At 51.3% G+C, this 124918-nt stretch overlaps 4 protein-coding genes across 5 annotated transcripts; 1 reads left to right on the forward strand and 3 right to left on the reverse strand.

Annotated features, from left to right (window-relative positions):
- Positions 1-19089: 19089 nt before the first annotated feature.
- Positions 19090-22691, reverse strand: LOC138798360 (centromere protein Q-like). Of its 2 annotated transcripts, XM_069978776.1 has the most exons (5): positions 22566-22691; positions 22104-22211; positions 21417-21485; positions 21131-21209; positions 19490-19577 (listed from the first exon to the last, which is right to left on the reverse strand). In XM_069978776.1, exons 1-4 carry the CDS (start codon positions 22671-22673, stop codon positions 21168-21170), a joined length of 327 nt encoding a protein of 108 aa, XP_069834877.1. In that variant the 5' UTR covers positions 22674-22691; the 3' UTR covers positions 19490-19577; positions 21131-21167. The 2 variants fall into 2 exon arrangements, with proteins under 2 accessions (XP_069834876.1, XP_069834877.1); XM_069978775.1 differs by lacking the exon at positions 21131-21209 and having other exon boundaries at positions 19090-19577.
- Positions 22692-33728: 11037 nt separating this feature from the next.
- LOC138798361 (uncharacterized) lies at positions 33729-40601 on the forward strand. Its single transcript, XM_069978777.1, has 2 exons — positions 33729-33760; positions 38949-40601. Exon 2 carries the CDS (start codon positions 38950-38952, stop codon positions 39967-39969), a length of 1020 nt encoding a protein of 339 aa, XP_069834878.1. The 5' UTR covers positions 33729-33760; position 38949; the 3' UTR covers positions 39970-40601.
- An 11532-nt stretch (positions 40602-52133) lies between these two features.
- Positions 52134-70585, reverse strand: LOC138799025 (T-box transcription factor TBX1-like). The gene is made up of 8 exons (XM_069979734.1): positions 70430-70585; positions 64230-64347; positions 62062-62269; positions 59759-59860; positions 57360-57531; positions 56458-56613; positions 55909-56033; positions 52134-52203 (listed from the first exon to the last, which is right to left on the reverse strand). The coding sequence occupies exons 1-8, from the start codon at positions 70583-70585 to the stop codon at positions 52134-52136; spliced, it is 1107 nt and encodes a 368-aa protein (XP_069835835.1).
- A 10917-nt stretch (positions 70586-81502) lies between these two features.
- Positions 81503-109628, reverse strand: FTSJ3 (FtsJ RNA 2'-O-methyltransferase 3). Its single transcript, XM_069978779.1, has 22 exons — positions 109522-109628; positions 108872-108948; positions 107860-107965; positions 105496-105542; positions 105315-105394; positions 104869-104968; positions 104165-104359; positions 101330-101445; positions 100633-100731; positions 100280-100380; positions 100111-100197; positions 98986-99102; positions 98587-98722; positions 96800-96984; positions 95651-95768; positions 95430-95514; positions 95124-95289; positions 92587-92672; positions 91424-91526; positions 83066-83249; positions 81866-81960; positions 81503-81766 (listed from the first exon to the last, which is right to left on the reverse strand). Exons 2-22 carry the CDS (start codon positions 108936-108938, stop codon positions 81598-81600), a joined length of 2442 nt encoding a protein of 813 aa, XP_069834880.1. The 5' UTR covers positions 108939-108948; positions 109522-109628; the 3' UTR covers positions 81503-81597.
- Between the last annotated feature and the right edge of the window lie 15290 nt (positions 109629-124918).

The raw sequence follows: 124918 nt of genomic DNA on the forward strand, positions 1-124918 counted from the left end.
TAGTAAGGGTGTAAAGGCCCTAATGGATGCTTTGCTGTTGCCAAAGAAGGTGGCCATTGTTAAGGTCAAAGGCCACTCTTCGGACAAAACCCCTGAAGCTCGAGGGAACCATCGGGCTGATCAGGCAGCGAAAGCTGCTGCACAAAATCCCAGACATGACCCTGCAGGGATTGCAGCCGTACAACAAGACATTTCCCTGCCAGTTGATTTTGAAATGCTTAAGACATTGCAATCTCAAGCCAGTAAGGAAGAAAAGTCTGGGTGGGAAGAGAAAGGAGCTAAGATGAATCCTGGGGGAGCATGGGAACTAAAAAGGAAATTGTGTTTCCCCCGAGCCCTGTTTCCTGTCACAGCTCAGGCCACCCCATGGTAACACCCACTTGTCAAAGACTGCAATGTCTGATCTGGTGAATAAATATTGGTATGCCCCAGGATTTAGTGTTGCAGCAGCCAAGTTTACCCAAGCTTGTATGATTTGTGCCCATCACAATGTGGGAAAGACTGTAAAAACACCTTTGAGGCACACCCCCAGGCCCAATTTCCCCTTCCAAAGACTACAAATCGACTTCATCCAACTGCCCAAAGTCGGGACCCTTGAATACGTACTAGTGTGTGTAGACCTATTCTCGGGATGGCCAGAGGCATATCCAGTGGCCAAAGCCACTGCGAAATCTGTTGCCAAGAAATTGATTAACGAGACAATTTGTCGTTATGGGGTCCCAGAGACAATTGAAAGTGACCGTGGTACACATTTCACAGGGGAGGTCATGAAGGAAATCATGGGGGCCCTGGGCGTTGAGCAAGCCTTCCATACAGCCTACCATCCACAAAGTAGCGGTAGAGTAGAAAGACTGAATGGAACTATCAAATCTAAGCTGCAGAAAGCTATGGCTGAGCTGAAAAAGCCATGGACAGAGTGCCTACCCCTAGCACTCTTCTCCATTCGGTATACCCCTAACTGAAGGACAGGCCTCAGCCCTTATGAAATTCTTTTTGGAAATGCCCCTAGGCTAGGGCTTTATTTTCCACAACAACTCCAGATGCAGCATAGTAACCTTACTGACTATGTTATCTGTCTCACAAACCGATTGTCTAACATATGTTCCCAAGTGTTTGATTCCCTTCCAGATCCAGACAGCATAGAGGCGACCCACTCTCTACAGCCAGGAGATTGGGTAGTGGTGAAAAAGCACATCCGGAAAACTCTAGAACCACGGTTTGAAGGTCCACACCAAGTTCTGCTGACCACCGCCACAGCTGTCAAATTGGAAGGAAAACCCATTTGGATCCACGCATCCCATTGCAAGAAAGTGCCTGAACCGTCACCCGAATGATCTTTAGGGGCGTAACTGTCCTGCATGTGGTGATATGTTTTGTGTATTTTATAAAAGGAGAACCTCAGACTGATAAAATCCCTACTTTTGTGTTCCACCAAGACGAAACAAAAACTGCTAGGTTCGACTTTTGTAGTGTAGTTGACTGTGGGCCAAAGGACAAAATAAATAAGGACACATGGCTCTGGTCGGACAAGTATATATGTGTGTGACAGAACCAAACTCTATGGCATGTGGAAAGTGGGGATTGGTGGGATGGAACACTAGTCCAAATAGTTGGGGATATACTCCAACGGGAGCCACCTCGAGAGTTAACAAAGGGGAAAACCTATTGCAGAGAATGACACTCATAAAAGCAATCCCATCTGATAACTGCAGGTATGATAGATGTAACCCTCTGCTCCTATCCATTAGAAATCCCACTCAAGAAGATTCAGGGACTTATGTCCTGGGAGCAGTGGTAGAGGGCAAAGATCCCATAGGTCAGTTCAAGATAATGGTAATAGGAAAGGATACACAGGCAAATCCTACCCCTCTGCCAATATTTGGTGTTAAATACTTTGGCAATCTTAAATACGAAGATAAGTTAGCCATCGAGACTGGGTTCTCCGATACCAACTTATGGGTAGAATGGGTACGTTATACAGCCCTTTCTCAGGATAAACCTGACTGTATTGCCTGGGCTGCAGCTCGTCCCCATTTAGGAACTGTACCTTTTCCATTAGATGATATCACTGATCCTTAAGATGTACTCTGAAACTGTTCCTATTAATGAGATGGCCCCACGTTGTAAAACCCTAGCATTATTATATCCTGCAGTAAAGGAGGAAGATCATATGGGCTTTGGTGTAGTTCCGTACCCTGGGAACTATACTTGTTTTGAACGCAATAGTGTAGGACTACCCCTTGGTGCTTTCCCCCCAGGGTACTGTTCGCACATTGTAAAACTCACTGACCCAAGCAATAGAAGTGACGATTATCTAGATAGATGGTTTATTAATCAAATAAAACAGCATGCAGATATCTGGTGGATGTGCGGAGACCTGAAACTCCGACCCAGGATGCAGACAGAATGGGTAGGCCAGTGGGCCTTAGTTAAGATACTTATGCCTTTCCAGATATTTTCCCCACCTAAATGGAATGAGGTCAATCACAAACGTAGTAAGAGATCACTCCCAACATCCTTTGACCCACATGTCTATATTGATGCAATAGGAGTTCCTAGAGGAGTCCTAGATAAGGTTAAAGCCAGAAACCAGATAGCAGCAGGTTTTGAATCTCTCATTCCTATGATTGCCATTAATAAAAATGTAGATTGGATTAACTATCTCTATTATAATCAACAGAGATTCGTCAATTACACCCGTGATGCTGTCAAGGGAATTGCAGAACAACTAGGCTCCACCCCAATAATGGCCTGGCAAAACAGACTGGCCCTCCACATGATTTTAGCTGAAAAAGGAGGAGTCTGTAAGATGTTCGGAGGGGTCTGTAAGATGTGCGGAGGGGTCTGTAAGATGTTCGGAGGGGTCTGTAAGATGTTCGGAGGGGTCTGTAAGATGTTCGGAGGGGTCTGTAAGATGTGCGGAGGGGTCTGTAAGATGTTCGGAGGGGTCTGCAAGATGTTCGGAGGGGTCTGTAAGATGTGCGGAGGGGTCTGTAAAATGTGCGGAGGGGTCTGTAAGATGTTCGGAGGGGTCTGTAAGATGTTCGGAGGGGTCTGTAAGATGTTCGGAGGGGTCTGCAAGATGTTCGGAGGGGTCTGTAAGATGTTCGGAGCTTCGTGCTGCACATTCATTCCCAACAACGCTGCCCGATGGAAGCATCACAAAGGCATTACAAGGACTCACAGCTTTATCAGAGGAACTGGCTCAGAACTCTGGAATTGATAATGCTTTTACCTCATGGCTTGAGAAATGGTTTGGAAGCTGGTCCAATGTAGTAGCCAACCTAGTTCTCACACTTGTTGTTGTCTTTGTAATATTAAGCCTTATATGTTGTTGTGTCGTTCCTTGTTTCAGGAAACTTGTCTTACACACATTCAACACATCAGTGACCTCAAACACCATGTATATGAATAGTAACCCTATCAAAGACAAAGACTATTATGATCAATTATTTCAAGAGCGCAACTCCGCCCTTAAACAAACGAATAATCTTTGATAATTGCGGGGCTGTTAGGACAATGGGAAGGCGATACCCAAGAGGATTGTGGGGGGACCTGGTGAAGAAATAGGAAAGTCCAGCTCTGCGTCATTTAGGGCGAGGGTATGCACCTCACTTCGCCTTCTCTCATTGATCCTACAGTCCGCAAAAAGGAGGGAGTTGTGAGAGATATAGTCTGAAAAATATCTCTATGTATATGTATACTCAGGTATAGCTCGTACTGCCGTATGGTAATCATTATATATATACTAGAATGTGTCTTTGTTCTCTTAAGAGTTGGGAGGTGGGGGGGGATACGAGTGGTCTTGGGTGTCAGATAACTTAGGAACTCATCAGCATAAGACCCTCCCGAGTAGGCAGATAGCCAATTGTGCCAGTATTAACCCATGATGTAACCACCTGTCCCTGTACATCATAACTAGTGTAAGAACTGTTGTTTGTGTAATAAAGCAGAACCTTTTGCATGGATAACAATTACTATTAGTGTCTGTGTGAATCTGGATGAGCGCTCATACTATTATGTCATATCATTTGGATACCGCACAAAGAGGAAGAGATCGCTATTATTGTGATAACACATCTCAGTTCACTAAGCGCAAAGTTGGAGTGTTGTGTATTCATGGAGACTTGAAAGACTATCCTACTGCCCAGGTGGTAATAAAAACTCCTGCAGGGGAGAAAGTCCATGAGGTGGCAGTAGCGTCGAATCTGCCATATGACCTGATAATAGGAATAGACTTTACCTTATTCTCTGCATTGTGGCCATCATTTTTGAATGTCTGTCCCCAAGAGTCAGGCAGAGCAGTAGCTGAGGGTCCTAATCCAGATGTTAAGCCAGAACCATGGGCCACCGAGATAGAAGGGCCAGCCGTAGGGGTGACCGCCACTTCGGTGGATGAGATGGAGACAATTCCAGTGAATGTAATGGTTGGGGATGTTGGGAGATCTGGACATCTCTGGTGACAATTTTGGCACGGCGCAACTCCGGGACCCGACTCTGTCCCAAGCACGGGGGAGTGTCTTAATGGTCGATGGTGAACCACAACAACCAGGAGCTGAGGCTATATTTCCTCGTTTTGTGGTTCACCACAATATGTTATATCGTGTCACTCAACTACGTGGGGAGAATGTTGAACAATTATTAGTGCCCCAGGCATATCGTCACCTGGTACTAAATCTTGCTCACCAACATGTGTTAGGTGGACACCTTGGGGCACAGAAAACCCAGGACCGTATACTGCAGAGGTTTTATTGGCCTGGGGTATTCAAAGAGGTGGAGGAATTTTGTAAGTCTTGTCCGACCTGTCAGATAACTAGCCCCGGCAGCACTTCTGCAGTCCTCTAGTACCCCTCCCGATTATAGAGGTACCATTCGAGAGGATTGCCATGGACCTCGTTGGTCCAGTTCCAAAGTCTGCTAGGGGTCACCAACACATCTTAGTAGTTATTGACTATGCAACCCGGTACCCAGAGGCGGTGCCGCGGCGCCATACCTCTGCCAAACTCATAGCTAAGGAATTAATGGAGATGTTTGCAAGGGCAGGGTTACCTAGAGAGATACTGACAGACCAGGGGACTCCCTTCATGTCTAAGGTCATGAAGGAAGTCTGCAAGTTGCTTGGCATTAAACAGTTAAGGACGTCTGTTTACCACCACCAAACGGATGGTCTTGTGGAGAGGTTTAATCAAACTTTGAAAAATATGCTGAAAAGAGCAGTGTCTAAGGATGGGAGGGACTGGGACCTGCTTCTGCCCTATTTAATGTTCGCAGTGCGAGAAGTGCCCCAGGCCTCTACTGGGTTCTCGCCCTTCGAACTTCTTTTTGGCAGACACCCCCGAGGCTTGCTCGACGTGGCCAAAGAGGCGTGGGAGCAACAGCCTACTCCACACAAGAGTGTCATTGAGGATGTTACTAAAATGCAGGAGCGGATGGAGACAGTGATGTTCCTTGTCAGGGAACATATGGAGGCAGCTCAGCAAGCCCAGAGTCAGGTCTACAATAGAGCAGCTCCGGTCCGGAACTTTAACCCAGGAGATCGGGTTTTGGTTCTCGTACCGACTGTAGACAGCAAGTTCCTTGCGAGGTGGCAGGGCCCCTACGAAATTCTGGAGAAAGTAAGCAACGTAAATTACAAGGTACATCAGCCTGGTCGGCGGAAACCGCAGCAGATCTACCATGTCAATTTACTGAAGCCATGGAAGGATAGAGAGACTTGTGTTGGCTGCCCACAGTCGGTATGTTTAGGGGAAGGGAAGCTAGCTCCTCCGACTGTTATAGGGGAAGCAGCTGCCAGAGTACGTGTTGCTGACAGCCTTTCACCGAAACAGGCTCCGGAAGCCAAGGAGTTCATTAGTCGGAACACGGACGTGTTCTCGGACCTCCCTGGGCGTACCTCCATAATCCAACATGACATTGTCACCGAGCCTGGGGTGAAAATCCGGCTAAAGCCGTACCGGGTACCCGAGGCTCGGCGCCAAGCCATCGCAGAGGAGGTACAGTTGATGCTACAGCTGGACGTGATTGAAGAATCTAAGAGTGAGTGGGCCAGCCCGATAGTATTAATACCCAAAACGGATGGAACTTTACGTTTTTGCAATGATTTTCGTAAGCTAAACGAGGTCTCTAAATTTGACGCCTATCCTATACCCCGGGTGGATGAGTTAATTGAGCGTTTAGGACAGGCCAGGTACTTTTCCACCTTGGACCTCACCAAAGGGTACTGGCAAGTGCCCTTGACGGAGGCTGCCAAGGAGAAAACGGCCTTTGTCACACCCGAGGGGCTATATCAGTATAAGGTATTACCTTTTGGTCTTCATGGTGCTCCGGCCACATTCCAGCGTTTAATGGATATTGTTCTTCGTCCACATCGTCAGTATGCCTCGGCGTACCTTGACGATATTGTCATTTTCAGTACTGACTGGGAGAGTCATCTAGCGAAGGTACAGGCCGTACTAGACTCACTCCGTAGGGCGGGACTAACTGCTAACCCAAAGAAATGTGCCATAGGGTTAGAGGAGGCCCGATACTTAGGCTATGTCATTGGGCGCGGAGTCATCAAACCCCAGATGAATAAGGTAGAGGCTATACAGGGTTGGCCAAGGCCTGTCACTATCCGGCAAGTAAAATCGTTCCTGGGTTTGGTGGGATATTATATGAGGTTTATTCCCCATTTCGCTACTTTGGCAGCTCCATTGACAGGGCTCTTAAAGGGACATAAGTCAGTGATGGTACGCTGGAATGACCAAGCTGAAAAGGCTTTTTCAGCTTTGAAGTCTGCTTTGTGTGGGTCACCAGTTCTGGTGACACCTGACTTCAAAAGGGAGTTTGTAGCACAGACCGATGCCTCTGAAGTGGGCCTCGGGGCTGTACTGTCTCAGGAGGTTAACGGGGAAGAACATCCCGTTGGATTCCTGAGTCGCAAGCTTACCCCAGCCGAAACCAGGTACAGTATAGTGGAGAGGGAATGCCTAGCCATCAAGTGGGCACTGGAGTCTCTCCGTTATTACCTGTTGGAGAGGAATATCCGTCTGGTGACTGACCATTCACCTCTCAAGTGGATGAGCCAGGCGAAGGAGAGGAACGCTCGGGTCACCAGATGGTTCTTGTCACTACAGAACTTCAAGTTCACGGTAGAACACAGAGCAGGCCGACTACAAGGGAATGCAGATGCCCTGTCCCGAGTGCATTGTTTGGCAAGTGTTCACCCCCTCAAGGTTGAACAAAGGGGGGGGGGGTATGTGACACAGTCCGGGGGTTGTTGCTGGATGGGAGGTATTTTCCTCTCAGCCTGTCTTGCTCTGAGTAATGCAGAGAGCGAGGTTCAAGGACTGGACTGGAATTATTAAGCCATTCCAGGTTTTTAGGCATTTCCCAACATAGAAAGCTGAGCTGGGAGTGAGGGCAGGGAGAGGTGGTGTGTGCTCAAGTCTGGAGTACACCTATGTGATCTGTCTAGGAGGACTGGTTGGACTGTGTTCAGACACATGGACTGTGTACAAGGCAGCTGCTGCTGTAAGGTCTGAACCAACACTTAGAACTTCTGTTACTGCTTTAAAGGCCGAGCTGGAACTGCACTTATGTGTGATGGCAGCAGGAAGGGAATGCTGGATTTTTGTTCCATTTGTTTTTGTGGTGTGAATAAACACTAAGATTTGAACTGTGAATTGCCTGTTTTCCTCTGTCTGCGACCGCTACCTAGCTATACCTGAGCGACTCCCCCACAACATGGACAGCAGACCTCGAGAGTGAAGTGTTGAGCTTGCCGATGGCAGATAACCACATTGGTGGTCTGCAGGTGAGTAGTGGTCCTGCTGGTGGTAAGGTTGATCCACTGGTAAGGTTGGGCACACTGGATATGATGCTTGTAGAATACTTGGTCTTCTGGCAGATGGCGCGCTCCGGCCGGTAGCGCGCTCACTTCTGCCGAACAGGTGGATCATTCTCTGGAGACTGCGTGACGTCACAGCAGCGGCAACAGATCCTGTTAGGGGTCAGAAAGCTACTGCACTTTAGGCTCTCTTTCTTGAGAAAGAGAGCGGGGACTCTTGAAACGCGTAAAAGTGCAGTAGCCTTGTGACCCCTAACAGGATCTGTTGCCGCTGCTGTGACGTCACGCAGTCTCCAGAGACTGATCCACCTGTTCGGCAGAAGTGAGCGCGCTACTGGCCGGAGCGCGCCATCTGCCAGAAGACCAAGTATTCTACAAGCATCATATCCAGCGTGCCCCTCGCACACAAGTGGATCAACCTTACCACCAGCAGGACCACTACTCACCTACAGACCACCGATGTGGATATCTGCCATCGGCAAGCTCATCACTTCACTCTCGGGGTCTGCTGTCCATGTTTAAGATCAGGTCAGTGCGCGTCTTAAATAGTTACAGTTTACAATAGTGAAACATTCTTGTGTTCTACCAATTGTCCTAAATCCTTGAATCACATATCACATCCCCACAATTATCAATTCATTGTATCAACCTCATTACATTGTGGCACAGCGCGGAACGGCAATCATATGCTTTTTAAATTGTCTTTTCCCCACGGCGTGCAGATAGCCGTTTTCTGCTTAGTACGCCACTATCCACACATCTTTCCCAGGGGTCTGATAGGCAGCGCTAGTATTTCCATGTGTAATGACACCTGCTGGTCACTAGTGGGCAGAACAGGACCTTACGTCTAGCGGTCACCTCTCTTGGTTCCTCACCATGGCTCCCAGTGTTGATGTGTCCAGTGTTCCCCTCACTCCGATGAACATTCAGCGACCATTGATCTCATAGATACAACCTTTTGGTTTTGAGTTATATAGTTTTGGTTTTTATTTTGTCTTTAGACCTTTTGGCTGAGAGTCCGCCGCCCCCCCCCCCCCCTCCCCCGATGCTGAGACCCCTCTTTGTGTAGTGTGGCCTGACCTGCTGTATTATGGGGGAGAGTCAGGGCGTACATGGGGAGCCCCTTCTGGTGATGACGCTCACATAACGGGAGAATATTCATGGTGCTGAGTCCCAGGTTCCTGTAGTCCGGTGAGATGTAGCCCATACTGAGCTCCGCAGAATGGTCGCTGAGGGTCCAGGATATCGGCCACTCCAAACCGCCCCCCACCCCCGTCTTTCCGGACGCTGATGGAAGGAAAGGTCTGGATGCAGACTGTGCGGACTGTTCCCAGGTAACTGGTCATCAACGTACGGAGCCCGGCGGACCTGGAGAGGAGCCCGGAGGACCTGGAGAGGAGCCCGGAGGACCTGGAGAGGAGCCCGGCGGACCTGGAAAGGAGCCCGGCGGACCTGGAAAGGAGCCCGGTGGACCTGGAGAGGAGCCCTGCGGACCTGGAGAGGAGCCCGGCGGACCTGGAGAGGAGCCCGGTGGACCTGGAGAGGAGCCCGGTGGACCTGGAGAGGAGCCCGGCGGACCTGGAGAGGAGCCCGGTGGACCTGGAGAGGAGCCCGGTGGACCTGGAGAGGAGCCCGGTGGACCTGGAGAGGAGCCCGGCGGACCTGGAGAGGAGCCCGGTGGGAGCCGTCAGATCTGAGTGAGGAAGGAGAGACGGTCAGCGACAAGGCCGGCTCCATCCCACTGCGCTCCCATCACCCTCCCTGATCAGCACCTGGAATGTTCCGTTTCCGATGGCGACTTTGGTTTTCATTCTTCTGCCCCTTTGGCCCAATTTGTAATAAATACTCTAACACTAATATAGTGTACCACCGTATCTCATCCTGTATCAGCCATGTACCACCGTATCTCATCCTGTATCAGCCATGTACCACCGTATCTCATCCTGTATCAGCCATGTACCACCGTATCTCATCCCCACACACAGATCCCTATTACATCACACAGATCCCTGTGCCATCCTCATCCCTGTGCCATCCTCACCCCTGTGCCTTCTCCATCCCTGTGCCATCCTCATCCCTGTGCCATCCTCACCCCTGTGCCATCCTCATCCCTTTGCCATCCTCATCCCTGTGCCATCCTCACCCCTGTGCCTTCTCCATCCCTGTGCCATCCTCATCCCTGTGCCATCCTCACCCCTGTGCCATCCTCATCCCTGTGCCATCCTCACCCCTGTGCCATCCTCACCCCTGTGCCTTCTCCATCCCTGTGCCATCCTCACCCCTGTGCCATCCTCATCCCTGTGCCTTCCCCATCCCTGTGCCATCCTCATCCCTGTGCCATCCTCACCCCTGTGCCATCCTCATCCCTGTGCCATCTCCATCCCTGTGCCATCCTCACCCCTGTGCCATCTCCATCCCTGTGCCATCTCCATCCCTGTGCCATCCTCACCCCTATGCCATCCCCATCCCTGTGCCATCCTCACCCCTGTGCCTTCTCCACCCCTGTGCCATCCCCATCCCTGTGCCATCTCCATCCCTGTGCCATCCTCACCCCTGTGCCATCTCCATCCCTGTGCCATCTCCATCCCTGTGCCATCCTCACCCCTGTGCCTTCTCCACCCCTGTGCCTTCCTCATCCCTGTGCCATCCCCATCCCTGTGCCATCTCCATCCCTGTGCCATCCTCACCCCTGTGCCTTCTCCACCCCTGTGCCTTCCTCATCCCTGTGCCATCCCCATCCCTGTGCCATCCTCACCCCTGTGCCATCCTCACCCCTGTGCCATCCTCACCCCTGTGCCATCCCCATCCCTGTGCCATCCTCACCCCTGTGCCATCCCCACCCCTGTGCCATCCTCACCCCAGTGCCATCCTCACCCCTGTGCCATCCTCATCCCTGTGCCATCCTCACCCCTGTGCCATCTCCATCCCTGTGCCTTTTCCATCCCTGTGCCATCTCCATCCCTGTGCCATCCTCATCCCTGTGCCATCCTCACCCCTGTGCCATCCCCATCCCTGTGCCTTCTCCATCCATGTGCCATCCTCACCCCTGTGCCATCCTCATCCCTGTGCCATCCTCACCCCTGTGCCATCCCCATCCCTGTGCCTTCTCCACCCCTGTGCCATCCTCATCCCTGTACCATCCTCATCCCTGTGCCATCCTCACCCCTATGCCATCCCCATCCCTGTGCCATCCTCACCCCTGTGCCATCTCCATCCCTGTGCCATCTCCATCCCTGTGCCATCCTCATCCCTGTGCCATCCTCATCCCTGTGCCATCTCCATCCCTGTGCCATCCTCACCCCTGTGCCTTCTCCACCCCTGTGCCATCCCCATCCCTGTGCCATCCCCATCCCTGTGCCTTCTCCACCCCTGTGCCATCCTCACCCCTGTGCCATCCTCACCCCTGTGCCATCCTCACCCCTGTGCCATCCTCACCCCTGTGCCTTCTCCACCCCTGTGCCATCCTCACCCCTGTGCCATCCTCACCCCTGTGCCATCCTCACCCCTGTGCCTTCTCCACCCCTGTGCCATCCTCACCCCTGTGCCATCCTCACCCCTGTGCCATCCTCACCCCTGTGCCATCCTCACCCCTGTGCCATCTCCATCCCTGTGCCTTTTCCATCCCTGTGCCATCCTCATCCCTGTGCCATCTCCATCCCTGTGCCTTCTCCATCCCTGTGCCATCCTCATCCCTGTGCCATCCTCATCCCTGTGCCATCTCCATCCCTGTGCCATCTCCATCCCTGTGCCATCCTCATCCCTGTGCCATCTCCATCCCTGTGCCATCTCCATCCATGTGCCTTCTCCATCCATGTGCCTTCTCCATCCCTGTGCCATCCCCATCCCTGTGCCTTCTCCACCCCTGTGCCATCCTCACCCCTGTGCCATCCTCACCCCTGTGCCATCTCCATCCCTGTGCCATCCTCATCCCTGTGCCATCCTCACCCCTGTGCCATCCTCACCCCTGTGCCATCCTCACCCCTGTGCCTTCTCCACCCCTGTGCCTTCTCCACCCCTGTGCCATCCCCATCCCTGTGCCATCCTCACCCCTGTGCCTTCTCCATCCCTGTGCCATCCTCATCCCTGTGCCATCCTCACCCCTGTGCCTTCTCCATCCCTGTGCCATCCTCATCCCTGTGCCATCCCCATCCCTGTGCCTTCTCCATCCCTGTGCCATCCTCATCCCTGTGCCATCCCCATCCCTGTGCCATCCCCATCCCTGTGCCATCCTCACCCCTGTGCCATCCTCACCCCTGTGCCATCCTCATCCTTGTGCCATCCTCACCCCTGTGCCATCCCCATCCCTGTGCCATCCTCACCCCTGTGCCATCCCCATCCCTGTGCCATCCCCATCCCTGTGCCATCCCCATCCCTGTGCCATCAGGAATCCATTTAACCCCTTCACTGAATTAGACTTCTTCAAGCTCTTTTTCGGTGAAGAACTGATAAATCTGATGGTCGCACAAACAAATGTCTCTGCCCAGAATCCCGTCTCCTCCTCTTTCTCGGGATCCCACAGCTGGACCCCAGTTGATGCAGCAGATATGACCAGGTTTTGGGGTCTTCTGCGTCACATGGGGCTGGTTACAAATCCCTGAATTACAGTGCGGATAAGTTATATAAGACTCCAATCTACAGGATGGCCATGACAGGGCAGCGCACAACGATATTGCAAAGTGCCCCACCCCCACCCGGGATGATGACTCTTACGGCTGCCTATACAAAGTTAGGCCGTCATTGATCATCTCGCAGCCAAATTATCCCAGGGAAATATATCTCCATTGACGAATCCCTTGTCAGCTTCAAGGGGAGAGTCCAATTTCGCCAGTACCTGCCAAGTAAGAGGGCAAGGTGCGACATCAATCTCTGTGAGAGCACCTCAGGGTACACTCACAGGTTTAGAGTTTATGAAGGGAGGGGCACCCCCAGAATGCCCCCCATTAGTGGGAAGCTCATCTGGGGACTGATGTCCCTACTACTGGATGAAGGTTACCATCTCATACGTGGATAATACGTGGATGACTTTTATACCAGTCTCCCTCTCTTCCAATCCCTTGCAGTTATAATGTGGTACAACCACTGCCACGGGGTGATAGCCGGGCCCTTTGTAGCGACAACCTTCTGTTAGTCAGATATATGTCCTTATTTTGACTACAATCCATGGTGCTGGGACGACCCCTGTCCCTATCCGCGGTACCACCACAGTAGCACTGAAACCCAATGGTAATTTGGACTACAGTCGGTGTATGGGAGGACATGATCCGTCTGATCAAGTCCTCAAGCCATACAGTGCTCTGCCAAAGACCAACGTGTGGTACAACAACCTGGCCATGCACATGGTCCAAACGGCAATGTACAACACTTTTGTACTTCACCGTTGTGCCGACCACCCTGGGAAATACCTCCAGTTTCAGGAGGCAGCTGTCAAGGCCCTGATTTCTGGTGGTGGAGAAGGGCCAAGTACTTCTGCAACTGGAGGTCCCCGTATTGTCCCAGGGCAGCACTTTCCTGGCCAAGTCCCTCACACTGGCAAGAGGGGCAGAAGCCAGAAAAAGTGTCGCGTGTGCAACAAAAGGGGGTTTAAAAACGACAAGTGTGATACCTGTCCCGATAAACCAGGCCTCAAGGCGTACCATACCTCCATGGAGTACTAATTTTACACTTCCCAAATTTGTAGGTTTTTTTAATTTTTTTTTTTTTTTTTAGGAAACATACACAGCATAATTAGTGGCGGGCAGACTTTCCATGTCAGCATCACGTACCGATGTGGGAAGTCCTACTGGCCTGACAGTTCAGCAGTGTGAAAATTGCCATTTCTACTTTTCAGCTGTAATTTACACCATACACGTCGCTCACTCTGACTCCCGGGCCCCATCGTATTTCCAGGCTTACAATAAGGGCCACATTTACATCTTTATTTTTTCTAGAGGGGACATACACGGCATAATTAGGGTATGTTCACACTGAGCAAAATCTACCTCAGTGTCAAACAGTGTGTCTATGGGAGGGATCATGCGCCTCCACTCTCCGTCAAACAGTGTGTCTATGGGAGGGATCATGCGCCTCCGCTTTCCGCTCATGTCAATTCTTTGAGCGGAGGCGCGTGAGCCCTCCCATAGACACAATGGTTTACATTGGGGCAGGTGGGATTCTGCAGCGGAGCTTTCCACTAATTTTGCTGAGTGTGAACACACCCTTAGAGGAGGGCAGACTTTCCATGTTGGCATCAAATACCGAGGTGGAGAGTCATTCTGGCCTAACAGTTGAGCAGTGTGATAATTTTTCACCCACTGCAGCACATTCAGTCCAGGAAAATAAATGTATGAAATGCTCCTACACCCCTAAAGCCATTTCTTGTCTGGTCTAGTCTCTGTAATGGCGTCCTGTTTTGGGTGTTTCTCTATTTATTTTCCGGAGAATGTCTGCAGCTGTCAGCCAACTCCGAGCAGGTCTCATCCCCCCCCCCCCCTTTTATCCCTATGTGCCTGTCACCTGTGAGGTCCTGGTAGCATGAGGGCTTAAAAGGGCACTCTGTCCTTTTGGAGGCTTGTCCTGCGCCCCCATAGCCACTTATGTCCACTTGTGGGGTATTTTTCGCTTTGGGGGAAATTGTTCCACTCATTTTTTTCTCCCCGCTTTTAACCCCTTGTGAAAATGAAAGATTCCAGGCTGGACCAACCTTTTAGTCTAAAAAGATGAAATCATGTAATTCCTTTTCCCAGCACATTGTTCCACCTACGTTCCCGCCACCAGTGGGGTCCATGTGCTCACTGCACCCCTGGTTACATTCCTTGAGGGGAGTAGTTTCCATAATGGGGGTCACTTGTGGGGGGTATCCACTGTATTGGCAGCACAGGGGCTTTGTAAAAGCGACATGGCCTCCGTCCTCCATTGCGGCCAAATTCAACTTATAAAATCCAAATGGCGCTCCTTCCCTTTAGAGGGTTTCCTTGCGCCCACTTGGCACTTTATGTCCACATGTGGGGTATTTCCGTACTTGTGAGGACTCCAACTCCGACTCCTGAATTTTATCAGGACTGACTCCGACTCCCAACTCGGCCTCCTGCTCCTTGATAAATGGCCGGTCATATACCAGGGGAGATATCTATCACACCGGCTCAGCAGCTTCTCCCTAATGTCCTACATGATCCTGAGGGAATATATACTGTATATACAGCAGCTTCTCCTGTGTGTGCAGTGGATGCAGCCAGTCTCCAGCCTCCATGTCCTGAACTACTCACAACCAGACTAGATGGAGCAGGTGATCTTTTCCTGCTGACAATCTTACCGGAGGTGACGGCATGCCTTACTGGAGGTATTACTGCTGTTGTCTCCACTGCTGAGTGGAGATGATCGAACCTCGGAAAATCCTAGGTTCTAAAGAACTCGAACATTCACGAACCTGCCGCATTAGATTGCTGATGCCTTCCCGGTCCGTGGGGAAGGAAGAGACTGCCCGGGTACCTATCACCTAGGCTTAATCCCAGAATTCCTGTCGGTACCAGGGCAGTCTCCTCCTTCCCCGCGGTCCGGGAAGGCATCAGCAATCTAATGCGGCAGGTTCGTAAATGTTTGAGTTCAATTGAACCTAGGATTTCCCGAGGTTTGATCGACTATACTGCTGAGCGTACCTGTGCATTAGGTACAGACAGCAGGGAGCGGAGACAATGGCCCCTCCACAGGTACAGACAGCAGGGAGCGGAAACAACGGCGCCTCCTCAGGTACAGACAGCAGGGAGCGGAGACAATGGCCCCTCCACAGGTACAGACAGCAGGGAGCGGAGACAATGGCCCCTCCACAGGTACAGACAGCAGGGAGCGGAGACAATGGCGCCTCCTCAGGTACAGACAGCAGGGAGCGGAGACAATGGCCCCTCCACAGGTACAGACAGCAGGGAGCGGAGACAATGGCACCTCCTCAGGTACAGACAGCAGGGAGCGGGGACAATGGCCCTTCCACAGGTACAGACAGCAGGGAGCGGAGACAATGGCGCCTCCTCAGGTACAGACAGCAGGGAGCGGAGACAACGTCCCCTCCACAGATACAGGGAGCGGAGACAACGGCCCCTCCACAGATACAGACAGCAGGGAGCGGAGACAACGGCGCCTCAACAGGTACAGACAGCAGGGAGCGGAGACAATGGCGCCTCCTCAGGTACAGACAGCAGGGAGCGGGGACAACGGCGCCTCCTCAGGTACAGACAGCAGGGAGCGGAGACAATGGCCCCTCCACAGGTACAGACAGCAGGGAGCGGAGACAATGGCCCCTCCACAGGTACAGACAGCAGGTAGCGGGGACAACGGCGCCTCCTCAGGTACAGACAGCATATATATATATACCAGCAGTGAATATTCATAAAATTTGGCCTGGTCCACTGGGTCATTTTGGGCTTGGTCCTCAAGGGGTTAAAACACAAGAAGGAAAAAAACAAAAGTGCAAAATTGAAAATTGTCTCCATCCTTAAAGGGTTAAAGGGTTTTTCCAGCGTTAAAAAAACATGGCCACTTTCTTCCAGAAACAGCACCGCTCTTGTATCCAGGCCAGGTCTTAGTTTGCAATTAAGTTTCATTCACTTCAATGGAACTGACTGCAAAACCCATACCCAAACTGGAGACAAGAGCAGTGCTGTCTCTGGAAGAAGGTGGCCATGTTTTTCTAATGCTGGAGAATCCCTTTAACCTTTTCATCTGTTTCAGTGATGATGTCATGTTTTCTAAGGGAGGAAGGGAGGTGCGACCTGGGATATCAGAAAAAGTGTCTGTTCTTAAAGAGGATGCCCTGTACCGCCACCTTCTGCATAGTTCCAAGAGAGTGAGGTACGGTTACCCCAGTGCCCTGGTGGGGAGGAGATGTCTGTGGCAGGCCGTAGCCGATTCCCCGGTTTTATGGTACACTTGGTCAGGCTTCCTCTTACCTGGAGGACTGCATTGGGCAGGGTGCTGAATGACACTTCTATAAGGGGTGGCTGCTTCTTCCTATGTTTCTTTTGCTCCATCTAGAAGACCCCTAGGCTGACAACCATATAGCAAATGGAGAGTACCCTATGGATGACTGCGGGACATCATGGGTGGCAAACATGAGCTGGGGAGAAGGAAGGCCCAGTTCTTTGTCCACCACTTTCTTTAGCATGAATCTCTCTACGAGTCCATCAGTCTGCGGATGGTGGACGGAGTACACAGCTGGAATCATTAGCACAGCTCCTTCATGGCTAGTGACATAAAGGGGCACCCCGGTCTGTAGGGATCTCTTCTAGTATCCCCACCCGCACCTACTCTTTAGTTATGGCCTTTAATGATGTATTATACAAAGGTAAAGCTTAAGGGGTAACAAGTAGTATCATCTAGACCAGTGCTTCTCAATTCCGGTCCTCAGGCCTCACCAACAGGTCATCCCATACAAAGAGCAGCAGTGATAACGTCTGACGCACTGAGTATAATTATATCACCTGTGAAATACTAAGGAAATCCTCAAAACATGACCTGTTGGTGAGGACTGGAATTGAGAAGCACTGATCTAGACTAAGGAGCATATGCTGGAGGCCTCGAGCAGCTCTTACAATAGGCCGCACCAGACCCAGGGCTATTCTCTCAATAATGCTAGAGGTACCAGGGGACTACGACTACGTGTGGTCTAGGACAGTGATGGCTAACCTTGACACTCCAGCTGTTGCAAAACTACAATTCCCATCATGCCTGGGCAGTCAAATCCATATCTTTGGTTGTTCAGGCATGATGGGAATTTTTTGCAACAGCTGGAGTGCCAAGGATAGCCATCACTGGCCTAGGAGCTGAGGCCTGGCCCTCCAGGCAGATCTTTCTGAACTCCAGGACAAAAGAACCTTTGTAGGACTCCATCTGTATGCCCCCATAATGTGAGTCAGATCTATTACAGTCCTTATATTATACGCCCTAGGGACCACTAACTGCTGCACCAGGTCCTCCTTCCCTACAGCCCTGATAGAAAGTCTGCTGTCAGTCTCCACCAGGTTACCCCCCCCCCCCCCATCATTTTAGCATATTCCCCAGTTCTGGTAAGGGTAGGATCCATTAACTGATCCACGTCAAACTGATCTTTCCTCACGTCAAGTTCAGGCATATGGTGACTAGGGGGTCTGGACTGCCCTGACTCTCTGAGGACATCACAGGGTCCCTTACACTCTTACGGCCCCACTCACAGGCGGTGTATTAAGAGACGCCCACAACCTCCAGAAATGTGGGAAATCACTGTCCCTGATGACTAACCTGATCCCAGACCCCATCACTGTCCCTAATGACTAACCTGATCCCAGACCCCATCACTGTCCCTGATGACTAACCTGATCCCAGACCCCATCACTGTCCCTGATGACTAACCTGATCCCAGACCCCATCACTGTCCCTAATGACTAACCTGATCCCAGACCCCATCACTGTCCCTGATGACTAACCTGATCCCAGACCCCATCACTGTCCCTAATGACTAACCTGATCCCAGACCCCATCACTGTCCCTGATGACTAACCTGATCCCAGACCCCATCACTGTCCCTAATGACTAACCTGATCCCAGACCCCATCACTGTCCCTGATGACTAACCTGATCCCAGACCCCATCACTGTCCCTGATCACTAACCTGGCCTCAGACCCCATAACTAACCTGACCCATCACTGTCCCCAATCACTAACCTGACCCCAGACCCATCACTGTCCCCAATCACTAACCTGATCCCAGACCCCATCACTGTCCCTGATCACTAACCTGATCCCAGACCCCATCACTGTCCCCAATCACTAACCTGACCCCAGACCCATCACTGTCCCCGATCACTAACCTGACCCCAGACCCATCACTGTCCCCGATCACTAACCTGACCCCAGACCCCATCACTGTCCCTGATGACTAACCTGATCCCAGACCCCATCACTGTCCCTGATCACTAACCTGGCCTCAGACCCCATAACTAACCTGACCCATCACTGTCCCCAATCACTAACCTGACCCCAGACCCATCACTGTCCCCAATCACTAACCTGATCCCAGACCCCATCACTGTCCTGACCCCAGACCCATCACTGTCCCCGATCACTAACCTGACCCCAGACCCCATCACTGTCCCTGATCACTAACCTGACCCCAGACCCCATCACTGTCCCTGATCACTAACCTGACCCCAGACCCCATCACTGTCCCTGATCACTAACCTGACATCATCACTGCCCATATTCCGATGGAATCTCTAGTAATAAGTCCTCCTAGCAGAACAACCAGCAGACACTGCATCTGACGCCATCTTTATTTATATCATCAAAATCATAATATAAAGATCTGCACATATTACACACAGCGGGCGCATCAGGTTATCAAGAGAAGGACTAGAGAAGAGCAAATTTACAAAAAAATACAAACAAAGCAAAGTATTTTGTTTGCCTGGGAGTTGGCTCATACGCCGGCTGCCTCTGATCTCTGTACCACTCCTCCCCGGGTGCCTGGAAAAGCTGGATTCACTCCTGGTAAACGCCCACCTTCCCAGGACTGGATCCAGCTTTTCTAGGCACCCGGGGAGGAGCAGCAGGGAGCGGCCCAGAGATCCAAGGCAGCCAGCATATAAGCAGCATAATGAGCGGCGTCCCCTATGTCCGCTCACCGGGAGGAGACCTCGGCATAGCACAGCGGGAGCAGAGTCTGCAGATTTCTATAGACAGGAGTAGTCTGGGCCTCAGAGACTTCCTTCAGGATTACTTCAGGGTTCTGTAGCTTCCTGACCTGATCCTGCAAAGAAAAGAGGAGAAGGAGGTAATATCTGTAGGATAGCCCACCCAGACAGATAGAATACTCCAGTAGGGATAGCGCTGTGCTGTATACCATCTATTAGTGACACCCCCTGTAGGAGAGACCCCGCTAATATCACACAGATAGACGGTATACAGCACAGCGCTATCACTACTGGAGTATTCTGTCTGTGTGATATTGGGGGGGGGGGGTCTCTCCTACAGGGAGTGTCACTAATAGACGGTATACAGCACAGCGCTATCACTACTGGAGTATTCTGTCTGTGTGATATTGGGGGGGGGGGGTCTCTCCTACAGGGAGTGTCAATAATAGACGGTATACAGCACAGCGCTATTAGTGACACTCCCTGTAGGAGAGACCCCCCCCCCTACTATCACACAGATAGAATACTCCAGTAGTGATAGCGCTGTGCTGTATACAGTCTATTAGTGACACCCCCTGTAGGAGAGACCCCCCCTAATATCACACAGACAGAATACTCCAGTAGTGATAGCGCTGTGCTGTATACCGTCTATTAGTGACACCCCCTGTAGGAGAGACCCCCCCCCCCTAATATCACACAGACAGAATACTCTAGTGATAGCGCCGTGCATCAGTATACACTTCCAAATTAATTTTTTTTAATCATTTTTTATCTTTCCGTTTGAAACAGATCACAAATAACAAAGTTAATGTCTACAATCCAGTATAAATACAGTGCAAGCCCATAACAAAGTGATCCTAAAAGTATAAGGTCCATTCCAAGATCTTACCCCCCCCCCCCCATTCCCTTTCCCATAATATCCCAATTTCTTCCAAGTACTAAAAGATGGAAGATGGAAGAGAGTAGAGGGGAGAGGGTGGCAGGACGGAGAGGAGAGGGTAAGAGGAAAGGGTGGCAGTATGGAGGGAAGAGGGTAAGAGAAGAGAGGGTGGCAGTTGAGAGGGTGGCAAGAGTAGAGTGGGTGTCAGGAGGGAGGGTGGGTGGTAGCGGTTAGAGTGGCAGGGAGGCTGGGTGGCAGAGGGGAGTAGCAGGGTGAGAGGGAGGAGGAAGCACGGGGAGGAGGCCGGACGAAGGGGGACGCAAGAGGAGGCGGGGATGCAAGAGGGACTCAGGAGGGGAGGAGGCGGGGGCACACGGGGGAGAGGCGGAGGAGGACTCACAGCAGCGGCGGGCGAGAATCTGCAAGCAGAGGAGAATCCCCTGTGAATGGCCGGCCGGTGGATACAGGCCAATCACGGGCGATCGGGGGCGGGTTGCCACGGGACGCCCAGGCAGCACTAATCACGGCTCAGTTCTCGTATACCCACGTGATATACCAGAATATTGCTGTGATTGGCTAGTGATAATTCAACGGCCAATCACATTGATCGCAGTCACGGGGGGCGTGATGATACCCCCTACATGACACAGGCAGATGGCTGCAGCCATTTTCCTGCGATCGTGCCCCGGCGGCCCCTTAAAGGACCGGCATACAGGTACGTCATGGGTCCTCAAGAGGTTAAAAATGTGGAACGCCCTCCTTAGGTAGTTTTCCTTTAATTGGCCTCACCTGGCAAACTAAGTAACACAGGTATCTGAGAGGGATTTCAGGGATCCAGAGAGCCCCAAGACACAATAGCATCCATGAGCTTTATTAAAAAAATAAAAAATAAAAAAAAAATCATCTTTAGGACACTTAAATGAATTTGCATAATAATTTAATAATAGCGCTGTGTTGTGTACCGTCTATTAGCGACACTCCCTGTAGGCTGCGCATCCTTTATATCAGTAAGGAGTTTGGTAACTGCAGCCTAACACATTATTACATCCCGATACCGTCCCCTGCCCCCCCATACCTGCATTGTCGGGGCCTGGAAGGTTTCCGGTGGTAGCGGCAGGGCGTCCCCATTCACCAACATCTGTTCCTGTAACCCAGAAATGTGATGAAAAATTAAGTGGACAGAAAAATTTGTGCTGTGCCGCCCCTTGCCCCGTCCCAGTCTCCAGCTGTGCCGCCCCTCCCCAGTCTCCAGCTGTGCCGCCCCTCCCCAGTCTCCAGCTGTGCCGCCCCTCCCCAGTCTCCAGCTGTGCCGCCCCTCCCCAGTCTCCAGCTGTGCCGCCCCTCCCCAGTCTCCAGCTGTGCCGCCCCTCCCCAGTCTCCAGCTGTGCCGCCCCTCCCCAGTCTCCAGCTGTGCCGCCCCTCCCCAGTCTCCAGCTGTGCCGCCCCTCCCCAGTCTCCAGCTGTGCCGCCCCTCCCCAGTCTCCAGCTGTGCCGCCCCTCCCCAGTCTCCAGCTGTGCCGCCCCTCCCCAGTCTCCAGCTGTGCCGCCCCTCCCCAGTCTCCAGCTGTGTCGCCCCTCCCCCTCCCCAGTCTCCAGCTGTGTCACCCCTCCCCAGTCTCCAGCTGTGCCGCCCCTCCCCCTCCGCAGTCTCCAGCTGTGCTGCCCCTCCCCCTCCGCGGTCTCCAGCTGTGCCGCCCCTGCCCCTCCCCAGTCTCCAGCTGTGCTGCCGCTCCTCTCCACATCTTGATACATATATACTCACCAGGGGCTCAGCCAGGTCTTGTTCCTTTAGGCTCTGAATCTTTGCTTCTAGATCCGCTGTGGACTCCTCAATCTTCTCGGCCTCCTCTACGACTTCTTCAGTTTCTCGCTAAAGAGAAAACAAGACAATTCCAGCCATTTCTCACACTGGGTCCCCGATGCCCGACATAGCAGAGTGGAGCGGGTGACAGAGGTAAGTATGGATACCCGTATTATCTCACACATCTTCACATGGCTGTTATATTTATATATACATGGAGGAGGATATTGGGGGGGGTGGAGGATTAGCCCCCAGGTGATGGCTGTTATTACCTTATATAATACACAATCTAGATGGTATAACACTATATCCCATATATATATATATATATATATATATATATATATATACACACACACATACACACACAGTACATACATAGATATATACACACACACACACACACACACACGCGCCTCTTACATTCACCGACTCCAGCGCCTTCTCATTCTCCTCCATCCACCGCTTCTCCTCCTCTAGATCTCCCGCCAGGTTTCTCAGTTTCCCCAGTGTAGTTGCAGGGACCCTCATAGCCTTACAGGACTGGAGGAGCCTAAACCAAGGGGAAACACAGGAGCGTCAGGGCCACAAGAGTCACAGAGACAAGAGGCTATAGGGTGAGAGGATGAACTATCATGAGGCCTACCTATATCCAGGAGGATAAGCATCCTTCCCTCAGTAAGAGCAGTGAGCAGCCGGGACAACCGAGAAGGAGGAGGAGGAGGAGGAGGAGGAGGAGACCCCCAGCCGGGACAACCGAGGAGGAGGAGGAGACCCCCAGCCGGGACAACCGAGAAGGAGGAGGAGGAGACCCCCAGCCGGGACAACCGAGGAGGAGGAGGAGACCCCCAGCCGGGACAGCAGACATAACTAGATATGACAGTGAAGGAGATGGCTGTATATCGGGGGGGGGGGGGGGGCACAGTGCTGTTACCTTTGCTTTAAATGAGTCAGGTGACCCTGTATGGCCTCTAAGTCTGGAACCTTCTTCCTTCTGAGCACTGACCTAGGAGACATAAAATGTGACATGTAACGATGGCCAACGCTAGGTGACCCCATGTAAAACAATGTATTATATATAAACTGATATAAAACACCAATATATCTGATAGATCAGCGATTGTGTGGCGGCACTGCCCTAGCTATGTATGTGCTGAGATGTAACACGAGGCCGTGTCACCCCGCACCACCTTATATCTAGTTCATAAAAAAGAAAGTCTGTCTGTCCTCTATAGACTTCCAAACTCCTGAACCGTTTGACCCCAAATTTGGCCCACAGATACATTGGGAAGGTTAGAGCAGAGGTCCCGTCCTTGTCAGATGTACAGGAGGGAAGGGGGGGAGGAGCGCCCCACTGCACACACAGGTGATATAATTAGTGTTGCAGCTCTCCAGCTGTTATGGCAGTTGGGAGCCTTAGCAACCAATAGGATTACTACTTTCATTTTCACAGGGAGCTGGAAAATGATTGGTTGCTAGGGCAACTGCCTCACAACAGATCCATAGAAATAACTGGTAGAGCCCCACTCCAACTATACACTACAGGTATACATACCTCTCAACATTTTGGACGGCCAATGAGGGACAGTTGTGGTTCATGCTAGGAAAATTTTATAGGCATTTCTTTTTAATTTAAGGATGTATTCACACATCCAGGATCTGCTGCAGATTGATGCATTCACACATCCAGGATCTGCTGCAGATTGATGCATTCACACATCCAGGATCTGCTGCAGATTGATGCATTTAGTTACATTGATATCTGCAAATTTGCAGCAGATCCTGTATGTGTGACCGCATCCTTAGGTCGATTTCACACATCAGTAACGCTGTCTGTAATTTCTGACCCAAAACTGTGGACAGGATTACAGATGTGTTTCAGTTCCTGTTGGCATTTGCAGGGACCAGGGCTGTGGAGTCGGAGTCGTGGAGTTGGAGCTAGTTTTGCCTGGAGTCGGAGTTGAAGTCGGAGCTAGCTTTGGCTGGAGTTGAAGTTGGAAAAAAATGTACCAACTCCGACTCCAGCAGTTTTGATATGAATTTTACAAGTTTTGCTCATGAATATATATTATGAGCAACATTCTAATAGGACACTGGCCCTATTACATAAGGGTGGTCGGGGAATATATCAGTAATAGGACACTGGCCCTATTACATAAGGGTGGTCGGGGAATATATCAGTAATAGGACACTGGCCCTATTACATAAGGGTGGTCGGGGAATATATCAGTAATAGGACACTGGCCCTATTAGATAAGGGCGGTCGGGGAATATATCAGTAATAGGACACTGGCCCTATTACATAAGGGTGGTCGGGGAATATATCAGTAATAGGACACTGGCCCTATTACATAAGGGTGGTCGGGGAATATATCAGTAATAGGACACTGGCCCTATTACATAAGGGTGGTCGGGGAATATATCAGTAATAGGACACTGGCCCTATTACATAAGGGTGGTCGGGGAATATATCAGTAATAGGACACTGGCCCTATTACATAAGGGTGGTCGGGGAATATATCAGTAATAGGACACTGGCCCTATTACATAAGGGTGGTCGGGGAATATATCAGTAATAGGACACTGGCCCTATTACATAAGGGTGGTCGGGGAATATATCAGTAATAGGACACTGGCCCTATTACATAAGGGTGGTCGGGGAATATATCAGTAATAGGACACTGGCCCTATTACATAAGGGTGGTCGGGGAATATATCAGTAAGAGGACACTGGCCCTATTACATAAGGGTGGTCGGGGAATATATCAGTAATAGGACACTGGCCCTATTACATAAGGGTGGTCGGGGAATATATCAGTAATAGGACACTGGCCCTATTACATAAGGGTGGTCGGGGAATATATCAGTAAGAGGACACTGGCCCTATTACATAAGGGTGGTCGGGGAATATATCAGTAATAGGACACTGGCCCTATTACATAAGGGTGGTCGGGGAATATATCAGTAATAGGACACTGGCCCTATTACATAAGGTGGGGGTCATAGAAAAGTTGTTGGTCACTATTTGGCAGTTTGTTTCTGAGCTGGAAGAGTCCATTGTGTGTGTGTGGGGGGGGGGGATCTGTGCTGTTCTCTTCCTGGATGCTGGATGACTGTATATGAGCAGCAGTGTAATATGGAGATATCCTGTGTAATATAGAGGAGCAGAAGACATAAGTAGTGTAGCAGTAACCTTTGTCCTCAGTGCGGGGTTTTCTCTCTTGGAGAAGATTGTGTTTTTCTTCAGTGTTCTATGGCTGCAGCAGGGTGTGTGTGTGTGTGTGTGTGTGTGTGCTATGACTACAGCAGGCTGTGAATGTGTGCTATGGCTGCAGCAGGGTGTGTGTGTGTGTGTGTGCTATGACTACAGCAGGCTGTGAATGTGTGCTATGGCTGCAGCAGGCTGTGTGTGTGTGCTATAGCTGCAGCAGGCTATGTGTGTGTGCATGTTATGGCTGCAGCAGCTTGTGTGTGTGCTATGACTACAACAGGCTGTGTGTGTGCGCTATGGCTGCAGCAGGCTGTGTGTATGTGTTCTATGGCTGCAGCAAGCTGTGTGTGAGTGCACACTATGGCTGCAGCAGGCTGTGTGTATGTGTGCTATGGCCGCAGCAGGCTTTGTGTGTGGTGTGCGTTATGGCTGCAGCAAGCTGTGTGTGTGTCTGTAAGTAAGTGTGCTATGGCTGCAGCAAGCTGTGTGTGTGTGCGCGCGCTATGGCTGCAGCAGGCTGTGTGGGTGTATGTATGCTATGGCTGCAGCAGGCTGTGTGTGTGTGCGCTATGGCTGCAGCAGGCTGTGTGTGCGCGCTATGGCTGCAGCAGGCTGTGTGTGTGTCTGTATGCTATGGTTGCAGCAGGCTGTGTGTGTGCGCGCGCGCGCTATGGCTGCAGCAGGCTGTGTGGGTGTCTGTATGCTATGGCTGCAGCAGGCTGTGTGTGTGTGCGCTATGGCTGCAGCAGGGTGTGTGTGTGTGTGTGTGTGTGTGTGTGCGTGCGATGGCTGCAGCAGGCTGTGTGTGCGTGCTATTGCGTGCCCCCACAGTGACCTTCTATATCACTATGTGTGACCCCCTGTATATCACTATGGCTGATCTCTATATTACAGGTATCTGACAGTGTTAGCAGTGTTAGTGTTTCTGTGGTGAATATTTAGTTAGAAACATAGAAGACTGTCAGCAGGAAAAGATCACCTGCTCCATCTGGTCTAGTTGTGAGTAGTTCAGGACATGGAGGCTGGAGACTGGCTGCACCCACTGCACACACAGGAGAAGCTGCTGTATATACAGTATATATTCCCTCAGAAGTTGCACCAGGACATTAGGGAGAAGCTGCTAAGCCGGTGTGATAGATAACTCCCCTGGTATATGAACGGCCATTTATGAAAGAGCAGGAGTCGGAGTCGGAGTCGGTCCTGATAAAATTCAGGAGTCGGAGTTGTAGCTGCGGCTTACCGACTCCACAGCCCTGGCAGGGACCCCTATCAGATAGGTGACACAGACGCACAATGGCTTCACAGTTTTGTTGCAGCATGTATCATGTCCCCAAATGGATCAGAAACACCTACAGATGTGTGTATGGGGCCATAGAACTCAAAGAGTCTGCATGTGTGACAGCGGCCATAATGTCACATGATTCATGGGAACATAACAATGTGTAGGATCCAGCTTGCACCACATAATAGAATAATATGCAAGTTTGGGTCTATTATACAGTAAGAAACCAGACACTTTCTACTTTCTAGAGCGTTTATTAATGCAAATGTAATTCCTAGGTCAAAAAGAGGAACATGTAAGGGGCAAAGAGGGACAGAGGGACGTGGGTCAAAAGTAGGGACTGTGCCTCCAAAAGAGGGACACTTGGGAGGTATGGGTATACAGGACCTCCACTAACTCTATACTATAGGTATACAGGACCCCAAAACTATACACTACAGGTATACAGGAACACCAAACTATACACTACAATTATAAAAGACCTTCACCAACTCTTTACTACAGGTATATAGCACCTCCAACAACTCTATACTACAGATATACAGGACCCCAAAACTATACACTACAGGTATACAGGACCTCAAATGTTACACTACAGGTATACAGGACCCCCAAACTGTAAACTACAGGTATCCACAACCCTTAAACTATAAACTACAGGTATACAGGACCTCCACCAACTATACACTGCAGGTATACAGCAACCCCCCCCCCCAACTATATACTACAGGTATACACTAATTCCACTGATTAATTCAGATGAAACAATACCTTTTAGATGATTGCAGTTTCCTGTTAACCCCTTCGTGCTGCAGCTAGTTTAGGCCTTAATGACCAGGCTAATTTTTCAAAATCTGACCTGTCTCACTTTATGCTCTTATAGCTCAGTGATGCTGTAACGTATGCTAGCGATTCTGAGACTGTTTTTTCGTCACATATGGCACTTTATGTTAGTGGCAAAATTTGGTCACTACTTTGTGTGTTTTTGTGAAAAACATCAAAATATCATGAAAAATAAAAAAAAATTGCATTTTATGAACTTTGAAATTCTCTGCTTCTAAAAAAAGAAAGTCGTAGCACATAAATTAGTTACTAAGTCACATTACCGATATGTCTTCTTTATTCTGGCATAATTTGGTAAACATATTTTACTTTTTTAGGGTGTTATGGGGCTTAGAAATTCATCAGCAAATTATCACATTTTCGTGAAAGTTTCCAAAACTGATTTTTTTAGGGACCAGTTCTTTTTTTAAATGGATTTAGAAGTCTGGAATCCTGAAAACCCCCATAAGTGACCCCATTTTGGAAACTAGACACCTTATAATGAGCATTTTAACCCTACAGGGGCTGGAGGAAAGTATTCACAATTAGGCAGTAAAAAAATGGAAAATTAAAATTTTCCAATAATATATACGTTTAGATTAAAGTTTCTCATTTTCAAAAGGAAAATGAGAGAAAAAGCACCACAAAATTTGTAACGCAGGTTCTCTTGAGTACAACAGTACCCCATATGTGGGCGTAAACCACTGTATGGGCACACAGCCGGGCTCAGAAGGAAGGAGCGCCAATTAGCTTTTCCATTGCAGATTTTGCTGAAGAAGTTTCTGAGCGCCAGGTGCGTTTGCAGCGCAGTGTCCGCAGAGAGAAAAAACCCCATAAGTCACCCCATTTTGGAAAGTGCACCCCTCAAAGTATTCATCTTGGTGTGAGGTGACCATTTTGACCCCACAGGTATTACAGGAAAGTATTCAAAAGAAGACAGTAAAAATGAAAAACTCGAATTCTTCCAATAATATGTTGGTTTAGTTTGAAATTTCTCAATTTGACGAGGAACGAGGGGAGAAAACGTACCCCAAAATCTGTAACTCAGGTTCTCCTGAGTAGAACGGTACCCCATATGTGGGCATAAACCACTGTATGGGCACACAGCAGGGCTCAGAAGGGAAGGAGCGCCAATTTGCTGGAGCAAAACCGCAGCTAGTAATGGTTATTAGAATAGCGCAGTTACTAAAATAAAATAAAATAAATGAGATTACAGGTAATGTGGGGTGGTCACGGGCAACCTGGGGTGGTCACGGGCAACCTGGGGTGGTCACGGGCAACCTGAGGTAGTTACAGGTAATCTGGGGTGGTTACGGACAACATGGGGTGGTCACGGGCAACCTGGGGTGGTTAGGGACAACCTGCAGTGCTTACAGATAATCTGGGGTGGTTACGGGCAACGTGGGGTGGTTACGGGCAATGTGGGGTGGTTACGGATAAACTGAAGTGCTTATAGGTAATCTCGGGTGGGTACCTGTAATCTGGCATGGTTATCTGGAGAGGGTCATTGGCAATTTGGGGTTGTCAGAGGCCACGTGAGGTGGTCAGAGGCCACGTGAGGTGGTCAGAGGCCACGTGAGGTGGTTACAGGCAACGTGAGGTGGTTACAGGCAACCTGCTGTGCTTACAGACAATCTGGGGTGGTTACGGGCAACGTGGGGTGGTTACGAATAAACTGAAGTTCTTATAGGCAATCTGGGGTGGATACCTGTAATCTGGCATGGGCACCGCAATCTGGAGGGGGTCAGAGGCCACGTGGCGTGGCCAGAGGCAACGTGGCGTGGCCAGAGGCAACGTGGCGTGGCCAGAGGCAACGTGGCGTGGCCAGAGGCAACGTGGCGTGGCCAGAGGCAACGTGGCGTGGCCAGAGGCAACGTGGCGTGGCGTGATTACGGGAAACCTGGGGGGTTATGTGCAACCTGGAAGGGTTACAGACAATCTGGGATTGTTACTGCTAAACTGAAGTGCCTATAGGTAATCTGGGGTTGGTAAATGTAATTTGGGGTGGTTACGGGCAATCTGGAGGGGGTCACGGGCAACGTGCGGTAGGGTTAGGGGTAATTTGGGAGTAAACTGCAATTATTACTATAATAAAAAGTGTGTGTTTTATTTTTTTGTATGTTTGTCACTTTTTGTACTTTATACATTCATTTTCACTGTATTACTATGATTAATGTGATATTTTCTATCTCAGTAATCATAGTTCAGTGACAGAGACCAAATTGGTCTCTGTCACTTTAAATTTTCCAGAGTTGGCTGGTTGTGAAGCGCATGCGCACTTCATAACCAGCCAGGACGTCGAGGAGGACGGAGCTCCAGGATCAGGTAAGTATATGGGGAAGGGGGGGGGGTGACTGGGGGGTGGGGGGACATCACTTTTTATCCCCTGTCACTAATCATTTATGGTGACAGGGGATAAAAAGTGCCGACGGCACATGGTACAAGCGATCAGCGGTATATAGTATATACCGCTGATCGCTTGTACCGGGACCCCACAGGGGGGTCCCTGATGACTGCCCCATGCTCTCCGCTACCTCCGGTGGCGGAGAGCATGGGGCTTTCATTCATTTAAACTTTTCCATCCCTGCGAACAAACATTGTTTGTTCGCAGGGATGGCGGCGGGCATCTTGGAAATGATGGCCGCCGGGGGAGGGGGGTTAGTGATCGCCCTACTAGGGGGGGCTGATCTGGGGTCTGAGGGGACACTTATTTCATCTCCCCCCGCCTTGGATTCTCGGCGGGGGGAGATGAAAAGCAGCGTCGGCACCGGTAATCCCCTTTACCGACGGCCGCCGCTATAACGTTAATAGCGGCGATCGTCGGTAAGGGAGGGGGGCCGGGACGGACCCCACACACTGCCCCAACCCCTCAGCTACCTCCGGTAGCTGGGGGGATGGGGTGGGGGCCGTCCCGGCCCCGCAGCCTTATTCTCTGCCATCGCCGTAAAGCGCCGTATCGGCGGTCACTAAGGGGTTAAGCATCATTTGCAATGGCAATAAACAAGGCACAAGCCTGATCACTGCAGGTGGCGGCATAAATCTGGATTCTGCATGTTTTCCGCATGGACAATTGTATCAGGTAAAAATCTTTGTCTATGTACCTGCCAATAACACTGCCAATGTTGCACATAACCAGGCTCTGTAAATAACACCGCCCCCCCCCCCTCAGATGTATAACACAAGGCGGGGTCATACATAGATCAGATACAATAGTACGGCGATATAACTTACAACATGGCGCTGTTGATACAACTCTCTACGTGCTGTAGGACCTCCGCCTTCAGGGGGACGGGATTCTTCCCCTTTGTCGGCTGCCTCACCTCAGGAGACTTCTGCCCTGTATATAGATGAGATGGGTGAGGGGTCACATGATGGGGTCATGGCTGTGCTGTAATAAGATAGTGCACCGCACTCACGCGCTCTCTTCCCGGGCCTCTGATCTTCCGAGTTTTTCTTCTTACGTTTCCGGATCTGTGGAGAGAGATAGAATCACCAGGAGATAAGTGACATTAGCAGGGGGCGCCATGTGTGAATCAGCCACATCACGGGGAAGGGGGGGAATCAGCCACATCACGGGGAAGGGGGGGGGGGGGGAATCAGCCACATCACGGGGAAGGGGGGGGGGGGGGGGGGGGGGGGGAATCAGCCACATCACGGGGAAGGGGGGGGGGGGAGAATCAGCCACATCACGGGGAAGGGGGGGGGGGGGGGGGAAGGGAATCAGCCACATCACGGGGAAGGGGGGGGGGAATCAGCCACATCACGGGGAAGGGGGGGGGGAATCAGCCACATCACGGGGGGGGGGGGGGAATCAGCCACATCACGGGGAAGGGGGGGGGGAAATCAGCCACATCACGGGGAAGGGGGGGGGAAATCAGCCACATCACGGGGAAGGGGGGGGGGAAATCAGCCACATCACGGGGAAGGGGGGGGGAATCAGCCACATCACGGGGAAGGGGGGGGGAATCAGCCACATCACGGGGAAGGGGGGGGGGAATCAGCCACATCACAGGGGGGGGGGGGGGCAAATCAGCCACATCAAAGGGGGGGGGGGGGAGAATCAGCCACATCAAAGGGGGGGGGGGGAGAATCAGCCACATCAAAGGGGGGGGGGGAAGAATCAGCCACATCAAAGGGGGGGGGGGGGGGGGGGGAGAATCAGCCACATCACGGGGAAGGGGGGGGGGAATCAGCCACATCACGGGGAAGGGGGGGGCAAATCAGCCACATCACGGGGGGGGGGGGAATGGAATCTGCCACATCACGGGGGGGAAATCAGCCACATCATGGGGGGGGGGGGGAGAATCAGCCACATCAAAGGGGGGGGGGGGAGAATCAGCCACATCAAAGGGGGGGGGGGGGGGGGGGCAAATCAGCCACATCACGGGGGGGGGGGGGGAGAATCAGCCACATCAAAGGGGGGGGGGGGGAGAATCAGCCACATCACGGGGAAGGGGGGAGAATCAGCCACATCACGGGGAAGGGGGGGGAATCAGCTACATCACAGGGGGGGGGGGGGGCAAATCAGCCACATCACGGGGAAGGGGGGGGATCAGCCACATCACAGGGGGGGGGGGGGGGAAATCAGCCACATCACGGGGAAGGGGGGGGGCGGATCAGCCACATCACAGGGGGGGGGGGGCAAATCAGCCACATCACGGGGGGGGGGGGGGATCAGCCACATCACTGGGGGGGGGGGAGATCAGCCACATCACTGGGGGGGGGGGGGGGGAGATCAGCCACATCACTGGGGGGGGGGGGGGAGGGAGATCAGCCACATCACTGGGGGGGGGGAGGGAGATCAGCCACATCACTGGGGGGGGGGAGGGAGATCAGCCACATCACTGGGGGGGGGAGGGAGATCAGCCACATCACTGGGGGGGGGGAGGGAGATCAGCCACATCACTGGGGGGGGGGAGGGAGATCAGCCACATCACTGGGGGGGGGGAGGGAGATCAGCCACATCACTGGGGGGGGGGAGGGAGATCAGCCACATCACTGGGGGGGGGGGGGGGAGATCAGCCACATCACTGGGGGGGGGGGGGGGAGATCAGCCACATCACTGGGGGGGGGGGGGGAGATCAGCCACATCACTGGGGGGGGGGGGAGGGAGATCAGCCACATCACTGGGGGGGGGGGAGGGAGATCAGCCACATCACTGGGGGGGGGGAGGGAGATCAGCCACATCACTGGGGGGGGGGGGGGGAGGGAGATCAGCCACATCACTGGGGGGGGGGAGGGAGATCAGCCACATCACTGGGGGGGGGGGGAGGGAGATCAGCCACATCACTGGGGGGGGGGGGAGGGAGGGAGATCAGCCACATCACTGGGGGGGGGGGGAGGGAGGGAGATCAGCCACATCACTGGGGGGGGGGGGAGGGAGGGAGATCAGCCACATCACTGGGAAGGGGAGGGAGGGAGGGAGATCAGCCACATCACTGGGGGGGGGGGCCGGGGGGGGGGAGGGAGGGAGATCAGCCACATCACTGGGGGGGGGGGGGGAGGGAGGGAGATCAGCCACATCACTGGGGGGGGGGAGGGAGATCAGCCACATCACTGGGGGGGGGGGGGGGGAGGGAGGGAGATCAGCCACATCACTGGGGGGGGGGGGGGGAGGGAGATCAGCCACATCACTGGGGTGGAGGGAGGGAGATCAGCCACATCACAGGGGGGGGGGGGGGGGGGGGGGGGAGATAGAGATCAGCCACCTCAGCAGTAGGGGGCGCTGTGGCATCATACACTTACTCTGGTTTCTCCTCCCGGCTTCGCGCCCCTCATGAAGGTGACTCTGGTGCTGGGGGGTTTGGGAGCCATCACCGGACTGTCCGCCTGGAGGAGAGAGGGGGGGGGGGGGGTCACCAACATAACCAGGACCCCCACAAATCCTGCGCCCCGTACACACAGGACATACACGGGGGAGCCCGGGCCGGTACACAAACACAATTCATATTTACCGCTCGGGTGATGTGTGAGGCGACTTCCGGTTTGTGCATCCTCCGCCACTTCCGGTAGCTGCAGACGCCGGGCTGGTTGGTTCCGGGTGGCCGCCGTTGGTGTCGGTTGGAGCAGCAGGTGAGTGTCCGGGGCCCCGGTGGCGGGTGGACCTTCACCCGGTGGGGGAGGGGTCACACCCGTCCTCAGTTGTCGCCATGTTATATTCTTTTCCCTCCACAATATGGGGGCGGGGCGTACTCAGGCGTTACCCATAGCAACCATCAGCGCGCCGCTTTGTATGGACCTGAGAGCTCATTGGTTGCAGCGGTCACGTGCTCCGCCCTCCGCCAGTCTGTCCTGTCCTGTGTGGTGAGGGAGGTCAACCGCCACATACACGGAGCGGTCACACACACCGCCACATACACGGAGCGGTCACACACACCGCCACATACACGGAGCGGTCACACACACCGCCACATACACGGAGCGGTCACACACACCGCCACATACACGGAGCGGTCACACACACCGCCACATACACGGAGCGGTCACACACACCGCCACATACACGGAGCGGTCACACACACCGCCACATACACGGAGTGGTCACACACACCGCCACATACACGGAGCGGTCACACACACACACCACCACATACACGGAGCGGTCACACACACCGCCACATACACGGAGCGGTCACACACACCGCCACATACACGGAGCGGTCACACACACCGCCACATACACGGAGCGGTCACACACACCGCCACATACAGGGAGCGGTCACACACACCGCCACATACACGGAGCCGTCACATACACCGCCACATACACGGAGCGGTCACACACACCGCCACATACACGGAGCCGTCACATACACCGCCACATACACGGAGCGGTCACACACACCGCCACATACACAAAGCGGTCACACACACCGCCACATACACGGAGCGGTCACACACACCGCCACATACAGGGAGCGGTCACACACACCGCCACATACACGGAGCGGTCACACACACCGCCACATACAGGGAGCGGTCACACACACCGCCACATACAGGGAGCGGTCACACACACCGCCACATACAGGGAGCGGTCACACACACCGCCACATACAGGGAGCGGTCACACACACCGCCACATACATCGGAGCGGTCACACACACCGCCACATACACGGAGCTGTCACACACACACACACCGCCACATACACGGAGCGGTCACACACACCGCCACATACAGGGAGCGGTCACACACACCGCCACATACAGGGAGCGGTCACACACACCGCCACATACACGGAGCCGTCACACACACCGCCACATACACGGAGCGGTCACACACACCGCCACATACACGGAGCGGTCACACACACCGCCACATACACGGAGCCGTCACACACACCGCCACATACACGGAGCCGTCACACACACACACCACCACATACAGGGAGCGGTCACACACACCGCCACATACACAAAGCGGTCACACACACGGAGCGGTCACACACACCGCCACATACACGGAGCGGTCACACACACCGCCACATACACGGAGCGGTCACACACACCGCCACATACACGGAGCGCTCACACACACCGCCACATACATGGAGTGCTCACACACACCGCCACATACACGGAGCGGTCACACACACCGCCACATACACGGAGCGCTCACACACACCGCCACATACACGGAGCGCTCACACACACCGCCACATACACGGAGCGGTCACACACACCGCCACATACACGGAGCGGTCACACACACCGCCACATACACGGAGCGGTCACACACACCGCCACATACACGGAGCGGTCACACACACCGCCACATACACAAAGCGGTCACACACACCGCCACATACACGGAGTGGTCACACACACCGCCACATACAGGGAGCGGTCACACACACCGCCACATACAGGGAGCGGTCACACACACACACCACCACATACAGGGAGCGGTCACACACACCGCCACATACAGGGAGCGGTCACACACACCGCCACATACACGGAGCGGTCACACACACCGCCACATACAGGGAGCGGTCACACACACCGCCACATACAGGGAGCGGTCACACACACCGCCACATACACGGAGCGGTCACACACACCGCCACATACACGGAGCGGTCACACACACCGCCACATACAGGGAGCGGTCACACACACCGCCACATACAGGGAGCGGTCACACACACCGCCACATACAGGGAGCGGTCACACACACCGCCACATACACGGAGCGGTCACACACACCGCCACATACACGGAGCTGTCACACACACACACACACCGCCACATACACGGAGCGGTCACACACACCGCCACATACAGGGAGCGGTCACACACACCGCCACATACAGGGAGCGGTCACACACACCGCCACATACACGGAGCCGTCACACACACCGCCACATACAGGGAGCGGTCACACACACCGCCACATACAGGGAGCGGTCACACACACCGCCACATACACGGAGCCGTCACACACACCGCCACATACACGGAGCCGTCACACACACACACCACCACATACAGGGAGCGGTCACACACACCGCCACATACACAAAGCGGTCACACACACGGAGCGGTCACACACACCGCCACATACACGGAGCGGTCACACACACCGCCACATACACGGAGTGCTCACACACACCGCCACATACACGGAGCGGTCACACACACCGCCACATACACGGAGCGGTCACACACACCGCCACATACACGGAGCGGTCACACACACCGCCACATACACGGAGCGGTCACACACACCGCCACATACACGGAGCGGTCACACACACCGCCACATACAGGGAGCGGTCACACACACCGTCACATACACGAATGCAGTCAGTCTCTTATACTATGCAGGATGCAGTCAGTCTCTTACAGTCTCTTATACTATGCAGGATGCAGTCAGTCTCTTACAGTCTCTTATACTATGCAGGATGCCGTCAGTCTCTTATACTATGCAGGATGCAGTCAGTCTCTTACAGTCTCCTATACTTTGCAGGATGCAGTCAGTCTCTTATACTATGCAGGATGCCGTCAGTCTCTTACAGTCTCTTATACTATGCAGGATGCAGTCAGTCTCTTACAGTCTCTTATACTATGCAGGATGCAGTCAGTCTCTTACAGTCTCTTATACTATGCAGGATGCAGTCAGTCTCTTACAGTCTCTTATACTTTGCAGGATGCAGTCAGTCTCTTGTACTTTGCAGGATGCAGTCAGTCTCTTACAGTCTCTTATACTATGCAGGATGCCGTCAGTCTCTTACAGTCTCCTATACTATGCAGGATGCAGTCAGTCTCTTACAGTCTCTTATACTATGCAGGATGCCGTCAGTCTCTTACAGTCTCTTATACTATGCAGGATGCCGTCAGTCTCTTATACTATGCAGGATGCAGTCAGTCTCTTACAGTCTCTTATACTATGCAGGATGCCGTCAGTCTCTTATACTATGCAGGATGCCGTCAGTCTCTTATACTATGCAGGATGCCGTCAGTCTCTTACAGTCTCTAATAGCGCTCGTTTGCTCCTCTAAAACAACCCGTGGAATAGGGCCATATGCAGGATGCCGTCAGTCTCTTACAGTCTCCTATACTATGCAGGATGCCGTCAGTCTCTTACAGTCTCCTATACTATGCAGGATGCCGTCAGTCTCTTACAGTCTCCTATACTATGCAGGATGCCGTCAGTCTCTTACAGTCTCTTATACTATGCAGGATGCCGTCAGTCTCTTATACTATGCAGGATGCCGTCAGTCTCTTATACTATGCAGGATGCCGTCAGTCTCTTACAGTCTCTTATACTATGCAGGATGCCGTCAGTCTCTTATACTATGCAGGATGCCGTCAGTCTCTTATACTATGCAGGATGCCGTCAGTCTCTTATACTATGCAGGATGCCGTCAGTCTCTTATACTATGCAGGATGCCGTCAGTCTCTTACAGTCTCTTATACTATGCAGGATGCCGTCAGTCTCTTATACTATGCAGGATGCCGTCAGTCTCTTATACTATGCAGGATGCCGTCAGTCTCTTACAGTCTCTTATACTATGCAGGATGCCGTCAGTCTCTTATACTATGCAGGATGCCGTCAGTCTCTTATACTATGCAGGATGCCGTCAGTTTCTTACAGTCTCTTATACTATGCAGGATGCCGTCAGTCTCTTACAGTCTCTTATACTATGCAGGATGCAGTCAGTCTCTTACAGTCTCCTATACTATACAGGATGCCGTCAGTCTCTTAGGGTATGTTCACATCTCATTTTTAGCCGCACGTCGGGCTACACGGCAGAAATCGGTGAAAAAAGGATACTGCCGTGCAGCCCGAAGTGCAGCCGGCGGCCACATTGACTTTAATGAGCAGGACGGAGACATTATGTGACTGTGTTCTGCTCATTCGCGGGACGCACACGGCTTCTGTGCAGGACTCAAAAGTGTAGTCGACCACGCTTTTGAGTCCTGCACAGAAGCCGTGTGCGTCCCGCGAATGAGCAGAACACAGTCACATAATGTCTCCGTCCTGCTCATTAAAGTCAATGTGGCCGCCGGCTGCACTTCGGGCTGCACGGCAGTATCCTTTTTTCACCGATTTCTGCCGTGTAGCCCGACGTGCGGCTAAAAATGAGATGTGAACATACCCTTACAGTCTCTTATACTTTGCAGGATGCAGTCAGTCTCTTGTACTTTGCAGGATGCAGTCAGTCTCTTGTACTTTGCAGGCTGCAGTCAGTCTCTTACAGTCTCTTATACTATGCAGGATGCAGTCAGTCTCTTACAGTCTCTTGTACTTTGCAGGATGCCGTCAGTCTCTGACTGCATCCTGCATAGTATAAGAGACTGTAAGTCTCTTACAGTCTCTTGTACTTTGCAGGATGCAGTCAGTCTCTTACAGTCTCTTGTGCTTTGCAGGATGCAGTCAGTCTCTTACAGTCTCTTATACTATGCAGGATGCCGTCAGTCTCTTACAGTCTCTTATACTATGCAGGATGCAGTCAGTCTCTTAGTCTCATGTACTTTGCAGGATGCCATCAGTCTCTTACAGTCTCTTATACTATGCAGGATGCAGTCAGTCTCTTACAGTCTCTTATACTTTGCAGGATGCAGTCAGTCTCTTGTACTTTGCAGGATGCAGTCAGTCTCTTACAGTCTCTTATACTATGCAGGATGCAGTCAGTCTCTTACAGTCTCTTGTACTTTGCAGGATGCCGTCAGTCTCTTACAGTCTCTTGTACTTTGCAGGATGCAGTCAGTCTCTTACAGTCTCCTATACTATACAGGATGCCGTCAGTCTCTTGTACTTTGCAGGATGCAGTCAGTCTCTTGTACTTTGCAGGATGCAGTCAGTCTCTTACAGTCTCTTATACTATGCAGGATGCAGTCAGTCTCTTACAGTCTCTTGTACTTTGCAGGATGCAGTCAGTCTCTTACAGTCTCTTGTACTTTGCAGGATGCAGTCAGTCTCTTACAGTCTCTTGTACTTTGCAGGATGCAGTCAGTCTCTTACAGTCTCTTGTACTTTGCAGGATGCCATCTTGTATTGTTAAAGGATGTTCATATTCCTGGAAAAAGAAAGATCCGGACATCATCATCCACGCCTTCCCCAAGGACCTGGAAAGCATCAAGAAATGGCTCCTCCAGACCAAGCAGGACTATGGTGACATTGAAGAGTTTAGTAGGAGGATTCTGGAGGGCACGAAGGGGGCGTACCGCGTCTGTTCTCAGCACTTTACGTCCGATAGCTACGAGACCAGAGGCTTTATGACCATGCTGAAGAAGGGGGCCGTCCCCACTATTTTTCCTGACATTCCAGTAAACACAGCAAAGTACAAGAGAGCAAAAGTGCCAGCAAAGAGAAGGAAAGTCGATTCTTCCTTATCAAGCTACAGGAGTGTTCCTGGGGTCGGGTGTGAACCCACTGCCTGGCGTCCATCATCCAGTGCCGGGGGTGTTCTTGGGGTTGGGTATGAACCCGCTGCCACTGCCTGGTGTCCATCATCCAATGCCAGGGGTGTTCTTGGGGGTGGGTTTGAACCCGCTGCCACTACCTGGCACTTGGCATCCATGGCCGGGGGTATTGCTGGGGTTAGGTGTGAACCCACTGCCTGTCGCCCGGCATCTATGGCCACGCTGTCATCACATAACTTCATCTCCCACATAGCTGGCGGTGACTTGTACGTCCAGGGCCTGTGCATGTTAACAGCCGGGGGACGTCTGGATCTTCATCACGATCAGAGTTGTTCCTTACACTCCAATAGACAGAATTTGACAGAAGAGACAGGGAAGCCGCATTACCCAGGACTTCTTTCAGCACGGACTCATCAATCTACAAACACTGAACCTTTTCTAGGGACGTCCAGTAAAAAAGTTCAAGCCAATTTGAGAAAGAAACACAGTAGTGTTGGGAACCAGTGCAACCCAGAGGACCTGCCCGTCACACATGAGAGGAGGCGCTTTCCACTACGGATCTCTCTAAGAAACTTTGATGTCCTCATTTGGGCCAACCCTTTCGGGAAAAAGGCCCAGGTAGATTTGGATTTAGTTTAGGCGACTTCTCAATGTAATAAGAAGCTAGGATTGTCTATTAGCTGCTTAAAGGGATTGTTCAAAAAGGACCGATTGCATCCAGAAGGACTGGACTTCAGTGACCTACCCTGGGGACCTTCTGGCCATCTTCCTGGTCTCTGCCGCTGTCAGACACTTCTGGGGGTGACTGATCTCTAGATCAGGTGAGAAGATGCCTGAGGAGAGCCGGGAGATCCCCGTATACCATCAGCTGTTCCTCTGACCTTAAAACTCGGCAGTGAAGGAACGTGGGGTTATCTGATACTGAGGTCCTTCATACACGTTATCCTCAAGAAAAAATGTCTGTTTTTATTTTTCTGATATTGTACATAATTGTGTTTTCACCAGCGAGGACATATTGGTGATTGGTGATCCGAGATATGGAGTTTACGGATATGCCACCTTTTAGTTGTTCTGTGTCCAGACCTAGATTTCCTCTGTGTGGGGGAAGACGAGAATGGTGGGGTCTGCAGGGGAAGGCTGGCCACATGTATTACTACCATTGGGGCAGACCATGGAGCTGTGGGGGACGACCTGGTTTCTTCCTTTATATCTGAAAATAAACTCAAACCCCTGTACACTAGAACGGTGGACATGGCGTGGGTCCGATTCTGGATTTGGCTGTGGGCTGTATGATTTCCGTGTAGGTGAATGTCAGGTTCATACACTGACGCATTCCAGCCAATCACAATGGCTTAGATGTCCTAGACAGAAGAAAGTGTTATAGCCGTGCACTTTATATGGCCTTTGATGCTTTTGTAGCCTTTTCTCTGTATTTTTTTTTTTTTTTTTTTTTTTAAGATTCAAAAAAGCCAGAAAATTAAAAAAATGCATTTTGTTTGTGACAAATAAGTCTCCCCTTCCTCCTCCTCCTCCCCCCCCCCCCCCCCCCCCATTGCATTGTTGGATCTCTGTGTCTAACCCCCGCCCCCCCCATCCCCCCCCCCCCCCCACGCCCCTCTCCGTTGTTGGATCTCTGACTCCCCCCTCCATTTTTGGGTCTCCGTATCTCCCCCCCCCCCTCCATTGTTGGATCTCTGTGTCTCCCCCTCCCCCCCCCCTCCCTCCATTGATGGATCTCTGTGTCTCCACCCCCCTCCATTGTTGGGCCTCCGTGTCTCCCCCTGCCTTGTTGGGTCTCGGTGACCCCCCCTCCCCCCTCCATTGTTAGGTCTCTGACTCTTTCCCCTCCATTGTTGGGTCTCTGTGTCTCCACCCCCCTCCATTGTTGGGTCTCTGTGTCTCCACCCCCCCCCTCCATTGTTGGGTCTCTGTGTCTCCCCCCCCCCCCCCCCCCCTCCATTGTTGGGTCTCTGACTCCCCCCCCCCCCTCCATTGTTGGGTCTCTGACTGTTCCCCCTCTCCATTGTTGGGTCTCTGACTCCCCCCTCCCCCCCCCCCCCCTCCATTGTTGGGTCTCTGACTCCCCCCCCCCCCCCCCCTCCATTGTTGGGTCTCTGACTGTTCCCCCTCTCCATTGTTGGGTCTCTGTGTTTTCCCCCTTCCCTCAATTATTAAGGCATGTGTCCCCCCCCCCCCTCCATTTTTGGGGTCTCTGTGTATTTATTCTGATTTTCTCTTTTCCTTCTGCCTCCTGGGAGTTTTTAGCCTTGAGGCTGCATTACCCGACACAATATACCTGTCAGCGCTCGCCGCCTCTGCTCTTTCACGCACATTCACGCCCCTCATATCGTTATAGGAGAGCTGGAAAAGTGACAGCAACAGCTAGACTGGAGCGCACTGTGTGCTCAGGGTCATGGCCTATAAGGTCGCGTTCACACTGACCTGATGATGAGGTCACAGATGGTGAATGACATCACAGGAGGTCAGACCACATGACCGCTGTGATGTAATACCCGGTATATATTATACCACATGACCGCTGTGATGTAATACCCGGTATATATTATACCACATGACCGCTGTGATGTAATACCTGGTATATATTATACCACATGACCGCTGTGATGTAATACCCGGTATATATTATACCACATGACCGCTGTGATGTAATACCCGGTATATATTATACCACATGACCGCTGTGATGTAATACCCGGTATATATTATACCACATGACCGCTGTGATGTAATACCCGGTATATATTATACCACATGACCGCTGTGCTGTAATACCCGGTATATATTATACCACATGACCGCTGTGATGTAATACCCGGTATATATTATACAGGGCTCCAGATGGCGACCAAAATGGTCGCCAATGCGACTGACATTTTGCAAATGGCGCCCAGATTTATTAATCTGGGCGCCATTTGCGACTGGCCCCGGCGGCGGTGCGCTGTCTCTTTAAGATGCGCGGCTGATGCGCGGCTGCCGGGGGTGTCCCGTCCTATCCCCGGCAGCGCGGCGCATCAGTGAGCTGCCTGGGGCCCTGACTTCCGGCACAGGAAGCGCGCGTCAGAGACGCTTCCTGTGTCAGAAGTCCCAGCCCCGGCGTACAGAGAGCTCACTGACGCGCCGCGCTGCCGGGGATAGGACGGGACACCCCCGGCAGCCGCGCATCAGCCGGGGACAGCATCCGAAGAAGAAGAGGATCGCCGGGGGAGCGGGTTGTCAGGTGAGTTTGTGTGTTTGTTTTTTTTAAATATTGCTTAGCATAGAGGAAAGGGGGGGGGCATCTATAATGGGGGGAAGAGAAGGGGGGCATCTATAATGGGGGGAGAAGAGGGGCCATCTTCAAGGGGGGGAGAGGGGGCCATCTATAAGGGGAGGGGGTATCTATAAGGGGGGGAGAAGAGGGGGCATCTATAATGGGGGGGGGGAGAGGGGGCATCTATAATGGGGGGGAGAGGGGGCATCTATAAGGGGAGGGGGTATCTATAAGGGGGGGAGAAGAGGGGGCATCTATAATGGGGGGGGAGAGGGGGCATCTATAATGGGGGGGAGGAGGGGGCATCTATAATGGGGGTAGAGGGGGTCATCCATAAGGGGAGGGGGTATCTATAAGGGGGGGAGAAGAGGGGGCATCTATAATGGGGGGGGAGAAGAGGGGGCATCTATAATGGGGGGGGAGAGGGGGCATCTATAATGGGGGGGAGGAGGGGGCATCTATAATGGGGGTAGAGGGGGCCATCTATAAGGGGAGGGGGCCATCTATAAGTGTAGGGCAAACTGGCTGCAGACACTGGGAGATAGATATATGCACAATTATTATTATCAGGGCCCCTCAGGTGTCTGTATTGTAGGGGGTCACTTGCATTAGTCACTAGGTGAGAGATATATCTATCTATATACACATCTTGTGGGGGGGTCACTATGGCTGCAGTCATAAGTCTAGCTCAGTATGTATAGACTGTTGCAAGCTTTTAAAGGGGACCTGTCTATCCCTCATGTCTCTTCAGCATCCGGCTCTAAACTATCACTAACCTCTCAAATAGCCGACGCCTTTCGCTCTTATTACGTGACTTTATATGGCCTAGCTTCGGTTAGCAACCCACCTAGCTCTGGTTCACTCCCCTCCTCCATTTCCGCATATCTTCGCGACTCGGGCCTTCCTCCCCTGCCAGAAGAGAGCGTCTCCTCTATTGAGTCCCCCTTCACTGCCACGGAATGGCAATGGGCGATCAAATCCACTCCTTCGGGTAAAGCCCCTGGCCCTGACGGGTTTACCCTGCCCTACTACAAAGTCTTTGGCCCCCTTCTGAAGGAACATTTCCTTTCTGCATACAACGCCTTCTCCACTGGTTCCTCACTCCCTCCAGACTCCCTACGAGCTCATATCTCGGTGATCCCCAAAGAGGGGAAGGACCCCTCCCACTGCCAAAACTACCGCCCCATCTCCCTCCTAAATTTAGATCTAAAGTTTTTCTCTAAAATCTTGGCAGCCCGCCTGACACCACTTCTTCAACCCGTTATACACCCGGATCAGGTAGGCTTCATGCCTATGAGGGAAGCACGGGATAACACTACTCGAGCCCTAAATCTCATTCACCATGCCCGATCCTCCGACCTGCCGTCCATGCTCTTATCTACGGACGCGGAGAAGGCCTTTGACCGAGTCAGTTGGCCCTTCTTATTTGCCACTCTCCAGCATATCGGTCTCGGTCCCCATATGTTGGCGTGGATAAGCTCGTTATACTCCCATCCCTCAGCCCAGGTCTCGGTCAACGGCCTTCTCTCTGCCACGTTCTCTATCTCTAACGGCACACGGCAGGGCTGCCCCCTGTCCCCCCTCATCTTCATCTTGACTCTGGAACCCTTCCTTAGACATGTCAGGAACAATGTCAATATCTCTGGGGTGAGTGTGGGACGAGTGGAACATAAGGTAGCGGCGTATGCAGATGATCTCCTTTTCTTTCTATCCTGTCCCTCTGTGTCCCTCCCTAATCTTCTCTCGGAACTCTCGCGGTACCAATCTCTCTCCAACTACAAGATCAACCTGCAAAAATCCGAGGCGCTCAATCTCTCCCTCCCTTCCTCCACAGTGGCTGCCCTGGAGGCCGCCTTCCCTTTTCGGTGGTCGCGCTCTTCCCTAACATACCTAGGGGTCCAACTGACGCCTTCCGCCTCCGATATCTTTAAAACGAACTTCCTTCCCATGCTGAAACGCATTGAATTAGACTTGCTGCGGTGGCACAAGGGCACTTTCTCCTGGTTTGGGCGCTGCTCTATCTTTAAAATGAACATCTTGCCTCGCTTGCTGTACCTCTTCCAGGCCCTCCCGGTGGCAGTGCCCCTGTCTTACATCAGGCAACTCTCCATGATCCTCACTAGGTTTATCTGGGCGCATAAGCAACCCCGATTGGCAAAGGAGGTCCTGTATCGCCCTAAATCGAGAGGAGGTTTGGGGCTTCCTAACCTTTACCACTACTATGTCGCTGCCCACCTCTCGCGAGTGGTGGATTGGCATCGTCACATCCAGACGAAACTCTGGGTAGGCCTTGAAATGGCGTTGTCCCCCCTTTCTTTACTGGCGGCCCCGTGGCTACCAGACGCCAGTCGTAGACTTGCCCAACACCCCACTATTGCTCCGACGCTAAAGATATGTCAAAAACACCTCTCCTCTGGTTTCTTAGCTCCACACCCCTCCCCTCTATTGCCGGTCCTGGGCAATCCCTCCTTCCCGCCCGGTATGGAAGATCCGGTGTTTCGCACATGGTCCCGTGCGGGCAACTTCCGGGCTTCTCTCTTCCTCTCAGGCTCGAATTGGCTGTCCCTGTCCTCGCTTAACGGTCTTGTGGACCCTACACCATTGGGGTTCTGGCGGGCGCTTCAACTACACCACTTCCTTCATTCCCTTCCTAACCCCTCTTGCTTCGCGCGGTCGCCTACTCAGTTTGAATCTCTCTGTCTGGACTCTGGCCCTCTTCGCCACACTCTCTCCCTTCTATATGCCATGTTGGGTTCGCCTCCAGAACAGCCCCCACCGCCCTTTCTCAGCAATTGGGAAGATGATCTCAACATTACGCTCTCTGCAGCGCAGGTGGAACGCATCTTCACGTGCACACACTCTACTTCCATTGCATCTCGCCTTCAAGAGGCCGGATACAAACTGCTTTCCCGTTGGTATCGTGTACCTACCCGACTCCATCGGATTTTTCCAGAGGTCTCCCCACTCTGCTGGAGGAACTGCGGTGGGGAAGGGTCCCTTCTCCATACCTTTTGGAGCTGTCCTAAGCTGGTACCTTTTTGGAGGGAAGTATGGCGCATTTCCTCTACTTTCACTGACTATCAGCTTCCTTTCTCCCCATCACTTTTCCTCCTGCATCTGTCGGAGATCCCTCTGAAGTCTTACCGCCGCTCTGTCCTCCGTCACCTGGTCAACGCTGCCCGTGCCTGTATCCCGCTGCTGTGGCGTCAACTCGAACCCCCGAGTATCTCCATGTGGCTCCGTAAAGTAGAAGAGGTCAAACGCATGGAGGACCTCACTGCGCAATTACAGGGATGCAATTCTCGCTTTTTCCGGACGTGGTTCCACTGGGAACAATTTGCCAAATCAGCTGAATTTCGGTCCCTCTTGAGTCAGTGAGAAATGGTCCCCTCCACTCCCCCCTCTTCCTCGTGTTTTCCCTATCCCTCCTTCTCTTAGCTTCTCGGTCCCCTCTTCTCTGCACTCCCCCCCTTTTTTTTTTTTCTTTTTTCTTCTTCTTCGATTGCTGTTTGAGCGTTAGCTCACTCCCTAATTGGCTTATGTTATGCCCACCCACCCACCGGGAGCTGCGGATCGCCTTGGTGTTTGCTTAGTTTGAGTTTTATTTCTGACTACTGCTGTACTCATGGCTATATCCTGTTGATATGATTATGTGTCAGTGCACCTATGAGTGCAACATGTTGCTGTATATTTTTTTTTTTGTTATATAAATTGGAAAAAGAATAAAATGGAGAATTTAAAAAAAAATAAATAAAGGGGACCTGTCACCCCCGGTGACGGGGTGACAGGCTCCCAACCCCCGTTAGAACCCCCTATACTCACCTCATCGCGCCGGGTCCCGCTTCTGAAGATGGTCGGGTCACGGATATCTCAGCCGCTGCAGCCTGACGCGCACACTGAGAGATGAGTCCAACGCTCATAGAGAATGACGGAGTGCTGGACTCTCCCGTCATTCTCTATGAGTGTTGGACTCATCTCTCAGCGCACGCCGGGCTGCAGCGGCTGAGATCTCCGTGACCCGACCATCTTCAGAAGCGGGACCCGGCGCGATGAGGTGAGTATAGGGGGTTCTAACGGGGGGTTGGGAGCCTGTCACCCCGGTACGGGGGTCGACAGGTTCCCTTTAAGTTCAAGTTCAGAAGAGTAAGCCTCATTAAAAGGCTAGCCAAGTGAGGCTGAAGTACTGAGTCAGACTGGATATGGTTGTCAGACTGGATATGGTTGTCAAGTTGCAAGTTTCCATGTTGAACGTTTTCAAACTAAAAAAAGAAAGGATCTAAAGGAGGAGGAGGAGGAGGAGGAGGAGGAGGAGGATTCTGCTGCCGCGGCCTCTGCACACCGTAAGTCCCATGTAACATAACATTAATTTTACATGGTTTAAAATGTTGGCGACCAAATATTCTATTTGGCGCCTAAATTTTTCAGGTTAGGAGCCAATGGCTCCCAGGTAAATTTTTTAGTCTGGAGCCCTGTTATACCACATGACCGCTGTGATGTAATACCCGGTATATATTATACCACATGACCGCTGTGATGTAATACCCGGTATATATTATACCACATGACCGCTGTGATGTAATACCCGGTATATATTATACCACATGACCGCTGTGATGTAATACCCGGTATATATTATACCACATGACCGCTGTGATGTAATACCCGGTATATCTTATATCACATGACCGCTGTGATGTAATACCCGGTATATCTTATATCACATGACCGCTGTGATGTAATACCCGGTATATCTTATATCACATGACCGCTGTGATGTAATACCTGGTATATCTTATACCACATGACCGCTGTGATGTAATACCCGGTATATCTTATATCACATGACCGCTGTGATGTAATACCCGGTATATCTTATATCACATGACCGCTGTGATGTAATACCCGGTATATCTTATATCACATGACCGCTGTGATGTAATACCCGGTATATATTATACCACATGACCGCTGTGCTGTAATACCCGGTATATATTATACCACATGACCGCTGTGATGTAATACCCGGTATATATTATACCACATGACCGCTGTGATGTAATACCCGGTATATATTATACCACATGACCGCTGTGATGTAATACCCGGTATATATTATATCACATGACCGCTGTGATGTAATACCCGGTATATATTATACCACATGACCGCTGTGCTGTAATACCCGGTATATATTATACCACATGACCGCTGTGATGTAATACCCGGTATATCTTATATCACATGACCGCTGTGATGTAATACCCGGTATATCTTATATCACATGACCGCTGTGATGTAATACCCGGTATATCTTATATCACATGACCGCTGTGATGTAATACCCGGTATATATTATACCACATGACCGCTGTGATGTAATACCCGGTATATATTATACCACATGACCGCTGTGATGTAATACCCGGTATATATTATACCACATGACCGCTGTGATGTAATACCCGGTATATATTATACCACATGACCGCTGTGATGTAATACCCGGTATATATTATACCACATGACCGCTGTGATGTAATACCCGGTATATATTATACCACATGAGCGCTGTGATGTAATACCCGGTATATATTATACCACATGACCGCTGTGATGTAATACCCGGTATATATTATACCACATGACCGCTGTGATGTAATACCCGGTATATATTATACCACATGACCGCTGTGATGTAATACCCGGTATATATTATACCACATGACCGCTGTGATGTAATACCCGGTATATATTATACCACATGACCGCTGTGATGTAATACCCGGTATATATTATACCACATGACCGCTGTGATGTAATACCCGGTATATATTATACCACATGACCGCTGTGATGTAATACCCGGTATATATTATACCACATGACCGCTGTGATGTAATAACCAGTACATCATATGACAATTAGCTTTATTAGCGATGGTGACAGGGAATTACAGAGATAGATACAGCATGGGATGGGAGATCTCTGTCCTATAGAAGGAAATGCAGGTAACGCCCGGGTGACCCTAATCTTCCATCCGTCTCACCCTCTTCTTCTGTAATGTAAGCTGATTGATAGTATGGCGTAGAGCAGCACGTGTCTTATCCTTATCACATCACTTTTTTTTTTCCTTTTTAATTTAGTTTTAGTAATTAATTTTTAGTAATTAAGTTAAATAGATAGCAATAACGCAGTGTGAACCGAGTCTTAGAATATGATATATACAGACGAGGTTGAAAATAAGGATCTGCAGTCACAACCAGGGGAAAGCCTACTGCATAGCGTGTATACAGTGGTCTTAGTAATATGTTATACAGACAGCTTCTCCCTGTAGTTGTTGTATCCAGGATAGGGGAAGCTTACAGTATACAGTGGTCTCAGTAATAACATGGTATACAGCCAGCTTCTCCCTGTGGTGGCTGTATCCAGGATAGGGGAAGCTTACAGTATACAGTGGTCTCAGTAATAACATGGTATACAGCCAGCTTCTCACTGTGGTGGCTGTATCCAGGAGAGGGGGAAGCTTACAGTATACAGTCATCTCAGTAATAACATGGTATACAGACAGCTTCTCCCTGTGGTGGCTGTATCCAGGAGAGGGGAAGCTTACAGTATACAGTGGTCTCAGTAATAACATGGTATACAGCCAGCTTCTCCCTGTGGTGGCTGTATCCAGGAGAGGGGGAAGCTTACAGTATACAGTCATCTCAGTAATAACATGGTATACAGCCAGCTTCTCCCTGTGGTGGCTGTATCCAGGAGAGGGGAAGCTTACAGTATACAGTGATCTCAGTAATAACATGGTATACAGACAGCTTCTCCCTGTGGTGGCTGTATCCAGGAGAGGGGAAGCTTACAGTATACAGTCATCTCAGTAATAACATGGTATACAGACAGCTTCTCCCTGTGGTGGCTGTATCCAGGAGAGGGGAAGCTTACAGTATACAGTGGCCTCAGTAATAACATGGTATACAGACAGCTTCTCCCTGTGGTTGTTGTATCCAGGAGAGGGGAAGCTTACAGTATACAGTGATCTCAGTAATAACATGGTATACAGACAGCTTCTCCCTGTGGTGGCTGTATCCAGGAGAGGGGAAGCTTACAGTATACAGTGATCTCAGTAATAACATGGTATACAGCCAGCTTCTCCCTGTGGTGGTTGTATCCAGGATAGGGGAAGCTTACAGTATACAGTGATCTCAGTAATAACATGGTATACAGACAGCTTCTCACTGTGGTGGTTGTATCCAGGAGAGGGGAAGCTTACAGTATACAGTGGTCTCAGTAATAACATGGTATACAGCCAGCTTCTCCCTGTGGTGGTTGTATCCAGGAGAGGGGAAGCTTACAGTATACAGTGGTCTCAGTAATAACATGGTATACAGCCAGCTTCTCCCTGTGGTGGCTGTATCCAGGATAGGGGAAGCTTACAGTATACAGTCATCTCAGTAATAACATGGTATACAGCCAGCTTCTCCCTGTGGTTGTTGTATCCAGGAGAGGGGAAGCTTACAGTATACAGTCATCTCAGTAATAACATGGTATACAGACAGCTTCTCCTTGTAGTTGTTGTATCCAGGAGAGGGGAAGCTTACAGTATACAGTGGTCTCAGTAATAACATGGTATACAGACAGCTTCTCCCTGTAGTTGTTGTATCCAGGAGAGGGAAAGCTTACAGTATACAGTCATCTCAGTAATAACATGGTATACAGCCAGCTTCTCCCTGTGGTGGCTGTATCCAGGATAGGGGGAAGCTTACAGTATACAGTGATCTCAGTAATAACATGGTATACAGCCAGCTTCTCCCTGTGGTGGCTGTATCCAGGAGAAGGGAAGTCTACAGTATACAGTCATCTCAGTAATAACATGGTATACAGCCAGCTTCTCCCTGTGGTGGCTGTATCCAGGATAGGGGGAAGCTTACAGTATACAGTGATCTCAGTAATAACATGGTATACAGCCAGCTTCTCCCTGTGGTGGCTGTATCCAGGAGAAGGGAAGTCTACAGTATACAGTGGTCTCAGTAATAACATGGTATACAGACAGCTTCTCCCTGTGGTGGCTGTATCCAGGAGAGGGGAAGCTTACAGTATACAGTCATCTCAGTAATAACATGGTATACAGCCAGCTTCTCCCTGTGGTGGCTGTATCCAGGAGAGGGGAAGCTTACAGTATACAGTGATCTCAGTAATAACATGGTATACAGCCAGCTTCTCCCTGTAGTTGTTGTATCCAGGAGAGGGGAAGCTTACAGTATACAGTGATCTCAGTAATAACATGGTATACAGCCAGCTTCTCCCTGTGGTTGTTGTATCCAGGAGAGGGGAAGCTTACAGTATACAGTGGTCTCAGTAATAACATGGTATACAGACAGCTTCTCCCTGTGGTGGCTGTATCCAGGATAGGGGGAAGCTTACAGTATACAGTGGCCTCAGTAATAACATGGTATACAGCCAGCTTCTCCCTGTGGTGGCTGTATCCAGGAGAGGGGGAAGCTTACAGTATACAGTCATCTCAGTAATAACATGGTATACAGCCAGCTTCTCCCTGTGGTGGCTGTATCCAGGATAGGGGAAGCTTACAGTATACAGTCATCTCAGTAATAACATGGTATACAGACAGCTTCTCCCTGTAGTTGTTGTATCCAGGAGAGGGGAAGCTTACAGTATACAGTCATCTCAGTAATAACATGGTATACAGACAGCTTCTCCTTGTAGTTGTTGTATCCAGGAGAGGGGAAGCTTACAGTATACAGTGATCTCAGTAATAACATGGTATACAGACAGCTTCTCCCTGTGGTGGCTGTATCCAGGAGAGGGGAAGCTTACAGTATACAGTGATCTCAGTAATAACATGGTATACAGCCAGCTTCTCCCTGTGGTTGTTGTATCCAGGAGAGGGGAAGCTTACAGTATACAGTGGTCTCAGTAATAACATGGTATACAGACAGCTTCTCCCTGTAGTTGTTGTATCCAGGAGAGGGGAAGCTTACAGTATACAGTGATCTCAGTAATAACATGGTATACAGACAGCTTCTCCCTGTGGTGGCTGTATCCAGGATAGGGGAAGCTTACAGTATACAGTGGTCTCAGTAATAACATGGTATACAGCCAGCTTCTCCCTGTAGTTGTTGTATCCAGGAGAGGGGAAGCTTACAGTATACAGTGATCTCAGTAATAACATGGTATACAGCCAGCTTCCCCTTGTGGAGACAGCCGGCAGACAGAATGTTTTCATTGTCCATGCAGCAGAGGAGAGCTAATGAAATGAGCACGCAGTTGGGTCTTTGGTTCAGTCCAGCTCTTCATCCCTTATGGACTGGTGATCAAGTGGTTAAAAGCAGTTTCTCGGTCCAATTCACCAAATCAGATCCGTCAAGTGACTATGAAACCCGGAGAGGTCCGGTGGATGAGAACAGACACACGTCCAGCACAGAACTCCTCACATCTATTCATAGATGATCTCTAAGCACATGGATCCTTCTGGACAAGGATGCAGACACATGGAGGTCCCATCCATTCACCATGGGCTTCACGGTTCTGTAGGATGCATAAAGTGGGTTTCGGTACAAAGAGCGGAGTGAGATTCCACATTGTGCCATCTGCAATAGGAAAATAGAAATGAAAGCAGAGCTGGAAGGAGGATCTTAGTGGTATAACTAAGCTCATAGCACTTTAAACATCCATCCGAGCTTAATATTATGTAGGACTGATCTAGAAGGAGGAACTCGGAGTAATGTAAAAGGTGGGGGATAGGTCTAAAAGGAGGAGGACAGATCTATAAGGAGGGGCATGGAGTAATGAAGAAAGTGGGGGGCAGGTCTCAAAGGCGGAGCACAAAGTAATGGAGGAGGACAGATCTAGAAGAAGGAGCACAAAGTAATGTATAGGGTAGGTGCAGGTCTACAAGGAGTAGAAAGTAATGGAGGAGGAAAGAGCTAGAAGGAGGGGCACAGAGTAATGTAGAAGGAGAGGACAGGTCTAGGAGGAGATGCACAGAGTAATGTAGAAGGAGAGGATGGCTCTAGAAGGAGATGCACATAGTAATGTACAAGGAGAGGATGGGTCTAGGAGGAGATGCACATAGTAATGTACAAGGAGAGGATGGGTCTAGGAGGAGATGCACATAGTAATGTAGAAGGAGAGGATGGGTCTAGGAGGAGATGCACAGAGTAATGTAGGAGGAGAGGAGGGCTCTAGGAGGAGATGCACAGAGTAATGTAGGAGGAGAGGATGGGTCTAGGAGGAGATGCACATAGTAATGTAGAAGGAGAGGATGGGTCTAGGAGGAGATGCACAGAGTAATGTAGAAGGAGAGGAGGGGTCTAGGAGGAGATGCACAGAGTAATGTAGAAGGAGAGGATGGGTCTAGGAGGAGATGCACAGAGTAATGTAGGAGGAGAGGAGGGCTCTAGGAGGAGATGCACAGAGTAATGTAGGAGGAGAGGATGGGTCTAGGAGGAGATGCACATAGTAATGTAGAAGGAGAGGATGGGTCTAGGAGGAGATGCACAGAGTAATGTAGAAGGAGAGGAGGGGTCTAGGAGGAGATGCACAGAGTAATGTAGAAAAAGAGGATGGGTCTAGGAGGAGATGCACAGAGTAATGTAGAAGGAGAGGACGGGTCTAGAAGGAGATGCACATAGTAATGTAGAAGGAGAGGATGGGTCTAGGAGGAGATGCACATAGTAATGTAGAAGGAGAGGACGGGTCTAGGAGGAGATGCACAGAGTAATGTAGAAGGAGAGGATGGGTCTAGAAGGAGATGCACATAGTAATGTAGAAGGAGAGGACGGGTCTAGGAGGAGATGCACAGAGTAATATAGAAGGAGAGGATGGGTCTAGAAGGAGATGCACATAGTAATGTAGAAGAAGAGGACGGGTCTAGGAGGAGATGCACAGAGTAATGTAGAAGGAGAGGACAGGTCTAGAAGGAGGGGCACAGAGTAATGTAGAAGGAGAGGACGGGTCTAGGAGGAGATGCACATAGTAATGTAGGAGAGGATGGGTCTAGGAGGAGATGCACAGAGTAATGTAGAAGAAGAGGATGGGTCTAGGAGGAGATGCACAGAGTAATGTAGAAGGAGATGAGGGGTCTAGGAGGAGATGCTTATAGTAATGTAGAAGGAGAGGATGGGTCTAGGAGGAGATGCACAGAGTAATGTAGAAGGAGAGGATGGGTCTAGGAGGAGATGCACATAGTAATGTAGAAGGAGAGGACGGGTCTAGGAGGAGATGCACAGAGTAATGTAGAAGGAGAGGAGGGGTCTAGGAGGAGATGCACAGAGTAATGTAGAAGGAGAGGACGGGTCTAGGAGGAGATGCACATAGTAATGTAGAAGGAGAGGATGGGTCTAGAAGGAGATGCACATAGTAATGTAGAAGGAGAGGACGGGTCTAGGAGGAGATGCACAGAGTAATGTAGAAGGAGAGGAGGGGTCTAGGAGGAGATGCACATAGTAATGTAGAAGGAGAGGAGGGGTCTAGAAGGAGATGCACAGAGTAATGTAGAAGGAGAGGATGGGTCTAGAAGGAGATGCACATAGTAATGTAGAAGGAGAGGACGGGTCTAGGAGGAGATGCACAGAGTAATGTAGAAGGAGAGGATGGGTCTGGGAGGAGATGCACAGAGTAATGTAGAAGGAGAGGAGGGGTCTAGGAGGAGATGCACATAGTAATGTAGAAGGAGAGGATGGGTCTAGGAGGAGATGCACAGAGTAATGTAGAAGGAGAGGAGGGGTCTAGGAGGAGATGCACATAGTAATGTAGAAGGAGAGGACGGGTCTAGGAGGAGATGCACATAGTAATGTAGAAGGAGAGGAGGGGTCTAGGAGGAGATGCACAGAGTAATGTAGAAGGAGAGGATGGGTCTAGGAGGAGATGCACATAGTAATGTAGAAGGAGAGGATGGGTCTAGGAGGAGATGCACATAGTAATGTAGAAGGAGAGGATGGGTCTAGAAGGAGATGCACAGAGTAATGTAGAAGGAGAGGATGGGTCTAGAAGGAGATGCACATAGTAATGTAGAAGGAGAGGACGGGTCTAGGAGGAGATGCACAGAGTAATGTAGAAGGAGAGGATGGGTCTAGGAGGAGATGCACAGAGTAATGTAGAAGGAGAGGATGGGTCTAGAAGGAGATGCACAGAGTAATGTAGAAGGAGAGGATGGGTCTAGAAGGAGATGCACATAGTAATGTAGAAGGAGAGGACGGGTCTAGGAGGAGATGCACAGAGTAATGTAGAAGGAGAGGATGGGTCTGGGAGGAGATGCACAGAGTAATGTAGAAGGAGAGGAGGGGTCTAGGAGGAGATGCACATAGTAATGTAGAAGGAGAGGATGGGTCTAGGAGGAGATGCACAGAGTAATGTAGAAGGAGAGGAGGGGTCTAGGAGGAGATGCACATAGTAATGTAGAAGGAGAGGACGGGTCTAGGAGGAGATGCACATAGTAATGTAGAAGGAGAGGATGGGTCTAGGAGGAGATGCACATAGTAATGTAGAAGGAGAGGAGGGGTCTAGGAGGAGATGCACAGAGTAATGTAGAAGGAGAGGATGGGTCTGGGAGGAGATGCACAGAGTAATGTAGAAGGAGAGGATGGGTCTAGGAGGAGATGCACAGAGTAATGTAGAAGGAGAGGATGGGTCTAGGAGGAGATGCACATAGTAATGTAGAAGGAGAGGATGGGTCTGGGAGGAGATGCACAGAGTAATGTAGAAGGAGAGGATGGGTCTAGGAGGAGATGCACATAGTAATGTAGAAGGAGAGGACGGGTCTAGGAGGAGATGCACATAGTAATGTAGAAGGAGAGGACGGGTCTAGGAGGAGATGCACATAGTAATGTAGAAGGAGAGGATGGGTCTAGGAGGAGATGCACAGAGTAATGTAGAAGGAGAGGATGGGTCTAGGAGGAGATGCACATAGTAATGTAGGAGAGGATGGGTCTAGGAGGAGATGCACATAGTAATGTAGAAGGAGAGGATGGGTCTGGGAGGAGATGCACAGAGTAATGTAGAAGGAGAGGAGGGGTCTAGGAGGAGATGCACATAGTAATGTAGAAGGAGAGGATGGGTCTAGGAGGAGATGCACATAGTAATGTAGAAGGAGAGGATGGGTCTAGGAGGAGATGCACATAGTAATGTAGAAGGAGAGGATGGGTCTAGGAGGAGATGCACAGAGTAATGTAGAAGGAGAGGACGGGTCTAGGAGGAGATGCACATAGTAATGTAGAAGGAGAGGAGGGGTCTAGGAGGAGATGCACAGAGTAATGTAGGAGGGGATCAGAATAACATATACTTATGTTTATCACCTTTCTGGAGAATCCTTAACATGTATATTGACAGGTCCTGGGATGCGTGAGAATAACCATTCATCTCCGTCAACATCTCGAAAACCCTTGGCAAATGGGTTGCTGGCGATCTTCAGCTGTGTGATCTGGAGGGACATTGATGTATGAGTAGATGATGGACATAGATGACTAGAGATGAGTGTAATTCGAGCATGCTCGAGTCTGATTCTTTGGCATTTGAATACCAGTGGCTGAAGAAATTGGATGCAGCCCTAGGGCAGGCTGGAAAACATGGATACAACCATAGGCCATAGGCTGTATTCTTGTCTTCTTCAGTCACTGGCATTACATGCCGAATGATCATACTCCAGCATGTCTAATGATGACATTTTTTGTTCTGTCTTTTGCATGCATCAGTTATTATATCGATATGAGCCTAGATCCAGAGTTTTGTGTGACCTCATGGATTTTATTATAGGTGCCCTGGAGAATTATAAAGTATTGTACAGACCTATACAGGACCAGTCTTTAAGTACTGAGCGGTAATTGAGATCACGTCTGGTCACTTACTCTGTGATTCTGATACGCTGTCACAGCTGTAAACTGTGTCTCTGGAAAGATGAACGATACAAAGTTCTGTGCGGCGCGGGCCTCTCCGCCTTGATGGCGATCAGAGAGCAGGATATGGAGCCGCGGCTGGTATCGATGCATCGAGTTTAGTATTATCTATGGGTTAAAACATTGATTAATATGTTTCTTATTCATTTTATGAAGCGGAATGGACACAGATATTTGCTTTCCCTTCCTTTCATTTTTTCCATTTGCTTGTTCTTATACACAATATAGTTTTGCCAGCTTTACAGACAGCAGTTTGGCATTGAGTGCTGTTATGTTGTTTATTGACTAAAGATTATGGTCATTGCTGACCTTAATAATTCAGATGTAAAAAGATCTCTGTCAGGATGGAAGGGATGTGCCACAAGACATGGGGCAAAGTCCGGCTGTAAGTCTAGAGGGAATGGTGTGCATCAAAAGAGAACCATGTACCCATTGCTATAAATGGGAATCCACATCGCCATCTACATGTGCAGGACGTATGTACAGAAAAAGGCAGATAATAGCCCTATTAAGTGAGGCTAGATCCAGAAATAGCAAAGCCTGTGACGTACAGAAGAATAATCTGCATCAGAAGGAGAATGTGTTGTGTACAGGGTCTAACTGGAAATCCCTGGGCGCCATTTTTTGCCCTTTCTGGAGTCTGTGGTCCATTGAGGCTCAGAGGCCTGGGTGCAGCCATAACCTCTGCACTCCATATAGTTACACCATGAAAACACCTATGCTGATTGTCGGAGCCATCGGTTCTTGACATCTTAACCATTATATGGTTATGGGTAGGATGTAAATAATGACTAGAGACAAGTATACAATGTGCTGTATATGTGTATGAGTAGTTGGAGACCTATGTTCCTCACATGTCCTCTCATATCCTGTGCATTGTTGGTGAGCTTAAGTCGGTCAAAAGAGACAGTCTGTCTCATCCAGTGAGATCCTCGTGCCGGCGAGTCGGGGTGGAAATGAAGACGGCCTGGAGGAGCTGGATCTGCAGTGCCTGAAACCAGCCAGGAGGAGGAATGGAAAGCGTACCTGTGGGTGAAAGTTACACCAAAATGTTATAAAAAAGAATAGGGATGAGCGAGTATGTTCGTACAAACATGATGCTAATTGTTCGTGATTGCCGATCACAAACAATTTGATGATCGGAATGATTATAACCATCATTTTTGAACCTGCAAACGTTTATCTCGCAATGTACGTAACTGCCCAATTTAAGCTTTGCACCTGATAATCTGTTTGCATGTGCGTAACTCTAGACTGAAACGTATGCAACAGTGTAATTTACACTTTGCATCTGATAATCTGTATGCATGTGCGTAGACCAATATGTACTCTTCTGTGTATGAACACAAATTTATCACAATAATATTTTTTTACATTCATGTTGGGGGTCCGAACTGAACATCAGGATGTTCTCTCAACACTAAAAGAGATGATAGATATCCATAGAGAAGAGATGTCTATACAGAAGAGATGATGGATGTCCATGAAGAAGAGACGATAGATGTCTATACAGAAGAGATGGTAGACGTCCATGAAGAAGAGACGATAGATGTCTATACAGAAGAGATTATGGATGTCTATACAGAAGAGATTATGGATGTCTATACTGAAGAGATGGTAGATTCTAGATGTCCATACAGAAGAGATGATAGATGTACTTGTAAAAGAGATGATAGATGTCCATAGAGAAGAGATGATGGATGTCCGTGAAGAAGAGACTATAGATGTCTATACAGAAGAGATGGTAGATGTCCATGAAGAGGAGATGATAGATGTCTATACAGAAGAGATGGTAGATGTCTATACTGAAGAGATGGTAGATTATAGATGTCCATACAGAAGAGATGATAGATGTCTATACAAAAGAGATAATGGATGTACATGAAGAAGAGATGATAGATTATAGATGTCCATACAGAAGACATGATAAATGTACTTGTAGAAGAGATGGTAGACATCTATACTAGGGATGGTCCGAACCGAGTTCTCGGAAATGATTCCCGCTGTCTGCCCGCTCCGTAGAGAGGGTGGATACAGCGGGAGGACCGCCTGGAAAGCCATAGCCATAGGCTGTATCCCAGTTTTCCAGGCGGTGCTCCCGCTGTATTTACCCGCTGCACGGAGCGGGCAGACAGCGGGAATCTGATGCCGAGCGTTCGGGTTCATACGAACCCGAACCTCGGCAGTTTTGGACCATCCCTAATCTATACAAAAGAAATGATAGATGTCTATACAGAAGAGATTATAGATGTCCATGAAGAAGAGATGATCGATGTATATGATGAACAGATGATAGATGTCCATACAGAAGAGATGATAGATGTACTTGAAGAAGAGATGATCGATGTATATGAAGAAGAGATGAAAGATGTCTATACAGAAGAGATGATAGATGTCCATACAGAAGAGATGGTAGATGTCCATGAAGAAGAGATGATAGATGTACTTGAAGAAGAGATGATAGAAATCTATACAGAAGAGATGGTAGATGTCCATGAAGAAGAGATGATAGATGTCCATACAGAAGAGATGGTAGATGTCCATGAAGAAGAGATGATAGAAATCCATACAGAAGAGATGATGGATGTACGTAAAGAAGAAATGATAGATGTCCATACAGAAGAGATGATAGATGTACGTGAAGAAGAGATGATAGATGTCTATACAGAAGAGATGGTAGATGTCCATACAGAAGAGATGATGGATGTACATGAAGAAGAAATGATAGATGTCCATACAAAAGAGATGGTAGATGTCTATACTGAAGAGATGATAGATGTACGTGAAGAAGAGATGATGTACGTGAAGAAGAAATGATAGATGTCTATACAGAAGAGATGGTAGATGGCTATACAGAAGAGATGATTGATAGAGGTCCATACAGAAGAGATGATAGATGTCTATACAGAAGAGATGGTAGATGGCTATACAGAAGAGATGGTAGATGGCTATACAGAAGAGATGATTGATAGAGGTCCATACAGAAGAGATGATAGATGTCTATACAGAAGAGATGGTAGATGGCTATACAGAAGAGATGATTGATAGATGTCCATACAGAAGAGACGATAGATGGCCATGTAGAAGATCCGATAGATGTCCGTGAAGAAGAGCTGATAGATGTCCATACAAAAAGATTATAGTGTATAGGCACAATGTTCAGTCATATCTTCTAAGCTCTCAATCAGAATACAATCCATATATATATATATATATATATATATGGATCAGTTGTCTTCTACATACTACTGACCTGTATCTTTTGTCGCCTACTGGTAAGAAGTCTAGAAGAAGGGAATACTCCGCAGTGGGGTCCATTCCCCAAATACGAACTTGGAAGAGTGGAAACATTCTTCTACATAAACAATAACATCATAGAACCAGAGAGAAAATATTAATATTCCTATTCCATCAATAACTTTATGTTCCAGATTTATCAGTCTGTCAGAGGCAAATATTGGAGTGCCTACAGCAACCAATCACAGCTCTGCTTTTTTTTTCAACAGGGTAAACATATGGCTTGGAAGTCTAATAACTTGCATGACGTGAATATATCCACCACAGTAACAGAATTACATAACCAGACAGAATGCCACTTGCAGGCTCTGTGGGCCAAAGACAGTGTGTTCGAACCACGAACACAGTTATAAGAACTTAAACATGCCCCTTTACCTCCTTACCCCCCCCCCCCCCCCCTTCTCTCTCCTCTGTCTATTCCTCTGCTCTCTTTATCTACTTTTCTCTGTTTCCTTCTTCTCACCTCCTTCCCGAGGTTTCCTATATTTTCTGGTTTAAGTTGGTTCGCTGCATTTTCATCTATGCCGGGTGATGTTTTCTAGGCACGGTGTGATCCATGGTTGCCCATTTCTAGACCGGCCTGGGTGGGTCTTCTAGATTATATTCTTCTCAGTTGCTAGGAACATACTAGGGTTCTTATACGTCTGTTGTCAGTAAGACCTATATTATTCCACTTGCCTCCCAGACGCAATGTATACTGATGCCGTGCACTCTCACCGGCACCTTTCGTATATCATCTCTCCCCAGTAGCGGACTATTGGTTATTGTGTGACAAAATTCTTTTGGTCCTGCATTTGTCTCTGATGGACCTTTCTTTGTATGTTATCTGGATGTACTTTGCTTTTCTCTTAAAATGCTAATAAAATCTGATTATACATAAAAACTTAAACATGTTCTGTAACGAAGATGGAATAAGGGGGGAGTTAGGGGAGGTAAGGGGGATCATGAGGCGGGTAAGGGGGATCATAAAGGGAGGTAAGGGGGATCATGAGGGGTGTAAGGGGGATCATGAAGGGAGATGAGGGGGGTAAGGGGGATCATGAAGGGAGGTAAGGGGGGATCATGAGGGGGGTAAGGGGGATCATGAAGGGAGGTAAGGGGGGGATCATGAGGGGGGTAAGGGGGATCATGAAGGAAGGTAAGAGGAATCATGAAGGGAGGTAAGAGGGATCATGAGGGGGTAAGGGGGGATCATGAAGGGAGGTAAGGGGGGATCATAAAGGGAGGTAAGGGGGGATCATGAGGGGTGTAAGGGGGATCATGAAGGGAGATGAGGGGGGTAAGGGGGATCATGAAGGGAGGTAAGGGGATCATGAGGGGGGTAAGGGGGGTCATGAAGGGAGGTAAGGGGGGATCATGAGGGGGGTAAGGGGGATCATGAAGGGAGGTAAGAGGGGATCATAAGGGGGGTCATGAAGGGAGGTAAGGGGGGATCATGAGGGGGGTAAGGGGGATCATGAAGGGAGGTAAGGGGGGATCATGAGGGGGGTAAGGGGGATCATGAAGAGAGGTAAGGGGGGATCATGAGGGGGGTAAGGGGGATCATGAAGGGAGGTAAGGGGGGGATCATGAGGGGGGTAAGGGGGGTCATGAAGGGAGGTAAGGGGGGATCATGAGGGGGGTAAGGGGGGTCATGAAGGGAGGTAAGGGGGGATCATGAGGGGGGTAAGGGGGATCATGAAGGGAGGTAAGGGGGGATCATGAGGGGGGTCATGAAGGGAGGTAAGGGGGGATCATGAGGGGGGTAAGGGGGATCATGAAGGGAGGTAAGAGGGGATCATGAGGGGGGTAAGGGGGGTCATGAAGGGAGGTAAGGGGGGATCATGAGGGGGGTAAGGGGGATCATGAAGAGAGGTAAGGGGGGATCATGAGGGGGGTAAGGGGGATCATGAAGGGAGGTAAGAGGAATCATGAAGGGAGGTAAGAGGGATCATGAGGGGGTAAGGGGGGATCATGAAGGGTAAGGAGGATCATGAGGATGGGCTAATCAACAGCTCTGCTTTCATTTAATCAGATTGTTAAGGTATAAATGCTGAGCTCTGATTGGCTGCTGTGGTCAGATGAGACCAGTTTTGTCCTGGGCTGATAAATCTGATCCTGTCTTCATACAGATATTCATATAAAAAAACAGGGGGGGGGGTGCTTCTGCTTTGGTATTTAGATACAGAACTAGGACTGTAAAGTGATTGCACGTGGTGAAGGAACATGTAGCTATGACTAGATACAGCCTTATCAGACACCTGGTAACAGACTTCTTACCTTCCCGCTTTGGTCACAATCATCTCTGTTCCGAGACTGTTAAACGTTTCCCAGAGGGTGGCCGTCTCCAGGCTGACCATGATGCCACGCAGGGCAGGGTTCTTCCCAGTAACGTCGGTCTGAGGAAGGCGAGGAACATCTAAAATGCTTGGCGTCCAAGGAGCAATGTCAGGAGATCCAAAACAGGCGGAAGGAACAGTGTGCGCATCTGAAATACAGCGGTCGTGTGAAAGGAACTGAGGGGGACATTTACTAAGGCGTCTAATGTGGGTCGGTGTTTATTCTGTTCCAATATATTGTGTGTGATTTATGGAAAAGTCGCACTGTCATAGTAACTGTGTCTAAGTAAAAAGCCGCAAAAATAGATCGCAGACAAATTCACCTGGTACTGACCAGACTTTTTTTAAAAGTCGCAAATGATAAATTGGGTGCAAATCACAGATTTTGTGAAGTTTTGTGGTGAATACTCAGAACGGGCAGATTAAAAAAAAGTTGGATCTAAAAAATATTTGCACGTCAAATACTGGTTCATAATTAGAACTTCAATTTAATTATTTACCTAAAAATAGGCGCAAAACCCGTTATAAACTTCCCCCTAAGTTTAATGTAGGAAACTGCTGTCCTCTTGTCTCTTTATTGCCGTAACCAAGTTACAGACACAATTCACACCTTGTCCCTGGATGTAGGATGCTAATAGTTTGGGCCATAGATTGGCTGTTAGATGTACGTTTGTGGCTGTTCTGGTCGGCTAAGACCATAATGACCATCCAGCAAGTAAAGTACTTCACGTATCAATGACCTGAACCACAGATTCCAGTAAGGTGTCACCGCAAACACTGACCTGTTCATTGTCACCCATTAGCCCATTCCCAATTTAGAACTCCTCTTGAATCTAAGCATCAGACAGGGTATACGTGAACTCATGCTGTGTATGATTATTCATATTTTTATTGCACCTTTACCGAAGCTAATGGTGGGGCCTATCTGTTAATATTGTAATAGTAAATGATTGTGGCATTGAAGGAATCTGCCTTTCCCCCATTTTCAGGGTGGCTAGAGCTGCTGTCAGTCTGTGCTCGGGAGACCACCACCACATGCATGTACGTTGCATCGGGTTAACACCCAGCTGTCACATTTACCAGGAGGTGCGGGAAGAGGCTCCTTCTGTAGATATTGGTTTTCGGTCTTCTATTGGGTTTCCCAGACCCTTAGCATGCACTGATAGGCTATGTTCCCACAATATTTTTTCCTCTCTGTTTTTGAAAAGAAAAAATTATGTCCGTCATTAAGCTTTTTTTTGCCGCCGGTCAGTGCAGTCACGGCCGCTGGTCCATTGATCTAGGTCAGGTGGACTGATCGCCCTTTGTCTTTAAAAAGTCCATTCAACTGAATTGTATAAACGGTATAAGGACGGTCAAAAAAGAAAAACTGTGTGACCAACTAAAAAATAACGTCCGGTGTTTGCAAACACGCCTGAAAACACTTGTCGTGGTCATTATTCTGACGTATTGAATGTGTTCAGATACGATTCAGCACATTGAAGGCATCAACGTCCATCAGTGGCAAACTCTGTATAGCAACTCTGGTCCCCATCCGAGGAGCGTTCACCTTACCAGAACCCAATCAATATGGTTATAGAGCCACATGATGAATCACTTATTGTTGTTGGCTGCTCATCCACTTTGTTCCGGGGGGGGGGGGGGGGGAGAAGAGGTGCTGCCCACAAGCAATGATCTGTAGGGCCGCTCACCTGATGATCGCTGGGTCAGGGGGGCTCTCCTGTATTGTACCCATTATCCTTCTCTATTACACCTTCTATCTCCTCCCGTACACTTTCCTTACATATTTGGCTCCATGTTGGCTTCAGATACTACACTCCGTGTCCTCACTCCCCCCTCACCTACTCAGGGCAGACCCCCATCTTTTTTTTCCTGGTGCCCACTAACGTTGGTGGAGTGTGCATCCCCGGCTGAAGAACCAAGATACAGAGGTGTGATTTTAGTTCCAAGTCTGATTACATACAACAGAGTAGTCAGGGGGGTCATAGCCCCCAGCAGACATGTTGTATGTAAGAAACATTTGACCTTAATACAATTTTGATCTTTGTTCTTCTCCCACTATTGGAGACATTGCCCCCTGATCCGGTCCTGTTCACGAGTCTCTATTACTTGGCTCGGCCTGCAGGGCAGCATCTCTCCACCAAGATCCCTCCGTCTCCACACACGTCTGCCTGATGGCCTCTCTGTCTTTTCCTTTCTCCTTACATTTTGATTTTCTGTTTGGCAGCTAAGAAAGTGACAGGACGCTAAATTGATGACTTTACTCACCAGGAATCCCCTCAGTACAATAGACATAGAGACAATCTGCAACGGGGGTCTGAGCGGGCACCAGTGTTGTGTTAGTATAATAAAGGCAGCTAGAAAGTGTCTTTGGTGGAGACATTGGCCGGAGCAGCTTACATGGCCTCTCAGGGTTTAAGAAACATATTTATGGGGGATACAGATTTGGGGGGAATAGTCTTTACGCTTGGTGGACATTCCAAGTACAGTAAATATTTTAGGGAACCAACATACTCTGAATGTCCTCAACGCCAGCATCATATGCTCCTCAGAGGTTTACTTCTTCAGCATCAAATCTGAAGGCACCACCACCCACCGGGCCATTTCTGAGCAGTTCAGCCATGGGACACATAGATGGCACACTCCTATCTTGGTGATAAACCGCATAGGCAATATCTAATGCTTAGTATACCCCATAAATACATAAAGCTTTATTATAGAGACAGGTTCTAGGATAAGGTGGACATAAAGAGGTAACAAGTCCCTCCCGGTCATTCTTGCACTACTCTTTGGAGATATACCACATATGTGATAACCAGTGTTAGGTCCACGACTACACAAAGCTTCATCATGGAGACAGTTCCTAGGATAAACCATGATTTGATTCCCCTATATCATGGACTACACATATGTAACACCCATGGTAGATACTCAACTACACAAGTTTCATCATAAAGACAAGCAATTCTAGTATAAAGCATCAAGTATCTCATTCTCTACAGTACTTGGACTATATGGTGGTATACCATGTCTGGTACAGAGAATAGAACCTACATCATCTTATTCCCTATAGTTTTAGGAGTACACTGATGGTATAGCACATAGAATAATCTATGTAGGATTCATGACTATTTGAAGCCTTACGATAAAGCCGAGGTCTAGACACACCACAAGAATGGAATATACAGTCCATGTTCTAGAACTCTTGGAAACTGTATGTTAGTGTACCACAACTTCTCGGTGAAGATTCATCATGGAGAAAACATGTTCTAGGTTAAACCATGAATTCAGAATATACGTTTTAATTGAACTAGTTGCAGGGATGACCCTCATACGAGGCTCCATCATGGAGAATGGAGTGTAGACTTACTCTATAATCCACTGCGTTTGTATGGAGGTGTAGAGATACTTAGATCTGTGACTACGTGAAGCTCCACTGTGGAGACAAATCAATCCAAGTAAACTGGGAATAGCGTCTAGTCACTTCACTGTGTATAACCCCCTGGAGCTTGTATGGAGGGATAAAGATCCATGACTACAGAATGCTCCATCATGGAGACAACACGCCCTAGAATAAGTTATGATAGAAGAATCCTTACCTGGCGAGTGTGGATGGTGCATGATTACTCTGGTGTCTCTTCACCTGTGGTCTCTGTGACCTGGTGGCGTCCGCACACTCTCATTCACTTCTTATATTATTCTGGTCACCTCAGTCTCGGTCCTCTTAGTCTTCAGGACCTCCCCCCTTCCTGTCACTTTATGAGCGTCCTGCTGTGACTCCACTTGAGGACCAGGAGGCTTCTCTGAATATCAAAAATGTTCTTCAGTGTGAAGTTCTGGACCCAATCAATGACTTGTAATGAGATTATTGTCTCAGTGTCAACACCTGCCCATATGTAAGACATCCGATCGCGGCCGGTCCCCAGGAGTCCATGGAGCAGCACACGTCAGGCAGGTGCGCTCTCATTCTGCCCCTAGCAGTCTCTCATCCGTCTTGAGTCTGTCACTAGCAGTCACACTATGTAATAAATTCCATTAATCTCTCTGTGACAACTCATGATTTATGAGGCTGCATCTACATCAAGAAAAGAGAGAGTGAGGAGGAGCGCCTCATACGGCCTCTCGTACAACTTCTATACGGTCTGTCATACAGCTTCTATACGGTCTGTCATACAGCTTCTATACGGCCTCTCATACAGCTTCTATACGGCCTCTCATACAGCTTCTATACGGCCTCTCGTACATCTCCTATACGGCCTCTCATACAGCTTCTATACGGCCTCCCATACAGCTTCTATACGGCCTCTCATACAGCTTCTATACGGGCTCTCATACAGCTTGTATACAGCCTCTCATACAGCTTCTATACGGGCTCTCATACAGCTTCTATACGGCCTCTCATACAGCTTCTATACGGGCTCTCATAAAGCTTCTATACGGCCTCTCATACAGCTTCTATACGGCCTCTCATACATCTCCTATACGGCCTCCCATACAGCTTCTATACGGTCTGTCATACAGCTTCTATACGGCCTCTCATACATCTCCTATACGGCCTCTCATACAGCTTCTATATGGCCTCTCATACAGCTTCTAAATGGCGTCTCAAACAGCTTGTATACAGTGTCTCTTACATCTTCTATACGGCGTCTCATACATCTTCTATACGGCCTCTCATACATCTCCTATACGGCCTCTCATACAGCTTCTATACGGCCTCTCATACATCTTCTATACGGCCTCTCATACATCTCTTATATGGCCTCTCATACATCTCCTATACGGCCTCTCATACAGCTTCTATATGGCCTCTCATACAGCTTCTATACGGCCTCTCATACATCTCCTATACGGCCTCTCATACAGCTTCTATATACTGTCTCATACAGCTTCTATACGGCCTCTCATCCAGCTTCTATTCGGCCTCTCATACAGCTTCTTTACGGTCTCTCATACAGCTTCTATACGGTCTGTCATACAGCTTCTATACGGTCTGTCATACATCTTCTATACGGTCTGTCATACATCTTCTATACGGTCTGTCATACAGCTTCTATACGGTCTGTCATACAGCTTCTATACGGTCTGTCATACAGCTTCTATACGGCGTCTCATACATCTTCTATACGGTCTGTCATACAGCTTCTATACGGGCTCTCATAAAGCTTCTATACGGGCTCTCATACAGCTTCTAAATGGCGTCTCAAACAGCTTGTATACAGTGTCTCTTACATCTTCTATACGGCGTCTCATACATCTTCTATACGGCCTCTCATACATCTCCTATACGGCCTCTCATACATCTCCTATACGGCCTCTCATACATCTTCTATACGGCCTCTCATACATCTTCTATACGGCCTCTCATACATCTCTTATATGGCCTCTCATACATCTCCTATACGGCCTCTCATACATCTCCTATACGGCCTCTCATACAGCTTCTATACGGCCTCTCATACATCTTCTATACGGCCTCTCATACATCTCTTATATGGCCTCTCATACATCTCCTATACGGCCTCTCATACAGCTTCTATATGGCCTCTCATACAGCTTCTATACGGCCTCTCATACATCTCCTATACGGCCTCTCATACAGCTTCTATATGGCCTCTCATACAGCTTCTATACGGCGTCTCATACAACTTCTAAATGGCGTCTTATACATATCCTATACGGCCTCTCATACAGCTTCTATATACTGTCTCATACAGCTTCTATACGGCCTCTCATCCAGCTTCTATTCGGCCTCTCATACAGCTTCTTTACGGTCTCTCATACAGCTTCTATACGGTCTGTCATACATCTTCTATACGGTCTGTCATACATCTTCTATACGGTCTGTCATACAGCTTCTATACGGTCTGTCATACAGCTTCTATACAACATCTCATACAGCTTCTATATGGCGTCTCATACAACTTCTATACAAAATCTCATACAGCTTCTATATACTGTCTGATACAACTATACGATGTCTCATACAACGTCTATAGGGCGTCTCATACAGCTTCTATACGGTCTCTCATACAGCTTCTATACAACATATCATACAGCTTCTATACGGCCTCTTATACAGCTTCTATACAACATCTCATACATCTTCTATACGGCTACTCATACAGCTTCTATATACTGTCTCATACAACTTCTATACGATGTCTCATACAACGTCTATATGGCAACTCATACAGCTTCTATACAGCGTATCATACAACTTCTATACATCTCATACAGCTTCTATATAGCGTTTCATACAACTTCTGTACGGCGTCTCATACAGCTTCTATACGGCATCTCATACAGCTTCTATACATCTCATTCAGCTTCTATATACTGTTTCATACAGCTTCTGTACGGCGTCTCATACAGCTTCTATACGGCCTCTCATACAGCTTCTATACGGCATCTCATACAGCTTCTATACGGCGTCTCACACAGCTTGTATACGGCGTCTCTTACAGCTTCTATACAACATCTCATACATCTTCTATACGGCCTCTCATACAACTATTCGATGTCTCATACAGCTTCTATACGGCGTCTCACACAGCTTGTATACGGCGTCTCTTACAGCTTCTATACAACATCTCATACAACTTCTATACGGTCTTATACAGCTTCTATACGGCGTCTCATACAGCTTCTATATACTGTCTCATACAACTTCTATACGGCATCTCATACAATTTCTATATACTGTCTCATACAACTTCTATACAATGTCTCATACAATGTCTATATGGCAACTCATACAGCTTCTATACAACATCTCATACAACTTCTAAACGGTCTCTCATACAGCTTCTATACGGTCTGTCATACAGCTTCTATACGGCGTCTCATACATCTTCTATACGGCCTCTCATACAGCTTCTATACGGTCTGTCATACAGCTTCTATACGGTCTGTCATACAGCTTCTATACGGCCTCTCATACAGCTTCTATACGGTCTGTCATACAGCTTCTATACGGCCTCTCATACAGCTTCTATACGGCCTCTCATACAGCTTCTATACGGTCTGTCATACAGCTTCTATACGGCGTCTCATACATCTTCTATACGGTCTGTCATACAGCTTCTATACGGTCTGTCATACAGCTTCTATACGGCCTCTCATACATCTTCTATATGGCCTCATACATCTTCTATACGGTCTGTCATACAGCTTCTATACGGCCTCTCATACAGCTTCTATACGGCCTCTCATACAGCTTCTATACGGTCTGTCATACAGCTTCTATACGGCGTCTCATACATCTTCTATACGGTCTGTCATACAGCTTCTATACGGTCTGTCATACAGCTTCTATGCGGCCTCTCATACAGCTTCTATACGGCGTCTCATACAGCTTCTATACAGTCTGTCATACAGCTTCTATACGGCCTCTCATACAGCTTCTATACGGCCTCTCATACAGCTTCTATACGGCCTCTCATACAGCTTCTATACTGCGTCTCATACAGCTTCTATACGGCGTCTCATACATCTTCTATACGGTCTGTCATACAGCTTCTATACGGCCTCTCATACAGCTTCTATACGGCCTCTCATACAGCTTCTATACGGCCTCCCATACAGCTTCTATACGGCCTCTCATACAGCTTCTATACGGCCTCTCATACAGCTTCTATACGGCGTCTCATACATCTTCTATACGGTCTGTCATACAGCTTCTATACGGTCTGTCATACAGCTTCTATACGGTCTGTCATACATCTTCTATACGGTCTGTCATACAGCTTCTATACGGCGTCTCATACATCTTCTATACGGTCTGTCATACAGCTTCTATACGGCGTCTCATACAGCTTCTTTCCTTTTCGTCATTCGGCAGCACAGAATGGGTTAATAGCTCCTCCTACTTCATCTCCTAGGATCGCCCACCTAAAAAAAAACCTAAACATTTGATTAGCCAATAGCAAGGGAAACCTCCCTATATCTCATCACTGCCATCCAACAGACACTGTGTTTTTTTCTATCCTCCTTTTCTCGGTGAAGCTTGGACAGGTTCCTAGCTTCTATGTTGCCCACCTATATGTTAGTAATTTTTCTTTTTTCAGGATGATCATGCTAGCACGATCACAGCGCACTAAATATATTGCCTGGCGGTGATATTATAGGGGAAAAGGTCCCATTAGTGCTGTTAGGACAAGATAACCTTTTCCCTTGGTGACCTGTGACCTGTGGGGGACCCGGGTTATATTGTCGACCGCAACCCGATTTCGGCAGAGGTCAAGTGGGGGTCCCTGACCATACTGCTGTTCTGAATTAGGGTGTCCAGGTATGTGAAAACTTGTTACCGTGACGTGTTTTGCCGGTTTCCTTGCTGTTGCAGCAGGGTTCCTCATGTTACTGATGCAGACGGCCATCTTCTTCCGGTTGCGTTCCACACGCCGGAAGTGCGTTCCAAATCGCGGCCATCTTCCGGTGGAGGCCGTGGACCGGAACTGCGTCATCCGCCGCGTACGCACGCTCTGTTTCTGGCACAGAAGCCATTTTAGCGTGCGGAATAAAGGCCTGCACTTCCTGTGCTGGGCAGCCGGATTCCCTGTAATCTAAGGCATTGGTTTTCCTCCTGGTGTCTCTTCCAAGGCTGTGCGATGGTTTCCACACGTCTGGGCATTCCTAAGAGCTCTGCTCCGTACTGCCTATTCTATATTTATACATTATGGCTATTTGCATTATTAGTAATGTCATGTTGTATGCATCTTTACAGATGTCAAGCCATTCAGCTTCGTACAAGAGGAAGAGGACGTCTAGGCATCGCACATGTCCCTTATGTGAACAGCCAATCCCTGATGATCTTACTGGTTCTATATGTGAGCCCTGCATAGAGAGAGAGATTGCAAAAAAGAGGAGAAAGAGAAGCAACTTGTGTGTAAAATGTTTTCAAGAACTACCTGCGGATGCTGACAGCAATCTGTGTCCTGAATGTGCTCATCCTCCACCATCACGTGAGCAATCCAGCTTTATGGATGAGGCAAGGAATTTTTTCTCCTGGTTTAAAAAACATACCAAGGAGGCTTCACGAGATAAGAAGCATAGGAGAAAGCGCAGACCTGAGGCTGATGTGACCTCTGACTCTGATTCCTCTTTTTCTTCTTCTGATTCCTCTGAGTCTGATGAACCAATATCAGAAGATTATTACATCTTCAAAAAAGAAAACGCTGATAAACTTATCGAAGCGGTAAAAGACATTATGGAGGTGAAGAAAGATAAGAATTCATCTCAGAATAAGAGGGATTTATATTATTTCCCAAAGAAAAAATCCAGAGTCCTTCCAGGACATCAAGTCTTTGTAACTAGTCTAGTGACGGCAGGCGAGGCGTGGCAGGAGCAGTAGGCAGGAGATAGTGCAGGCAGAGGACTGTAGACGTGCTCGTAGGTGGCGGACAGGTCTCAGGAACAATGGGAAGGCAGCGGGCAAGGACTAGGGACAAGGACTGAAGACAGGAACAAGGAACAAGGACTAAGGTCAGGAACAACAGGGAGCTGGGCCAAACGCTATGAGAAGCATGTAGAGGCTCCAACACCTGTAGTGGGGCAGGGCTGGAATTTATAGGGAGTGATTGTGTGCATACACCAATTAGGGGCGGACTGGCCCTTTAAATTCGAGACAGCCGGCGCGCGCGCGCCCTAGGAGGCGGGGACGCGCGCGGCAGCTGGCACAGTGAGAAACAGGAGCGGAGGAGAGGTGAGGCGCCCCCAGGGGCCGAACTAGCAGCAGCGCCGGGTCCCTGCACAAGGAGCCCGGCGGCTGCATGGGGCAGGGGGAGGTCGCGGCGGCAGCCCGGAACACGGGACGCCGCCGCGGCCGTGACATTACCCCCCCCTTTGGCCTCCCCTCTTTCTTGCCTGCAGATAGAGGCAAATCAGTGATGGAGTCCATCCCTATGTGGTGCCAGGGAAGGTCTGGAACTGGCAAAGGTTGTAATAGGCCGGCAGGCCTTAGTCGGGAGGACTTGTTTTTGGCACAGATGGTACAGGAAGCCACAAAGTCCTTGACATCTTGGAATAGACTGGACCACCAGTAGTGGCGGGAGATCCGTTGCCCGCTCTTTTGGACTCCAGGGTGCCCGGCCTCCAATGAGGAATGTCCCCACTTCAAAATCCTTCTTCGAAGCGCAGGGTGAACATGGGTCTTTCCGGGGGGTATTCTCTGAAGAGTAGAGGTGGCGACTGGCACTAGGCGATCGGGAGGTATAATGTGGCGAGGGGATGTGGATTTGTGGATGAAATCCTTCTGTAAGTTCTCCCGGATGTAGGGGGACATGGCCTCGGGTACGGAGAGAGGGTACACCCAACCTCGTGGAGAAGAAGTACCAGGAAGGAGGTCTATGGGACAATCGTACGCCCGGTGAGATGGTAGAGAGTCCTCCTCCTCGGCAGAGAAGGCATCCGCCAAGTCTTGGTCCTCCGCCGGTAGGCCGGATAGAGGCTTGGCGGGGTCAGATGACGACATAGAATACTTGGTCTGAGGTGACTTGAGACACTGGTTGGAACAGTCCTGACCCCAACTGAGAATCTCCCCGGTTCTACAGTCCAGCTTAGGGGCATGTAATTGCAGCCAAGGGAGTCCCAGGAGGATGGCGGGAGAAGAATGGGGCAGGACGTAGAAGGATATCTTTTCCTGATGTAAAGGATCCACCTGGAGGACTAGAGGTGCGGTCTGGTAGTACACATGGTCGGTAAGAATCTCGCCCGTGACCGAGGAGATAGTCAGGGGCCTGGCTAGTTGGGTCACGGGTAGCCGCCATCTTTGGACCAATGTTGCCGCAATAAAACTGCCTGCTGACCCAGAATCGAGAAAGGCAGAAGTCTGGTGAGTTTGTCCTGAGGGTGTCTGGATGGAGACTGGCACAGACAACTTTGGAGAGGTGGCATTCACACTTAGGGAGACCTCTACCACCGGACCTAGGTGCTGGCGTTTCCCGGACGCTTGAGGACGTTGGGGACATCTCAGCCGAAAGTGATCCGAACCACCGCAGTAGAGGCAGAGATTCAGCTCCAGACGACGAATTCTTTCATCAGGCGTCAGGTGAGCCCGTTCCACCTGCATAGGAATCTCAGGAGTCGACTGGGACACCGGAACGTCAGGATTCTGGAAGACCGGTGCCAGCTGGTGATGGCGACAGGCTTAGTCGCCGTTCATGCCAGACCTCCTCCTCTCTCTCAGAAAAACGAGTATCGACCCTGGTGGCCAGTAGGATGAGTTCGTTCAGGGAGGTAGGTAGGTCTCGGGCGGAAAGCACGTCTCTCACCCGACTGGACAGGCCCTTCTTGAAGGTGGCTATCAGAGCGGCCTCATTCCAGTCTAATTCTGCCGCCAGGGTGCAGAACTGGATGGCGTAGTCACCAACAGAGGAGCTCCCTTGAGAGAGGTTGAGGAGAGCAGTTTCAGCTGAAGAGGCACGGGCAGGTTCCTCAAAGACGGAGCGAAACTCGACTAGGAAGGTTCGGAGATTGGCAGCAACAGGATCATCTCGGTCCCACAGCGGCGTGGCCCAGGCCAGAGCTCTACCCTCCAATAGGCTGATGATGAAAGCCACTTTAGAGCGCTCGGTGGGAAACTGACTACTTAAAAGTTCAATATGCATGGTGCACTGAGTCAGGAATCCTCTGCACAACTTGGAGTCACCAGAGTATTTGCTTGGGAGAGCCAGTCGAAGTGTAGAAAAAGCAGCAGGAGGTGGTGTGCGCTGGGCTGTAGTATGCTGCTGTAAGGCGGCAGTGAGTTGCTGGATCTTCTGCGCCTGTTGGGCGACCACTCGGGCTACGTCACGGATATCAGGCACCTCGCCGGGATCCATGGTTGGAGCCTACTGTAAACGCCTGGAGTAGTGGATCCACTGGACCGTCACCAGCGATGGCACTAACCTCACCAGGGAGCGGAGTCTAAGGGGCCGCTGGTTTTCACCAGAGCCCGCCGCAAGGCGGGATGGACTTGCTGCGGCAGGCGACCCCCAGGTCGCTACCCCTGGCTTGGTTGCTAGTGACGGCAGGCGAGGCGTGGCAGGAGCAGTAGGCAGGAGATAGTGCAGGCAGAGGACTGTAGACGTGCTCGCAGGTGGCGGACAGGTCTCAGGAACAATGGGAAGGCAGCGGGCAAGGACTAGGGACAAGGACTGAAGACAGGAACAAGGACTAAGGTCAGGAACAACAGGGAGCTGGGGCAAATGCTATGGGAAGCATGTAGAGGCTCCAACACCTGTAGTGGGGCAGGGCTGGAATTTATAGGGAGTGATTGTGTGCATACACCAATTAGGGGCGGACTGGCCCTTTAAATCTGAGACAGCCAGCGCGCGCGCGCGCCCTAGGAGGCGGGGACGCGCGCGCCGGCCGACACAGTGAGAGACAGGAGCGGAGGAGAGGTGAGGCGCCCCCAGGGGCCGAACTAGCAGCAGCGCCGGGTCCCTGCACAAGGAGCCCGGCGGCTGCATGGGGAAGGGGGAGGTCGCGGCAGCGGCCCGGAACACGGGACGCCACGGCCGTGACAGTCTTGAAATCTATTTCAAGGGAGTGGAAGAGACCAGATAAAAGGATTGAACTTGGCTCTAGATTTAAATCAGTATATAAACTTGACCCCACAGAAGCAAAAGCTTGGGAGAATCCGATGGTTGTGGACCCAGCAGTAGCAAAATTATCAAAAGATATGCTGCTTCCTTCAGATGGTTCTGCTCTCCTGAGGGACTCAAGCGACAGGAAATGTGATATATTGTTGAAGAGAGCCTATAGCAACTCGGCGGATTTGTCTAAAGCTGCAATGTCTTTAGTACCAGTCGCCAAAGCCTTAAGAATCAGCTTACCAGGGATATTGAGGATAAAGTTCCTAGAGAGGAGTTATTAGAACAAATGTCTAATTTAAACATGGCGTCTGACTACTTATGTGACTTTCCGGTTGATGCTCTAAAGATCTCAGCTAAAAATCTGGGTTTAGTAAATTCAGCCCGAAGAGCTGTATGGTTAAAGCCTTGGCCAGGGGATGCAGCATCCAAGAGTAATTTTTGTGCTTTACCTTTCGATCCAGGTCATTTGATAGGACCCAGACTGGAGAAGATTCTAGAAGCTGGGAAGGCTGGGAAGGGTCATGCCTTTCCGATGGCATTCAAGAAGAGAGCCTTTAAGTCCTTTCGAGGGAAAGGAAGGAACAACTTCCGAAGAAAGACCCTCCAAGAGAAGACAGACAGAGGGTTTCAGAAGAGAAACCAGAACTGCAATAAACCTAAGCAGTCGGAGTCAGGACACAATAAGACTGAGTTTTGACGCCAGGTCATATCCAGTTGGTGCAAGGCTGCGTCATTTTTTGCCAAAGTGGCAGGAAATAACAACAGACGCATGGGTTTTGAATATTATAGAAGAAGGTTACAAGCTGAACTTTCTAAAAAGCTGCCTCAAAGATTTCTTCTGAATCGACCGACGAATCCAGTGATACACCTCTCTCTGCAGGAATTTCTTCAGAAGGGAGTTCTTCAAGAAGTACCGAAGTGTCAGCAAAAGCAAGGCGTATACTCTCGTATTTTTCCCGTGCCAAAAGCAGAAGGGAAATGGAGGCTTATCATAGACCTCAGATACCTCAATCAACATCTGAGGAAGGAGAGGTTCAAGATGGAAACTATTCGTTCCGCCATAAATCTAGTCCAGAAAACGATTGCATGATCACCATCGATCTTATGGATGCATATTTACACATACCCATCCACATAAACTCCAGGAAGTTTTTGAGAATCTCAGTCCAGATAGGTTCCAAGGTGCACCTTGGTTCTCGTTGCCCATCTCCGTCTACTAGGTATCCAAATAGTGCCTTATCTGGACGACTGGCTGCTAATCACAGCTTCTTCTTTATCACCTGTCTATAACATGCGCACTACTCCAGTCAGCAGGTTTCATAATAAATCAAAAGAAGTCAGACCTTCAACCTACCACCTCCAAAAGATTCCTGGGGATGCTGATAGATTCAAGTCTTCAAACAGTCTTTCTGCCAGAAGAAAAGATCACCATGATAATGTCTCAAGTTCGTCATCTAATCACAGTTCCGAAAGTGTCCATTCGTCAACCAATGAGCACGCTAGGCATGATGACAGCTACCATAGATGCAGTCCCTTGGACAAAAGCGCATTTTAGAGACTTACAGTCGGACATTCTTTCAGTATGGGACAGGAGAACCAAGTCTCTGAACAGAGATTTGAGAATATCAGATCATACCAGAAGATCCCTGGCATGGTGGCTGAACAAAGACACTTTGCAGAAAGGAAACAGTTTTCGACCTATGGACGCTATAGTCCTTACTACAGACGCGTCAAAAACAGGTTGGGGAGCTCATGTCCTGGATATGTGGGTCCAGAAAGAGTGGTCACCTTCAGAAGCCGATCTATCATCCAATCTGAAAGAGCTGAGAGCAGCTCCTCTAGCCATTCTTCATTTCACCAGAATTCTGAAAGACAAAGCAGTTGTAGTCCGGTCAGACAACGCTGTTACGGTTTAGTACCTGAACAAACAAGGGGGCACTCGGAGCCCCAGTCTTCAGAAGGAATGCAGGAGCCTGATGAGATGGGCAGAAGACACTGTCTGCAGCATCTCAGCGATGCATATAAAAGGCTCTTTGAATACGAGAGCGGATCTGTTGAGTCGCAAGAGATTGAGCCCCAACGAGTGGTCGCTGAACGATCAGGTCTTCCAAGATCTTGTGGACAGTTGGGGCTGTCCCCAGTGGGACATGATGGCCACTCGGGCCAACAGGAAATTAAAGAACTTTGCATCCCTCAATCCAGCAGATCAACCTCACATCCTGGACGCATTCTCAACAACCTGGAGGGGTCTTCATATTTACATTTTTCCTCCTCCAGTGATTCTGTGCAAGGTGCTGAAGAAGATAATGCTCGATAAGCCACAGGTGATCCTAATAGCACCGTTTTGGCCACGCCGCATATGGTTCCCTCTATTGTTGCAGCTATCGAAGGACGTATTCTGGAAGCTGCCTCAACGTCCAGACCTTCTAACCCAGAATGGGTTCTACCATCAACATCTCGATCACCTGCACTTGACTGCTTGGAGTTTGAAAGAACTAAATACAGATCAACAGGTCTTTCCGACGAGGTGATAACAACTCTCCTTTCTTCCCGTAAAGAGTCAACTAATCAGGTGTATAGTAAGTTGTGGCGAAAATTTACTTCCTGGAGAGAAGAGAATAATCATCCAGAAGTCGATCTACCTGTCATCTTGCAGTTCCTTCAGGATGGTTTAAAGAAGGGGCTTAAAGCCAACACACTTCGAGTCCATATGACTGCAATTAATGCCTTCACGGATGGGAAATACTCTGGTCATACGATCATTACAAGATTCTTCAAGGCCTTAAGAAATTTATGGCCGGTCATAAAACCGTCATTATAGGCTCGATATCCAGAACAGGGATCCAGCCTTCTGCTCAGGAGTACTAAGTGCTGCAGTATGAATCCCACCCCTTTAAGTTTTGCTAATCAAATCCCTTCTGTGCTGCCGAATGATGAAAAGCAAATCCAAAAACAATGCCACAGAAACGCCTAACAAATTACCAACAAGATTCACTGAGATAGGGTATATAGAAATAAGATCTAAAATGTAACTTTTAATAATCTTAATATAAAATAAATAACCAAAAATTAAAACCAGACATAAACAAAACGTGCCAAAACTAGGAAAATGTTTATCTTACCGCTCAACGGTGGCTGCTGAGTCGGAATAACTTGGAGTGGCCATGGACCATTCACATCGCCGTAGCTGTCCTTAATCCTGAATGGATTCCACGTAGGCGGCTGAGATCTCCCGGTAAAGTGAATGGGAGAAAACACAGTGGAGTGTATACACAAATGGGAGATAGGACAGCCGGTCCCTGACACTGTCCTATTACACCCTAATAAATCTGTCCCTCCAGACAGAGCTCCCGCCCTAAAAAGGGCGACTCCGCCACACTCACTCCTAGGGTCCCTAGTTAAACCCTACTAATACACGTGGCTGTGTCCCAACGCATTTCATCTCCCGTAGGGGGAATCATCAGGGGATCAAAAGGATATTCAAGTGCCACTAAGCAAACAGAAAAGGGTAGAGACTGCACGTATGGTGCCAGCCGCACGTATGGCGTCCAATGATTTTAAAAGAGAAGACTTGGGCATGTTGGAGAGAAGTGGCCACCAAAGTTGTCTGGCAGCTGCCTATCTCACCCTTCACAACACATTAACTTAGTCATTCATGTATGTGGGGGAAGACATGCCTTAGGCTACGTTCACACGTTGCAAAACTAGCGGAATTCCTCCCATAGACTCCCATTATGAGAGGGAGGCTAACGGCATTTGTCGGCGGACAATTCCGCCGCGGAATTCTGCTAGTTTTGCTACTTGTGAACGGGGTGGTATTACACGGGCCAATGGGGGGCCGATAATACCTGTAAACGAGCAGCAATCTGCTGGATCGTTGCTCGTTTACTTGGCCTATTACACGGCCCGATAATCGTTAAACAAGGGCTGCAGGGACATCGTTACCGATGTCCTTGCAGCCTTTGTTTAAACTGTATACATACCTAATCCATGGTCCAGGGTTCCTCTTCTTCTTAACTTCTCCCCGGGTCCGCGCACTTCAGCTTCACAGCGGCTTGTCTCTGCTGACAGGCTGCTCGGCCAATCACTGGCTGCGGCGGTTCCGGCCTGTGATTGGCCGAGGGGCCTGTCAGCTGACACAGGCCGCTGAGAAGCCAGAGCGCACGGGACCCGGTGAGAAGCTCTGAGGAAGAGGAACCCTGGACCATGGAATAGGTAGGTATTCTTCTTTGCTAATCGTCAGCGTCGGCCGCACACCGCTATTACACGTAGCGGTGCACGGTCGGCGCCCGACCATTATAGGTCTGAACTTATATCAATGATCAGCCGATGACAATGATCATCGGCTGATCGTTGTCTTTAGTACACGGAACGATAATCGGCCGAATTGGCTGATTATCGTTCCGTGTAATAGTACCCTTAGACTGACAGCTGGTGGTATATGAGCAGCTCGCTTCTGATTCAGTGCATGATCCAATAGCTTTTCTGTGTATGAAGGGGGCAGGCTAAGTCACCGGGGCAGAAAATCTTCTGTCCTGTGATTCTGTGGTCAGTATTATCGGTGGGCAGAGGAGGAGGATCTTCTGTCCTGTGATTCTGTGGTCAGTATTATCGGTGGGCAGAGGAGGAGGATCTTCTGTCCTGTGATTCTGTGGTCAGTATTATCGGTGCGCGGAGGAGGATCTTCTGTCCTGTGATTCTGTGGTCAGTATTATCAGTGTGCGGAGGAGGAGGATCTTCTGTCCTGTGATTCTGTGGTCAGTATTATTGGTGTGCGGAGGAAGAGGATCTTCTGTCCTGTGATTCTGTGGTCAGTATTATCAGTGTGCGGAGGAGGAGGAGCATCTTCTGTCCTGTGATTCTGTGGTCAGTATTATCGGTGTGTGGAGGAGGAGGATCTTCTGTCCTGTGATTCTGTGGTCAGTATTATCGGTGGGCGGAGGAGGATCTTCTGTCCTGTGATTCTGTGGTCAGTATTATTGGTGTGTGGAGGAGGAGGAGGATCTTCTGTCCTGTGATTCTGTGGTCAGTATTATCAGTGTGCGGAGGAGGAGGATCTTCTGTCCTGTGATTCTGTGGTCAGTATTATTGGTGTGTGGAGGAGGAGGATCTTCTGTCCTGTGATTCTGTGGTCAGTAATATTGGTGTGTGGAGGAGGAGGAGGATCTTCTGTCCTGTGATTCTGTGGTCAGTATTATTGGTGTGTGGAGGAGGAGGATCTTCTGTCCTGTGATTCTGTGGTCAGTATTATCTAGAACCATCCCCAATAAGTACAGGAATCCTGCCACTCTCTAGGACCATCCACAATAAGTACGGCCATCCTGCCGCGCTCTAGGACCATCCACAATAAGTACGGCCATCCTGCCGCTCTCTAGGACCATCCACAATAAGTACGGCCATCCTGCCGCTCTCTAGGACCATCCACAATAAGTACGGCCATCCTGCCGCTCTCTAGGACCATCCACAATAAGTACGGCCATCCTGCCGCTCTCTAGGACCATTCACAATAAGTACGGCCATCCTGCCGCGCTCTAGAACCATCCATAATAAGTACGGCCATCCTGCCACTCTCTAGGACCATCCAGTCTTTGGTTTGCTGATGGGATGGAGTATTCAGTGTTCTTGGGTCTTTATCTAGAGATGATTGATTCACATGAGCCACCCCCGGGCCCTGCAGAGGCATGCCCACCACCACATGCCCCTCCATTAGTTATTAGGCTCATTTCATTGATCTTATGTTCTTCTGAGTATCAGTACAATGACGGACAGCTTCTCATCAGTCACAATTTCTTCTCCGTGCTCAAGAGGTGACTCCATCCCGGCTCTCGAGGACAACAGCCGCCTGCGCTCTATTCTTCTAGGATTGTGTCATTAACCGTTCCATTGCCAGGTTATGTTCACACTGCTGCAGGGTTATAGACTACATGACACCGCTCCCCGTATTGGATTTTTGCCAGAGAAAAGTCAGCTGATATGAGATGGGGTAAATAACAATGGTGCTGCCCCTCCGGCCCCTGGTGACCAATGTAAAATAAATCACACCAGACTTAAAGGGACAGGACTGAATATTTTGTAAACAGACACAGTTACGTTTTATCTTCTGATTGTAGATGTTTTTATTTGACTTCCTGTACACTGTTATGGGGGCAGCCATCTTGTGTGAGCTGTGACCAACACCATCATATACAGGTGGGCACGTATAGCATCCCCAGGGCAGTGGCGTCACAGAAAGGTAATAGGTATAGCATCCCCAGGGCAGTGGCATCACAGACAGGTAACGTGTGCGGCGTCACAGACAGGTTACAGGTATAAGAGAAACAGATGGCTGATCTCAGGGAGACCAGCCAAACGACAAACACCGCCGGCTACAGGTATAGCATCCCCAGGGCAGTGACGTCACAGACAGGTAACAGGTATAGCATCCCCAGGGCAGTGACGTCACAGACAGGTAACAGGTATAGCATCCCCAGGGCAGTGACGTCACAGACAGGTAACAGGTATAGCATCCCCAGGGCAGTGACGTCACAGACAGGTAACAGGTATAGCATCCCCAGGGCAGTGACGTCACAGACAGGTAACAGGTATAGCATCCCCAGGGCAGTGACGTCACAGACAGGTAACAGGTATAGCATCCCCAGGGCAGTGACGTCACAGACAGGTAACAGGTATAGCATCCCCAGGGCAGTGACGTCACAGACAGGTAACAGGTATAGCATCCCCAGGGCAGTGACGTCACAGACAGGTAACAGGTATAGCATCCCCAGGGCAGTGGCATCACAGACAGGTAACACGTCCTCCAGCGTCACAGACAGTTATAGTTTTTTTTATTAGTAAAATTTATGCTATTATACAAGAAATTGATGAGATTGAGATGGCCGTATGGTGGTGGTGATGGAGTCTCTTCATCTCTTTCTCTTCTGCCCCCTCATGTCCTTCTTCATCCGCCCATCCACCACCTTGAATTGACCCTTGACCCCAGCTGGCCGCCGCACCTTCCTCCCGACACCTTTCTTGGCCACCAGGTAGGTGACCTGACGCTTCTCCTTCCCCAATCCGGCCTTCTTATATATACTGGGAAGAGAAAGGAAGCAAAGTGTCAGCCAAAAAGTGGAATGCTGCAAAACTGCCAAAAACCATCATGCCGGAGTAGTAATGTACAGGACTTCTTACCTGCGCAGCTGAGCCGCCTTCTCTCGCTCTGTAATGTCCACTGTGTTCACCACCGCCTCCGCCTTCTTCTTGGCTTGTTCCATCTTTTTCAACATCTGCGACAAGAAAATAAAGTCAAAATAGACGGCACAACGGCGCCCCTCCTGCCCATAGGGGGCACTGTAATACCAAACACAGCCTACGGGGGGGGCGCTGTAATACCAGACACAGCCTATGGGGGGGCGCTGTAATACCAGACACAGCCTATGGGGGGGGCGCTGTAATACCAGACACAGCCTATGGGGGGGCGCTGTAATACCAGACACAGCCTATGGGGGGGGGCGCTGTAATACCAGACACAGCCTATGGGGGGGGGCGCTGTAATACCAGACACAGCCTATGGGGGGGGGGGGGCGCTGTAATACCAGACACAGCCTATGGGGGGGGCGCTGTAATACCAGACACAGCCTATGGGGGGTGCTGTAATACCAGACACAGCCGATGGGGGGGGGGGGGGGGGGTGTGTGCTGTAATACCAGACACAGCCTATGGGGGGGGGGGTGTGCTGTAATACCAGACACAGCCTATGGGGGGGGGGGGGCTGTAATACCAGACACAGCCTATGGGGGGGGGGGCTGTAATACCAGACAGCCTATGGGGGGTGCTGTAATACCAGACACAGCCTATGGGGGGCTGTAATACCAGACACAGCCTATGGGGGGCTGTAATACCAGACACAGCCTATGGGGGGTGCTGTAATACCAGACACAGCCTATGGGGGGGGGCGCTGTAATACCAGACACAGCCTATGGGGGAGGCGCTGTAATACCAGACACAGCCTATGGGGGGGGCGCTGTAATACCAGACACAGCCTATGAGGGGGGGTGCTGTAATACCAGACACAGCCTATGGGGGGGGGGGGGGCGCTGTAATACCAGACACAGCCTATGGGGGGGGGGGGGGGCTGTAATACCAGACACAGCCTATGGGGGGGGGGCTGTAATACCAGACACAGCCTATGGGGGGCTGTAATACCAGACACAGCCTATGGGGGGCTGTAATACCAGACACAGCCTATGGGGGGCGCTGTAATACCAGACACAGCCTATGGGGGGTGCTGTAATACCAGACACAGCCTATGGGGGGGGGCTGTAATACCAGACACAGCCTATGGGGGGTGCTGTAATACCAGACACAGCCTATGGCTACGCTGATCCTTACCCGTCGCCGTTTTCTCGCCTTCGCCTCTGCGATCTTCTTGATTGGCCGGGCGTTCAGCTCCTTCTGCCGCCGCCGGTACTCCTCCATCATCTCACGATCCACCGGGATCTGAACCGTCCGATGCTTCTTCTCATCAGACAGAAACCAATCCGGGAGCTCGTCCTCAGGGTCGTTAAAGGTTCGTCTGTACAGAGAGAGAGAGCGGCGTCACACAGAGAGAGAGAAAGAGAGAGCGGCGTCACACAGAGAGAGAGAGAGAGAGAAAGAGAGAGGGGCGTCACACAGAGAGAGAGAAAGAGAGAGCGGCGTCACAGAGAGAGAGAGAGAGAGAGAGAGGGAGCGGCGTCACACAGAGAGAGAGAAAGAGAGAGCGGCGTCACACAGAGAGAGAGAGAGAGGGAGCGGCGTCACACAGAGAGAGAGAGAGAGAGAGAGAGGGAGCGGCGTCACACAGAGAGAGAGAGAGAGAGCGGCGTCACACAGAGAGAGAGAAAGAGAGAGCGGCGTCACACAGAGAGAGAGAGGGAGCGGCGTCACACAGAGAGAGAGAAAGAGAGAGCGGCGTCACACAGAGAGAGAGAGAGAGAGAGAGAGAGGGAGCGGCGTCACACAGAGAGAGAGAAAGAGAGCGGCGTCACACAGAGAGAGAGAGCGGCGTCACACAGAGAGAGAGAAAGAGAGAGCGGCGTCACACAGAGAGAGAGAGGGAGCGGCGTCACACAGAGAGAGAGAGAGAGAGAGAGAGGGAGCGGCGTCACACACAGAGAGAGAGAGAGAGAGGGAGCGGCGTCACACAGAGAGAGAGAGAGAGAGGGAGCGGCGTCACACAGAGAGAGAGAGAGAGAGGGAGCGGCGTCACACACAGAGAGAGAGAGGGAGCGGCGTCACACAGAGAGAGAGAAAGAGAGAGCGGCGTCACACAGAGAGAGAGAGAGAGAGGGAGCGGCGTCACACACAGAGAGAGAGAGGGAGCGGCGTCACACAGAGAGAGAGAGAGAGCGGCGTCACACAGAGAGAGAGAGAGAGCGGCGTCACACAGAGAAAGAGAGAGAGAGAGCGGCGTCACACACAGAGAGAGAGAGAGAGAGAGGGGCGTCACACAGAGAGAGAGAGGGAGCGGCGTCACACAGAGAGAGGGAGCGGCGTCACACAGAGAGAGAGAAAGAGAGAGAGAGGGAGCGGCGTCACACAGAGAGAGAGAGAGAGAGAGGGAGCGGCGTCACACACAGAGAGAGAGAGAGAGAGAGAGAGGGAGCGGCGTCACACAGAGAGAGAGAGAGAGGGAGCGGCGTCACACAGAGAGAGAGAGAGAGAGCGGCGTCACACAGAGAGAGAGAGAGAGAGAGAGCGGCGTCACACAGAGAGAGAGAGAGAGAGCGGCGTCACACAGAGAGAGAGAGAGAGGGAGCGGCGTCACACACAGAGAGAGAGAGAGAGAGAGAGAGGGAGCGGCGTCACACAGAGAGAGAGAGAGAGAGAGGGAGCGGCGTCACACACAGAGAGAGAGAGGGAGCGGCGTCACACAGAGAGAGAGAAAGAGAGAGCGGCGTCACACAGAGAGAGAGAGAGGGAGCGGCGTCACACAGAGAGAGAGAGAGAGAGCGGCGTCACACACAGAGAGAGAGAGAGAGAGAGAGAGAGAGAGAGAGAGAGCGGCGTCACACACAGAGAGAGAGAGAGAGAGGGGCGTCACACAGAGAGAGAGAGGGAGTGGCGTCACACAGAGAGAGAGGGAGCGGCAACACACAGAGAGAGCGAGAAAGAGCAGCATTAGAGAGAGTTAGAAAAAGAGAGAGGGACTTCCGGTTGCGGCAGGCGTATGTAGACAGCGGGACGGAGGAGCTCTGTACAGGGCAGCAGATGACAGGGATCCCACCGCAGTTTACTAACACACGGAGGGTGGGATAGCCAGGTAGCAGCCCCTGAAGCCTCCGGGAGGAGAATGGAGCAGACTCCAGACCAGTGCGGGGCCCCGATCAGCGACGTTCCCAAAAAGCAGAGAACATAGCGGCCGAGCGCGCACCCTCAAACACGCTGCAGCAACCGTCACTGAGGGAAGAACCTGCTGCCTCACAGGATGAAATGGCGGCCACTAGCTTCACTATAACGGAGGCAGAGGAGCTCTATATGCAGTCACGTCAGCCTGTAGCACTAAAACTGCTTGCTGTAGAAGTAGCTGCAGTCCTGGCCCCAGAGCTGAAAGCCTCATTAGAATCCACCATTACAGCAGCACTGAGACAGATCCACAATGAGATCATCCAGCTCTCCTGCAGAATCACTGATCCAGAGGACAGAGCCAGTGTAATGGAAGATGCACTGACTGCCCTCTGGATCAGTGATTCTACGTGGTGTCAGTCAGTCAGTGCATCCTCCAGGACACTCCCTCTGCCCTCTGGATCAGTGATTCTACGTGGTGTCAGAGTGAGTGTTCTGGAAGATGCACTGACTGACTGACACCAGATAGAATCACTGATCCGGAGGGCAGAGGGAGTGTCCTGGAGGATGCACTGACTGACTGACACCAGATAGAATCACTGATCCGGAGGGCAGAGGGAGTGTCCTGGAGGATGCACTGACTGACTGACACCAGATAGAATCACTGATCCGGAGGGCAGAGGGAGTGTCCTGGAGGATGCACTGACTGACTGACACCAGATTGACACCAGATCAGTGATTCTGAGGGAGTGTCCTGGAGGATGCACATCGCCCTGTTCGGTAGGAAGACTTCTGGGTCGTATATGTTCTGACTTGTTAGTAGTTTGGCAGGTTTACGAGAACCCCAACTTTATACGTGAACAAAGTGTAGTCCTTATAGCGCTATTCTCGTTTATTCTCTTTTTCTATATTCTTTTATCCTTGAAAGTATTGCAATGTTGTTTACTGGGTTTTATTCATTATTTTTCTAGTTACTTTTGAATTATTTTACTTTGTCCCTTCCTCTGGCAGTCAGTCAGCTCCTGTGTGTGTCGCTGGGAGCCCAGCACTTATTCTTCTCGATTCTCTATACTGTGTATGCAGATTGTTTCTTGGAAGGTAAAGGGGCTAAAATCCCCTAATAAACAAAGCAAATTCTCCGCCATTTAAAAAGGCTTAAAGTGTAACTGTCATGTTTTTTTTTATTGCAGAAATCAGTAGTATAAGCGATTTTAAGAAACTCTGTAATAGGTTTCATCAGCCAAAAAAGCCTCCTTCTGTCCTCAAGAAGCAATTTCCCAGCCTCCCCCCCTGACTTCTTATCTGTGCATTATCAGGCAAACACGTCTTCATTACAGAGAAGCCAGTGAAGACTGGCTCTGCTCTCTCCATTGTAAGCCTATGAAGGGGGGAGGGGCTGAGGGAGATGAGGGAGCAGGAAGAGGTGACATGAAGGTCAGCTGTTTGTAGACTCTCTGGGCACCTAAACCGCAGGATTCTGGGGTCAGAAAGGTCAGTGCTTATCTATGAACTTACTGAGAGAAGATTGCAGGGTGTTGTGCTGTGCAGGACTGCTCCGTGCTCACTCACTCCTAACAGCCCCTCCCCTCTCCATAGCCACATAATGGAGACAGAAATCCTGCTGCTTCTGAAGGGAAGGGGGAGGCTGGGAGATTGCTTTTTCAGTACAGAAGGAGGCTTTTTTGGCTGATGAAACCTATTACAGAGTTTCTTAAAATCGCTTGTACTGTTGACTTTCAGAAAAATGACCCTGAAATGACAGTTACGCTTTAAAGCCGCCATAGCTTTTCTTCAGAAAACTCACCTGTCAGAACAAGACTTTATCAGGATGCAATGTCTATGGGTGGGTCAGGTCACTGGCTCCCCGGCCGCACACAACAGGGCTGGTGTTATTAGCCTTTTCCACAAAAAATTATCTTACTCTATACTGAACAAGGTGACAGATGATGAGGGCAGGTTAGTAGCAATCACTGCTGATACGGATACATATAGTAAATATATATATATATATATATATATATGGTCCTATCTCTCACCAAAAACCGTTCTATACTCCCCTGGGAAATGACCTCCTTAATGTAACAGGTAACTTACAATCCATAATATGTGGTGACCTCTCCCCAGGAAGATAGAGAACGATCCGCCTCACGTCCATCCCTTCCGTCCTTGTGAGATGACATCTTACTCTTTCCTGAATACGCTGGCCCCCCTGACACCTGGAGGTACTATCATCCTGACAGTCGGCAATTTACCTGTTATTCCTACTCTCAGGACGCTTGCTCCCGATTAGATCTTCTACTCTTCTATCCACAATTTAGTAATATCTGATCACTCCCCAGTATCCTTACGCATACTGGAACAATTCCCATCATATGGCGTTTCCCCCAGTACTTGGCCAATGACGCGGTTTTCCTCTCTGAACTAGAGAATTGGTGGACAGACTGTTCCACTTTAAACTCGATACATTCTACGGAGCGTCTCCTCTTCTGGGATTCTGCGTCCTTAGGGGCAGAATCATCTCTTATTTCACAGGCATAAAGAAAAAAGCAAAATCAGACTTTAATAAGTCAGACTCTGATCTGAGATCGGCCTATACCACCTACTTACAGTCCACTTCTCCACAACACAAAACTGACTGGATCTTGGCTAAGCGACGCTTGGATCGAGCCTCAGAACATCTAGAAACCGTTATACGCAATAAACAAGCTGCTGAATTTTTTCATTATGGCAACAAAACTGGTAAATTATTGGCCAATCTAGCCAAAGGCAACGATCAGTCGTTCATTTAAGAAATTTGAGAGACCATAATGGTACTGTGCATTCTGACCCCAAAAGTATCAATGAGATCCTCAGCCATTTCTACTGCTCTTTATACTCACAACAATCACTTATTAGCACAGAGGGTAACACCTTTCTATCTAATCTATCCCTCCCTTCGCTTACCGATGATGTCCGTGATTTACTCTCCTATCACCATCACAGAGGTCACCTCCACCATTTCTCAACCTAAAACTACTACTGCACCAGGCCCGGATGGCGAGTCCACCTCAGATTATAAAATGCTGTCACAGGACATCTCTCCCTCCTATCCGTGTCCTCCCCATATGATGGAGGGTAGAGGCCTTCTCCCATCAGGCTATATAGCCTACATAAGTGTTTCCCAAATCAGGCAAAGATCCACCTCTTCCAAATTCTTATCGACCCATCTCCCTTATAAATGAAGATAGGAAAATTCTCTCCTAAATTCTTGCTAATAGATTGGCCATTATTCTTCCTACTATTATTGGCTAACACCAGGTCGGGTTTATAGAAGGCAGATTGGCAGTCGGTAACCTGAGGACCGTCATGGCGGTGCAGGATGCCGTGGAGGGCGGAGTTCATGGACAGGAGCCACCAGCATTACTCACAATAGATGCTGAGAAGGTCTTAGACAACATTAGTTGGTTAGGACAAGTTCTTACAAAGTTTGGAATAGAAGGAACATTCCGTATATATATAGACTCTTTATTCTAATCCAGTGGCCCGTATTCACACTCCGGGTTTTTTATCTGAAATTTTTCCCCTTTAAAAGGTACCTGACAAGGCTGCCCCCTGTCACCGCTCCTTTTTGACCTTGCACTAGTACCCCTTGCCCAGTACGTTTTAAATTCTAACATATATGACGGTATCCAGGTGGGTTCTCACCCCATAAAACTTACTTGCTTTGCTGACGCCATGCTCCTGTTTGTGAACTCCCCCTCTAAGTATATATTTATAATTTTTGACGCTTTCTCTTACTTTGGCTCTTTACCAACTCCTGTTCCTGGCTCCGTATAATTCTCTTTCTCCTACTGGATTAGGAATAGTAATGGCTGCTGTGAGAGCTGAGCTGTGATTGGTTGCTGTGAGAGCTGAGCTGTGATTGGTTGCTGTGAGAGCTGAGCTGTGATTGGTTGCTGTGGGCGCTGAGCTGTGATTGGCTGCTGTGAGAGCTGAGCTGTGATTGGCTGCTGTGAGAGCTGAGCTGTGATTGGTTGCTGTGGGCGCTGAGCTGTGATTGGTCGCTGTGGGCAGTTTGCACCAGTCTAAATGTTACACCCTTTGATAAATCTATCCCCATGTGTTTCGCCGCCTCCTCTATCCTTTACAGACTGTCCCCTCACTTCTCCGCCACTCAGACATTAACTCTATTAATTCTTTATTCACTAAATTCTTATGGAAAGGTAAACGCCCACAAATTGCCTAAGGGGGAGGGTCGGTAATAAGGAGCATTTCCTCCTCATTACACTTATATGGACGTTCTCCCGAATGTGGCCGAGCATTGCCTCCTCATTACACTTATATGGACGTTCTCCCGAATGTGGCCGAGCATTGCCTCCTCATTACACTTGTATGGACGTTCTCCCGAGTGTGGCCGAGCATTGCCTCCTCATTACACTTGTATGGACGTTCTCCCGAGTGTGGCCGAGCATTGCCTCCTCATTACACTTATATGGACGTTCTCCTGAATGTGGCCGAGCATTGCCTCCTCATTACACTTATATGGACGTTCTCCCGAATGTGGCCGAGCATTGCCTCCTCATTACACTTATATGGACGTTCTCCCGAATGTGGCCGAGCATTGCCTCCTCATTACACTTATATGGACGTTCTCCCGAATGTGGCCGAGCATTGCCTCCTCATTACACTTGTATGGACGTTCTCCCGAATGTGGCCGAGCATTGCCTCCTCACTACACTTATATGGACGTTCTCCCGAATGTGGCCGAGCATTGCCTCCTCATTACACTTATATGGACGTTCTCCCGAATGTGGCCGAGCATTGCCTCCTCATTACACTTATATGGACGTTCTCCTGAATGTGGCCGAGCATTGCCTCCTTATTACTGCAGCTATGTTGCTGTGTTGGTGGCTGCTTCCTCTCGCTATGATAAGTTATAGAACATTTAGGCCTCTCTATAAGGTGTAGTGCTATTTAATGTCTCTCATAACCTGATTAACCGCTGGATTAGCCGGATCCCCCCCCCCTTCTCTGCGCTCAGAGGACCATACGTGCCGTCATACCTAGTGAGGACTGGAGGGACATGCAGCTACGTCTCTTATACAAAGCCCCATATCCATCATGCTAATCCTCCTCTGAACTCTCTCCGCTCCTGCTGATCATGTGGTCATGTCCATCTATTCAGACTATTTGGGACGAGCTCCTATGGTGGACCGAGTCCATTTGGGAGCGTAATATATCATTGGAGCCTTTACAGTGTTTGTTCCATTATATCCCTCTATATCCCTCTAGCGGTGGCTCCCGGATCTCACCGCCCCGTACCCCCGAGGCCGCTTCCTGGTTGGAGCTGCGGCATGAGACGTGATATATCATTGGAACCTTTGCAGTGTTTCTTCCATTATATTCCTCTATATCCCTCTAGCGGTGGCTCCCGGATCTCACCGCCCCGTACCCCCGCCCGCTTCCTGGTTGGAGCTGCGGCATGAGATGCGACATCTCAGGGCAGCTTAGCCATTCAGCGGCTGAGGCGGGACTCCGCTACGACCAATGAATGGCAAAGCTGCCCTGAGATGTCACGTCTCATGCCGCAGCTCCAACCAGGAGGCGGCCGCAGGACGGCGCCATCCGGGAGCCACCGCTGGAACCGGGGAGGTAAGTCACCGCCGGCTTCTATTTCAACCCCCTCCGGCCGTACACAGATTATACTGCAGGGCCGGAATACCCCTTTAATCTCACTGCATACGATGGGTGGCGCCTTGTGGTAACTCTGTGATGTGAATTGGTGACTGATATGTTTGGGCCACATCTCTCTATGATAACACTGAGAGGATAACCCCCCCCACCCCCTTATGACATTATTACCACCTCAGCACCTCATCTATTTCATTGGCTTCTCTTCCTTTCATACTTCTTCTATCTGTTGTAGAACAGGAAGATTTATTTACCAGCGTAAACTTTGATCCCGTTCTATTCAATCCCGATCACTGTTTTCATCAACTCATCTGGCCGCTCGCCATTCTTAGTACTGTATTGTATATTATTCTCAACATTACAATAAAATATTGGGGGAAAAAACTAAAAAGAAAGAGAAGAGCAGCATCAGAGAGAAAGAGAGAGAAGAGCAGCATCACAGAGAGAGAGAAAGAGAGAAGAGCAGCATCACAGAGAGAGAGAGAGAGAGAGAGAGAGAGAGAGAGAGGAGCAGCATCACAGAGAGAGAGAGAGAGAGAGAGAGAGAGAGAGAGAAGAGCAGCATCAGAGAGAGAGAGAAGAGCAGCATCACAGAGAGAGAGAGAGAAGAGCAGCATCACAGAGAGAGAGAGAGAGAGAGAGAGAGAGAGAGAGGAGCAGCACAGTAAGAGAGAGAGAGAAGAGCGGCATCACAGAGAGAGAGAGAGAAGAGCAGCATCACAGTGTGTGAGAGAGAGAGAGAGAAGAGTGCACCTGTTAAACGACCGGTCAATCAGATCCCGGGCGGCTTTCTTAGATGTGGCAATCACTGTCCCGAGAGCGAGGCCTTCTGGGTCCAGGATACGAGAGCGCTTTACTGTGGAGAGAAAAACGTAAGAAGAGAGAGCAGCAAACCCACAGAGACCTCAGAGTGACAGGAAGTTACCCTGCATGGCGGGGGTAATGTGGGGGGTAACAGAGCAAGCTGCACACTGACTATACCGCAGACCCCGCACTCCTCCCCTCACGCTCCTCTCCCATCCTCCCCCTGCGCTTGCTTCCCATCCTCCCTCCGCGCTCCCCTCCCATCCTCCCCTCATGCTCCTCTCCCCAATCCTCTCTTTCCCCTCCCATCCTCCCCTCGCACTCCTCTGCCTTCCCATCATCCCCCCCCGCGCTCCTGTTTCCTCTCCCATCCTCCCCCCCCCCCCTGTGCACCTCTCCTCCCTCCCATCCTCCCCCTGCACTTGCTTCCCATCTCCCCTTCCTTCCTCCCATCCTCCCCCACCACGCTCCTCTCTTTCCTCTCCCCTCCCATCCTCCTCGTGTTCCTCTCCGCCCGCGCTCCTCTTTCCCCTCCCATCCTCCCCCTGCGCTCCTCTCTTTCCTCTCCCATCCTCTCCCCGCGCTCCTCTTTCCCCTCCCATCCTTCCCCACCGTACTCCTCTTTCCTCTCCCCTCCCATCCTCCTCGTGTTCCTCTCCCCTCACGCTCCTCTTTCCCCTCCCATCCTCCCCCTGCGCTCCTCTCTTTCCTCTCCCATCCTCTCCCCGCGCTCCTCTTTCCCCTCCCATCCTTCCCCACCGTACTCCTCTTTCCTCTCCCCTCCCATCCTCCTCGTGTTCCTCTCCCCCCGCGCTCCTCTTTCCCTTCCCATCCTCCCCCTGCGCTCCTCTTTCCCCTCCCATCCTCCCCCCGCGCTCCTCTTTCCCCTCCCATCCTCTCCAACCACGCTCTTTCCCCTCCCATCCTCTCCCACCACGCTCTTTCCCCTCCCATCCTCCCCCCACGCTCCTCTTTCCCCTTCCATCCTCCCCCCGCGCTCCTCTTCCCCCTTCCATCCTCCCCCTGCGCTCCTCTTTCCCCTCCCATCCTTCCCCCGCCCATACACCCATACAGTGTACACACAGATATGGCGGTAGTCACGTTATACTCACCTGGACGTTCTACGGGAACCACCTCAAAATCATCGCTCTCCTCTACCGCTCTCTTCCCAAATTTCTTCTTCATAGACTGAATATCCCTGGAATCACATGATATATAAGGTTATCTGGCGGCATTACTACCCCCCCCCCCTCCCATGATATATAAGATTACCCCCCCCCGATGATATATAAGGTTATCTGGCGGCAATATTACCCCCCCCCCCCCCCCCTTCCCGGATATATAAGGTTATCTGGCGGCATTATTACCCCCCCCCCCCCCCCCATGATATATAAGGTTATCTGGCGCCATTACTACCCCCCCATGATATGTAAGGTTATCTGGCGGTCATTATTAACCCCCCCCCCTTCCCGGATATATAAGGTTATCTGGCGGCATTATTACCCCCCCCCCCCCCCATGATATATAAGGTTATCTGGCGGCATTATTACCCCCCCCACCCCATGATATATAAGGTTGTCTGGCGGCATTATTACCCTCCCATGATATATAAGGTTATCTGGCACCGTTACTACCCCCCCATGATATATAAGGTTATCTGGTGGTCATTATTACCCCCCCCCCCCCCCCCCATGATATATAAGGTTATCTGGTGGTCATTATTACCCCCCCCCCCCCCATGATATATAAGGTTATCTGGTGGTCATTATAACCCCCCCCCCCTTGATATATATAAGGTTATCTGGCGGCATTACAACCCCCCCCCCCTCCCATGATATATGTAAGGTTATCTGGCGGTCATTATTACCCCCCCCCCCCCCCCCTCCTATGATATATAAGGTTATCTGGAGGCATTATTACCCACCCATGATATATAAGGTTATCTCTATAATCACAAAAATAATTCATTTTATTGAAGTACATAAAAACATTTAAAAACATTCACTCATAGTACAGATCAAAATAAGCTGGACTATAACCTCTGTCCAAAACCGGCGGTGATATACTGCCTGTATCCCTAGAAAGGGGAAACAAATAGGAAGCTTGTGCATATAGGTATAGGAGAATATATTAGATGGTATTAGATATACAGGATTAACAGCTCCCTCTTCCTATGTGCACAAAGTGCCCTAGTGCATGAAATGTAGAACGCCAAAGCGCCAAAATATACAACCTGCACCAAGGACTGTAACCGGACAGATAGCTTGAACACGCCCAACGCGTTGCGTCGCACGGTGCGACTTCGTCAGGGAAGTTAATCCTGTATATCTAATACCATCTAATATATTCTCCTATACCTATATGCACAAGCTTCCTATTTGTTTCCCCTTTCTAGGGATACAGGCAGTATATCACCGCCGGTTTTGGACAGAGGTTATAGTCCAGCTTATTTTGATCTGTACTATGAGTGTATGTTTTTAAATGTTTTTAAATGTTTTTATGTACTTCAATAAAATGAATTATTTTTGTGATATTACACAGGTGTGCCATTATAGTGCTTTTCTTTCTTTTCATTACATATATCTAGATTACTAAGCATTTCAGCACCCTACATATCCTATATTGGGTGGTGCCCTCTTTATAATCATTACCGATATAAGGTTATCTGGCGGCATTACTACCCCCCCATGATACATAAGGTTATCTGGCGGCATTATTACCCCCCCAACCCCATGATATATAAGGTTATCTGGCACCATTACTACCCCCCCATGATACATAAGCTTATCTGGCGGCATTACTACCCCCCCATGATACATAAGCTTATCTGGCGGCATTACTACCCCCCTATGATACATAAGCTTATCTGGCGGCATTACTACCCCCCCATGATACATAAGCTTATCTGGCGGCATTACTACCCCCCCTTGATATATAAGGTTATCTGGCGGCATTACTACCCTCCCATAATATATAAGGTTATCTGGCGGCATTATTACCCCCCCCCCCCCATGATATATAAGGTTATCTGGCACCATTACTACCCCCCCATAATACATAAGCTTATCTGGCGGCATTACTACCCCCCCATGATACATAAGCTTATCTGGCGGCATTACTACCCCCCCCTCCCATGATATATAAGGTTATCTGGCACCATTACTACCCCCCCATGATACATAAGGTTATCTGGCGGCATTATTACCCCCCCCCCCATGATATATAAGGTTATCTGGCGGCATTATTGCCCCCCCCCCATGATATATAAGGTTATCTGGCGGCATTATTGCCCCCCCATGATATATAAGGTTATCTGGCGGCATTATTACCCTCCCATGATATATAAGGTTATCTGGCGGCATTATTACCCTCCCATGATATATAAGGTTATCTGGCACCATTACTACCCCCCCATGATATATAAGGTTATCTGGCGGCATTACAACCCCCCCAACCCCATGATATATAAGGTTATCTGGCGGCATTATTGCCCCCCCATGATATATAAGGTTATCTGGCGGCATTATTACCCTCCCATGATATATAAGGTTATCTGGCGGCATTATTACCCCCCCCCCCATAATATATAAGGTTGTCTGGCGGCATTATTGCCCCCCCGTCATCCAGCAACCATGAGACTTGCCCTCACCTCTCTTCGTCGCTGCTGTCACTGTCCGTGTCACTGTCGTTCTCTGCGGCCCCGCCCTCAGGAGGCGTCGGCTCAGAATCTCCATCTTTGGCGCTGGTGTCTGACGCGGCTTCTTTCGTGTTTTTCCGGCTTTTTTTTGGCTCTTTCTTCCCCTTTGGTTTTGCTCCTAAAAGAGGACGGCACAAGAGTCACCCCGGTAACATCGCTGCTGCCAACATCCTGCCCCCCTGTGGGCAATAGGGGTAACTCGCCCTCATTCTGTGATCAGCATACTGCCCCCCTGTAGGTGATGGGGGTAACACTCACCTGTCTTGTTCTCCTGCAGGATCCTCGTCTGCTTAATCTCCATCTCCTCATCTGCATCGGTCTGGAGCACCGAGGAAAAAATACCCTAAAAACATCATAATAGAGTCAGGTTCCTGCCGGTGTCACATGATCAGCCTCATCTTACCCGGAGGGCCCCACAGTGACACCGCTCCTGGCCCCCGGGGGGGCCCCACAGGGCCCTGTACATCAGCTCCACCAACCTTTCCGAACCAGAGGTTCTTGTCTCTCTGCTCCCGCTCAGACTTCTCTTCCAGGGGCTGTAACAGAGGGTTTGTCTCCTCCTCCTCCTCTGCCTCCTCAGACACTGCGGCCGCTGCCCTGGAGGAAGGAAATCACAGCGTAAGAAATGGGAGAGGAGGCGGCCCGGGAGGCCGGAGGGCCGGAGGGGAAGCGAGGCGGAGGGCCGGAGGGGAAGCGAGGCGGAGGGCCGGAGGGGAAGCGAGGCGGAGGGCCGGAGGGGAAGCGAGGCGGAGGGCCGGAGGGGAAGCGAGGCGGAGGGCCGGAGGGGAAGCGAGGCGGAGGGCCGGAGGGGAAGCGAGGCGGAGGGCCGGAGGGGAAGCGAGGCGGAGGGCCGGAGGGGAAGCGAGGCGGAGGGCCGGAGGGGAAGCGAGGCGGAGGGCCGGAGGGGAAGCGAGGCGGAGGGCCGGAGGGCCGGAGGGGAAGCGAGGCGGAGGGCCGGAGGGGAAGCGAGGCGGAGGGCCGGAGGGCCGGAGGGGAAGCGAGGCGGAGGGCCGGAGGGGAAGCGAGGCGGAGGGCCGGAGGGGAAGCGAGGCGGAGGGCCGGAGGGGAAGCGAGGCGGAGGGCCGGAGGGCCGGAGGGGAAGCGCGGCGGAGGGCCGGAGGGGAAGCGAGGCGGAGGGCCGGAGGGGAAGCGAGGCGGAGGGCCGGAGGGGAAGCGAGGCGGAGGGCCGGAGGGGAAGCGAGGCGGAGGGCCGGAGGGGAAGCGAGGCGGAGGGCCGGAGGGGAAGCGAGGCGGAGGGCCGGAGGGGAAGCGAGGCGGAGGGCCGGAGGGGAAGCGAGGCGGAGGGCCGGAGGGGAAGCGAGGCGGAGGGCCGGAGGGGAAGCGAGGCGGAGGGCCGGAGGGGAAGCGAGGCGGAGGGCCGGAGGGGAAGCGAGGCGGAGGGCCGGAGGGGAAGCGAGGCGGAGGGCCGGAGGGGAAGCGAGGCGGAGGGCCGGAGGGGAAGCGAGGCGGAGGGCCGGAGGGGAAGCGAGGCGGAGGGCCGGAGGGGAAGCGAGGCGGAGGGCCGGAGGGGAAGCGAGGCGGAGGGCCGGAGGGGAAGCGAGGCGGAGGGCCGGAGGGGAAGCGAGGCGGAGGGCCGGAGGGGAGGCGGCCCGGGAGGCCAGTGTCACCTTGGTTTCTGCATCTTCTTCTCCCGCTTCCTCACGTCGGTCAGGTCATCCTCATCCAGGTCACTGGCCAGAGAAATCTCATCGTCCTCCATGTCAGACAGACAGACATCGCCTTCATTCGGGTCGCCATGTGACACCAGCGCATCCGCAGCGGCCATGTCTCCACGTGTAAGGGTCTGCAAGAGCTAAGAGGGACAAAATATCAGACATGGTAAGCCAGGAGCCTGGGCCATGAGGGGCGGGACAAACGACTACATACCCGAGGGGAGAATGGAGGAGCATGGCATTGAGTACTACACACTGGAGGGGGGGGGAGCATGGCACCGAGTACTACATACCGGAAAGGGGGGGGGGGGGGGGGAGAAAGAAGCATGGCACCGAGTACTACATACCAGATGGGGGAGGAGCATGGCACCGAGCACTACATACCAGATGGGGGAGGAGCATGGCACAGAACATATCGGAGGGAGGGAGGAGCATGGCACCGAGCACTACATACCAAATGGTGGAGGAGCATGGCACCGAGTACTACATACCGGAAAGGGGGGGGGGGGGGGGGTGGGGGGGGGGAGAAAGAAGCATGGCACCGAGTACTACATACCAGATGGGGGAGGAGCATGGCACCGAGTACTACATACCGGATGGGGGAGGAGCATGGCACCGAGTACATACCGGATGGGGGAGGAGCATGGCAATGAGTACTACATATCGGAGGGGGGAGGAGCATGGCACAGAGTACATACCAGAGGGGGGAGGAGCATGGCACCGAGTACATACCGGAGGGGGGAGGAGCATGGCAGACAGTACTACATACCGGAGGGGGGAGGAGCATGGCAGACAGTACTAAATACCGGAGGGGGGAGGAGCATGGCAGACAGTACTACATACCAGAGGGGGGAGGAGCATGGCAGACAGTACTACATACCAGAAGGGGGAGGAGCATGGCAGACAGTACTACATACCAGAGGGGGGAGGAGCATGGCACCGAGTACATACCGGAGGGGGGAGGAGCATGGCAGACAGTACTACATACCGGAGGGGGGAGGAGCATGGCAGACAGTACTAAATACCGGAGGGGGGAGGAGCATGGCAGACAGTACTACATACCGGAGGGGGGAGGAGCATGGCAGACAGTACTACATACCAGAGGGGGGAGGAGCATGGCACACAGTACTACATACCAGAGGGGGGAGGAGCATGGCACACAGTACTACATACCAGAGGGGGGGGGGAGCATGGCAGACAGTACTACATACCGGAGGGGGGAGGAGCATGGTACCAATTACATACCGGAGGGGGGAGGAGCATGGCACACAGTACTACATACCAGAGGGGGGAGGAGCATGGCACACAGTACTACATACCAGAGGGGGGAGGAGCATGGCACACAGTACTACATACCAGAGGGGGGAGGAGCATGGCACACAGTACTACATACCAGAGGGGGGAGGAGCATGGCACACAGTACTACATACCAGAGGGGGGGGGGAGCATGGCAGACAGTACTACATACCAGAGGGGGGAGAGGCATGGTACCAATTACATACCGGAGGGGGGAGGAGCATGGCACACAGTACATACCGGAGGGGGGAGAGGCATGGCACCAAGTACTACATACCGGAGGGGGGAGGAGCATGGCACGAGTACATACCGGAGGGGGGGGCATGGCACCAAATACATATCGGAGGGGGGAGGAGCATGGCACCGAGTACTTTCCCGGGGGTGAGGAGCATGGCACCGCGCCCCGGTCTCTGTGGATGTGGTGCCCGTTCTCGGTGGTTGCTTACCTCGTGCTTGCCTATGGTCTTGAGAGAGAACATGCCGGTCTCCCCGTCATCAGCGATAGACACCCCCGGCAGATCCATCTTCAGCTCCGTCCGTAACCTCTGACGTCTCTGGACCTTCAGCAGCTGCTTTTTCTTCCTAACAAATCACAGAGATTCTGCGGCTCAGTTCACACCATGTGTATGCCTCCGGCCCAGGACACAGGCGGGTATATGGTTACACTGGGACAGACGCCTAACGGATATGTAATGTGAACAGCGCCTAAAGCTAGACAGTCTGGACGGTCACATGACATGACACTGGCCGTATCTTCTGATCATGGCGTGGACGTTATCTGATACCCCCGGGGATGGCTGATCGGTTACACTGTCCCATCCCCCATATACAGAAATGTTACTGACCTCTTGAGGGCCGCCAGCTCCTCCGCCTTCAGTTCCGCTAACTTCTGCTCTAGTTTCTGGTCCTCATCATCCTCGTCCTCCTCGGCAGAACCTTCACCCTCCTCATCAGAGCTGAGACTGCAGAGAGGCCACAGGGGTTAGAGGACAGGATCAGCAATGATACTGCAGCATCTCAGGGGTTAAACAGCCCAGATCTCTGGGGTCTCTGTCCGCAGCCATTACTGCTGGAGCCCGGACACTCAGCCTGTGTCATCAGCATGGCGGCCGTTTGCAGCAGATGGCAGTATACACACTGTATGACGTCCATGGGCGGCAAAGGGCACCAAGTGTTAACGCTGCTTGAGGGTGAGGCGTCACAGGGCACTAAGGGTTAATGCTGGACTACACGGCACGGGCACTAAGGGTTAAAGGACAACTCCTGCGAAATTTTTTTTTGGCTTATTTAACACACATTACAAAGTTATATAACTTTGTAATGTGGTTAAATACCCGGTCTGGCCCCCTTCCCCCACTTTCCGACCCCCGACCCCCCCACCCCGGAAGTTAAAGAATATATACATTACCTATTACGGTCGTCACAGTCCTCTTCTCTGGTGTCGGGTGACGTCAGAGCTGGGGGCGGTCCGGGTCTTCTTCCTCCTCGGCGTCTTCATTGAGAGTGAATGGGAGAGAAAAGGCTGCTGGTGCACATGCGCACCAGCAGCCTTTTCATTGGCTGGAGCGCATCACATGGCTTCCAGCTTGCTCAGCCCTGATTGGCTGAGCTTGCTGGAAGCCATGTGATGCGCTCCAGCCAATGAAAAGGCTGCCGGTGCGCAAGCGCGCTGGCAGCCTTTTCTCTCTCATGGACCCGGAAGAAGGAGACATCGCTGGACGGCGGACGCAGGTGACGGTGAGGCGGACGGCGGGCGAATGGAGTGGCGATCGTCACCGGAGGGATGGTGAGTATGGTGTCTGTGTTTTTTGGGGGGGGGGGGTTCCGCCGGAGTTGTCCTTTAACGCTGCACTAGACGTCATAGGGCACTAAGGGTTAACGCTGGACTAGACATCATAGGGCACTAAGGGTTAACGCTGGAGTAGGCAGCACAGGGCACTAAGGGTTAACACGGCACGGGCAGCTCTTACCTTATTCCGCCCATCGATCCCTTGGATTCCTCCTTCAGCTTCTTGGCCACGTGTCTCCGGAGTTTAGATCTCCAGCTCAGGAGCGACCTGGAGGGAGAGGATGAGTGATGAGGAGCGGAGAGGAGCACAATGGCCGCCAGGAAGACCCCCGCACCTCCTCCCCCCCTACCTCAGCTCCTTCCGTCCCAGCACTTTGATATCTTTGCAGCATTCCTTGATATCGTTGGTGGTGGCCGAAAGCTTCTCGAGATCTGGCTCATCAATGACAATCTACGGAATACAACACTCATTACAACCACTAGGACCCCCCACCACACAGGCAGAACCAGGGTGCCCCCCACCCCACAGAAAGAACGAGGGGTCCCCCACCCCACAGGAAGAACGAGGGGTCCCCCACCCCACAGGCAGAACGAGTGGTTCCACCCTCCCCCCACACAGGCAGAACGAGGGGTCCCACCCTCTCCCCACACAGACAGAACGAGGGGTCCCACCCTCCCCCACGCCCATGGTGTCGCCTCTCACCTCGCTGATCTTGGAGAGGAAATCCACCGGGTTCTGAGCTTTTAGAAATTCGACCAAAGACGCTCGCTGGTATACAGGTCCGTCCTCGTATCCCTCCGCCTGAGAAGAGACAACAGTGGTGAGTATCAACACATGGAGAGCACGCGCACACATACTGGGGGGGAGGCCCGTCACACACGCGCACACATACTGGGGGGGAGGCCCGTCACACACGCGCACACATACTGGGGGGGAGGCCCGTCACACACGCGCACACATACTGGGGGGGAGGCCCGTCACACACGCGCACACATACTGGGGGGGAGGCCCGTCACACACAGCCGGGGAGAGGCCCGTCACACACAGCCGGGGGGAGGCCCGTCACACACAGCCGGGGGGAGGCCCGTCACACACAGCCGGGGGGAGGCCCGTCACACACAGCCGGGGGGAGGCCCGTCACACACAGCCGGGGGGAGGCCCGTCACACACAGCCGGGGGGAGGCCCGTCACACACAGCCGGGGGGAGGCCCGTCACACACAGCCGGGGGGAGGCCCGTCACACACAGCCGGGGGGAGGCCCGTCACACACAGCCGGGGGGAGGCCCGTCACACACAGCCGGGGGGAGGGGAGGCCACTTCACAGATAAATAGATCTGGAGTGCGGAAGGAACATGGAGGGAAGGGTGTATCACAGACGTATCACACATGCGGCACTCACCTTGGGCTTCTTAGTGGACACCAGCTGGGACACAGTCTGCACCGGACTCTCCACATTCTTAAAAGCAAATTTAGGATCGAAAAATCGACTGTCAATTTTATCAGGAGCCAAATACCCTGGAGGGATAGAGGATCAGAGAGCAGCCATTACTATCATCTACAGGAGGAGGAGGAAACGGAGAGCGGCAATTACTTTCACCTACAGGAGAGATCAGAGAGCGGCCATTACTATCACCTACAGGAGAGATCAGAGAGCGGCCATTACTATCACCTACTATCACCTACAGGAGAGATCAGAGAGCGGCCATTACTATCACCTACAGGAGAGATCAGAGAGCGGCCATTACTATCACCTACAGGAGAGATCAGAGAGCGGCCATTACTATCACCTACTATCACCTACAGGAGAGATCAGAGAGCGGCCATTACTATCACCTACAGGAGAGATCAGAGAGCGGCCATTACTATCACCTACTATCACCTACAGGAGAGATCAGAGAGCGGCCATTACTATCACCTACAGGAGGAGGAATCAGAGAGTGGCCATTACTGTCATCTACAGGATAGAACAGAGAGCGGCCATTACTATCACCTACAGGAGGAGGAATCAGAGAGTGGCCATTACTGTCATCTACAGGATAGAACAGAGAGCGGCCATTTTTATCATCTACAGGAGAGATCAGAGAGTGGCCATTACTGTCATCTACAGGATAGAACAGAGAGCGGCCATTTTTATCATCTACAGGAGAGATCAGAGAGCGGCCATTACTATCATCTACAGGAGGAGGAGGAAATGGGGAGCGGCAATTACTTTCATCTACAGGAGGAGGAATCAGAGAGTGGTCATTACTATCATCTACAGGAGAGATCAGAGAGCGGCCATTACTATCATCTACAGGAGAGATCAGAGAGCGGCCATTATTATCATCTACAGGAGAGATCAGAGAGCGGCCATTACTATCATCTACAGGAGAGATCAGAGAGCGGCCATTACTATCATCTACAGGAGAGATCAGAGAGCAGCCATTATTATCATCTACAGGAGAGATCAGAGAGCGGCCATTACTATCATCTACAGGAGAGATCAGAGAGCGGCCATTACTATCATCTACAGGAGAGATCAGAGAGCGGCTATTATCATCTACAGGAGAGATCAGAGAGCAGCCATTACTATCACCTACAGGAGGAGGAATCAGAGAGTGGCCATTACTATCACCTACAGGAGGAGGAATCAGAGAGTGGCCATAACTGTCATCTACAGGATAGAACAGAGAGCGGCCATTTTTATCATCTACAGGAGAGATCAGAGAGCGGCCATTACTATCATCTACAGGAGAGATCAGAGAGCGGCCATTACTATCATCTACAGGAGAGATCAGAGAGCGGCTATTATCATCTACAGGAGAGATCAGAGAGCGGCCATTACTGTCATCTACAGGAGAGATCAGAGAGCGGCCACTACTGTCATATACAGGAGAGATCAGAGAGCGGCCATTACTATCACCTACAGGAGGAGGAATCAGAGAGTGGCCATTACTGTCATCTACAGGAGGGATTAGAGAGGGGCCATTACTGTCATCTACAGAAGGAGGGATCAGAGAGCGGCCATTACTGTCATCTACAGGAGGGATTAGAGAGGGGCCATTACTGTCATCTACAGAAGGAGGGATCAGAGAGTGGCCATTACTGTCATCTACTGGAGAAGGAGAGATCACAGAGTGGCCATTACTATCACCTACAGGAGAGATCAGAGAGCGGCCATTACTATTACCTACAGGAGGAGGAGGAGGAGGCATCAGAGAGTGGTCAGTCCCCATCACTGCCCCCTCCCCCCCGTCAGTCCCCATCACTGCCCCCTCCCCCCCGTCAGTCCCCATCACTGCCCCCTCCCCCCCCGTCAGTCCCCATCACTGCCCCCTCCCCCCCGTCAGTCCCCATCACTGCCCCCTCCCCCCCGTCAGTCCCCATCACTGCCCCCTCCCCCCCGTCAGTCCCCATCACTGCCCCCTCCCCCCCGTCAGTCCCCATCACTGCCCCCTCCCCCCCGTCAGTCCCCATCACTGCCCCCTCCCCCCCGTCAGTCCCCATCACTGCCCCCTCCCCCCCGTCAGTCCCCATCACTGCCCCCTCCCCCCCGTCAGTCCCCATCACTGCCCCCTCCCCCCCCGTCAGTCCCCATCACTGCCCCCTCCCCCCCGTCAGTCCCCATCACTGCCCCCCCCCCTCTTCAGTCCCCATCACTGCCCCCTCCCCCCCGTCAGTCCCCATCACTGCCCCCTCCCCCCCGTCAGTCCCCATCACTGCCCCCTCCCCCCGTCAGTCCCCATCACTGCCCCCTCCCCCCCGTCAGTCCCCATCACTGCCCCCTCCCCCCCGTCAGTCCCCATCACTGCCCCCCCCCCCTTCAGTCCCCATCACTGCCCCCTCTTCAGTCCCCATCACTGCCCCCCCCTCTTCAGTCCCCATCACTGCCCCCCCCCTCTTCAGTCCCCATCACTGCCCCCCCCCCTCTTCAGTCCCCATCACTGCCCCCCCCCCCCCTCTTCAGTCCCCATCACTGCCCCCCCCCCTCTTCAGTCCCCATCACTGCCCCCCCCCTCTTCAGTCCCCATCACTGCCCCCCCCCTCTTCAGTCCCCATCACTGCCCCCCCCCTCTTCAGTCCCCATCACTGCCCCCCCCCTCTTCAGTCCCCATCACTGCCCCCCCCCCTCTTCAGTCCCCATCACTGCCCCCCCCCCTCTTCAGTCCCCATCACTGCCCCCCCCCCTTTTGAGTCCCCATTACTGGAAAACTTGCTTAAATTTACCTGCCAGTAAGATAAAGCCGCCACTCACCCTGACACACCACGAAGATCTCGGCACTCTCGCTGCGGGACGCCTGGGGTTTGGTGGAGTTCACTTTTTTGAAGAAATTTTTGAGGATCCAGAGTAATGACTGATAGTCGGCCGAGCGGAAAATCTTGGTGATGAACCATCCTCCCCGAGCGAGACAGTCGCAGGCGAGCCGCAACGCCATGAGGGAGAGGTGAACTGCAGGAGGAGGAGGTTTAGTGAGTGACAGGGGGGGAGGAGGTTCAGTGAGTGACGGGGGGTAGAGGAGGAGGTTGTCCAGTGAGTGACGGGAGGAGGAGGGAGGGTCAGTGAGTGACGGGAGGAGGAGGAGGGAGGGTCAGTGAGTGACGGGAGGAGGAGGAGGGAGGGTCAGTGAGTGACGGGAGGAGGAGGAGGGAGGGTCAGTGAGTGACGGGAGGAGGAGGAGGGAGGGTCAGTGAGTGACGGGAGGAGGAGGAGGGAGGGTCAGTGAGTGACGGGAGGAGGAGGGAGGGAGGGTCAGTGAGTGACGGGAGGAGGAGGGAGGGTCAGTGAGTGACGGGAGGAGGAGGGAGGGTCAGTGAGTGACGGGAGGAGGAGGGAGGGTCAGTGAGTGACGGGAGGAGGAGGGAGGGTCAGTGAGGGGAAGAGGCAGGGCTCTACAGATAGGGGCGGGGCTCTACAGATAGGGGCGGGGCTCCATAGACAGTAGGTGCACAAATTCCGACCTTGTGAGAAGGCGTCATGGATCCAGTTGGCGCCCACGTTCGGTGCTCCATCATTCAGAACCACATCCGCCTTCCATGTCTGCAGCTGCTTCTTCAATGCCTGAAAGATTAAGATGGCAAGAACGATGAGGCCAGAGAGGAGGAGGAAGGCCGGAGAAGGAGAAGAAGGAGGAGGAGGAGAAGAAGGAGGAGGAGGCCAGAGAGGAGAAGGAGGAGGAGAAGGAGGAGAAGAAGGAGGAAGGCCAGAGAGGAGGAGGAGGAGAAGAAGAAGGAGGCCAGAGAGGAAGAGGAGAAGAAGGAGGAGGGAGGCCAGAGAGGAGGAAGAAGAGGTGGCAAGAGACAAAGAGGAGGTGGCAGCCAGAAAAGAAGAAGAGGAGGTGGCGCGGCCAGACAGGAAGAGGAGGAGGAGGAAGGCCAGAGAAGGAGGAGTGGGAGGCCCTGGTTACCTGTCTGCATGGCTCGCTGGTGATGTCGCCCTGTAGTGTCACCACATTGGGGATGGGTTTAATAGGCACAAGATCCACACCTGGAAGAGAGAAGAATAATGTGACCTCTACAGGATGGTGGGGGGAGGAGCAGAGGAGACAGCGCCCCCAGTGTACACAGACCTCACTAGCATCCACCCACCTATAATCAGACTGGAGACCGGCATGAACTTAGAGGCGACCTGGAGCCTAAAACAGGAGAAGAGGAATGAGTCGCCATCTTCATCATCATCATCCACCAGAGAGCCACCCCGCCCATCATCATCCACCAGAGAGCATCCCACCACGCCCATCATCCACCACCAGAGAGCCCCGCCCATCATTATCCACCACCAGAGAGCCCCGCCCATCATCCACCACCAGAGAGCCCCGCCCATCATCCACCACCAGAGAGCCCCGCCCATCATCATCCACCAGAGAGCCCCCGCCCATCATCCACCACCAGAGAGCCCCCGCCCATCATCCACCACCAGAGAGCCCCGCCCATCATCATCATCATCATCCACCAGAGAGCCCCCGCCCATCATCATCATCCACCAGAGAGCCCCCGCCCATCATCATCATCCACCAGAGAGCCCCCGCCCATCATCATCATCCACCAGAGAGCCCCCGCCCATCATCATCATCCACCAGAGAGCCCCCGCCCATCATCATCATCCACCAGAGAGCCCCCGCCCATCATCATCATCCACCAGAGAGCCCCCGCCCATCATCATCATCCACCAGAGAGCCCCCGCCCATCATCATCATCCACCAGAGAGCCCCCGCCCATCATCATCATCCACCAGAGAGCCCCCGCCCATCATCATCATCATCCACTAGAGAGCCCCCGCCTATCATCATCCACCAGAGCCCACGTCCATCATACACCAGAGAGCCCCCGCCCATCATCATCATCATCATCCACTAGAGAGCCCCCGCCCATCATCATCCACCAGAGCCCACGTCCATCATCCACCAGAGAGCCCCCGCCCATCATCATCATCATCCACCAGAGAGCCCCCGCCCATCATCATCATCATCCACCAGAGAGCCCCCGCCCATCATCATCATCATCCACCAGAGAGCCCCCGCCCATCATCATCATCATCATCCACCAGAGAGCCCCCGCCCATCATCATCCACCAGAGAGCCCCCGCCCATCATCATCCACCAGAGAGCCCCCGCCCATCATCATCCACCAGAGAGCCCCCGCCCATCATCATCCACCAGAGAGCCCCCGCCCATCATCATCCACCAGAGAGCCACCGCCCATCATCATCATCATCCACCAGAGAGCCCCCGCCCATCATCATCATCATCATCATCATCCACCAGAGAGCCCCCGCCCATCATCATCATCATCATCATCCACCAGAGAGCCCCCGCCCATCATCATCATCATCATCATCCACCAGAGAGCCCCCGCCCATCATCATCCACCAGAGAGCCCCCGCCCATCATCATCATCATCATCCACCAGAGAGCCCCCGCCCATCATCATCATCCACCAGAGAGCCCCCGCCCATCATCATCATCCACCAGAGAGCCCCCGCCCATCATCATCATCCACTAGAGAGCCCCCGCCCATCACCATCCACCAGAGCCCACGTCCATCATCCACCAGAGAGCCCCCGCCCATCATCATCATCCACCAGAGAGCCCCCGCCCATCATCATCATCCACCAGAGAGCCCCCGCCCATCATCATCATCCACCAGAGAGCCCCCGCCCATCATCATCATCTACCAGAGAGCCCCCGCCCATCATCATCATCCACCAGAGAGCCCCCGCCCATCATCATCATCCACCAGAGAGCCCCCGCCCATCATCATCATCCACCAGAGAGCCCCCGCCCATCATCATCATCCACCAGAGAGCCCCCGCCCATCATCATCATCCACCAGAGAGCCCCCGCCCATCATCATCATCCACCAGAGAGCCCCCGCCCATCATCATCATCATCATCCACCAGAGAGCCCCCGCCCATCATCATCATCATCATCCACCAGAGAGCCCCCGCCCATCATCATCATCATCATCCACCAGAGAGCCCCCGCCCATCATCATCATCATCATCCACCAGAGAGCCCCCGCCCATCATCATCATCATCATCCACCAGAGAGCCCCCGCCCATCATCATCATCATCCACCAGAGAGCCCCCGCCCATCATCATCATCATCATCCACCAGAGAGCCCCCGCCCATCATCATCATCATCATCCACCAGAGAGCCCCCGCCCATCATCATCATCATCCACCAGAGAGCCCCCGCCCATCATCATCATCATCCACCAGAGAGCCCCCGCCCATCATCATCATCATCATCCACCAGAGAGCCCCCGCCCATCATCATCATCATCATCCACCAGAGAGCCCCCGCCCATCATCATCATCCACCAGGGAGCCCCCCGCCAATCATCCACCACCAGAGAGCCCCCGCCCATCATCATCCACCAGAGAGCCGCCCCCAACCCCCCGCCCATCATCATCCACCACCAGAGAGGCCCTGCCTGCCATCACTCACCATCCCCCGGGGGCCGCGCACAGATCCACCAGCGCTCGCGCCTTCTGCAGAAACTGGAACTTCCTGTTCAGCTGAATGAGCTTAAAGGCCGAACGGGATCGGTAACCTGAGAAGATGACGGATAGCGGTGAGAGACATGGCGGACAATATACTGCTCCTCCCCCGCACTGACGACATCACTCACCCGTCTCCTTGGCCCCTCCCTCCCCTGCACTGATGACATCACTCACCCGTCTCCTTGGCCCCTCCCTCCCCTGCACTGATGACATCACTCACCCGTCTCCTTGGCCCCTCCCTCCCCTGCACTGACGACATCACTCACCCGTCTCCTTGGCCCCTCCCTCCCCTGCACTGACGACATCACTCACCCGTCTACTTGGCCCCTCCCTCCCCTGCACTGACGAAATCACTCACCCGTCTCCTTGGCCCCTCCCTCCCCTGCACTGACGACATCACTCACCCGTCTCCTTGGCCCCTCCCTCCCCTGCACTGATGACATCACTCACCCGTCTCCTTGGCCCCTCCCTCCCCTGCACTGACGACATCACTCACCCATCTCCTTGGCCCCTCCCTCCCCTGCACTGATGACATCACTCACCCGTCTCCTTGGCCCCTCCCTCCCCTGCACTGATGACATCACTCACCCGTCTCCTTGGCCCCTCCCTCCCCTGCACTGATGACATCACTCACCCGTCTCCTTGGCCCCTCCCTCCCCTGCACTGATGACATCACTCACCCGTCTCCTTGGCCCCTCCCTCCCCTGCACTGACGACATCACTCACCCGTCTCCTTGGCCCCTCCCTCCCCTGCACTGATGACATCACTCACCCGTCTCCTTGGCCCCTCCCTCCCCTGCACTGATGACATAACTCACCCGTCTCCTTGGCCCCTCCCTCCCCTGCACTGATGACATCACTCACCCGTCTCCTTGGCCCCTCCCTCCCCTGCACTGATGACATCACTCACCCGTCTCCTTGGCCCCTCCCTCCCCTGCACTGATGACATCACTCACCCGTCTCCTTGGCCAGATGGTAGAATTTATCCTTCCGGCTCTTTCCTACTTTTCCTTTCTTGCCCATAATGGAAAATCTGGAAAGAAACGAAAATCAGTGAAGAAAAACCTGCAGGAGATCTGGGGAACCCCGCTGCTGTTATGGGGGACCCCGCTCCTGTTATGGGGGACCCCGCTGCTGTTATGGGGGACCCCGCTCCTGTTATGGGGGACCCCGCTGCTGTTATGGGGGACCCCGCTGCTGTTATGGGGGACCCCGCTGCTGTTATGGGGGACCCCGCTCCTGTTATGGGGGACCCCGCTCCTGTTATGGGGGACCCCGATCCAGTTATGGGGGATCCAGGGCAGGCACTGTGGGGGATAAGGCTCCTGTTATGAGGGACCCAGGGCCGGCACTGTTGGGGACCCCGCTCCTGTTATGGGGGACGCCGCTGGGCCGGCACTGTGGGGGACCCCGCTCCAGTTATGGGGGACCCCGCTCCAGTTATGGGGGATCAGGGGCCGGCACTGTGGGGGATAAGGCTCCTGTTATGGGGGGCCCCGCTCCAGTTATGGGGGACCCCGCTCCAGTTATGGGGGACCCGGGGCCGGTCTTGTGGGGTCACTCCTCACGGAACGAGCACAAGTCCCCGGTACCCGCCCGCACTGACCTGCGATCTCCGGCTTATCTCCCGTCTTCTCTCTCACGTGGAGAAACACCAGCTGCAGCGACTTCCGGCGCTCGGCGATGACGTCACAGCATTTCTCTTACAGGAATAGAGCGGTAGTGACCCCTAGTGCCTAGCGGGAGTACTGCAGCCGCCTCCTCCAGTCTCCAGGAAGCAGTGCGCCCCTAGTGCCTAGCGGAGAGTACTGCAGCCGCCTCCTCCAGTCTCCAGGAAGCAGTGCGCCCCTAGTGCCTAGCGGGAGTACTGCAGCCGCCTCCTCCAGTCTCCAGGAAGCAGTGCGCCCCTAGTGCCTAGCGGGAGTACTGCAGCCACCTCCTCCAGTCTCCAGTCAGCAGTGCGCCCCTAGTGCCTAGCGGAGAGTACTGCAGCCGCCTCCTCCAGTCTCCAGGAAGCAGTGCGCCCCTAGTGCCTAGCGGGAGTACTGCAGCCTCCTCCTCCAGTCTCCAGGAAGCAGTGCGCCCCTAGTGCCTAGCGGAGAGTACTGCAGCCGCCTCCTCCAGTCTCCAGGAAGCAGTGCGCCCCTAGTGCCTAGCGGAGAGTACTGCAGCGCCTCCTCCAGTCTCCAGGAAGCAGTGCGCCCCTAGTGCCTAGCGGGAGTACTGCAGCCGCCTCCTCCAGTCTCCAGGAAGCAGTGCGCCCCTAGTGCCTAGCGGAGAGTACTGCAGCCGCCTCCTCCAGTCTCCAGGGAGCAGTGAGCCCCTAGTGCCTAGCGGAGAGTACTGCAGCCGCCTCCTCCAGTCTCCAGGAAGCAGTGCGCCCCTAGTGCCTAATGGAGAGTACTGCAGCCGCCTCCTCCAGTCAGCAGTGCGCCCCTAGTGCCTAATGGAGAGTACTGCAGCCCCCTCCTCCAGTCTCCAGGAAGCAGTGCGCCCCTAGTGCCTAGCGGAGAGTACTGCAGCCGCCTCCTCCAGTCTCCAGGAAGCAGTGCGCCCCTAGTGCCTAGCGGAGAGTACTGCAGCCGCCTCCTCCAGTCTCCAGGAAGCAGTGCGCCCCTAGTGCCTAGCGGAGAGTACTGCAGCCGCCTCCTCCAGTCTCCATGAAGCAGTGCGCCCCTAGTGCCTAGCGGAGAGTACTGCAGCCGCCTCCTCCAGTCTCCAGGAAGCAGTGCGCCCCTAGTGCCTAGCGGGAGTACTGCAGCCTCCTCCTCCAGTCTCCAGGGAGCAGTGCGCCCCTAGTGCCTAGCGGAGAGTACTGCAGCGCCTCCTCCAGTCTCCAGGAAGCAGTGCGCCCCTAGTGCCTAGCGGGAGTACTGCAGCCGCCTCCTCCAGTCTCCAGGAAGCAGTGCGCCCCTAGTGCCTAGCGGAGAGTACTGCAGCCGCCTCCTCGAGTCTCCATGAAGCAGTGCGCCCCTAGTGCCTAGCGGAGAGTACTGCAGCCGCCTCCTCCAGTCTCCAGGGAGCAATGAGCCCCTAGTGCCTAGCGGGAGTACTGCAGCCGCCTCCTCCAGTCTCCAGGAAGCAGTGCGCCCCTAGTGCCTAGCGGAGAGTACTGCAGCCGCCTCCTCCAGTCTCCAGGAAGCAGTGCGCCCCTAGTGCCTAATGGAGAGTACTGCAGCCGCCTCCTCCAGTCAGCAGTGCGCCCCTAGTGCCTAATGGAGAGTACTGCAGCCCCCTCCTCCAGTCTCCAGGAAGCAGTGCGCCCCTAGTGCCTAGCGGAGAGTACTGCAGCCGCCTCCTCCAGTCTCCAGGAAGCAGTGCGCCCCTAGTGCCTAGCGGAGAGTACTGCAGCCGCCTCCTCCAGTCAGCAGTGCGCCCCTAGTGCCTAGCCGAGAGTACTGCAGCCGCCTCCTCGAGTCTCCATGAAGCAGTGCGCCCCTAGTGCCTAGCCGAGAGTACTGCAGCCGCCTCCTCCAGTCTCCAGGAAGCAGTGCGCCCCTAGTGCCTAGCCGAGAGTACTGCAGCCGCCTCCTCGAGTCTCCATGAAGCAGTGCGCCCCTAGTGCCTAGCGGAGAGTACTGCAGCCACCTCCTCCAGTCTCCAGGAAGCAGTGCGCCCCTAGTGCCTAGCGGGAGTACTGCAGCCGCCTCCTCCAGTCTCCAGGAAGCAGTGCGCCCCTAGTGGTCCACAGTGATTCCACATTATTAGGACCTGACGCCACAGAGACACTTCATGTATCCTGTAAGGTAGCCTCCTCACCTCTGTAATAAACGCTCCTCCGGCTGCCTGTATATACCGCGGCCTCCTCACCTCTGTAACACACACTCCTCCGGCTCCCTGTATATACCGCGGCCTCCTCACCTCTGTAACACACACTCCTCCGGCTCCCTGTATATACCGCGGCCTCCTCACCTCTGTAATACACGCTCCTCCAGCTGCCTGTATACTGCGGCCTCCTCACCTCTGTAATACACGCTCCTCCTGCTGCCTGTATATACTGCGGCCTCCTCACCTTTGTAATACACGCTCCTGCGGCTGCCTGTATACTGCGGCCTCCTCACCTCTGTAATACACGCTCCTGCGGCTGCCTGTATATACTGCGGCCTCCTCACCTCTGTAATAAACGCTCCTGCGGCTGCCTGTATATACCGCGGCCTCCTCACCTCTGTAATACACGCTCCTGCGGCTGCCTGTATACTGCGGCATTCTCACCTCTAATACACGCTCCTCCGGCTCCCTGTATATACTGCGGCCTCCTCACCTCTGTAATACACGCTCCTCCGGCTGCCTGTATATACCGCGGCCTCCTCACCTCTGTAATACATGCTCCTCCGGCTGCCTGTATACCGCGGCCTCCTCACCTCTGTAATACACGCTCTTCCGGCTCCCTGTATACCGCGGCCTCCTCACCTCTGTAATACATGCTCCTCCGGCTGCCTGTATACCGCGGCCTCCTCACCTCTAATACACGCTCCTGCGGCTGCCTGTATATACTGCGGCCTCCTCACCTCTGTAATACACGCTCCTGCGGCTGCCTGTATACTGCGGCCTCCTCACCTCTGTAATACACGCTCCTCCGGCTGCCTGTATATACCGCGGCCTCCTCACCTCTGTAATACACGCTCCTGAGGCTGCCTGTATATACTGCGGCCTCCTCACCTTTGTAATACACGCTCCTGCGGCTGCCTGTATATACTGCGGCCTCCTCACCTCTGTAATACACGCTCCTGCGGCTGCCTGTATATACCGCGGCCTCCTCACCTCTGTAATACACGCTCCTGCAGCTGCCTGTATATAGCGCGGTCTCCTCACCTCTGTAATACACGCTCCTTCACAATACTGTCCCATATAGTAGCCAATCCCTCCCAATACTGTCCTATATACTATTGTGGTGTCATTAGTTTATACACCCCTCGCAAAAACCTGTACTAAAAGTTAGTGTGGTAATGAAGTGATACTTAAGTTTTACCACTAGATGTAGCTATTATCTGTATATGCACTTGTATATTGCACAGCTGTAGTGAACAAGTGATTATCGCTTGTTTATGATCTGCGCACCAGTAGTGGCTCTCTTCTCTTCTTCACCTATCTCTATTCTCCTTCTTCTCTTTATAATTTCTTCACCACCACTCACTGGAGACATTACACCTCCTGTAGGAAGTTGTCATATGGGGAGAGGAAGTGCATGCCGACACTTAGGGAGTCTTACCAAAGTCTTGTTGGAAAGAGGATAGAAAACAAGACGGTCTCTGCTGTGGTCCAGCTGGGCCCTGGCTTTGCCAGATCCCCACTCCTGTCAACGTCCACTGTAATCTAGTCAAGAGTGTGGTAGTTCTTTTAGACACTATCTTTGGTCCAACCATGCAGTGCTAAACTACTTGAGAGAGGACAAGTCAGAGATCACCCCAACCCACGCCGTGAACATCTCTAAAAGTGGAGGAAAGTATCCTGAAACAAGAGGAACTGATCTGGATAGAGCAAAGTTGCTACAAGCCTACGTACTCTATCTCGCAGCGCAGGTGTAACCAGGTAATTTGGCCACCATGTTTGTAAGGAAAATTCTTTCTTAGCAATTAGGGCCACAAACACTGGAGTTAAGTTAATAAAGAGCTATTTTTACAATATCTGGTAAATACTGATAAGAAATCTGTTTGTCTAGGTGTCAATGAGCAGACTCCTAAATCTTCCTCTGGACCCCTCCCCTGGCACATTCTGAACTCATGACATCCTTTCCCACATTCCTTATTTGTGACTTCTTCCTGGTACATTTACCTATTTTAAGCAGTACCTATTAATGAGTATATCAATAATCCATATTATAAGAAATCAATTTAACCCTTTATGATATATTTAAAGCATTTTTCTAACATTGCTCATCTCAGGTAACAAGGTCTGGGGCTTGTGTTACCCTAATCAGACGGGTCACCCGACACTGTAGGGCACCAGGTGGTACAGCAAAAACAAAGGTCGAAACACGGGCACAAGTAGTCTTCTATTTCTAAATGTTCTTGAGTATTTTACTTCTTCTTCTTCTAATGTTCCGACACAGCACACTTCTACCCTGGGTTGAGACTCTCAGCACAAACTTCCCTTGACTACTCAGAATTTGCAGCACAAACTCCTCTCTACTGCTCTTAGCTCACTCTACTTCTCAGCACACAACCAAGTCAGCTCAACTCTTCTGCTCCAAAGGCTCTTAGCGCAGATTCTGTTCTGTCACATCTACAGTCAATGATCAGCTACTGTACAAAGTATTCTCACAGTAAAGAAGATTTTCCCTTAGTCCTCAGCGGCAGCACCAATGGGGAAGATTCCATCTCCCTGCAATCATAGGACAGATGATATCAATAAAGGCTTATTAGGAGGTACTCTAACTCCCCTACTACCTCTCCTCAGTGTGTTTTTTTTCTGTCCTCTTGCATGAGGGCAGGTGGTATCTAGAGTGCAGTCCCTTTTTTTGTTTTATGTTCATCCCCCCTTCTGCATGGTCGTGTGGGGGGGGGGGGATGATCAGGCTTAATAGTTTCTTATTTTGTTCTATTATTTTCTGTGTACTTTCTTTACTTTTTTACACACCATGTAAGTATTTGTAAGCTTCTCTCCCCCCTTCCAGGAATCGTTCGTGCCTGTGCGCAGGGCTGGTGGCCGCAGGCGATGTCGTCAGCACGTTCGGATAGCGTTCGGTCACATGACCTAGTATGCTGACGTGGGATCACGCTGTGATGTCCGCATCTATCACATGGCGACGCAGAAGCGTGCCTGACGGAGGGGAGGGAAGTATTTTTTCCCCAAACTACTTAACATCAGCATGGCGGCTGCCTGTCAGCACCTTTCTGCTCAGGCTGCAAGTCTGGTATCCGTGTATATATATGGCACAAGGTTCGGAACCTGGATCCTCACGGAGTCTAAAATCCACCTGGCATGTGAGAATTGTCATCCACCATTACCAGATGGTTATGAACACTTCCGCTGTGATAACTGTAGAAGGCAAGAGAATCCGGAATCTCAGATGTCCTCACAACAAATGATCGCATGGGTTAAAGATTTTGTTTGTGATACCATGAGTTCCTCGTCTTACCAGTCCGGACCAGAGGAGACCCTTTTCAGGTTCCGCACATTCCACCATGTGTACATCTCCTTCTCTAGAGGTTGTGAATCTAGATGATTATCAAGTTATTGATGAAGTTTACTCGTCATGTTCAGATAGTGATGAAGAACAAGATATCATTTTTTTTTCCCCGTTGATAAGGTGAAAAAAATTATCAAGACCCTGGGAGCTGAGAACTATATGCAGGCTGAAATCACCACGTAAGAGGGGGTTCCCAAGAAGGTGAGAACCTTTAAAGTTGACCCTATTATTAAGAAACTGATGATTAATGAGTGGAAGACTCCTGAAAAGGCCCCAATTTTAAATATAAAATTTAAAACTATGTACATCATAGATCCTGATCAGGATAAGGAATGGAGCCACCCACCTAAAGTGGATTATGCAATTTCTAGACTGTTTAAAAGAACAGTAGTTACAAGCAAGGACGGCTCAAACTTTGCAGACCTGATGGAACGCAAAATTGAGACCACCTTAAGAGGAGGGTACACCAAAGCGTCTGCCCAGGTAAAAACAGCTATATCCTCGCAAGTTATTGCCAAGATACTCAGGTCATGGCTTCTCAAGATAGAGGAAGACAGACAGAGGGGTTTCCAGAGACGACATTCTGAGGTCCTTTAAACATATTGCTCTGGCTTCTGATTTTCTCTGTGCCTCAATTCAGCAAGTACGTTTTGGGGCAAAAGCAATGGCTTTATTCACAGTAGCCAACTATGGTTGAAGCCTTGGGGGGCAGATGTCCACTCAAAGCATTCATTATGTGGTATGTCAATCTGACCTAGACACCCACATGGAAGGGTTAGCAGAAAAAAAGGGAAGTCTTTACCCGACCTATAAGAAGAATAAAGATTATTCCTTTCGTTCTTAACAGAAAGCCCAGTACCTCCAGATAAGAGGAAACTCGTTCAGGAAGAGGACGAGGAGTCAACAGAGCATATGGACAGCGCCAAAGAGGTTGTGGAAGAGGGACTTTCCTCCAACACTCCAAACCCTGCCTTATGACGCCAGAAGTCTGCCAGTGGGGGGAAGATTGACCCACTTCTACTCCCAGTGGAACAGGTAGGTGTCAGACCTATGGGTATTGGGCACAATAAGGGATGGTTATCGTATAGAATGGCGAAATGCACCAAGATCCCGTTTTTTGTCCACCTAAAAATGGCTCTAACCAAGCAGGGAGCTATGGAGAATATGACACTCCAATACATTCAAATAAAGTTATTGGAAGATGTTAAACTGGAGGAAGGCCTGGGAATTTATTCTCAGGTCTTCCTTGTCCCAAAGAACACAGGCGGATGGAGAATGATAATAGATCTAAGATTCCTAAAAAAGTTCATCTCCAAAAAAAGATTCAGAATGGAAACTATTTGGTCAGTATTCCCTCTTGTGAGAAAAAACGACTTCCTTGCGACACTAGATCTGAAGGATGCCTACCTTCATGCACCTATACACAAGAGTTACCGAAAGTTTCTGAGGGCAAGAATTTTTGTACAAGACAAGTGGAGACACCTTCAATTTACCGCACTACAATTCAGAAATTACATCCGCCCTGTTTGTGTGTACAAAAATCGTATCTGTAGTCACAGCCAATTTAGGGGAATCGGGAATTACCATAGTGCCCTACCTAGACGACTGGCTTCTCATTGCCGATGCAGAGAACTCCCTTACAGATCACATTGCCATCACATTGAAATTCATTCAATAATTGGGATAGATAATCAATAGTGATGAGCGAGCATACTGGTCCGAGCTTGGTACTCGATGGAGTATTAGGGTACTCGATGATACTCGTTACTCAGACGAGCATCTCGCAATACTCGAGAAAGTCTCATCATCCGTTTCCTGTAAGTTTGGGCGCTATTTCTCAGCCAATAAACATGCAGGAGACTCTTTGGTACATCCTGCGATCACGTGGGACCCATACATGTCGATAGCAGCGATTGGTTGGCCAGATCAGATGACCCTGCCATATAAAACTCTGCGCAGGCAGTATTCTCTTCAGACGCATGCTGTGAGAGATCAGGGAGAGAGCTGCTGCTGGTCAGGGAGAGTGTCAGTGTAGGATATAGCCTTCCAGTAGGCAGGGTTTATACCAGCAATACAAACACACAGACCTTTTCAGGGCTTAAAAGCGTTTTTTAATAGTATTACTATAGACTGCTGGCTGGGAGTTGTAGTGCTGCTACCGCGATTTAACGAGCACACTGTGGTGACCGGCTGCTGGCAGAAAGGGGGCATTAGGTGTTGCATACACACCCCTAAGGAGTGCTCAGTGTACTCCTTTTTGATTTTGGGGATGGTGGTCCTGCTGTACTGCACTGTATTGCTGGGATTTGTAGTACATCCTGCATAGAACTTCACTGCTCATTGTAAGGGGGTATCACAGCGTGTATCTAGGTCCAGCCAGTACCAGATTGTACCGTACAGCCCTGTATTTCATACGCAAGGCCTATCTCAGTTCCATACTGTGCATTGTCCATAAAATGGTGAACCCCAGGGCTAAGGGTCGAGGACAAGGGCATGGGGTTCCAAGTGATGCCGCTGTCGGAGGCCGTGGTTCAAGGCAGGGTGACACAGCAGCACCTGTTGAGGAGGTATCAGTGTTACACCGCAGACGTCCACTCCCTAGCATCTATGCCCAACTTACGGGGTCTCATGGTAGACAGATATTGAAACCGCTGCAGGTGATCACGTGGATAGCGGATAATGTGTCCAGTAACTTATCCACCACCCAGTCTTCCACGCAGTCCACCCAAGCTACCCAAGGGAGTGGAACCCTTGCTCCATTAGCTCAGCCTCCTTCCCCACAGCCTGGCCCCTCCAGGGAAAGAAGGGATTCAGATCCACCACCACCACCATGCTCCCAGGAACTCTTTTCTGGACCCTTCCCTGAGTCAGAGCAACCGGAGCAGTCGATCTGTCCTGACGCCCAACTATGCAGCTCACGCAGTCAGTGGGTTGGAAGAGGTATCTGATGATGACGATAAGACACGGTTGTCAGACAGTGAGGTTATTGTCATGGATGTAACTCAAAGTGAGGAGGAGAGTGAGGAGCTGGTGGATGAGGACGAGGTGACTGACCCGAGCTGGGTGGATAAGCCTAGTGAAGACCGTGCTTCTGAGGGGGAGGCAAGTTCACCCACAGGACCGGTTGGAAGAGGAAGAGGGGTGGGCAGAGGGAGAAGCAGGGGCAGAGCGAGTAGATCAATAACTGTTTCACGGAGTCAAACTCCCGTGGCCAGGCCTAGATGTTCCCAAGTCTGGAGTTTTTTTAAAAGAAATTGCAGATGAACGACAGACTGTAGTGTGCAACGTGTACCACGCCAGGATCAGCAGGGGAGCCACCACTACCAGCCTAACCACTTCCAGCATGCGCAGGCATATGAGTGCTAAACACCCCACTCAGTGGAACCAAGGCCGTTCAGTGACTGCAAGTCGCACCCCTGCTCCTTCCTCTGTGTCAGGTGCTGGCTCTGTCAGTCCCCCCGCCCAGGCCCCAGGCACAAGCACCTCCCGCCCTACACGCACCCCTTCACCTCCACTATGCTCCACACCCTCCAGCAAGGTGTCCAAGCGCAGCGTTCAACTGTCCCTGCAGCAACTGTCCCTTGCCTCCATGTTGGTTACTGCTGGGCCTTCACTGGCATCCATGTTGACTACTGCTGTGCCTGCCCTTACCTTCCTTGTCTTGTCCATTTCAAACCATATTATCTGTGGATGTCATCTTATCATACGGGTGTCCTATGCCATTCTTTCACTAGTAACTTCTACCTTTTTTAAATGTTGTAGCTGTTTTTAAGGCAGGATTGACCACAGCAGTAATGGACATCCATGTTGACTACTGGTGTGCCTGCCCTTGCCTCCATGTTGGCTACTGCTGGGCCTTAACTGGCATCCATGTTGACTACTGCTGGGCCTTTACTGGCATCCATGTTGACTACTGCTGTGCCTGCCCTTACCTCCATGTTGGCTACTGCTGGGCCTTAACTGGCATCCATGTTGACTACTGGTGTGCCTGCCCTTGCCTCCATGTTGGCTACTGCTGATCCTGCCTGGCCTCCATGTTAACTACTGTTACTCCTGCCTGGCTTCCATGTTGGCTCCTGCTGCTCCCGGGAGTTCTCTGTGTGCTCAACGCCATGCAGTGTCTGGCCTAATTTTGGGGAGGCTCACTTGCTTCCTCACTCACTTTTAATGGTTCTCTGTGTGCTCACTGCCATGCTAGGTCTGGTATAATTTTTGGAAGGCTGACTGCTACCTCTGTTTTAATGGTTCCCTGTGTTCTCACTGCCATGCTGTGTCAGGCTAAGTTTTTGGGTGGTCCCTATGCCTACCTCTATTTTAACCAGGCTGTTGCACAGAATTAGGCATAATGGTGCCATTAGGCAGCCTCAGAGGCATGCATACATGCTGCCCCTGCTGTTTCCTGTCCATTTCCGTTGTGTTTCCTTCAATTTCTGAGGTTGACAGGTTTTCACACGACCTTCCCTCTACCGAACCTGAGGCTCCCATTGACTTCAATGGGGTTTGTTACTCGAAATGAGCACTCGAGGATCGGGAGGTATTCGTTTCAAGTAACGAGCACCAGAGCATTTTAGTACTCGCTCATCACTAATAATCAACCAAGACAAGTCACATCTACGACCCTCCCAGTCCACTGTTTCTAGGGTATATCATAGATACCCAAACTATGACAATTTCTCTTCCTCCAGAAATACTATGCGCACTGAAGAGAGCAGTGTTGAACATCAGGTACCCCCGACTAGTGTCAATACGACAGCTGATGAGGGTCTAAGGCCTAATGACATCAGCAAGCGATGCCATATAGTGGACGAGATGGCATATGAGGTCCCTTCCACAAGAAATTCTGTCCAAATGGGACAAATGTACGGACAACTTGGACATATAGGTCAAGTCAACGGGAAGTTCCAGAATGGGTGGTGATAACCACCGATGCCTCAACCTCAGGATGGAGGGGCTCACATGAAAGGTCTGTGGAAGAAGGGGACATGGTCTCCTACAGAGAAGGTTCTCTCCTCCAATATGAGAGAGCTAAGAGCAGTCTGCAGCGCTCTTCTGGCATTCAGTCCACAGATTCTAGACAAATCAGTGAAGATCATGTCAGACAACATGACCACGGTCACTTATCTGAACCGTCAAGGGGGTACTCTAACCACCATCTATTAGAAGCGGGGAGGTTTTTCAGTTCACAGCAGCCCACATCAGGGGATGTCAAAACACTCTGGCAGACAGGTTGAGCCGGGACATGCCAATACCTGGAGAATGGTCATTGAACCACAACATTTTTCTCCAGATAACACACAGATGAGGATTTCCAGAGGTGGACCTAATGGCCACCATGGACAGTGCAAAAGTAACCAGATTTTGCTCCCTTTGCAGGTCAGACAGACCATGGCAACTGGACGCCCTATCCTTCCGGTGGGAATTCAGCCTGGGATATGTTTTTCCGCCCATCCCAATGATACCGAAGGCATTAAAGAAGGTGAGGCTGGACCAAGTATCAGTAATATTCGTGGGTCCCTTTTGGCCTAGGAGAGCCTGGTTCTCTCTGTTAATGAACATGGCCGGGGGGAATTCTGGAAAGTGCCACGAAATCCTCACCTACTGTCCCAGAACAGTCAGTCAGTTTTGCCAGGACCTAGCATGTCTCCAACTAACGGCCTAGAAATTGATCGCCCCCTACTAATGGGGTCAGGTCTATCTGACGCGGTAATAAATACCCTTCTCCAATCCAGGTCAGCATCCACTAACAAGACCTATATGCGGGTTAAGAGAGCTTTTCACACATGGTGTGAGAAGAAAGGGTTACTGACATTCTCATCTTCTACCCAGATTAATCTAGTATTTTTACAGGAGAGATTTGAAATGGGGTTAAAACCTGGCACTCAGAGTACATGTATCTGCCTTATCAGCACTATTAGGCATAAGGTTGTCTCATGACACCCTGATACAGAGATTCTTAAATGCAACCTCAAGATTGAGGCCTACCATTTCAGATCCTATTCCAAAGTGGGATTTAAATGTAGTCTTGACCATCTCTGCAAAACCCCTTTTGAGCCGTTAAGTTCTGTGGACCTAAAGTTCATGACACTCAAAGTATGTTTTCTCGTAGCAATCACCTTGGCTAAGAGGATCAGTGAGTTGGCAGCATCAGAGCCTTACACGATATTCCTGCAGGACAAGGTTCTGCTCAGGACACTACCGGACTTTACTCCTAAAGTCCCTTCCTTCAGCAACGTAAATCAGCTAACTGAACTGCCCGTGTTCTTTCTGGACCCTTCCAGTGAGGAGAAATCAAGATGGCATTCCATTGATGTTGGAGGAGCACTACGTATCTATAATGATCGTACCAATTCTTATCTTTTTCAGGAAGGAACAAGGGAACAAAAGCATCCAAGGCCACCCTGTCCAGATGGATGAGGGAAACTATAACCCTATGCTACAAAGAGGCTGGACTTTAAGTACCAAGCTCCATTAAAGCTCATTCGACATGTGCAGTTTCAGCATCATGGGCTGAAAAGAACTGTGTTCCCAATGAACAAATCTGCAAGACAGCATGATGGAGTTCCTCGAATACAATCGCAAATCACCTGGACGCTAGATCCTCGGAGCAGCCTTAGGCTTATGCATGTACCGGAGTCCCCCCGCGCCCGGACAGCATCTGTAATTAGATGCTGGGAGCGGGGGAGACTGTATTCATAAGCGTAACAGCACCGCATGGCTGATTCATTACAGCGCGGCGCTTATGAATACAGTCTCCCCCGCTCCCAGCATCTAATTACAGAGGGCACGGGGGGACTCCGGTACATGCATTCCACGTCCGTGATCCGTCAGTATCACGGAATGTGGGAATGCAGCCCAACTTTGGCAAAGCGGTGCTGAGTTCTACCCACCCTGAATAAATTCTTGCCAAGTCCCCATTGGTGCTGCTGCTGGGGACTAAGGGAAATTGTAATTTCTACTTATGTAAATTCTCTTTCCTGTAGTCCGAGGCAGCAGCACGGACTACCCTCCCTACAAATTTTTCTTAAGATATATTCTCTGGCAATCGTTAGAATTACACACTGAGGAGAGGTAGTAGGGGAGTTATATAGTACCTCCTAATAAGCCTTTATTGATATCATCTGTCCTATGATTGGAATCTTCCCCATTGGTGCTGCTGCTCAGGACTACAGGAAAGAATTTACGTAAGTAGAAATTACACTTAAATTATGGTAACAGGTCACCGACCACAGGGGAAAGGGTATAGCTCTCCACCCTAAACTAAAAGCAGGTGTGCCACCATACCTGTGTACCCATCAGGCACTGGCATCATGACAATCTACCACCTGGTTGTGTTATATCTCGACCAACCACCACCGTAGTGTGGTCACACAGCATCATCTGGCAAGTGACCGGTCGTCCACACACGGGCACCACACTACTGTCCCATATAGTAGGTAATCCCTCCCAATACTGTCCCATATAGTAGGTAATCCCTCCCAATACTGTCCCATATAGTAGGTATTCCCTCCCTATACTGTCCCATATAGTAAGTAATCCCTCCCTACTGTCCCATGTATAGTAGGTAATTCCTCCTAATAGTGTCCCAAATCAGGCACTCTAAAACGTGCCCTGGACCCTGGCTGTCCTCCCCCCTCCCTCCCCGTGTAATCCCCCTATTATAGATGAGCCCCCTCCTGTTTAGTCCCCCAATTGTAGATGGCCCCCTCCTGTATAGTCCCCCAATTGTAGATGGCCCCCTCCTGTATAGTCCCCCAATTGTAGATGGCCCCCTCCTGTATAGTCCCCCAATTGTAGATGGCCCCCTCCTGTATAGTCCCCCTACTGTAGATGGGCCCCCTCCTGTATACAGAAAAAAAAAAAAAAAAGACAAATACACCTATGCTCTGGCCATGCAAGATCCGTCTAATACCAGCTAGAGCCCCTCCTGTATAGTCCCCCAATTGTAGATGGCCCCCTCCTGTATAGTTCCTATATTATAGATGGACCTCCTCCTGTGTAGTCCCCTTATTGTAGATGTCCCCCCACCTGTGTACTCTCCCTATTATAGATGCCCCCCCATGTAGTTCCCATTTAGTGGTTTTTTTTTTGTTTGTCTTTTTTTAACGCAACCTCCTCTCCTAAAGCCCTGATATCCCCCTCCCCGCAGTATACAGCGTTCCTTCTGAGCAGTTGCTCTAGTGTAAAAACAAATCATCAACTCACCCGACGCCCGTTCCCTGGCAGCGCTCCCTCTTCTGGTGCAGGCGGCGTGGTACAGAGACCCTGACTGCACCGGATGTGCCCCGCAGCCTCTCCATCTTTCATCTGCGTGTGGCAAACATACAGGTAGAGGCTACAGGGCACATCCAGCACAGGCAGGGTCTCTGTACCACGCTGCCTGCACTGGAGAATGTCTGGCATCGCCCCTGCTGTCTGCTACACACCACTGACCCCCATGAGCTGCAGATGATAGAACATAGAATGGTAACCCTCGGCTGCTACTACTCTGTGTGTCACACATCACTACCTGTTATATGGAGCTCCAGGTGAAATGGTCACAATTCATTTGGTGCCAGGGGCGTGGGCACTGCCGAGGGGCGCACCAATTCAGATCAGGGGCCCTGGAGATGTGATAGGGGCCCTACACACAGGGTAAGCAATTATGTGGAGGAGAGTCAGATGCTCAGGTAGATGTTGAGAACGCAGATCCCTTAGGCCGAGAGGGTTCTCCTCATCCATCCCTTAGTACGGGGCAGAGGGGGCACTGATCTGCCTCAAGCGGTGCACTCCAAGAGGCAACACCCATCACAAGACTCGCAGGACATCTCTACAGGTGGGGGGGGGGAATGGACTATTCCGTAAAGAAAGAAAAGGAGGAGACAGAGGAGGCGGCACACAGGAGATCAGGGGAGGGAGGAGACAGAGGAGGCGGCACACAGGAGATCAGGGGAGGGAGGAGACAGAGGAGGCGGCACACAGGAGATCAGGGGAGGGAGGAGACAGAGGAGGCAGCACACAGGAGATCAGGGGAGGGAGGAGACAGAGGAGGCGGCACACAGGAGATCCGGGAGGGGGGGGGGGGGGGGGAGACAGAGGAGGCGGCACACAGGAGATCCGGGAGGGGGGGGGAGACAGAGGAGGCGGCACGCAGGAGATCCGGGAGGGGGGGGGGGGGGGGGGGAGACAGAGGAGGCGGCACACAGGAGATCCGGGAGGGGGGGGGAGACAGAGGAGGCGGCACGCAGGAGATCCGGGAGGGGGGGGGGAGACAGAGGAGGCGGCACACAGGAGATCCGGGAGGGGGGAGACAGAGGAGGCGGCACACAGGAGATCCGGGAGGGGGGGGGGGGGGGGGAGACAGAGGAGGCGGCACGCAGGAGATCCGGGAGGGGGGAGACAGAGGAGGCGGCACGCAGGAGATCCGGGGGACAGACAGAGGAGGCGGCACACAGGAGATCCGGGAGGGGGGAGATAGAGGAGGCGGCACGCAGGAGATCCGGGAGGGGGGAGACAGAGGAGGCGGCACACAGGAGATCCGGGAGGGGGGGGAGACAGAGGAGGCGGCACACAGGAGATCCGGGAGGGGGGAGACAGAGGAGGCGGCACGCAGGAGATCCGGGAGGGGGGGGAGACAGAGGAGGCGGCACACAGGAGATCCGGGAGGGGGGGGGGGGGGGGGGGAGACAGAGGAGGCGGCACACAGGAGATCCGGGAGGGGGGAGATAGAGGAGGCGGCACGCAGGAGATCCGGGAGGGGGGAGATAGAGGAGGCGGCACGCAGGAGATCCGGGAGGGGGGAGACAGAGGAGGCGGCACGCAGGAGATCCGGGAGGGGGGGGGGGAGACAGAGGAGGCGGCACACAGGAGATCCGGGAGGGGGGGGGAGACAGAGGAG

The sequence above is a fragment of the Dendropsophus ebraccatus genome, chromosome 8 (genome assembly GCF_027789765.1).
Source record: "Dendropsophus ebraccatus isolate aDenEbr1 chromosome 8, aDenEbr1.pat, whole genome shotgun sequence".
Taxonomy (NCBI): domain Eukaryota; kingdom Metazoa; phylum Chordata; class Amphibia; order Anura; family Hylidae; genus Dendropsophus; species Dendropsophus ebraccatus.

Excerpts from the sequence above, each read along its gene's own strand:
- LOC138798360 (XM_069978775.1), bottom strand. The coding sequence starts at position 22,673 with ATGAGGGTCCCTGCAACTACACTGGGGAAACTGAGAAACCTGGCGGGA. Across the intron at positions 21,486-22,103 it reads AAGACCTGGCTGAGCCCCTG|GAACAGATGTTGGTGAATGG; the intron begins GTGAGTATATAT and ends TCTGGGTTACAG. Across the intron at positions 19,578-21,416 it reads TCCAGGCCCCGACAATGCAG|GATCAGGTCAGGAAGCTACA; the intron begins GTATGGGGGGGC and ends TTTTCTTTGCAG.
- LOC138798361 (XM_069978777.1), top strand. The coding sequence starts at position 38,950 with ATGCCATCTTGTATTGTTAAAGGATGTTCATATTCCTGGAAAAAGAAA.
- FTSJ3 (XM_069978779.1), bottom strand. The coding sequence starts at position 108,938 with ATGGGCAAGAAAGGAAAAGTAGGAAAGAGCCGGAAGGATAAATTCTAC. Across the intron at positions 100,381-100,632 it reads TCCTCTCCAAGATCAGCGAG|ATTGTCATTGATGAGCCAGA; the intron begins GTGAGAGGCGAC and ends TGTATTCCGTAG. Across the intron at positions 95,515-95,650 it reads AGAACCTCTGGTTCGGAAAG|GGTATTTTTTCCTCGGTGCT; the intron begins GTTGGTGGAGCT and ends TGATGTTTTTAG.
- LOC138799025 (XM_069979734.1), bottom strand. The coding sequence starts at position 70,585 with ATGACGCAGTTCCGGTCCACGGCCTCCACCGGAAGATGGCCGCGATTT. Across the intron at positions 62,270-64,229 it reads TGCCCTGCAGGCCGAGCCAA|ATGCGCACACTGTTCCTTCC; the intron begins GTAATAGAGACT and ends GCTGTATTTCAG. Across the intron at positions 52,204-55,908 it reads GTTAAGGATTCTCCAGAAAG|ATGGCACAATGTGGAATCTC; the intron begins GTGATAAACATA and ends TTCCTATTGCAG.